The sequence below is a fragment of the Prunus persica genome, chromosome G2 (assembly GCF_000346465.2).
Source record: "Prunus persica cultivar Lovell chromosome G2, Prunus_persica_NCBIv2, whole genome shotgun sequence".
Classification (NCBI taxonomy): Eukaryota; Viridiplantae; Streptophyta; class Magnoliopsida; order Rosales; family Rosaceae; genus Prunus; species Prunus persica.
In genome coordinates, this window is record NC_034010.1 from 11991756 (window position 1) to 12134718 (window position 142963).

General features: G+C 38.0%; 13 protein-coding genes, 2 long non-coding RNA genes and 1 pseudogene across 26 annotated transcripts in view; 11 read left to right on the top strand and 5 right to left on the bottom strand.

The window, feature by feature from the left end:
* The window catches only part of LOC18781447 (LRR receptor-like serine/threonine-protein kinase GSO1), a 4298-nt gene extending 3845 nt beyond the window's left edge, over positions 1-453 (top strand). Inside the window, exons 1-2 of the mRNA XM_020557618.1 lie at positions 1-43; positions 152-453. The exon at positions 1-43 is cut by the window's left edge and continues 3845 nt beyond it. Of these exons, the coding sequence (XP_020413207.1) occupies positions 1-20 (20 nt within the window). The 3' untranslated portion in view covers positions 21-43; positions 152-453. The remainder of the gene's footprint in view (positions 44-151) is intronic.
* On the top strand, positions 1009-3003 carry LOC18780462 (L-ascorbate oxidase). Its single transcript, XM_020557619.1, has one exon. It carries the CDS (start codon positions 1631-1633, stop codon positions 2198-2200), a length of 570 nt encoding a protein of 189 aa, XP_020413208.1. The 5' UTR covers positions 1009-1630; the 3' UTR covers positions 2201-3003.
* LOC18781019 (probable pre-mRNA-splicing factor ATP-dependent RNA helicase DEAH5) lies at positions 10303-15804 on the bottom strand. Its single transcript, XM_020556602.1, has 3 exons — positions 15529-15804; positions 11805-15016; positions 10303-11051 (listed from the first exon to the last, which is right to left on the bottom strand). The coding sequence occupies exons 2-3, from the start codon at positions 14996-14998 to the stop codon at positions 10658-10660; spliced, it is 3588 nt and encodes a 1195-aa protein (XP_020412191.1). The 5' UTR covers positions 14999-15016; positions 15529-15804; the 3' UTR covers positions 10303-10657.
* LOC109947477 lies at positions 24769-32223 on the top strand. 7 transcript variants are annotated; one of them, XR_002270247.1, is made up of 4 exons: positions 24769-25716; positions 26505-26753; positions 26936-27582; positions 31819-32223. It is a non-coding gene; the product is annotated as an uncharacterized LOC109947477 (long non-coding RNA). The 7 variants fall into 7 exon arrangements; XR_002270243.1 differs by lacking the exon at positions 31819-32223 and adding an exon at positions 25854-25945 and having other exon boundaries at positions 26936-28575; XR_002270244.1 differs by lacking the exon at positions 31819-32223 and having other exon boundaries at positions 24769-25453; positions 25586-25716; positions 26936-28575.
* On the top strand, positions 40533-43155 carry LOC109947323. The gene is made up of 4 exons (XM_020557264.1): positions 40533-40540; positions 41798-41938; positions 42021-42490; positions 42570-43155. Coding segments are annotated over exons 2-4 (912 nt in total). The 5' UTR covers positions 40533-40540; positions 41798-41937; the 3' UTR covers positions 43011-43155.
* On the bottom strand, positions 43338-49201 carry LOC109947324. Its single transcript, XM_020557265.1, is given in 3 exon segments — positions 43338-43816; positions 43934-46015; positions 46018-49201. Coding segments are annotated over 3 exon segments (5745 nt in total).
* Positions 50016-53864, top strand: LOC18780270 (receptor-like protein 12). Of its 3 annotated transcripts, XM_020556390.1 has the most exons (3): positions 50016-50429; positions 52263-53451; positions 53558-53864. In XM_020556390.1, the coding sequence occupies exons 1-2, from the start codon at positions 50069-50071 to the stop codon at positions 53432-53434; spliced, it is 1533 nt and encodes a 510-aa protein (XP_020411979.1). In that variant the 5' UTR covers positions 50016-50068; the 3' UTR covers positions 53435-53451; positions 53558-53864. The 3 variants fall into 3 exon arrangements, with proteins under 3 accessions (XP_020411979.1, XP_007214288.1, XP_020411978.1); XM_007214226.2 differs by having other exon boundaries at positions 50016-53451; XM_020556389.1 differs by having other exon boundaries at positions 50016-53451; positions 53564-53864.
* On the bottom strand, positions 54073-58682 carry LOC18780289 (annotated as a pseudogene).
* Positions 63855-67355, top strand: LOC109947325. The gene is made up of 4 exons (XM_020557266.1): positions 63855-64896; positions 66511-66873; positions 66923-66964; positions 67321-67355. The coding sequence occupies exons 1-4, from the start codon at positions 64605-64607 to the stop codon at positions 67353-67355; spliced, it is 732 nt and encodes a 243-aa protein (XP_020412855.1). The 5' UTR covers positions 63855-64604.
* LOC109947567 lies at positions 69638-74266 on the top strand. The gene is made up of 4 exons (XR_002270334.1): positions 69638-70254; positions 70432-70562; positions 71631-71805; positions 71990-74266. It is a non-coding gene; the product is annotated as an uncharacterized LOC109947567 (long non-coding RNA).
* On the top strand, positions 82694-86484 carry LOC18780107 (receptor-like protein 12). Of its 3 annotated transcripts, XM_020556387.1 has the most exons (3): positions 82694-83107; positions 84941-86129; positions 86236-86484. In XM_020556387.1, exons 1-2 carry the CDS (start codon positions 82747-82749, stop codon positions 86110-86112), a joined length of 1533 nt encoding a protein of 510 aa, XP_020411976.1. In that variant the 5' UTR covers positions 82694-82746; the 3' UTR covers positions 86113-86129; positions 86236-86484. The 3 variants fall into 3 exon arrangements, with proteins under 3 accessions (XP_020411976.1, XP_020411974.1, XP_020411975.1); XM_020556385.1 differs by having other exon boundaries at positions 82694-86129; XM_020556386.1 differs by having other exon boundaries at positions 82694-86129; positions 86242-86484.
* On the top strand, positions 89298-90056 carry LOC109947326. The gene is made up of 2 exons (XM_020557267.1): positions 89298-89852; positions 89934-90056. The coding sequence occupies exons 1-2, from the start codon at positions 89298-89300 to the stop codon at positions 90054-90056; spliced, it is 678 nt and encodes a 225-aa protein (XP_020412856.1).
* LOC18780253 (probable LRR receptor-like serine/threonine-protein kinase At1g12460) lies at positions 95409-96314 on the top strand. The gene has a single exon (XM_020557268.1). It carries the CDS (start codon positions 95409-95411, stop codon positions 96312-96314), a length of 906 nt encoding a protein of 301 aa, XP_020412857.1.
* LOC18778318 (diphosphomevalonate decarboxylase MVD2, peroxisomal) lies at positions 114586-119416 on the top strand. The gene is made up of 10 exons (XM_007211682.2): positions 114586-115092; positions 115469-115667; positions 115844-115907; positions 116231-116294; positions 116396-116476; positions 117256-117342; positions 117588-117745; positions 117872-117920; positions 118599-118723; positions 118881-119416. The coding sequence occupies exons 1-10, from the start codon at positions 114877-114879 to the stop codon at positions 119095-119097; spliced, it is 1260 nt and encodes a 419-aa protein (XP_007211744.1). The 5' UTR covers positions 114586-114876; the 3' UTR covers positions 119098-119416.
* On the bottom strand, positions 120230-123140 carry LOC18779991. 2 transcript variants are annotated; one of them, XM_007211457.2, is made up of 6 exons: positions 122917-123140; positions 122492-122520; positions 122061-122338; positions 121741-121952; positions 121058-121331; positions 120230-120708 (listed from the first exon to the last, which is right to left on the bottom strand). In XM_007211457.2, the coding sequence occupies exons 3-6, from the start codon at positions 122319-122321 to the stop codon at positions 120412-120414; spliced, it is 1044 nt and encodes a 347-aa protein (XP_007211519.1). In that variant the 5' UTR covers positions 122322-122338; positions 122492-122520; positions 122917-123140; the 3' UTR covers positions 120230-120411. The 2 variants fall into 2 exon arrangements, with proteins under 2 accessions (XP_007211519.1, XP_007211518.1); XM_007211456.2 differs by lacking the exon at positions 122492-122520.
* The window catches only part of LOC18780149 (probable sodium/metabolite cotransporter BASS4, chloroplastic), an 8994-nt gene continuing 2721 nt past the window's right edge, over positions 136691-142963 (bottom strand). The window contains exons 7-14 of the mRNA XM_020558594.1: positions 142791-142859; positions 142514-142627; positions 142295-142316; positions 140559-140626; positions 139065-139150; positions 137616-137745; positions 137242-137343; positions 136691-137170 (exon numbers count right to left, since the gene is read on the bottom strand). Of these exons, the coding sequence (XP_020414183.1) occupies positions 137096-137170; positions 137242-137343; positions 137616-137745; positions 139065-139150; positions 140559-140626; positions 142295-142316; positions 142514-142627; positions 142791-142859 (666 nt within the window). The 3' untranslated portion in view covers positions 136691-137095. The remainder of the gene's footprint in view (positions 137171-137241; positions 137344-137615; positions 137746-139064; positions 139151-140558; positions 140627-142294; positions 142317-142513; positions 142628-142790; positions 142860-142963) is intronic.

Here is a 142963-nt window from a genome sequence, read left to right on the forward strand (position 1 = left end):
GGCAACTGAAGCCAACATAAACTTAATAGATAAGCTCGCCACGGTACTCTTTCTCTCTCATCATTAATTTTGTTTTATAATTATTTTTCTTATTGCATTTTTTCCTTTTCTCCAAACTGACGGGTATTAATTTGTTTACTTCGATATTTAGCTGCAGCATCTAAATTAGGAGAAAAGTAGCTGTAGCTGAATGCTTCCTTTTAGTTCAAGTGAGGAAGATTGCCAGTACGCGCATGCACAGGTATCTGGAGAAGAGTTTATGAGTTAATTTGGAGTGCTTAGTAGGAATAAACGTGATTTATATTGGTGTTAATTACTTGTCAGAACAATTAATTCGGAGTTCTCCGATTTATGTATTTTTTTTTTTTTTTGTTTATTTAGAGAAATAAACAGATCCATGCAGATCCAATCATAACATGGGCAATTATAATTGTACATGAAGAACATTGCCCCAGAGGATGGTTCTTGCAAACAATAAATCATACAAATAAGCAAGACAGTACAATTAAAGCAAGAACAATGAGCAAAAGCCAAGCTCACTCCGATTAATGTATTAATTCCAGCTATAGTGTTGTTTTAATTACCTAGGCCAAAGCCAAAGCGGACTTGATTTCAAATTACAATGTGTGGCTCTGTTTTGGTCATCTATTTGCAACGTACAGCTTCTCCTCGTAAATTGGGGGGTCAGCTTCTCCTTGTAAATTTGTGGCTCTGTTTTGGTCATTCTTTCCTTTCATAATTCAACATCTTGTTCTGGCCACATGGTAGAAGATGCCTTTTTGTAAACAGACTTTCTGTATTTGGCCAGGCTTGCAATGCTCTATTTTGTGGATTTTAAGATTGTATTAGGCTTACTTGTGAGCTGCAAAATGCCTTGTACCAAAATTTATGTATAAAATGTGTGCTAAATTGTGTGGAGTAGAAGATTGAAGGTCTTCCTAGGCAAGCAATCACAAGCATTTTCTCTCTTTTCAATTTGTAGAAATGTTTGTTGTAAATATGTTAGGTGGAGCCCACCTCCAATTGGGAGAAGCTTCCTCGAAGCTTCCTCCAATTGGAAGCTCCCTCTTCTGTTTGCCTACAAAGAAGGGATCACCCTTCCTATGTAATCGGAGTATGGAATAATACAATGGAAAAGAACGGAAACATAGATTGAATGAGGAGAAAATTCTCCCTCCTCTCTATCTCAATTTTCTTCTCCAATTTCTTCAGTTTATAACACGTTATCAGCACGAATATCTCTAAAAATACCAGCTAGGAAATTCGATCAAATCCTGCAGAACCAAGTTTGCTCATAGATTTGTTCGATCCCTCTTGCAAATCAGAAACCATGCTCCGCCTAGCTCATCGTCACCTTGATTCCAGGTAGAACACCTCCTTCCTTCATTATGGACACAGGAAGCAGCCTTGTTTGGTTCCCCTGCACCAAACGCTACATTTGCTCTAGATGCCAATTCCCAAACATCAACCCAGCAAAAATTCCAACTTTCAAGCCCAAATTGCAACAACCCGAGTCACCACAACTGCTCGCAAGCCTGCCCAACTTACATAATCCAGTACGGTTCAGGCACCACAGCTGGGATTTTACTTTCCGAGACACTCGATTTTCCCAAGAAAATTGTCAGAAGTGATGATGGAGACACTGCTGATCAACGGGAGGGGACAGTACAACTGCTCTCTGGCAGCGCACTATAGCAATTCCAGTTCAAGCCAGTGCAGTCTAAGAGGAAGCGAACAATGCGCACCCCCTATTCTCCATGTGCTTCCAAACAAGATCTATCGGCTCAGAATCGCCAGCACCACTGCCCTTGCTTCACTCAACTTGGCCATTGGGAATCACAAAATGGTGGTGGTGGAAGCCGATGGAAACTATGTGCAGCCATTTGCGGTGGATGACTTGGACATCTACTCAGGCGAGAGCTACTCAGTGCTCATAACCACCGACCAAGACCCTTCCAACAACTACTGGCTCTCAGTTGGAGTGAGAGGAAGAGAACCCAAAACTCAACAAGGCCTCACAATCCTAAACTACCACCCAAATTCAGCATCAAAGCTTCCAGCTTCTTCCCCTCCTGTCACTCCTCTGTGGAACGATTACAACCACAGCAAGTCCTTCACCAACAAGATCTTCGCCTCAATGGGGTCCCCGAAGCCCCCGAGAAACTATGACCGTCGGATCACCCTCCTCAACACCCATTGACATCCGACCAAGCCATGAGCATGCACTTCTCACGTGACTGCGACTCCTGCGACGGCGACGGCGACGGCCAGTGCGAGTTCTGCTCCGTCGAGTTTCATCTTCGCGGTAAGTACCATTCCGACCTCCCCATACTCCACCAGGCCCAACCCAACAACGCAGCCGCCGACGACGACAACGACTCCAGTTCCGAGCTCTTGAGCTTTCCGTCGGTGTCTCCTTGGATTGATTGCCGTCGTCGAAAGCTCAGGATGAGCCTCCGGTTCGAACACGCTCAGGTCTGGCTCCGATAAGGCCAGCGACACCACAAGGCCTGGTTCCGGTCTGGACCATCGGCGGCGCCGGACTGATGGGTCCCAGTGACCAAGCTCGGCCGCCTCCCCGTGGCTCCACTCAGACCTTGCTCATGGCTGCCGACACTAGCAATGGTGCTGCTTGGGTTCCATGTAATGGCATGGAGCTGGTCAACAGGTGAAGCCCATAGTAGTTGTCGTAAAGTGGTGGAGATTGGAAGGTTGCAGTTTTTATCATGTCTCAAGTTGATCTTGCAAGGGAAGCTGCCCTTTTGTGCATCCTGCTGTTTTGGTGGAAACTTATTAACAACAAGGGGAGGACGCATTCACTTTCTGGGGTACTCCAGAAGGTGATCTGGTCCATGAGCGAGCTCTTTGCAAGGCTATGTCAAAAGCTTTGATGATGTAGTGGATGACTGCACCAATCACTTCACAAAAGCAGAGAATATGCTGTCGACAAAGTTGGCTGGACAGCACATGTTGCCGAGTGCCCATGTTTACAGCCCCACACACCGAAACAATTAAAATAATAATAATAAAAAAACAAAAAATAAATAAATAAATAAATAAATAATAATAATAATAATAATAATAATAAAAAAAGGGGATCACTCAGCAAGGGCATAAGCGTTAAGTTTTCTGCTCCCTTATCTTCTTTATTATTTCATATTATATTTATCTGTTTTTCTTTTACTAACCATTAACAAAAATGGACCATCGGTAATACTAAATATATTATCAGTGGGAGACCGTTACTAATACTAACGTTTAATTTATGAATTTAATTTACTGCAAATTTACTTTACAGCACATTTATTTTATTTACTGTATGGTGTAGGTTTATTACCCATACAACAGTATTTATTTAAAAGGGTGGTGCGGTTTTATCGCCCACACCTTTACTTTTATTTAAATGTATGGTGCAGAATTAGTGCCCATACAAGCACGTTTACTTTACTGCAAATTTACTTTACAGCACATTTATTTTATTTACTGTATAGTGTAGGTTTATTACCCATACAACAGTATTTATTTAAAAGGGTGGTGCGGGTTTATCGTTCACGCCTTTACTTTTATTTAAATGTATGGAGCAGGATTAGTGCCCATACAAGCACGTTTACTTTACCGCACATTTAATTTTATTTAAGGTATGGTGCGGGATTAACGTCCATACAGCAAGCAATTTAATTTATGAATTTATTTTACCGCACATTTACATTTATTTAAAGTGTGGTGCGGGTTTATCGTCCATACCAGCAATTTATTTTAATTGTGCTGTATGTGCTGTATGATGAGTTTTTACAGTATGCAGATCAGGACCAGAAGTTCCTTGATCCTCATCATACAATTACATCAGGACTTGAAGATCCTTGATGATGATATTAATATGAGAGCTGGCAGTCTCTCCGGTACTGTATTTGTAAACATGTGATCGGACTTAAAAGTCCTTGATTTCTGACATGTAAATAAGGATAATGATGTAACAGTACCGTATTGGTTCATAGTGCCGTACACATTGATGATAACTGTACTGGCAGATGAATAGATACGTATTCATGACTTGATGAATAGTACTATTCACATGAATAGTGACGTATGCATAAATATGAACCATTTTGGGTAAACCGTCACTATATACAAAAGAGAACCTGCAGTTCCTTAAACTCATGGATGAGCAATTAAATGAGATGCCAGAAATTCCTCAAAATATGGGCAATTATGTAAGGGCTTGAAGTCCAGAAATATGTACAAAAAATTGTAAAAATGTCCATACCATGAGAACATGTGATTTTAACTTGAGGTTCAAAATCTAAGTGTTGAGAACCTGAAGTTCCAACAATTAAATGGACAACCCTTGAGGTATTATTGCAAATTGTGGTACGCCACATATTTCTTTGGCATAAGAGAATGATGAATTGAGACTCCCCACATATTTTGTTATATCTGGGTCGGAAGCTCATGAACCCAAATATATGAGATATTAGCGTGGCTTTTACTCAATCCATATTTCATGTTCATTTAAAAAGGGCAAATGAATTCTGAGTTTGTGTTTATCACAGGCCAAAAGTTCCATACGTTGAAATATGAAATTTGGGAGAGTCGATGTGGTTATTTGAACCTATAAGGCACAAGGTTCCAAATCGTCATTTTGAAAAGACGTAAAAACCACAGGTGCAAGTTTAAGAATATGCGCAATTATTATAACAGGAACATACAACAGATAGATTTTTTCCTGCAATGAAGGTGCAGGCCCTGTAAAATCTATAAAATTACATTATGTTCTGGAAGCCTCTGAAGGAAGAGGACGGCGCCTCTTAAGCTTAGCCATGAGCTTCTCATGGTCTCCCAAAATTCTTTCATTGGAGACCTGCAGCATGTCTAGCCTTCTCAGTGTATCAACAGAGTATGAACTCACCAGTTTCAACAAGGCATTATTCTCTCCTTTAAGTTTCTCAACCTCCTGTTGAGACTCATGAAGCATTCTTTGGAGAGACAAATTTTCAGTAGCTAACCTCTCAACCTCGTTTGCTCTGGCACGCAAACGATCAGCCATGTTAGAAACAGAAACAGCACTCTGAATGCTAAAAGCCATTGAGTCATTAATAGCCTCTTCCTCTGATCTCCCTGTCAACAACATTTCATCCATTGGAGTAATGAAATTCCTAGCTACTATGACAGCAGTAGCATCATTCATCATCACAGAATCATTAACTGTGAGATGACGATTTTTGGATACAAAGGATGGACGCCAAACTTGGGCGTCACTGGTTGTTGTGGGAGCATCATTTAAATTGAAATAATTTGGGCAGGAAGAAGATGAAGCCATTTTTAAGAAGGTTTCGAAGAAAGCCTTAGGAAAACTAAAGTTTCAGAAAATGAAGGAAGTTAAGTTGAAACGCAGTTGCCCCAATCAAGGTTTGCAAAGGCAATATCTATAAGAGGAAATATGGCTACTGTTTTTCAGGATCCCAATATCTTCTCGGATCCCCATATTTCTCTTTTTCTTTCCTAGAGTCCAAAACTTCACGTGGCCTCTAATAATGCCTGTCGGCACTTTCGGCGTTTTCAAGTATTATTTTCAAAGCCGATCTTACTTTACGGATTTCACAGAACTACTTTTTCAAAAGTATCCCGAGAATCTCGCAATTTTCCTATGGTTAATTTGAAATTCACCGGTTCTACCTATTCATTGTATTTGTGTATAAATGTGTTACTAACGAAATTTCCTTTGCAGAAGACATCCAGTTTACTCCATACGTAGTGATGCGATATTTACTTGTTTTTCTTATCAGTAAGCACTTAATATGCCTGAGAAGCAAGACTATCTCTGATCATCCATCCAGGAAGCAAGACTATCCCTGATCATGTTTCTGCAAGATCAGGGAATTGTAAAGGCGGCCTTATGCTCTAATCTCCTGAGGTCCTTCTAGACTAGGAGATATGAGAGCTTATTGTCTGCTCCCACCAGCTTCCTTCCCTGATTGCTTACCTTCTCTTGCAATCAATATCACAATCTTTTTGCATTTTTTCTCTTTTTATAACTCTCTGTTCATAAGAGATTTTATTTCTTTAGAATGAACATCTGAAGAATGAATCCATGAAGTAATCCTAACTATGAGGGTTATTTGTTTTGACAGAGGCAAAAGAGTTGTGATTTTTGCTCTTGCAGGATATAACTAGATCATCAAGTGCTACATTATATTTACTGGGCTGATATGAGCTTGAATGATACTTGAGAAAAGTTTCTCCCACCTAAGGATGTAAGCAATACTTGTGTTATTTTATGCTTATATACCTATTTGATATTTTATCTTGAAAGGTAACCAAATGGGGAGATAAGTCCGTTCCAAAAGAATGACTTGTATGTATCCATGAATTATTAATGCAAATTTTACAGATTGCAAGTTGGATACATTGATAATACACTGCACAGATTAAAAATCCCATCAGAACATAACATGGGTATAGCAGTGATCAATATGATGCACGCCTGTTGCGTAGCAAATGATGTGGATTGAAGTCCCAAATGGACAATCCTTTGACATGTCAATATTGATATTATGCACGCCTAATGCGTAGCAAATTATATGGGTTAAAGTCCCATAATACGGGTTAAAGTCCCATAAATTAATTGACATGTATGTATTAATCTGTGGCATGCCTGTAGCATGACAGATATATGGGTTCTAAATGTTCCAACTCCCTAACTGGAGATTTTCCACGCCATACTATAAAATAACGCTCCATTGGAGGTTATAATCCACATTCTCACATAATAAAAGCCCCCTGAAGTGGCTTGGGTACCCAAAAGCAAAGAAATGCTTATAATTGATGCATGCGCATGCAAATGAGAATGGTGAGATCATGAATTGATGAATGACAATTTTTGATTTTGGAGTAGCTACTCAAATCATCAATGGGCTGTGTTGATTGGAACCACGTTCAATTATTAAATGTCGACAATATCATTGGCCAAAATGGAAAGAGGTAATTCCATTATAAATGAGAATGAACGTGAAAGAACAAACCCACAATACGAACCCCAAAATTTGTTAATACTGAAAGTTATACTTGGGTGTTCGGAATAAAAGGGAATATACCTACTTTGTATGACACACTGTTTCTGGCAGAAACAAGGAATGTTGGGTTTTTCTCCATATTTACAGATTCAATTGTGCCCCCCTTATTACACAATTACGGAGACCAACATATTATCTTTAAGGGTTATTAAATGAACAGAGCATATCACCTGAAGTGATTCCCTAAAGATGTATAAAAAGCTGGGTTAAAGCTATATAATGTGTCATAAAACTTAATCCCTTTTAGACAAAATCCGTTGAGAGGATTATCATTACTCAATATTAATATGCATAAATTACCTCAGTGAGTACATTGATGTGATTGCAACACATTAAAAATTCTGCAGAATTCACGAAATATTTGTCTCGACTTAAGGATCGAGCATTGTGCCAACGAGATTCTTGTTTATACTAAGAAAGTATTGAAGCATTTTTATGAGGATTATCCGTTGGTCCTTAAATATTTTTCCGGAAGTATACTAGACCAGATAGAGCTCAGCTCCACACTGTACTCTTTTTCCTTCATCCAGGTTTTTATCCCATTGGGTTTTTCCTGGTAAGGTTTTAACGAGGCAGTGTAGCTCAAGGGTTTAGGGTATACTATGAAAATTTTAGTGGTCGCTTACTGGACAGAAGCTAGTCCTAAATTTTTCAGGGGAAGATATTCACCAGGGGGAGAAAGGTCTTAATAAAGACCTTCATACACTGTACTCTTTTTCCTTCATCCAGGTTTTTATCCCACTGGGTTTTTCCTGGTAAGGTTTTAACGAGGCAGTGTCGCTCCAGATTGACTCACAGCAGCAGTGTCAACTACGATATTCAGAAAGGTGATCAACAGTATGACTTAAAGATATTTTGCCAAGCATCAGGGGGAGCGTGCTATCAATAAAGATCTTCAAACACTGTACTCTTTTTTCCTTCGTCCAGGTTTTTATCCCACTGGGTTTTTCCTGGCAAGGTTTTAACGAGGCAGTGTCGCACGCGCGCCAATACACTTAGAATTTTATGTTACACATTATTATGTACTCTTTTTCCCTTTGACCAGTTTTTGTCCCACTGGGTTTTTACTGGCAAGGTTTTTAACGAGACATATTCCATATCATTTGTGGTCTCCAAGGGGGAGTGTTGTAAATATGTTAGGTGGAGCCCACCTCCAATTGGGAGAAGCTTCCTCGAAGCTTCCTCCAATTGGAAGCTTCCTCCTCTGTTTGCCTACAAAGAAGGGATCACCCTTCCTATGTAATCGGAGTATGGAATAATACAATGGAAAAGAACGGAAACACAGATTGAATGAGGAGAAAATTCTCCCTCCTCTCTATCTCAATTTTCTTCTCCAATTTCTTCAGTTTATAACAATGTTCAAGTTCTTGCCCATTACTTGCAGATATATAGTGTTGTGTAGCATAAAGGCTCCAACATATGCAATTCCATCAAGGCCTGCAGGCCAATCACTGCTTTCTCTTGGATATTCCAAACATTTGTAGAGCCATAATGAAAACTTGGTAGGCAAACCCAAATACTTGCATTGACCATTTGCTTAAACTTGATAGGCTAGCAAGGGGCTTGTAGCTCAAGCAATTAAGAGCATCTATCTCTGAACTCGAGGTCCTAAATGTGATTCCGACAAACAAAAAACTTGGTAGGCCAGACCCAAATGAACCTGGTTTTCATAAACTTGTTTGTCAGCTTGATAGTGGCTTATTAGAAGTCCAAATTGGTTGGGAAAGTAATGTCCACCAATTTTAGCAGATACCTTTTTGGACAATGTTGAACAGAGCACTTAACTTGATTGTTAATGACTAGGGCCCCTGATAACACACAGAGAGAGAGAGAGAGAGAGAGAGAAGAGAGTTGAAGAAGAAAGAGAGTATTTTTAGAGAGATTTGTATATTGATCTTTTCATCATGACTGATTACAATAATGACTCTGTTATATACAGAGTTGAAGAAGAAACATTCGGATGATCCCGGAAGCAAATGATCGACAAACGTCAATGTGCAATATTGAACTTTGGGTTAAAGTAGCTTGAATTCCACCAACATCATGACATTGTACGACCTTTGTACTGATGGAGCCCAGAAGCAAATGATCGACAAACGTCTAGATCCAAGAACAATCAAATGAGAACGACAAACATCTAGATCCAACTTCCAAGAACAAGCAAATGATCGACAAACATCTAGACCTATTTAATAATGCAGTCCCGCTCACCTAAGGTCCTAAAAATGAGGTCCTGTGAGGTCCTCTTTAAAAACGGCCCTTAAATTAATGTAACGGCCCATATCTTCATTATAATGAAGGTGTTTGCTTTGAATGTTCAACGGTAGAGTGGGATGAGCCAGGGTGTTGTGGTAAACAGAACAGGGTTAGTTCATGGGAAATTGAGACTCACTGAAAATTCATATTTCCTTCTCTGCCTTTGAGTCTTAAACGACCATTACACTCTGTATTCTTGGGTAAGTTTTTTATTCTGTTTCCAAGCAGGGAAGTCTGTTACACGTTTTTTTAATGACTTTTTTGTGCTACTAGGAGCAGAAACTGAGTGGGGAAATTTGATTAAAAGACGATACATTCGGGTTCCTGAGATTGGAAATGGGAACTCTTTTCCTTACTCGATTTCAAATCTATGTTTGGAACAGCTAGTCAATATGCTACTGAAACCTCAACTTGTTAATCATGCTTGAACTTTAGCTGCTCTACAACAGCAATCGGCTGCTAATGGAGATTTAATAGCAGATATGAAGACCATGCAAGCCAAACTCAACCAAAAGAATCCGGGTGTCTTTTCAGAAGGTATATCTCTACCGAATCAAAACCCTCCCCAATCATCTATGGATCAATCCAAAGTGCGGCGCAACTACAAACTAGCCCACGGCCTATGCAGCCGCCTTTGGAATCATTACTCTACCGCCTTTGGAATCATTACTCTAAGAGATTTCTCAGATGAGAGCAACAATCAAAGTGGGATTTACGGAACGTTGCTGTTGGTAGTGGTGTTAGCACTGTTATTGACCCTTCTGTTTTCTACACTAAAGAATGCAGATTTCCACAACCCCTCAGATTGCTTGGTTGGTAACCTGAGCTCGAGCCGGGATCTTCAGTCTCAGTTTACCTCCGGCCCAGTTTACCTCCGCCCGCCTAGGCGACTCCCAGGCTTTCTCCAGGCAAGACCAGGCAGACAACTCAGGCCATGCTAACAAGCTAGGATCAGAGGTCATACATATTTGAGTGCTAAAATACATCAAATATTGAATGCCTTAATACATTCAAGAATACACTATGATTCTTTCATTTCCTAACAATTCATTGTCCAGAGAACAGAACAGCTAATATCTCCTAAAGTAGAAATCAAGAAATAAAATAGCTTTTAAATTACACAACAGATTCTACCCCCAGCTTGCTTGCAGTAACAAAAATAAGCAATTGATGACGCCCTTATTGCGACGTTGAAGGAATTTCACGAGGATGTTAAAAAGTAATGAAGCCACACAAATTGTGCACGTCATGTCAAAAATTAGCTCAAGTAATTACAAGATATTCACATTGAATCCATACAGAAATACCAAAAGCAGCAGATGACACACATATCAAGCACGTCGCTTACTAAGACGCCAAGAGTTAGGTTCATGGTATCTATCATATAGCGGTTCAATACGTTCTTGACGCTTGCGCTTGCTCATCTTGGTGGGATCTGCCACTTTGAAGAACCTGGGTGCCAGTTCCACAAGCCATTTGGGGTCGACAACCGTCACCTCGCGCATGTACTCCTTTGTGGTCATAACCAGCTCATGGTAGATCACCCAATCTGGTTGTCTCTGGAAGAGGGCGCTGCTTGGGTGTATATAAACTGGTTGGTTCTCCACTAGGGTTCTATAACCCTCCTGCGGGTCCTTTCTAGCACCGTGGAAGAAAAACCCTGCTGTAATTGCCTTCCTGATCTTTGTAAAATTCTTTCCAGCACTGACAACATCTAGTTTATACCTGAAATTCACAATCTATAGTCAGAATGCAATTTCATCTTCAAATCAGAATACTCAACTCAGAAATCGTTGATCACTGTTATAAACTAAAGCAAGGGGTGCTAGTAGAGACATTGGCATGACAATCTTTATAATAATCTATCCTAGAGCTTACATGACAATGCTATGTCAATCGAAGAAATCTGTTAATGGCGATGGTAGGATGTGTAATATGCCATCTGAATTTCCATATCAACTTATAAAACAGTTTTGCAATATTTTGTACAAACAACACTTGACCAAGAAAAACAATTCCAGTATCAAAATAACTAACATGTCCGCACAAGAGAGCACATTTGAAGAGCATATACTGGCAATTTAGCTATACACAAAAGGGTAGTTATAATTTATAAAGATACTATACTTAACCACTGAAAAAATGGTGGAAAAAAGCACTTCTGCTAATAATGCTCTGAAAACAGTGTATGAGGTAACATCAACATGACAATTCGTAATCACCTATTCGCTGCTCAGGTACCATATATCTAGATTTTAAAACACAAACTAGGCCTGAACAACATTTCAGCATTTCCGTCAAGTACAGACAGCAAAAGGCATGCCTAATTCACGACTACTGCAAAAATACAATGTGCCAAACATGAGCAAACCTAGAACATTAATCTACATCTTTTAAAACCATTCATGCAAACGTGAAACCAGAAAAAAAGATCCATACAACCACGAGTACACATCAAGATAAATTAGAAGAACATACTTGTCCATGATGCTGAGAAGCTGTTTTCTGACATCCTGTGCCCTCCTCAAGGATCGAGACTGAACAAAATTCTCAAAACACCATGGCCCTGAAAAATTCTTAGCTTTCCATGCCTCATAGACTGCAAGTAAAGTCAGATGATCTCCCTCTGGCTGGAAAAACTTGGCTCTCTTCTGATCTGCCTGGGCTTGTTTTTCCCTAGGCCTGTAAAAAATATTACCAGTCTGAATCATTGCAATGATGGTCAAGATCTCATCACTGCATCCAAGGTCCACACTGGCCAGTAGCATCTTAGACAAGGGTGGATCCAGAGGAAACTCAGCCATTTTCCTACCCAATTTGGTGAGCAGCCCCTCCTCATCCAGTGCTCCTAAACTGTACAATTGTTCCATGGCAGAAATGAGTGCTTGGGGTGAAGGAGGATCCATAAAATCAAAAGACAAGAGATCATTTATCCCCATAGCTTTCATCGTAAGTGTAGTAGTCCCAAGATTTATCCTCTGGATTTCTGGAATTGAAGTAGGGGACATCTCATTGCGGTATGCACTCTCAGTGTAGAGGCGGTAACATTTCCCAGGGCCTGTACGCCCAGCACGCCCAGCTCGTTGCTTAGCTGATGCTTGGGAAATTGGAGTTATGACCAGTGAATCTAGCCCCTGCTTTGGGTTATAAACATTTTGCTTTGCAAAACCAGGATCAATGACATAAAATATCCCATCAATGGTCAGTGATGCCTCAGCAATATTAGTAGCCACAACTACTTTCCTCTTACCTGGTGGGGCAGGATCAAATATCCTTGACTGCATTTCACTAGGAAGGGCACTATACACTGGTAGGATAATCAACTCAGGGACATTTTTACCAAGACCTTTCATCCTCTCATAAAGAGACTGGCATGCAAAATCAATCTCTTCTTGTCCAGTCAAGAAAAGAAGGATGTCACCTTCAGGTTCTGTCAAGTGTATTTGTAGAACAGTTATTAGAGATGCATCAAGGTAGTCGCTTTCCGGCTGTTTAGTGTAGAGTATCTCTACAGGAAAAGTTCTCCCAGGGATAGTGAAGATGTTACAGTTAAAGAAATAACCGGAAAACTTCTCCGCATCCAAGGTAGCAGATGTGACAATCAAACGAAGGTCTGGTCTCCGCTTCACAAGCTTCTTCAGTAGTCCAAAAAGAACATCTGTGTGGATTGTCCTCTCATGAGCTTCATCAAGCATGACCACAGAATACTGAGAAAGGTTCTCATCAATCAAAATCTCCCTAAGAAGCATACCATCAGTCATGTACTTGATGACAGTGTCTGGACCAGTGCAATCCTCAAAACGAATTGCATAGCCGACTTCCTCTCCTAAACGACAACCAAACTCTTCAGCAACCCTCTTGGCCACAGACATAGCAGCCACCCTACGTGGCTGTGTACAACCAATCTTACCCATTGTCGTGTAACCCGCTTCTGCAAGATACTGCGTTACCTGTGTTGTCTTACCCGAACCAGTCTCACCAATGACGACAAGCACTTGGTTCTCATGCACCGCTGCAATCAATTCTTTCTTCAGCTTGTAGATAGGCAAGCTCTGCCTCTGTTCCTGGATTGAGAGTTTTGACCTCTGCCCAAAACTGATAGTTTTCCCAAAAGCATCCTTCTTCCACTCAGGCATATCATATGCTGACAAACCAACACCTCTAAGTTCTTGTGCAAGATGCCTCTCACCAGTCTCTGGCATTGGATCTTCCCAGGGACGATTGAGATCCTTTGGGATAGAATCCAACATGGTTCTCTGCTGCTGCTCACGCACTTCTCTACGCTCCTTAATGAGTGCGGACTGAAGTGCAGCTGCACGACCCAGTGACCCTTCTGGATTCTTAAAGATTTTCACAGGTGACATATCAACAGAATACCTGCTCTGTCCATTTAAAAAGGCTGGCTCGTCCTCATTGAGCTCAATCTCAAGCTCTTCCTCAGCTCCCTCTTCTTGATAAAGCATCCCATCGGTTTCCTCATCATACATAGGATACTCTGTAACACCCAAAACACCTGAGGCAATCAACTGTTTGGCTTCCCACTTCTCTGGCGAGCTCATTCTCTTCAATGGCCGACGTGATGGGCCAACATCATCCTCTTCCACAATCCTAATCCCAGAAAGACCAGTCCTAGTCACAGGTCCATCCTTTGAAAAAGATGGGTTCGTCCTAAGAGCATCATCCTCTGAGCTCTTCTTCAAGGGGAGCAAATCCTTCCCTGTATGTTGATCAACATCCCTCATTGAAAGGCTCAACTTCTGACCTGAAATTGAAATCACCTTCACATAAACTTCCTGATCCCTCTTCACCACATCCTTAGCATTGCTAATTCGCCTAGTTGCCATCTGTGAAACGTGAACCAGACCCTCCTTCCCTCTTAAATCATTCAACTGAACAAAACAACCGGTGTCCATCACTCTCGAAACCCTGCCCTTATAAACCTGATACAATTCGGGCTCATCCGAATGGTTCTGGCCGTTCTGCCGATCCCTATTACCTCTCCTATCATCACCATCTTCCTTAACATCTCCATCGTCTTCATACCTATCTCTCTTATGCTTATTGTATCGATCTGTATGCCTTCCCCTGTCATCATCATCATCATTATAATGTGTATCTCTGCGCCTCTCATCTCTATCATACCTTTCCCTTCGCCTCTCCCTCCCATCTCTATCTCTACCTCCTCTGTGTCTATCTCGATCTCTATCTCTATCTCCTTCCCTATATCTATCACTACCTCTACGCCTATCTTCTTCTCGCTCTTCATCTTGTTCTTCTCTTCTGTTTCGCTTTTCCTTGGTCTCCATCTCAATTTCCTTCTCGATGTCCTTGACTCTATCTTTATTATCAGCGACTGCCAAAGCCTTAAACTTGGTCTTCCTACCATCAGAAGCGCTCTCTTTCTTCGAGTCCTTCTCAGGCTTTGGCTTTGGTGGAAGAATAGCGTGAATGATAGTGAGGAGTGTACGGACAAAGTAATCGGGCATCTCGGCACCGTTTTTCTTTAATTTGGTGTCAAACTCGTCCACCGTCTCGCACTTTCGTCCCAACTCAGTGATGAACTCCGCCAGAACTTTGTCCCCAACCCCTATATGGGTTTCGAGCTCTGAACAGACCTTGGAAACCAAGGAAAGGTACTCGAGCTTCTTCAAACCATCGTCAGTGGCAGCCATTATGAACTTGCAGAGGTCCTATTCATATTCAATACAAAAACAAATCATATCAATAGAAATTTCAAAATTTATGAGAAGATGCATAAACCGTATAATATTAACTTGCACAGGCCCTATTCATATTCAAGACAAAAAATTCATATCAACGGAAATTTCAAAATTTATGAGAAGATCATTGCTATATACTTTTAATCAGTAGCATAAAGTTCAAAATTCATGAATGATAAATTTATCACAAAAAAAGAAACAATTTCTACAACTTCAAACTCACCCAGCAAAAAATAAAATTTAAATCTAAAATTGCATACCAGGAGGATCTGGAGAGTTAATTCAACTAATAATAAAGTAAACTTGGAATGCCAAAGCAAATTCAACTAAAACCCTGTAGAACCCAGGAAATAAGAAACGGAAGAGAATAAAAAAGAAATATGAAACAAAATCAAGGAAACTGATCGTTGCTAAAGGGTGGATCTTAAATATGTGATGGGATGGGGTCCAAGATTAGAATATATTGCAGTAAGACATCATACTTGGGATGAGATGAGATCAAAGATGGTTGCGCATCAACCGTTGTCGCTGTCGAGAGAGAGGAGAGATGAGCAATATGTATATGGCGGGAAGACGGCGTCGAAAAATGGAGGAGTTGACGGTTGAGATGGGCGGATTGTTCGTCGCTGACGGCTGGAGCGTTTCTGTTTCAAAAATAATCTCAACTGAGAGGGGGGATTTTAGCGATTAGGGTTGAGAACTTGAGTTGGAGTGCACCGGCTGTATCGATACGCCTAAATTTGGACCTGTGAAACTAGAGAAAATAATATAATAATAATATCATTTATCTTTCCAAAGGCCAAAAACTTATAAGTAAAAATTTAATAAATTACAGAGAAACTTTAGTAAATAGAAGAATATTAGGTATGCAATAAAAAGATGAGGAAAATTTTGGAAAATATAGTTAGTGGAGATTTTTTTTTTTTTTTTATACAAACAATAATCTAGTTTTTTTATTTTTATAATCATTCTAGGCCTACTTTAATTTTTATTTTTTAACAGCTAATAGGATATTGGCACATGAGTTGATCTATAGTATTTTTTTACTACTTTTTGTTAGGTTATTTTTAATTTAAATATTCACTAGCCTCTTTTCACGCTCTTCTGCTTCTGTGAGAGGCTTTTTTAAAAAAAAAATTGAATTTATTTTAGAATTAAAAAAGATAATGAGTAGTTGTGTTCTATAAAAATAGGATCCATTATCTGATTTTTCTTTTAATTTTAATCTTTTTAATATGAAAAAATGTGAATTTACCATATTATTCTCATTTAATTAATAATTTCAATTCTTAATGTTTGCATTAATCAATGACATTTTCTGGTATTTTAAATATTTTATCATTCTCTACCTTTTGCTTTGTATATATGGATATAGATAATAATAAAATACTCCCTTTCATTGAGATATTGTTATGCTTAAAATCGTATACACACCACATTGTATTGAAATGTTATAGTGACTAAACTCTTCAAGTATCTTGCAATTATCAGATAAGGAGTTAGTAATCACATAGGAAAATATTCAATTTATATGTTTCTGGTTATAATAGTCATGATGCATTTCACACCTTTTGCTGGTCTAGTCAATACTGTTATACTTCAGAATTCCAATAACGCTACGGGCACCAACTTATTTACCAACTTTTGGATACCAACACATGTGGCACATGACATGGCAACCCATGTCATCTGCCATCTCATCTATTTTAATTACAAAATTAACAAAGTGAGAATGAACAAAAAATAATTTTGGTGGATTATTATCGCGTTTGGAGTGAGTTTGGGTGTTTGATTTGATTTTGATTATTTAATAATACTATTTTGGCCATTGGATTTGATTTTGAGACATTGGAATTTTTTTTTTTTTGGTACAGTTGGATTTGCTCAAATTAAATCTTAGCCATTATATATAACGATAGAAATTAATTGGAAAAGAAAACGAAACAGTAGTTTGAAGGAAGCCGTTGGATTCCTACGATCCTTTCATCCCAGCTCGTTATGTGTCCTGACAACACGGGCCCCACGTCTTCTCATCCATTAATCCCAACTCAATGAACTTCCTTTTCAAACCCAACAAAAAAGAAAAAAAAAAAAAAAAGCGATCTGATTTGAATGCACTTCTTTATCATGCATTTTGTCCAGGATAGGGGACTGATTTTCCAGGCCAAGTGCGCAAAACAGTAGAGATTTTAAAATCAACTTTCCGAACGTAAAATTAAAGTGGCTCGTTTATGAAAAAGTTTCCCTCCCATCTCCTCCTACTTTTCCCTCCTCACTCCCCTAGAAGAATACCGGTATATATTTTTCATTTTCGGAATTTCCATTTTGTCTCAACTCAAACGTCATTTGCTCTTGTCATCCTCCTCCTTCAATCCAACCCGCATCCATTGTTAGCTCGAATCTTCTAAAACTACTACTTCGTTGTAATTGGATATTATTGATTTGATGGGTAGAGAGCAAGCTTATGTTGGTGACGATATTGATGAAAGTAAGTTCAAGACTTCGGAAGCAATGAACCGCTACAAGATAATCTTCAGTGTTCAAGCTGTGACGGTTGAGCGGGAGGTCAAATTGAGTGACTTCGAGGATCTTGGGCTTCCTAGAATCTTCAAATCAAGAGGTTGGCTTTTGGCAATGGGTCCTTCAGAGCCTACTAATATCCAGATTGTCCAAGAATTCTACGCAAACATTCCTCCTTTCTCCGCCGAGCAGAAAACCTCACCTGGGTTGGGCCCTTTTGGTTCTTGTTTGTGGGATGAGACTCTGCATTTCTCTAGCGGTCGAGAATACCCTGACTCATTTGATGTGTATTTGCGAGGTAAGGTGTTAAATTTCTCTGTTTCTGGCATTGCCCAGTTACTTAAACTTACTAGGGCAAACCCAAATGAAAAATCACCTGGTTTTCCTGGGCTTGTTGTTGATAATCTTGACTTGAAGGTGGTGAAATCTACTTTGGGTTGGAACAAGAGGGTCAGGGTTTTGCGTGAAAATCGACTGAGTGATTTGTACAAAGTGCTTAACAGCATAGTGAGATATAATATCGATCCTCCTTGTCACGTTATCCCTTCTTTGCTTAGCATTGATAGAGCTCGCCTTCTTTATGCCATTGGGAACAATGTACCTACTGATCTGGCCACCTACATTTTTCGTGCCATCTGCCGTGCTGCATTCCCAACTTCCATGCCCGACTCCCTGCCTTTTACTTCCTTGATCACACGCTTCGCCATGGCTTCTCACGTGCCAGTTGAGCCTACGGATAAGCTTTATTCTCCTTGGTCGCCTTTGGACAACGTGGATATTTTTGGCTATAGCTTTACTCCATCTTCTCCGGCAGTCAAGCAACCTCAAGCCGTGGTGAGCCACACGCCCAGTATGGCCATACTTACCAATGGCGTTGCTGAGCACAGGGGTGATGTGCACCCCGTTTCCACCCACTCGGTCATCCCACCTTCTTCGAAACAGCCATCTGCAGGTCAGTCAAATGTTAATAGACAGACATTAACAACAACAAATGTAATTTTCCTTAGATTACACTTGGACATTCAGCTTATTACTGTAAAATGCATAGGCCCTTATTGTTTTTAAGTGCAGGTGGTAAAAATTTCCGAGGGTTTTCGTTGGTAGCATCATAGTTAGTAACAGAGTTGAACTTATAGTAAGCAATTAGGCATCAAACATGGCACGTTTCTGTGATTAGTACTTATGTCCTTCAATTGTGTATATATTGTTTGCATGGTAAGTGGAAACCTTTAGAAGATAAGCTCTCTGTTTGAAATCACATCTGTATTCTTTTAAGGTTTGGTGTGAAGGATAAACCATGAAGTAGTCTACTAATGCGATAATGGCTCATATTTTCACATTTTCCTGTCTTCGTTGCCTCTGTTCTTGAAAACGTATAAAGTGATGGAGAGGTCTTATTATTTTTGGAAAATATTACAATGTTCCCACATCCCTGTAATCTGTATTTGACAGTGTACATTGATAATAAAATGAACGACTCAGATACTTCATGTGACAATGAGGTATGAACTTCATCACATTTTGTCTCTTTAAGGTTATAATAGTCACGATGCATTTCACACCTTTGCTGGTTTAGTCAATGCTGTTATACTTCAGAATTCAGATAGATTAGAATCAGATGATTGCTTTCTCTCTGCTTGTTACCAAATACTCTGTCAGTTTAATATCTTTGTGTGTAAACAATATAAGAAAAACGAATCTTTTCTCTTGTGCTGTTTTTGCTCTCTTTGATATTTACTTTCTCTCTGTGCTTGTGCTGAAGAAATAATGGAGGCTGAAGAAGAAAATAACAGCAATTTGATTCCTAACTCACATGCTTGTATAAATCCATTAACTTCAACTTCTGACTCGCATCCAAATAAGAAAGTGAAAAAAGATCCATTGGAACATGCAGCTGGTGAGGTGTCAAAGTTACTGCTGAGTGGTTTCAAAGATACCTAACGTCAGTAGATTGCAAGTTTTTAAAGCTGTACGCATAATATTGAATGGTAACCCAGAAGAATTCTCTCTACTGATACTCTTCCTGATGTTGAGAAGACAAAGTGGATACTCTTACTAATTAGTCAATCTGAAGGTAACTTTCTTGATAAAAATTGAGCCAATAGCTCAGGGGATATAAAATAGGTCTTAGACATAAAGCCACTTATCAACATTTACTTTCTCTCAGGAAAAGAAGAAAGTTTGAGATACGCTATCCCTTCTGGCCATGGTATGGCTCTCTCTCTCTCTCTCTCTCTCTCTCTGTCTCTCTCTGTGTCTCTCTCTCTCTGTCTCTCTCTCTCCCTCTAACTTAATTTCTAGTTCTGCATTTGTTGTTTTAATTTTATGCTTTTAACATGTCAAACCAATACTTCACTCTGTAAGATTACTACTTAATATCTAGATAGAAGAGAGATTTGAACTGAAATATCCCAATTGTAAATCCTTCTACTCCAAATTAAAGAGAAAAAGAAAAGTATGAACCAATTGGACAGAATATACTTGCACATACTCCCTCCTTGAATGAGTTTCAGTAAGAAAGCTAGTGTAGCCAATTGGACAGAATTTACTTGCACATACTCCCTCCTTTGATGTAGTTTCCAAGTGCATCACCTTATGATACCTCTTCATGTTTTCAATTAGTATTGGCTTGTGACATGCCAATTTTCTGAGCTTTTAGGGTTCAATTATGTAGATAGAAGAGAGATTTGAACTGAAATATCCCAATTGTAAATCCTTCTACTCCAAATTAAAGAGAAAAAGAAAAGTATGAACCAATTGGACAGAATATACTTGCACATACTCCCTCCTTGAATGAGTTTCAGTAAGAAAGCTAGTGTAGCCAATTGGACAGAATTTACTTGCACATACTCCCTCCTTTGATGTAGTTTCCAAGTGCATCACCTTATGATACCTCTTCATGTTTTCAATTAGTATTGCCTTGTGACATGCCAATTTTCTTCAATGATTATATACAGGGAGCAGAGTGGCCAATTCTTTCCTTTCATAATTCAACATCTTGTTCTGGGCACATGGTAGAAGATGCCTTCTTGTAAACAGACTTTTTGTATTTGGTCAGGCTTGCAATGCTCTATTTTGTGGATTTTAAGATTGTATTAGGCTTACTTGTGAGCTGCAAAATGCCTTGTACCAAAGTTTATGTATAAAATGTGTGCTAAATCTTGTGTGTGGAGTACAAGATTGAAGGTCTTCCTGGAAAAGCAATCACAAGCATTTTCTCTTTTCAATTTGTAGAAATGTTCAAGTTCTTGCCCATCACTTGCAGATATATAGTGTTGTGTACCATAAAGGCTCCATCATATGCAATTCCATCAAGGCTTGCAGGCCAATCACTGCTTTCTCTTGGATATTACAAACATTTGTAGAGCCATAATGAAAACTTGGTAGACAAACCCAAATACGTGCATTGACCATTTGCTTAAACTTGATAGGCTAGCAAGAGCTTGTAGCTCAAGTGGTTAAGAGTATCTATCCTTACACTTGAGGTCCTAGATGTGATTCCCTCCTCCCAATATCGCTTGTAACCAAAAACAAGCAAAAAAACTTGATAGGCCAGACCCAGATGAACCTGGTTTTCATAAACTTGTTTGTCAGCTTGATAGTGGCTTATTAGAGTCCAAATTGGTTGGGAAAGTAATGTCCACCAGTTTTAGCAGATACCCTTTGAGACAATGTTGAACAGAGCACTTCACTTGATTGTTAATGACTAGGGCCCCAAGGGTATGTTCTTGGTATGTTACCTTAGGCCTAAGATACTCTGTCTGTCAGAAGAGAAGAATGGAGAAGAGGGTGAACAGTGCACGAGATTGCTGGGTTTTTGCAAGTTAGAGAGATGAAGAAGGTGGAAAAATAAGGCACAAATGGGAAGATAGCTTGCATTCTTCTTATTTTTAACAGACTTTTATATATACCCTACAACGTAAACTAGAAAATAATTATATAAAATAATGAAATTCCAAAACTCTTTTGGATCTGAAAGTCTAAAGGTTTTCATTTCTTCAGTTTTCCTCTCACTCTTTGGTTCTCCATCAATTTATTTTTCATCATTCTCTCATCTCATCCCTCCTTTACATGTATGCAATCATTGTATATTAAATGAGGAGAAGTGAGGAGATGAGTAGAGCTGGGTTCAGGGTTGGTGACAAAGAAAATGAAATCAATCAATGATGGAGATAGATGTCCAAAGAAAAATATTTTGATGAAGTAGAGAAATTGTATTTTTGGGAAGAGTTGAGTGTCTAGAGAATGGTGAGAATAAAAATAGAAACCCATTGAAACACCGAGTGTAAACAGAATTCTTGGTAATATGAAATTTCTCTTTCACATTCAAGGAGTCAAATCACATGAAAAGTTTATGAAGGAACTATGTTGTAACTACTCTTAACAACTTGAGCTATACGTGTCAAGTTAGATCTTCAATAATGTAGTAACACACTCTTCAATAATGTCTCACAATGTTAGATCTTTCATAGTGAAAATTAAATTGAAGAGTGAGAAAGTGATTTCTAAGAGCAACTCCACCGCTCAAGATTGAGCTAGGGCAATCAGTGGGTCCCACCAACCTGGGCAGGCCCAAAGGCAATTCTTGCATGGGCTTCAGCCCGAGGGCGGTGACATCAGCGCACGGTAATTCAAATTTTTTTTACCGTTGGTGCGTGAATTACACGCGCCAACAGTAAAAAAATTTGACTTCCGCGCGCTAACGTCAGCCCTGATAGACTCTAATGGCCATTTGACACGTATCGCAACCGGGCTTCTCCGATGAGTTTTTTTCCAGAAATCCAACGGTCTTTGTTTTTTTGGCTAAAAAAATTCCAAAAAAATTCTGAAATTTTTTTAAAAAATACCAAAAAAATTCTGTATTTTTTTTTCCTATAAATACCTAACTATTTTATTTACTTTCCACACTAAATCTTCATACAATTTCTTCTCCATCCAATATTTTTTACTCTCCACTCACATTATTCACTTCCCACACCAATTCTCCATACAAACTCTTCTCCTTCCAATATTTTTTACTCTCCACTCACATTTTTCACTTCCCACACCAATTCTCCATACAAATTCTTCTCCTTCCAATATTTTTTACTCTCCACTCACATTTTTCTACTACTTTCCATTTGTAAAAAAAAAAAAAAAAACAAATGGCATCTTCTGTCGAAACCGGAGGCTCGTGGTCAACTCAGGAAGATATTGCATTGTGTCAGTATTAGGTGAACGTTAGTAATGATCCTATCACGGGCAATGAGATGAAGTTCCATCATATGTGGAGTAAAATTCATGGAGAATTTTGTCAAAGATCGGGTCCCATTCGGACCGAAATAGCCTTGTCTAGTAGATGGAAACTTCTGAATAAAGAGTTAGGGAAATGGAGAAATGCCTTGACAAAAACAAGGGAGAACATTCGAAGCGGTCAAAATCTATCCGATGAGGTAAAATATTTATAATTGTCATTTTAATAAATTTAATGTAATTTTTTTTTATTGCATATTCTATGTCTTTTTGTTGCATAATCTTTTTTTTTTCTTTTTGCATTTCCAATTTGTCTATATTTTCTTGCATAATCAATTTCATTCTTGCATTTCAAAATAGTTTATATTTTCTTGCATAATAATTTTTTTTCTTGCACTTCCAATCATTTATTTTTAATAGATCATACAAGCACAAATGTGGTTCGGTGCCATGGGGCAAGGCAAAAAAAGTTTCGTGCATTTCCAATGTTGGGAAGTTGTGAAAGATTGTTCAAGATTCAAAATTATTCCCACCGGTCCAACAGTTTTGTTGAATGAGACGCCGCTTCACGATTCACCATCAACCGATTCGCCATTGGACTTCCCAATGGAAACGGAGTCACCACTCCCACGTCCGCCAAGACCTATTGGGAGAAAGGCGGCAAAGGCCAAGAGAGGGGGCACTTCAAACAATGAATGTATACAATTATTGGAGCAAATAGCTAAGAACACCTCACTAAGAATTGAGAGAGACTTGAAAAGAGATGAAGTGGACAAGGCACGAGAGGAAGCATTTGTAATTCAACAGCAGCAGGCACAAGACAAAGACATGGATGATAGAGAGATGAAAATCATGGCCATGGATACGAGCCATATGTCTCCTGAAACCAAGGCCTATTGAAAGCATAGACGAAGAGATGTGATGAGAAGAAAACTTTTCCATGACGATGAACCTAGCAATACGGATTGGTTAAATGATGAAAACCATTAAGTTTTATTGAAACACCTTTGCCATATGTTGTATTGTTGTATTGTTGTATTATCCTTTAATTTATTGTATTGTTTCCTTTTCATTAAATAAAAAAAGTATTAAATAATATGACTATTTATTAAAAACATTTGAGCATCAAAATAAAGATTAATTAAAAACAAACCTTAATTTATTGCAAACAACACACAAAATAAATCATACATAAAAGCATAATAATAATAAAAAAGATAGAGATGGTGTAGTTTTATAGAGGGATTCAGAAGATAGAAATGACACGTGGCACAATTTTAGAGGATGAAAATCTTATCTGAAATATGAGATTATAATTTTTAAAAAATATCTGAAAATCTTATCTAACAGAGATAACACTTGGCACAATTTTAGAGGGTGAAAATCTTATCTGAAATATGAGATTATATTTTTTTTTTAAATATCTGAAAATCTTATCTGACATGGGACACGTGACACAATTTTAGAGGTGAAAATGTTATCTGAAATATGAGATTATAATTTTTTTTAATGAATATCCGAAAATTTTATCTGGAATAAGACATGTGGCAACTAAGATTCTCATTCGAAAATCTTTTCTGAAAAATAATGGACATGTGACAGTAAAAAGTATTATCCGAAAATTTAATTACAAAAGATTATCAAAATTAATAGTTTAAAGTATAAAAAAATAGGAAATAAAGTACAATGAATAGTATTTACCTTAGACTTGCCCTAGACTTAACCCTCATGGGTGGAACCACAAATGGCAAGGCTGCCACTATTCATGTGACTATTCATGTGAATAGTCACAGCCCTTGCTTACCCTTGCCCTAGACTTAGCCCTTATGGGTGGAATTGCTGTAAAAAGTTAACATCAAAAGACCCTTAAAAAGTATGTGATCATTCTCAATATGGACCCCCATATTTCAATTTCATTATTTTACTCCCACGGTTTTCAAATTTGCTCAATTTACTTTCCGTCACATTAACTGCTAACGTGTCTACTGTGAGACACAGCCACTTATCAATCCCCATCCCATCTAACATGTAATAAAACAAAAACTAAATATATGATATTAAAAAAAAAGAAAAAAAAAAGAAGAGGCATATAGCCTTCCCCATCACTCTCACCGACGCACAGTCGCACCACCCGATCCCCCTCCCTTTCTTCGTCCTCTCTCTCTCTCTCTCTCCCTCTCTCCCTCTCTCCGTCCCTTTCTCCCCCATCCCATCTTCTCGAGTTCTCTGATTCCCCCCCCCCTCTTCGCGATCTACCTCTCCTTCGAGAGGCTTCTCGAGTCCAGGCCCTGCGATGCCGATCAGACCTAGCTCATCGATCGCTCTCTCCAATTGGGCTCTGTGCTCCTCGAGGCTGCTAATCGTTCTGCGAGAAAACCAGCCTCCAAGCACAACTCTCTCACCTGTACTCTCCCCTCAAACCTCCCTCCAAGCACAATTTGTATATATTGATAGGGATGGGGAGCTGGGAGGATAGTGGGACGGAGAGAGAGAGGGGGGGACGAAGAGAGGGAGAGTGCTCTGGTGGGGAAGAGCCAGGTGCGCCGCTATCACGAACACATTCAGACCACGAGCTGACGCAAGTGGAAATCATGCTTCTCTGTTTTTCTAGTTCTGTAGTCGCCGCTAATCATGCTGCTTTGATTTTCCATTGATGTTTGCTTTGTTACTCTCAAAAAGTTTCCTTCCTTTATTTTTTATTTATTTCGATAATGAAATTTGAAATTTGAATTGTGTGTTGCTTTGTTACTCTCAATAAATCTTCCTTCTTTTTCTTTTTTCTTACAGGAATTGGGTTTTGGTGTTTCACCAACGAGCTGACGCCAGAGAGAGAGGGATGGGGTTGGTGTGGGTGCGATTGAGGGGTGAACAAGGGGTGCTGGGTTTGTTGGGCTGAGGAAGGGCTGGGATTTTTTAAGGTATTTTTATTTTATTTTATTTTATCACTTTATATAAATTTTTTTAGGAACTGATTAGTTAGTGGGCGGATCCCGATTGCCCATATTGAGAATAACCCCAAATGTCTTTTGATGTTAGCTCATTTCTAAATTTGTAGAGTGAGGGAGTGACCACAGTTTTGATATATTGGTGTCTATTTTTATTGGAGCTGATTTTGTTTGCCTCACCTTACCAGTGGGTATATTCCTGGTAAATAATATTGCAACTCTTGCGCTTTTAGAAATTGTGTGTATAGTTTTAGAAAATGGGTCATGTAATTTTAATATAAAATTGCTACAAACTCTTGTCAACCCTGGAAAGTTCAGTCCAAGTGGACGAGACATGCTCTCTCTTATTAAAAATGCTATACATGTACACCATGCTTTTGTCCTCAAATTTGGACTCGTTATACAGTATAGACTACTTTATTTATGTACTTGGCTAAGAGTTCGATTATTTTCCTCCCCTTTTCTTAAATGGAAATCATCTCTAGTTCTTTTCACCCCTAACAACATATGGAACTGCTGAGTTCATAACTTTTCTATTGTTTATCTTTTATGCATAAAATTATATCTTGTTTTTTTACTGGGTAATTCAAAACTTGGAAACTCCTTCGACGACTTTACTAAAAAGGATTTAGGTTTTTTTTACTAAAAAGTCAGTATAGTATGAATACCTATTTGATACGATGTAGGTTTTTTTTTTTAATTTAAAAATTTATTGAAAGGATTTTTAATTATTTGTATTGGCACTATTAATTTTGCCACAGAATTCTCAGAGGTTTAGTAATTTGCTTTTACAAATACCATGATCGTTTTGGGAAATCTCTCTTTCTGGAGGCAGATTCCAGAGCCGTTTAAGGGAAATTCGTAGTCGAGCTACCGATGTTCATGATAAGGAAAAGGGAATCAAGATTACTGAGAAGGATTGGGAAAAGTTGAATGTACAATTGCTTCATACAACAATTTTCCTACTGCTGCTGGATTGGCTTCCTCAGCAGCTGGTTTTGCTTGTCTTGGTAACCGATAATACCCTATTTTGGATCATATTATTGTTAATTTGTTATATGATTAGTGCCTTAACTTTGAGAACTCATGACTGTTAATAATGTTACTTGGGTACCGGATTAATCATTCTTTGCCAATAGATAGTAGTTAAGCAACGAGCATATCATAGCTAAGCCTCTGTTTCTACTTGCAGTTTTTGCCCTCGCAAAGTTAATGAATGCGAATGAAGATCACAGCCAGCTTTCTGCTACTGGAATCAATCTGAGATTTTAATAAGCCATCGCAATCTGACTAAGTTTTACAGAATACTTAACACAATAGTAAGTGCTGATATCGACCCTGAAGAACGTCTCCTTGACAGTAGCTTAATTGATTTTGACAGAGCAAGCCTCCTTTATGCCATTGGGAATAATAATGCGTCCATTGATCAGCCCGCCCACATTTTCCGAGCCATTTGCCTGGCTGCAACCCCAGACGACTACTACGAAACTCATTCCCTGCCTTTTGGGTCGTTGATCACTAGGTTTGCCATGGCGTCTAAAGTGCGAATTGATCCTACGGATCAGCTTAAACAACTTATGCCACCTATCAACTAGATGATGTTTCATAATGATCAGACAGATGAAACAAGTGAAGAATCTGTTGTTGGATTTACTCCTCCTCCTGCACCTGCTTCGGAGCCAAGTCCTCCACAGCTTAATCAGCCTCCTCTGTCCCAGACAAAAAGCTTTGAGAAGTTTTCTATAAAGCTGAGAAAGCGCATGGCCCGACTTGCCAATGAGGTCGTTAAGCTCACCGGTTGCGTACATTGGGGCATCCCATTGAAAGAGCCATTTACAGGTCATTCTAATGTTGAGCTTGCTTTAGTTTATATGTGTTTTTGTCCTTTTCAGCTTTGTTAAACCCTGTCTTCAACTTTCATTTCTAATCCATTGATTATCTATGAGTTGTTAGGCTTTTGTTTCCATTTGTTTATTCAGTTGTTCTTCTTTTATACCCTCTCATTTGTTTCTGCTCCTCTGTCTTATGATTTTCCACTTCCACTTATCACTCCCTTGTCATACACACTTGCAGTACAAGATAAATAGAATCTGAAGTTTGCCTTGTTCTGGATGATAAATAGAATTCTATTTAGTTATATATTTTCAAAGATACAAGTTAAATAAAGACGATGTAGCGAGCACCATAAGCTTCAAAAGAATTTTCCTAGTTCTAGGCTTAAGTATATTTTTTATCTAAAGGACCTCTGAGTTGACTGCAGGAACTGATTCAGCCTAATACTGTAAAAGAATTGTCCCTTGAATATCTTTTTATGTACAGCTGGTAAGAAAATTTTCGGGTTTTTACTGGTGGAAGGAAAGTAATAAACTTGAAGTTAGCAACTAGCACTGAATGCTTCTGTGGTTAGTGATTTAGTATTAAAGAGAAGCTCTGTTTCTGATCATATATGTAAGATTGATTTTGATTGCATTAATTAGTAAAAAAGATAAGCTCTGTTTCAGATCATATATGTATTCTTTTAGTCAACTAATGAGATGGGGTGGTTAACATTTATTTAAGTGTGACTGGAACAGTTTTGAGTGATGAATTTTCCTATTTTCACTAGGGAGCTGCCTTTGAATTTGATATTTTCGGGAGTGATTCGATGCTTTTCTCTCGTTTGAAAACTTAACAAAATTAAATATTCACAATATTCCCCATCGTCTGTATAATAAAAATGAAACTGCTTCTACATGTGATTATGAACTCCAACACATCTTGTGTCCTTGTGGTTGTAATAGTCAGCAGTTAATGCACTTCTTTGCTGCTTTAGTGGATGTTTTTTATGCTTTACTTTCTCTCTGTTATTGTGCTGAAGAAAATATGGAGGTTAAACAAGAAAATGATGAGAATTTTATTCCCAACTCACATACTTCGACACATCTATCAACTTCAATTTCTGGCTTGCATCCAAATAAGAAAGCGAAAAAACATCCATTGGCACAAGCAATTGGTGAGGCGGCAGACTCACAAAAGGAGTTTTCGGCAAGTCAAATGAACCGCAACTCAGAGGAGAGGATGTACTTGCAGTGGTCTCAAAGATACCGAACTTCAGTAGATTGCAAGTTTTGAAGGCCGTACACATGTTATTGAATACTGCTTATTAGTAAATCCTGGGTCTAACTTTCTTGATAAATGATGCTGAGTGAGCCAATTATTTCTCAGGGGTTTAAACTTTTGCATAGAGAGACACTTATCAGCATTTACTCTCTCTCTCTCTCTCTCTCTCTCATTAATCCAGTATTAGGAGTGATCTTGCTTTTTATTCTTTTCATATACAATATTATTGATATCCTTTTATGTCCTTTTACACACACTGAGCTTCTTGACATGTTCTGGGCTTTTAATCATGCTTCAAAGACATACTTTAAATCCATTTATATATCTTCTTTATCTATTTATTTCTCTTGTTTGAGAGGAGGTATTATTTCTCTTGTTCATTATACTAATGTAATTTACACGGAAAGGGGTTTGAACTTCGGTGTAAGGGGTAAGCTCACCATCTTATCCAATTAGCCTAACCGCATTTGCAGATGTATACAAATACAATGATATAGTCCAAACTACTCTAAATCTAAACTACTAGGGCATGTTTGGTAGGGTTCACTAGATAGGACTATGCTAAATTGAACCTGAAACCCATGTTTGGATAGAAAGGGGACTAATTTAAATGGGATTGTAGAGCCCAACAGTAACAAAAACCCCTCACTCGTTCTCCTTATACAGAGAAGCTGAAAATGGGTTCACAAAATAAGCGCTTCGTTATATTGAACACGCGACAACGCCTCTCTCTCTAGTTCTTGACTTCGCCCTCTATCTAGTTCGCGACTCGACCTCTTCTTTGTTCAACATCGACTCCTCTTCTTCGAATCTTGACCCAGGCAAGTTTTTCTGGTCTTTCCCTTTGGATACCTCTCTTTTCCTTCTTCCACCTCTTTGATTTTTGCAATTGTCCTCAACAATTTTGACTCTGTGCTCTGAATCTCTCCTTCCTTTTCTCTGTTTTTTGTTATTCTTTTCTCTAATTTTCGTAGAATCCATATCTACTGTAGCGACATATATATATTTGATGTTAATTGACAATTAATTTGCAATGGGTATTTAAGAAAGCCTAGAAATTCAGAATCTTGAGTTTAGAGTAGACTTTTGGCATGAATCTTGAGTTTATTGAACTTACTGGTTCATGTGGGATGATGCATCTTTGTGGTTTCAGTTTTTAAATAAGATGCTCTCCTTTCATCTTATTTAATCTGAATAAAAATAAGATGTTTCTTTTCTGATGTACGCAATTCATACCAGTCTCATGTGTGACTATATTCAATAGGATTTGAGACATGATGACTAAACCTTCTGAATATCTTTCTATGGCACTTGGTGGCTGGACTGAGGATTTCTTGTATTTTCATGAGTTGTATTCATTGGAGACTTTTAATAGGTACCTTAACATGTAAAATGGCTGCATCTTGCCTACCATCATCTACTTTCAGACACCACATATATAATCTCACAGTTGAGGTGTAAGTTTTGAAGTGGAGCCTCAACTTAGGCTCTCTGTTAGAACGTCTCCTTTAAGTTCTCATTTTGGGTAAATGAGATTCTGTATTCACTCTAACTGTATTCAATTAGATTAACTAACATAAGAATGTCTCTACCCTTTTTTTCTTTCTTTTTTATATTTTCCCTATTTCCCCATGGTCATAATTTACAGGCCTTTGTCTTAACTCTGGCACTACCTAGGTCTGCCAATTTTCTTTTTTCTTGGTTGGTGATTTAGTGCTAAAAGATTACACAGAGGAAGATTAGTATTTGTTTTATGCTTGCTGTTGAGTTTCTTTTGTAGCTATGAGGTTGCCATTTCTTATAAAATTTTTGCCAAAAAGTCATACTAGGTTACCATTTGGATAGAAGGTACATCAAATCTTGATTTGGGCCTTTTTGTTTGCTCATGTCATTGTGGTAATGTTATAGGTAGCTGGTGTGAAATTAAAAAGAAAAAAACAGAGTTTGCATTGCTATTTTATTATTCAGCATTCCATCAGTTGTTTTATGCTTGCTGTGGAGTTTCTTTTGTAGCTATGGGGTTGCCATTTCTTATAAAAATTTTGCCAAAGGTTACCATTTGGATAGAAGGTACAGCAAATCTTGATTTGGGCCTTTTTGTTTGCTCATGTCATTGTGGTAATATTATAGGTAGATAGAATCTAACAATTCTTTACAGTTGACTCTGGTGTGAAATTAAAAAGAAAAAAAACACAGTTTGCATTGCTATTTTATTGTTCAGCATTCCATCAGTGATGGGCAGCTTGCAACTTTCTTTTAGTGATTGGCATGGGCAAAGTCCTTCTAATGTCCTCTCACCACATGTGGACATTATACCAGTAGAGCAATTTCTCCTTTATATGAGATAGAGAGACCAATTACTCAAAAATGAATAAAATACCAACAACAAATTAAAGAAAACAGAGCATCTGACACTGTTGGCCATGTCAAAGCAAAGTCATGCTATGTTTTTTCTTTTTGTTTGGAGAAAGATATGTAGTTTTGGAGTTTGCAATTGTGACAAATCCCCTGTGATTGATTGTATCTGTCATTTGACAGAGCAATTTGCGTCCTACATGAGTATCAATTGATTTTGGTCTCTCAAATAAGAAAATGCAATAAATAACATGGTGTTCATTAGCAGCAGCAGCATCTTTTGGCCAAAAGTGAAATAATTCTGCGATTTTTTTCTTCATATTTGTTGTGGTATTAGGCACACGTTGGTTGATAATTTGGTCCATTTGGGGCAAATTTTCCATACTTTGCAATGGTATTAATTATGGCTTTGTAGTAATTGTTCTGTTTCATAGAAACATATGAAACTGTTCGTTTTCAATTTTTGGGGTTATTTCACTTTCAATAGAATTGGTTAAGTGCAATAATTCTTTTCTTTTTTGATTAATAGATATGGATCATGCTTAGAAACAAAGTTACGCTTTTTTGGCAGATTCCAATTATTGATTATGGTATTATTTTATTTGTGCTGATTATTCTTAGGAAAGGAAAATAAAGGTAACAGTCAAAACTTCGAACAAGGAAGAAAGGGACTAGGCGGTCATGGTCCACAAAATACATCTATATTCATGTCTTTGGATGATGATATCAAGAAAGTGTTTGTTGAGCAGTTGCTTAGTGACAATGCTTGAGGACATGGCCTAGCTAAATTTAATGCATCTATCTTTTTGGAAACACCAAAAATGATGCATTGATAAGATTGGCTTCATTTTGGAAACACCACAAATTGTATAACATATTGCTAGCATTAAAGCCAAATGGTTCATGGTTGTGAGGTTTATTAGTTCATTTTGAAATTGTGGATGTTTATTTGTATGTATTAATGGTAGAATTGTGTGTAGTGAACTGGACTTCTAATTTCTGAGTAATGTAGATGACTTTGGCATATATGAAGAATTTCTAACTTTTGCATATATGAAATGTATATGTCAATTTGGTTTGGAGAAAAAGAAATGTATATGACAATTTGGTAATTCTAATAACAAAAAAAACTTACATTTAATTATTTAAAAATATTATTTTTAAATATAAAATAATTATTTTTTAGTCCTACATAGCACCAAACATAGGTCTTCGCTATTTTTACAATCCAGCTTTTTAGTCCGACACAGCACCAAACGTATGTCAGTACTTAATCCAGCTTAGTCCAATCTGAGCTAATCCAAGATAATCCTAGGATTTAGTCCAGTCCATGACAGTCCGCCGTACCAAACGACCCCCTATATTACTTTCCTTCTATAGTCAATATATATGACTTTTGCCCTTCAAACTAATTATGTCTTACCTACAATCCATTATTTTATCTACTATATTACTTTCCTTCTATAGTCAATATATATGACTTTTGCCCTTCAAACTAATTATGTCTTACCTACAATCCATTATTTTATTTTATTTATAAATAAAACCCAATGATTGGATCCGACTCATCAATTTACCTAATTAAATTTAAAATTTTGATTTATTGTACTTTTTTTAGATTAAAAATAATAATTATGGATAATTAATCTACCTATGCAATCTCGGCAAATTCTTATACCTACAAAATATAGGTAAATTGGTACCCTTTTTTAATTTTATAAATAACGTGCCTATTTTTTCATAACTAATGTACCTATTTATTTTATAGAACTAATTCAATAGCAACGTTTTTTTAAAATATAGAAATAATGTACCTATTTTCTTATAATTAATGTACCTTTTTTTCTTTAAAAATATTTACGTATTCAGAATCTCGCCCCTATTCTGACTGAGAATTGCTCCTCAATCAATCAATATGCATCTCACCACCCAAGCTCTCTTTCTTCACTGGGACCGTGTTTTGTTCTTTATTTATTTTTATTTTTTTTTCATTTTAGTTGTTGTTTAATTTTTAAACTTGTGTTTTTTAATAACCATTATATTATCATTTATATCCAAGGGCGAATGACCACAAATTCCTTGGACCACAGGAGTTCAGAAGAACGGGACCGAGTAATTCATATACTAATCATTTATCGAGCAACAAAACAAATCAAATCAAAGAATCAGAATGCAAAATGAAGGAAGCTGCTCCGAAACTCTATGATCAGATATCCAACACTAAATCTACTTAAGTGTTTCGTGATCATCACTATAATAAGAGAAACTTTCGTGTGTAATTGTAAGACCCCATGTTTAACCTAAATTATAGGGGCATTTCAAAATAGACTTGGTCAATAACCAAACTCTCATATTATAGTTGTTGAATAAAAACCCATTATTCATTTATTAGTATCAATAAATATATAGGCATTATATTAATATTAGGTTGAGTAGAGATATTTCCACATGTTTCACTTAAGTCAAGTTCACATTTGCAAAAAGATATTTGTAACTTGTGCCCAGGGGATGGGATGCAAAGCCATTGATTGAGTGGACACGGGAAGGCACCTTACCAAGTCAAGTCAAGTCAATACCTGCAAGTCAGTTGGAGCACGCGTTGAAGGGCACCATATCAAGTCACAAGTCTTCATTTATCTTTTTCCACATAGTGACATGAATTAAAGTGGTGAGTCTCTCTTCCTTTTGTTCACCCGTGTCCTTCATATTCACTTTTCAGTCTTTCATTTGAAAACACTACAATAGCACACTTTCCAAAGAGATTCCCAAGCAGCTTATTGGCCTTTCGAGTTCGGGGAAATTAGCAAGTGGAAAAATAATTTTCCGGAGCTTTGTCTCTACGACAAGTTGGCTTTCCAAAAAATCGAAAAGACTTTACAGTCTTTTTGTGTGAGTCAGTCATCATGAGTTTGCATACGAAGACTTCAAAGTCTCCTTGATGATAGTCGTCCACAGCAAGCTCCCAACGTTATAAATTACTAAGATGGACAAATGCTCAATAAAATTTAATTAGGATAATTAGTTGATTTAAGGAATATCTCTTTTTCTGGTGTCATTTTTTATTGACCGGAGAAATATGTGTATCCGCATATCCTACATTGATTGTCTTAGTAATTTCCTTTGCATCTAAAAAAAATTTATTTAACCCTAAAAAAAAAATATTACTCCATCTTGAAATGTTTCCCCTTAACCTTTGCCACACTAATCACAAAGTATACTAGTAAATGTTTCAAACCACGTAGGATAATTTTTTGGGAGATTCACTATTATACCCAATATAAGAGTTCAAATTTTTTTTTTAAAAAAAACCTATATGAAATGGGCTTTAGAACACACCCAAAACCCATTTACAACATAACAAAAAAGCTTTTAACTTCTTTTAAAGTACAAAACTGTCATTGATTTCTTAAAACAAACTCAACCCAAAAACCTCATAAAAAAGCTTAAAACACTCAATAGGGTATCAAAGTAATTTAATAATCAAAATTAAATTAAATAGATCCGGCTGTCATTTTTTGAGTTTATTTACAAAAATTAAATGGTGTGGGGTTAATTTATAATTTTAGTGCTAAGAATGGGTAAATATTTATAATTTTTTCAAGCATTATTGTAGAGATAGCAATATAGTGCTATTCCCGTTACAAAAAAATATTTTTCCTTTTGAATGATACATTCATATGTATTTGAAATTGAACCTACATACACAGGGTGGTTGTCCACATGGCATGGTATGAGAGCATCATTGAGCTATGTCACTATTCAGCAAAACAGTATGTTGTGTCACCGAGCGTACACAATTCTTTTTATATTAAAAAATTAACCAAAATTTTAAAAATAGTATTTTTATTTTATTGAAATTAAAAAATAGTAGTATGAACACTACATCTATCATCCTCCTTTTTCCAACAAAAGAAATCTTAGTAGATCTTTCTCTGCAAACTCTTCATCATTTCTAACTAGTCTAATCGAACAGTCAACACCTACTTGACGTGTGGTTGTGGAGACTTAAAAGCCTTTGAAAATTTTACTCCTTTATATGGTTTTGTCTTATATGAATGTGTGGCACTGTTTTAGCTAAACCATGTTTTTCTTTGTAAAAGTTTTCTTCCTTTTTTCCTATATATATAGTTAGTGTGTAATTATAAGACCCTATATAATATTAACCTAAATTATGGGGGCATTTCAAAATTGACTTGGTCAATAACCAAAGTGTTTTGAAAAGCTCTCGTATTATAGTTGTTGAATTAAAACCCAATTTTCATTTATTAGTATCAATAAATATATAGGTATTATATTAATATTGGGTTGGCAAGAGATATTTCCATATGTTTCACTTAAGTCAACCTCACATTTGCAAGAAGATATTTATAACTTGTGCCCGGGGGAGGGATGCAAAACCAATGGTTGAGTGGACACTGGAAGGCACCTTACCAAGTCAAGTCAAGTCAATATCTGCAAGTCAGTTGGAGTACGCGTTGGACGGCAAATCACCATATGCAGTTTATGTCACAAGTCTTCAATCTCATATATTAATTTCTCCAATGTTCATTAATTTACTACTTGTTTACTTGGACTACTGACAAATTTTTCTTCAAATATCTTTTTCCACATATCGACTTGAATTAAAGTGATGAGTCTCTCTTCCTTTTGTTCACCCGTGTCCATATTCACTTTTCAATCTTTCATTTGAAAACACTACAATGGCACACTTTCCAAAGAGATTCCCAAGCAGCTTATTGGCCTTCCAAGTTTGGGGAAATTAGCGAGTGGAAAAAAAATTTCCGAAGCTTTGTTTCTTCGACCAGTTGGCTTTTCAAAGAAAGAAAAAACATAAAAATGGTAAAATAAAGTAATTGAGCAATTAAAAAAGCAAAAAGAAAAAAAAAAGGAATTACCGTTTGTTGACGTTTGAGTTAAATGTGTATGTGCAACGACTTAAAACTCTAGTTTACACTCTTTGTGGAACCAAAAAATTGAAAAGGCTTACCAGTCTTTGTGTGTGTCAGTCATCATGAGTTTGCATACGAAGACTTCAATGTCTACTTGAAGATAGCTGTCCACAGCAAGCTCCCTACCCAAAGTTACAAATTACTAAGACGGACCAATGCTCAATATGACAGGACCCACCCTGAATTTCTCGGAACTTGAGACGAATCCTGTGAAAAACTAGTACATCCCTCCAATGTCATGCCCACTTACCAAAACTATAGCCTCTTTTCCAAATTAAGGAAAAAAGGTACGAGACTTTTTGCCAAAATTTCGGCAGAGTCTCCCCTGTAAATTGGACTTTCTCCAAATTTTTTTAACCTATTAAAAATACAATTAACATCCACAACTAGTAGCATGCACAACTAGTAGCATGCACAATTTAACCTTTAAGCAGTTTACGAACTAGGCCTCTGGCCTTTAACAATTCAGTCAGTTGGGGCACGCGTTGGAAGACAAATCACCACATTAAGTCTAAGTCAATAGTTGCGTTGAAAGGCAAATCACCATATCAAGTCGAAGTCACAAGTCTTCGCGATCTCATCCATTAATTTCCCCAATATTCATTGATTTATTACATGTTTACTTGGACCACTGACAATTTTTTCTTCCATTATCTTTTTCCACATAGTAACATGAATAAGAGTTGGTTGTACCTTGTACATTTTTTTTCTCCTTCTTTTTTGAAATTTGGTATAGTCCAGTTCTGATGACATAAGTGAAATTGAACCTATATCTAAGAGCTCCTTTCAAAGAAAAAACATAAAAATGGTAAAATAATGTAATTGAGCAATTAAAAAAGCAAAAGGGAAAAAAAAGGAATTACCATTTGTTGACGTTTGAGTTAAATGCGAATGTGCGAAGACTTAAAAGTCTAGTTTCCACTCAAGTATGTGGACTTAATAGTCTTTTTGTGGAACCAGAAAATTGAAAAGACTTTACAATCTTTTTGTGTGAGTCAATCATCATGAGTTTGCATACGAAGACTTCAAAGTCTACTTGAAGATAGGTCCACAGCAAGCTCCTTGCCCAACGTTACAAATTACTAAGATGGACCAATGCTAAATAGGATTTAATTACGATAATTAGTTTATTTAAGGAATACCTCTTTTTCACGTGTTATTTTTTTATTGACCGGTGAAATATGTGTTTCCATAGATCCCGCATTGATTGTCCTAGTAATTTCCTTTGCATCTAAAGAAAATGTATTTAACCCTAAAAAAAATGTTACTCCATCTTGAGACGTTTCCCCTTAAACTTGTTTGCCACACTAATCACAAGGTATACTAGTAAATGTTTCAAACCACCTAGGATAATGTTTTCAAGCATTAGGAGATAGCAAAATAATGTTATTCATGTTATAAGAAATATTTTTCCTTTTTGAATGATACATTCAAATGTATTTGAAATGGAATCTACATATACGGGGTGGTTGTTCACATGGCATGGTATGAGAGCATCATTGAGCTATGTCACTATACAACAAAACAGTATGCTATGTCACCCAATGTACTCAATTCTTTTTATATTAAAAAATTAACCAAAATTTTAAAAATAGTACTTTTATTTTATCGAAATTAAAAAATAGTACTTGTATTCCTGCATCTTACTTTTTAACTCATGCATCATAATTAATTTGGAATCTAAAGTACTTAATTTAATTACCTCCATAATAAAGAGATTCGAATCTAAAGTGTTGATGCTCAAAATGGCCCGGCCAATATTGAGTCCAACTTAGTGATTAGATGTGCTGAGTCTTCAGCAGAGAAGAGGGCTGAGGCCCTTGGTGAAATGGGTTGGTGAGAGACCTGTAGAAGGTAAAAAGAGGAGAAGCAATCGTCAAGCTTCGGACACCGGTGTGGTGCCGGCCGAAGGCTCTCCGATGCCTAAGTCAATTACAAGTAGTAATTCTGGCAGAGTAACAGTAAAAGTGGGAGAGTAGTTCTCTGTTTTACTTGGGTACTGTTCCCTATTTATAGGGAAGTGAAAGTGGGAGCTTTGCACAAAGTTCCAATGTGGGACTTTGTGCAAGCCGTTGTGGTGACGACACGTGTCCTGGAGATTAGGTTTGGCAGCTGAGAGCTTCGGCAGGTGTCTGGCACCTCGGAAGTGTGTCTTCCTTCGGCATGGGAGAAGGCGTGGCTGCCTTGGTGCTAGTCGCTTTGATGCTGGGTCTGCTCGGTTCATTATGGTGTAAACAGTAGTCCCCCAAGTTCGCGGTCGAGAAGTAACTTCTGGGTTGGGAACTTGTGAGTTTTTGTAATTGTAACCGAGCATTCCAGCTTCATTGGGAGTCGCAGGGCACTCCCTAGTCCCCCAAGTTGGCAAGCTAGGAGTTGCGTCAACACATGGTAGCTGGGTACCTGGGTACTTGGGCATGTTGCAGATAGGATGGGAGCTGGGTCCCTAGGGGAGCCAGACCTTCGAGGGAGCCGGGTACTTTGAAAATTTTGGAGACTCCAATTCTTTCATGGCTCCTGCCGTGCGGCAAGGGTCTAGCTCACTTTTTTTTTTTTTTGGGAATGGCCGGGCCATTTGGGATTTTTGGACCTCCCCACAAAGCCTCCATGGCCCTTGCCGTTCGGCAAGGGTCTAAATTATTATTATTATTTTTTTTTTTTTTTTTGCAAATTTTTTTTTTTTTTTTTTTGGGAATGGGAGCTAGGCCATTTTGGATTGGGCCTTCCACAGCTTCTCCATGGCCCTTGCCGTTCAGCAAGGGTGTAGCCATTTTTTTTTGTTTTGGATGGCTTGGGAGCTAGGCCTTCAAGAGAGCCGGGTCGTTTTGAAAATTTTCGACTCTCCAAAATGTCTCCATGGCCCTTGCCGTTCGGCAGGGGTCTAGCTATTTTTTGGATTGGGAGCTAGGCCGTGTTGAGAGAGATTGAAGGCTTAGCTTGGATTGGGCCTTCGGCAAGTAAGAAAGGCTTGAGTTTGGCCAAAGTGGGCTTCGGCATGTAAGAAGGCTAGGGTTTGGCCAAAGTGGGCTTCGGCATGTAAGAAGGCTAGGGTTTTGATAGGGGTATAAAAATGGGATGATGGTGATGCCGTTCGGCAAGGATCCATTCGGCAGGTTGAGGTAGAACAAAATTTTTTTTGAAATCCAAACTTGCCGTTCGGCAAGTTCTTGGAGTCCCGGTCTTGGAGTCACGGCTGTGGAGTTGCTGTCCGAGGGCTCTGCAGGTGGCTGAGCTTCGGCAGGGCAGCTGGAGTTCTTGGGGGCTGAGCTTCGGCGGCAGCACGGGGGTTGTAGAACCTTCGGCAGGGTCTGGTCGAGGTGCAGTTGAGGTGCTGCGGAGATCGAAGTGGAGCTGCGACTGATCTTGCCGTTCGGACGAAGGGGCTGGGCAGTTGTCTAGGCAGGCTGTGCGGCGCAGCAGCTTCGGCAAGGGCTTTGCCGATAAGACAGCTGCTGGACAAGTGGATTGGGTGCTGGCCGAGGGGGCTGGGAAGTTGATTCGGCAGGCGGCAGCGAGGCTGTGCTGTCCGAGGAGGTTGAAGAGCTTCCGACTGGGCTTGCCGTTCGGCAAGGGACTTGGCAGCGGCCAAGGTGTCCAGCGGTTGGAGGCTTCGGCAGGGTTTCGTCGCGGCAGCTGGTTCTGCCAGCTGGGAGAGGTGCTTGGCCAGGTCGTGTGCTTCGGTATGTCCTCCTTTCCCTCTGATTTCATTCTTGCATAGCCCTTGCCGTTCGGCAAGGGTGCCCTGAGCTGATTTTTATTTTTATTGATCGTTGTGTTTGATCAAAGGTGATAGGCCCGAGCAAAATTGGAGCTAGGCCATTGGCACGAGCGCGGCCAAAAATAACTTGGCTGAAAAAGTAGCTGGGCCGAAAATAGTTGGGTGTGGAGAGTATTTTGACCGAAAAGGTGAGTCCCCCCTTTGTTGTTTCTCGGGCCTTGCCGTTCGGCAAGCCCATTTATATTATGTGGTGGAATTGGCTTGGGTGTCTTGATCAAATTTGGGCCTAGCCTTGTAGTAGGTTTGGGCTTATGGAGTAGGCTAGCAAACTTGAAATTTGGGACTCCATTTTGTTTTTGCACGGGCCTTGCCGTTCGGCAAGGCCCCTATTTCCCTCAAAATTTTTGTGTTGGTTATTGTGTAGTTTGAAAATTGAATTCAAATGTACCTTTAGGAGGGAATATGAAAGGGTACTAGGGTTTGCTCGTGAAATTGAGGCGTGGTACCCTTAGTTGGCTATAAAAAGGAACTTGGGTGGTGAAGGCATCACACTTGGCTTGAGTTGAGAAAAATTGTGAGAATTTTGAGGAGGAGGAGAAGAGATTTCCGGCGAAGGTTTTGTGGTGGTGCTTGTGGCTGAGGTGATTTCCGGGGACTTGTACGTGGTGGTACGAACAAGGTTAGACCTTATTTCGCTTGAACTTTTGAATTGAAATGTCTTGTTTTGCATGAACATGTTGAAGGTTAGGAAGAACACATTGAACATGAGCATGAACATGATGAACATGTTGAACATATGTATGAACATGTAGAATTCTTGCCTGGCATGAAGATTTGGCAAATTGTTGTTGTTGTGGTTCGATCCTCTCTGCATGTGCATTTAGTTCCTTCTCTTGTTTTTCCATACTTGTAGATGTCTGAAAGTTCTGATAGGGAAAGTCTTGACCCCCCTGCCTTCGGCGGGGATGATACTGAGAGTCAAGAGCCGAGTCAATATATATGTTCTGAAGAGGAAAGTTCAGAGACAGAGGGTATGGTGGAAGGAACCATAGAAAGTAGGATGATAGGGCCTGGGGGTGAGAGGGCTGAGCCATCGGGAGACTCTGGGTCGGCTGCATATAGGGAGATGCAGAGAAATTATATAGAGTTAGAGGCTATAGCAAATCGGGTTCTAGCCTTGCCTCAGACGCAAGAAGTGGGTTCGAGCAACCAGGCATCACCATCAGGGTCTGTGGGTATAGCCGTGGCTTCGGTGTCAGAGGGATTAGACATCCGGGTTGGTGTCCCGTTGCCGAGGCGGAATACACTTACAGAAGCGAAATTGGCCCAGCTACGAACAGATTTTTGTGTGCCAGCCTATGTGGGCTTGAGGTTACCCACGGAGGTTGATGTAGTCAGATATCCTTCGGATGGCTCCGTGATGATTTTTACAGATATGTATCGGCATGGCTTCAGACTACCGTTTCATCCGTGGGTTCAGATGATGTTGGCCAAGTTGGGGTATGCACCGGGGCAGTATAATCCCAACTTTTGGATTCTTCTTCATGGGGTGTATATCGCCTGGTGGTTGGCTGGGTTAGGGGAGCCAACGTTTGAGCAGTTCATGTACCTGTACTCCATTTCGAAGCAACAGGGGAATTTTGGCTGGGTACAGGCCAATTGCCGAAAGGCGAAGGAGAGGGGCTATTTTATTGGACACAAGCCCACAACGCAAAAGTCCTGGAGGAACAGGTGGTGCTTGGCCTATGGGGACTGGGAATGTCCTCCAGGGAAGAGCGTTGTCCAGCACATTCCTACCCACTTCCAGTCTATAGGTCCTTGCCCCATCCCTTAAGATTGTCAAATGCCTGATTGTGTTGTTTTGGCTCCTATTTTTGGTTCTGTACTTCCTTTGTGCCAGTGTAAATGGCTAAGTAGTTTCTAACTCTTGATGCAGGTTCAGTGAAGTGGGGCCCTATCTCCAAGGAGCAAGAAGACGAAGTTGAGTGGGTGAGGGCGCAGCTATCAGAGACTGAGCGTGAGTGCGGGAACCTAGTCACGCAGAAGAATTTGTTTGAGTCCGGACTGCTGCAAGGAAGTAAGTACCTGGGTTATCTTTTTGTTGTGTGCTAAGCCTGTTGTAAGTTTGAGTAATAGAGTTGCTTTGTTTGTTTTGACAGTGGCTGGCATCATAAGGGGGAGCACGAAGGTGGCCGTAGACATTGATGAGGCCGAGATGCAGAAGCGGCTGAGGGAGTCTCGGGCCAAGAAAGCTGAGAAAATTGCTGGGAAACGACCCAGGGATGATGATGAGGGTCGGGTCGCGGACGTGCTGGGGAAGAGGAAGGCTTTGGAGGAGGCTCATCAGCATGTGATGGGGTCAGGGCCGAGGCTTCCGCCCTTTGATCTGCAGGCACCGCCGAAGCTACCCTTCGGCATGGAGGATGTGTTCGCTGAAGGGGTAGAGAAGGTAGACTTCGGCAGGCTACGCCAGCAGAAGAAGGAGGTCAACCTGGCTATGCACCGGCAGGAGGTGCCCTTAGTGAAAGTCTTCCTGGAAGGCGTGAAGAGCGACCCTGAGGCTCTGGCGAGGACTCCAGCTGCTTCCTTCATTGACCGGGCCCAAAAGACGATCCTCACCTCTGCCTATGTAAGTGTTTAGGCCATTTTTGAATGTATTTGTGTTGGATTATTTGTGTGGATTGACTAACATGGTTTTGGTTTTGCAGGCCTTTGGCGAGATGTACGTCAGCATGGCCAAGGCTGACAAGGAGATCCAGAGGCTGAAGAGGCGGGATGAGCTAGCCAAGAGCAAAATGGCAGAGGCGCAGGAGGCCATCCGAGAGAAGAACACCTTGCTGGTTCAGAAGGCGGCCCTGGCCAAGGAGGTGGAGGAGCTGAAGAGATCTAGGGCCGAGGAGGTGGCTGCTGCCCGAGCCGAGGCGATTGAGTCCTTCCGATCCTCAGAGGAGCTGAAGAGCTATATCATGGACCGACTGGTTGATGAGCAGCTTCGCTGGGAAGATAGGTTGGTTAGGTTCAACCCCTCACTGGAGATTAACTTTGACACCAGTGGCGAGCCTCCTGCACAGACCCCTCCTGCTGATGCTAGCGCCCCGACACGAGAGGCTGAGCCAGCCACTGAGGATGCTCCTTCGACCGAGTCCTGAAGGCGTTGCCTTCGTGATGTGTTATAGCTATTTTGTACTCTAGTGATTGTGTTTGAACACTTGTTTGTTTTGTTTACTTTGGTTATGTATGAACATTTGTCCTTGCCTGGAGCAAGGCTGTTTTTATTTATGATATGAACTTAGCTTGATATCAATTGTGTTAACAATGATAACAATGTGAGTTCATGAGAATGAGCCTGAGTCAGGCATTTTATTGAAATAGATGCCGAAAGGCAGAAGGTACAAGTGGTCTAGGGTCTAGATACCTTACGTCTAACTTACAGTAAATAATCAAGACCAAAGTATTATCCTAGGGTCTAGATATGTTTACTTGTAATAGTACTTGAGGTGGTCAGCATTCCACGGGTGAGGCAGCGTCTTGCCTGAGGAATCACGAAGCTGATAAGTGCCGGGGCAGCAGATTTTGATAATCTCATAAGGACCTTCCCATGTAGGGCCGAGGGTACCCTCGTTGGGATTTTTGGTAGCCAAGGAAACCTTGCGCATGACCCAGTCCCCCATTTTGAAAGCACGGGGCTTGACTCGGGAGTCATAGTATTTGGCGATGCGTTGCTTGTACGCGGCATTGCGCATGCTTGATTGGTCCCGGAGTTCGTCAATGAAGTCGAGGTTGAGGGCCAACTGCTCGTCATTGGCCGTGGCATCGTAAGTGGAGGTTCGGTATGTGGGCTGGCCAATCTCTACCGGAGCCACGGCCTCGGTTCCAAATGATAGGGAGAACGGCGTTTCACCCGTGGATGTGCGGAAGGTGTTGCGGTAGGACCAGAGTACTTCTGGGAGTAGTTCTGGCCAGCAGCCCTTGGCTTTGTCAAGTTTTGTCTTGAGGGTCTTCTTGATAATTTTGTTCACGGTTTCGACCTGGCCATTGGACTGAGGATGGGCTGGGGAGGCGAAACACAGACGAATCTTGAGGTTCGAACAAAATTGTTTGAATTTGGCGTTGTCAAATTGCCGGCCATTGTCGGTGATGATGGAGTTGGGGATGCCGAAGCGACATACAATGTTTTGCCACACAAAGGATTCGATGCGAGCCGCAGTGATGGTGGCCAAGGCCTCGGCCTCAGCCCACTTGGTGAAGTAGTCTACGGCCACAACAGCATACTTGACTTGGCCCTTGCCCTCTGGCATCGGTCCGATGAGATCCAGTCCCCATTGGGCAAATGGCCAAGGACTGACCATGGCCGTCAGTGGTTCTGCCGGGAGTTGTGGAATGTTGGCGAATCTCTGACATTTGTCGCATTTTTGGGTGAAGGCCTGGGCGTCAGTGTGGAGTGAAGGCCAGAAATATCCTTGGCGGATTGCCTTATGAGCTAACGAGCGTGCGCCCGAGTGGTTGCCGCAGATGCCTTCATGGATTTCTCGGAGGACATAGTGACCCTCCTCTGGAGTCAGGCATCGGAGGTAAGGAAGGCTGAAACCCCGCTTGTATAAGGAGCCATTAATGATCAGGTAACGGGCAGAGCGATGGCGAACGCGTCGTGCTTCTGCCGGATTAGCCGGTAGTGTTTGGTTTTGTAAGAATTGGAGGATGGGGTCCATCCATGTAGGGCTGTGATCAATAGTGCAGATGAGTGGGGCTTGTGTGCTGGGCTGGGCCAAAAACTCGATGTGGATGTGGCGACCCAGTCCTTGCTCCAAGGCTGATGCCAACCTGGCTAGTGCATCGGCATGGCTATTCTCGGAGCGCGGCACCTGCCTGATAGAGTGGGCTTGGAAGTTTGCCAGCAAGTGCCGAGCTTGCTGGAGGTAGGCCGTCATAGAGGCATCCTTAGCCGTGAAGTCCTGGTTGACCTGGTGGACCACAAGTTGTGAATCGCTGAATATCTGAATTTGCCTGGCGTCCATCTCTTTGGCTAATCGAAGACCAGCTAAGAGTGCTTCATATTCGGCCTCATTGTTGGAGGCTTGGAATTTGAAGCGAAGGGCGTACTCGAGGGCAACCTTGTCTGGGGAGATGAGAACGAGGCCGGCCCCACAGCCCTGGGCATTAGAAGAGCCGTCTACGAATAAGGTCCACAGGGGCTGGGTTAGGTCGAGATTGCCTTCGGTGGGGGTTTGGTCCTGGCTGGGAGGGGGGTTGGGTTCGATTATGAGCTGGGTAGCTGCGGAAGCTTGGGGATCCGTGAATTCGGATAGGAAGTCAGCAATGGCCTGGCCCCTCATAGCCGGGCGGGGTTTGTAGTGAATATCAAACTCGCCCAGTTCAATGGCCCATTTGACCAGCCTCCCAGAGGTTTCTGGGTTCTGCAACACCTGTCGGAGCGGGTGGTTGGTTAAGACATGGATGGTGTGAGCTTGGAAATATGGTCGGAGGCGTCTTGCCGAGACGACCAGGGCGAATGCCAATTTTTCGATGTCCGGGTAACGAACTTCGGCATCTTGCAATGCTTTACTAACATAATGCACTGGGTGCTCCGCGTGATCTTTTGATCGGATAAGCACAGAGCTAACAGCCGAAGCTGAGATGGAGAGATAAATCACGAGGATGTCTCCGTGCTCAGGGGTTGACAATAAAGGGGCCCGACCCATATACTCCTTCAGCTCGCTGAAAGCCGTGTCACATTCAGCAGTCCAGGTCATGTTTCTTTTGGTGCCTTTAAGGGCCTTGAAGAATGGGGCGCAACGGTCAGTGGCTTTGGAGATAAATCTGGTCAGGGCTGCGACACGCCCTGTAAGGCTTTGGATATCCTTGGCCGTCTTAGGTATTGTCATATCTAAGATGGCCTGGATCTTTTCTGGATTGGCCTCAATGCCCCTCTGGCTGATCATGAAGCCAAGGAATTTTCCGGAAGCCACCCCGAATGCACATTTGGTGGGGTTAAGCCTCATTTTGTATTGCTTCAGAATGGTGAACATGGCAGAGAGGTTGGGGATGTGCTGGTCAGCCGTGCGACTCTTGACTAGCATGTCATCGACATAGACCTCCATGGTATTGCCAATCAGGGGGGCAAAGAGCTGATTCACCAGACGCTGATAAGTGGCCCGGCGTTTTTGAGGCCGAAGGGCATCACCTTATAGCAGTAGAGGCCGCGGTCCGTAATGAAAGAGGTGTGTGCCTGATCTTCGGGGTGCATGAAGATCTGGTTGTAACCTGAATAAGCATCCATGAAGCTAAGGAGGGCGTGGCCGGCTGTGGCGTCGACTAGCTGGTCAATGCGGGGTAGCGGGAAGCTGTCCTTTGGGCATGCCCGATTAAGGTTGGTGTAGTCGACACACATGCGCCAGCCCTTTCTTGGCTTGCGGACCATCACGACATTGGCCAGCCATGTGGGATAGTCAACCTCCCTGATGAATCGGATACTACTCAATCGATCCACCTCCGCCTTCATGGCCTCATAGCGCTCGGGATCATAGGCTCGACGCTTCTGTCGGACTGGTCGGACGGCAGGATTGACGCTAAGCCTATGAGATATGATGTCTGGTGATATGCCAGGCATGTCATTGTAGGACCAAGCGAAGACTTCGGAGTTGAGGCGGAGGAAGGCGACCAGGTCAGAGCGAAGCTCTGGTGAGATGGAGGTGCCGATCCGGACTTGTCGATCCGGGATATCGTCATGGAGGGTAACCAGCTCCAGGTCCTCCATAGGTTCGGCCTGTGGTGCGATGGACTCCTCCCTGGGGTCTTCAGGTGGGTCTGTGCCAGCTTGAGGAGGGGCGGGAGCCTGGGTTACTGCTAGGGCTTCACTCCTATGTTGGCGATTGGTGGATTTGATGGCTGAAGCATAGCAGCTTCGGGCTCCGAGTTGGTCGCCGCGCACCGTGCCTGGGCCATTAGGAGTGGGGAACTTCAACAGCAGTATATGCGTGAAAATAAAAGCCTTCATTTGGGCCAAGGCTGGGCGGCCGAGGATGACGTTGTAGGCTGTGGGGCAATCGACGATAAGGAAGGGGGTAGTGATCGTCGTCCGCTGGGGTGCGGCCCCAATTGAGATGGGGAGATGAATGCTGCCAATGGGCTGGACCACATCACCCGAGAAGCTCACAAGGGGTGTGATGCTTCGGTCGAGTAGGTGAGGCGGGACCTGGAGTTCATTGAAGCACTCGGCGAACATCACACTGACCGAGCTGCCAGTGTCCACCAGGATACGCCCAACGTCGAAGTTAGAAATGTCAGCCCGGATAATAAGTGGATCGTCATGGGGGAGGATAACACCACGCTCCTCCTCCTCGCAGAAGGTAATGGGGGCCCAGCCAGTCCTGTGGGTCTTTGGCAATCGTCCCTGCTCGGTGCTGAAGACCTGGTGCGCATAGGTGGAGCGGACATAATGTTTGATGGAGTTGTTGGAGGTGCCAGCCAGGGTAGGACCTCCGCTGATGGTGGAGATCATGTTGATTTGTCGTTGGTGAGGGTTAGGCGGGGCTGGTATGTTGCGCACATAGTTGTCCAGCTTACCTTCCCGGATGAGCCCTTCAATTATGTTGCGCAAGGCAACACAAGATTCGGTGTCATGGCCGCTGAATTGATGAAAGCGGCAGAAGACCCCCGTGTTTGGCATAGGCTTGTTGGATGGTCTCCGGGGGGGTGGCTTGGGGATGATGGGGGCTTCACGTGCCAGGACGTTCTCATAGGTGGTGTTGAGGGTCGTAAAAACCTCAAACCTGGGCCTGGGTGCGAATGGAAGTGGGGCCCGATCACCAGGCCTGGGAGGGTTGCTTCCACTAGATTGATGGGGGTTGCCATGTCTGCCACGTTTGTGATTGCCGAAGGGATGCTGGTAGCTATCCTTCCGCTTATGTGGTTGGTTGTCCTGGGCAATCGGGGCAGGGGTAGAATGCTGAGGTGGGGCTGGGGCGGGTGCTGAAGCCGGTGGAGGGTCGGCGAAAGTGTTGCGCGCCAAGTTGGCTGGGCCACGCTTGGAATTGAAGTATTCAGCCTTAGCGTGGATCGCCGCCTGCTTCATCAGCTCTGCATATGTGTTCCAACTGTTGCTATGAACCAGGTAGCGGAAGTTGGACTCGCGGAGGCCGCTCTTAAAAGCGCCGAAGGCAGCGCGATCGTCAGTGTCTGGGCAGCGAGAGTATTCATGACTGAACCGAGCTGCATATTCCCGAAGGGGTTCGTCCTCAGCCTGCCTAAGCATATACAAGTCGTCGGCAGAGTATAGGCGATCAGTCTGGATCATAAAATGGTCCAGGAACGTCTGCTTGAGACTATCGAAGGAGTTGATGGTGCAGGGGTGGAGCCTGTAGAACCAATTCAGGGCCGCGCCGCTGAGGGTGGAAGGGAAAAGGAGGCACATGCCTTCATCAGTGAGGCCTTTGCACCCAAGGGCAGACTGGAAGGAGTGGATGTGGGTGAGAGGGTCCTCCGTGCCAGTGTAGAAAGCGATGCGGAGGGGCTGGATATCTTTCTCCTGGTGGTAGTGGAGGATGCGTTCAGTAAAGGGCCCTGGTCGTGGTTTTGCCCAGAGGGGTTGATGGCTGCGTTGTTGTTCGCTTTCCAAGCGCCGGACCTTTTCGAAGAGAAGCCTCATGGCCGGGTCGGCATGAGGAAGAGTTTCAGGCGCCAAAGGCCTGGGGGCGGGGCAGACAGGGACTGGGGATTGTTCCCAATTTTCCAGCGCCCCGGTGTGGTAATTTGGCCAGGTCTCCGAATTATAAAAGTCCCAAGTATCCGAGTCCCCGACACCTTCCTCGTCGGGTATGCGGACGGGGGCTGGCGAAGGGCCCGGGTGTGTCACCCGTGGGTCTTCGAGGTTGACAGGGATAGGGATCGGCCTTGGCTGGCGGTCCGAGAGGCGATCCCTGCAATCTTGGTAGATCCTGACTGGTTCATGGGGCCGGTCCCTCGGTGGGGGAACGCAAAGGGGTCGTGACTGGGCTATCTCCGGATGAAGGTGGTCCTTACCCTTGCGGAGCCTAGCCTGGGCCGAGGCACTGTGGCTGGAATGTACCGGCTGGTTCGGCTGAGTAGGCCCAACGTTCTGGGTGAGGTCTTGCGGGGCATCCTGGGTGTGAGTCCTTTCCCAGTTCCGCTTTAAAACACGGTAGTCATGTTCTAGCTCAATGTTCCTGCAATGAAGGTGGTCGTATTTTTCCGACATTTTAGTGACACTGTCGCGGAGACGCTCCACTTCTGCCTGGAGAGTGGCATCTTCCGAAGATCTCCTTCTAGAAGTACCATCGCGGGGGGTATGATGCTGGGTATCGCGGCTATCCTCGGTCGGCATAGCAGAATGTGGGGTGAAGAAGAGGCGACGGGGCCTGAGGGGTGAAGGAGCCAGCTGGGCTGATAGAGAAAGAGGGGATTCAAGTGTCGATTTCCCACAGACGGCGCCAAACTGTTGATGCTCAAAATGGCCCGGCCAATATTGAGTCCAACTTAGTGATTAGATGTGCTGAGTCTTCAGCAGAGAAGAGGGCTGAGGCCCTTGGTGAAATGGGTTGGTGAGAGACCTGTAGAAGGTAAAAAGAGGAGAAGCAATCGTCAAGCTTCGGACACCGGTGTGGTGCCGGCCGAAGGCTCTCCGATGCCTAAGTCAATTACAAGTAGTAATTCTGGCAGAGTAACAGTAAAAGTGGGAGAGTAGTTCTCTGTTTTACCTGGGTACTGTTCCCTATTTATAGGGAAGTGAAAGTGGGAGCTTTGCACAAAGTTCCAATGTGGGACTTTGTGCAAGCCATTGTGGTGACGACACGTGTCCTGGAGATTAGGTTTGGCAGCTGAGAGCTTCGGCAGGTGTCTGGCACCTCGGAAGTGTGTCTTCCTTCGGCATGGGAGAAGGCGTGGCTGCCTTGGTGCTAGTCGCTTTGATGCTGGGTCTGCTCGGTTCATTATGGTGTAAACATAAAGTATTAGGAATTTTCTTTAGCACCTTGACATTCAATTTTCTCTAGTCTCATTATGATTGACGTGTGATTTCCATAACATTAATTATGCATTGTATATAGCAGATAATTTACTCCTTTATATGGTTTTGTCTTGTATGATTGTGTGGCTTTCTTCCTTTTTTCCTATATATATCTGATGCAAGCTAGCATATATCAATATACACTTGCAGTGTTTTTGCATGTGCATGTGCTTTTGATCAATTAACATGAAGGGCGACGGAAGGTGCTTGAAACTCTTTCTTGCATTATCGATCCTTTTCCTACAAAACGTAAAAGGAGGAGAAGTTGGCCACAGCCACAACCACAGCCACAGTCACAGCCTCAGAGATGCTAAAGTGACAGTGAGGTGCATAGAGAGGGAAAGGCAAGCACTACTTGCATTCAAACGTGGCCTGGTGGATGAGTTCAATCTACTCTCAACTTGGGGTTCAGAAGCCGAAAAACAAGATTGTTGCAGATGGGAAGGAGTCTATTGTAGCAACCAAACTGGCCATGTGATTCAACTTCATCTTGGATATTCTTTCCTTGATGAGATGTTTCAACCTGCTTTTGAATATTCTTTCCAAGGTAAGATGATTAGTCCTAAACTGATTGAGTTGCAGCATTTACAATATTTGCACCTTGCATCCATTGATTTCAATGAGAGCCAAATTCCTGATTTCATTGGTTCTCTAACCAATCTAAGATACCTCAGTTTCCATTCCTGTCATTTGGTTGGTCAAATTCCAAGTTCGTTTGGAAACCTCACGCAATTGCAATATCTCGACCTCAGCTATAATTATCAGCTTCAACCAGAAAATCTCAATTGGCTCGTTGCTCTTTCTTCTTTAACGGATTTGGGCCTTGCATCCTTTGATTTCAATTGGAGCCAAATTCCAGATTTCATTGGTTCTCTAACCAATCTAAGAAACCTCAAACTCTCTTCCTGTAATTTGGTTGGTCCAATTCCAAGTTCGTTTGGAAACCTCACACAATTGCAACATCTCGACCTCGCCAATAATCAGCTTCAACCAGAAAATCTCAATTGGCCCCCCGCTCTTTCTTCTTTAACAGATTTGGACCTAAGCGGAAACAATCAAAATACTGTTTTGGACCTTGCATCGATTGATTTCAATGGGAGTCAAATTCCAGATTTCATTGGTTCTCTAGCTAATCTAAGGTACCTCAGTCTCAGTTCCTGTAATTTGGTTGGTCAAATTCCCAGTTTGTTTGGAAACCTCACGCAATTGCAACATCTCGACCTTAGCGGTAATCATCTTCAAGCAGAAAATCTCAATTGGCTCCCTGCTCTTTCTTCTTTAACGTATTTGGACCTAAGCGGAGCCAATCTCAGTACTGTTTTCGATTGGCCAGAAGCAGTACTTAATAAGCTCCCTAAACTAGAAGAGTTGACCTTGGTGAACTGTAGTCTTCCTCCTCCTCCTCCTCCTCCTCCTACTCTTTACAAAACAAATTCTTCTACATCTCTTGCGTATGTTGATCTCTCTGACAACCATCTCACTTCTTCAATATTTCTTTGGTTGTCCAACTACAGTACAAGCCTTGTTGCTCTTGGCCTCTCCAACAATCATCTATCTGGTTTCATTCCCAATTTCATTGGAAACATGAGCTCTCTTGTGGATCTGGATCTCTCTGATAACCAGATTAAAGGAGCGAATCCAAATTCGTTTGCAAGGCTGTGTAATTTGCAAACATTGCAGCTTCAAAGAAATCATCTGAGTGGACAATTATCTCAACTATTGCCTAGATGTGCTCAAAACTCATTAGAGGAATTGTACCTCTCTAATAATGTTCTTGCGGGGTCATTAAACAATCTTACAAGCTTCTCATCTTTGGAAGTCTTGCATCTTAGCGCCAATCAATTAAGCGGAAAAATACCTGAAAGTGTTGGGCAAATGTCCCAACTGTATGACATTGATTTCAGCATGAACTCTTTGGAAGGGGTGGTTTCAGAAACTCATTTCTCAAAACTCTCCAAATTAGAATATTTGGATTTATCCTCTAACTCACTAGTTTTAAACTTTAGTTCTAATTGGGTTCCTCCCTTCCAGTTGAGATACATAAATTTGACGTCCTGCAAGGTCGGTCCCCTTTTCCCAAAATGGCTTCAAACTCAAAAACATTTTTCCCTGCTTGATATTTCTAATGCTGGAATATCTGATAGCCTTCCAAGTTGGTTTTGGAGTAATTTTCGTAGCGCAGACATTATTAATCTCTCACAGAATCTAATCAGAGGAATACTTACAAATTTGACAGCAGAATTTCCATTTTACGCAGAACTACATTTAAGTTCGAACCAAATAGAAGGTCCAATTCCCTCAATTCTATCACAAGCCTCATATCTGGATCTCTCTAATAATAACATTTCAGGGTCGCTTTCTTTCCTATGTGCAAGTGCAGATATGAGTTATCTTAATCTTTCAAGCAACAGTTTTTCTGGAGAACTTCCGGATTGCTGGAGCCATTTGGAGAATAATCTAGTCATGCTTGATTTGAGTAACAACGCTTTTTCCGGAAAAATTCCCATGACAATAGGCTCTTTATTTCAAATGCAAACTTTGAAATTAAGAAGCAACCGATTTGTTGGAGAATTGCCTTCATCGTTGAAGAACTGCACAAGTTTAGAGGTTATTGATCTGGGAGATAATAAATTATCAGGACCAATACCTACATGGTTAGGTGTGAGCTTCAATAATTTGGTTATCCTGATGCTTTCCTCTAATCACTTCAATGGAAGCATGCCCTCGCAATTATGTCATCTAACACGAATTCAAATTATGGATTTTTCTGTGAACAACATCTCTGGAAGCATACCCAAATGCCTCAACAATTTGACTACTCTGGCTCAAAAAGGAAATCCAAGTCTATCCAGTAGACATTCTTATACGAGACTTATGGGTAATAACACAGCTGCTAGTGCTAATTATGAGGATGATGCAAGCTTCATATGGAAAGGAAGAATGCAGACATACAAAAGCACTTTGGGACTTGTGAAAAGAATTGATCTCTCAAGCAATAGATTAACAGGGGAGATTCCAAGTGAAATCACTCATCTTGTTGAGTTGGTTTCTTTAAACCTTTCAAGAAACCGGTTAACAGGTCAAATAACTCCAGAGATTGGAAATTTGCAGTCATTGGATTCTCTTGATTTGTCAAGAAACCAGATAGATGGAAGAATTCCGACAAGCCTTGCTCGGATAGATCGTCTTAGTTTCTTGGACCTGTCATATAACAACTTGTCTGGCAAAATACCAACAGGCACTCAGCTCCAAAGCTTTGATCCCCTTGATTATGCTGAAAATCCTCAACTATGTGGACCTCCACTTAAAAAGATGTGTGCTGATCAAAATGAGCCATTGAGCAATGAAGAGGATAAGGATGAGTTTATAACACTGGGATTTTACATCAGTATGGGGATTGGATTTGCTGCTGGATTTTGGGGAGTTTGCGGCACTTTGATATTCAATAGGTCATGGAGATATGCATACTTGAAGTTCTTGAATGGTTTAAATGATTGGCTCTATGTGAAGATAGCTTTGAGCAAGCGGCAACTAAAGCTAGCATATGCTTAGTAGATAAGCTCGCAACGGTACTCTCTCATTCATCATTAATTTTGTTTTATAATTATTTTTCTTATTGCATTTTTTCCTTTTCTCCATACTGACGGGTATTAGTTTGTTTACTTTGATATTTAGCTGCAGCATCTAAATTAGGAGAAAAGTAGTTGTAGCTGAATGCCTTCTTTCAGTTCAAGTGTGGAAGATTGCCAGTAGCCGCACGCACAAGTATCTGGAGAAGAGTTTACGAGTTAATTTGGAGTGCTTAGTAGGAATAAATATTATTCATATTAGTGTTAATTACTTGTCAGAATAATTAATTCGGAATTCTCCAATTAATGTTTTTTAATATATTTGTTATAGAGAAATAAACAGATCCATTTTAATCCAAGCTCACTCCGATTAATGTATTAATTCCAGCTATAATGTTATTTTAATGAACTAAGCCAAAGCCAAAGCGGACTTGATTTCAAATTACAATGTGTGGCTCTGTTTTGGTCATCTATTTGCAACGTACAGCTTCTCCTTGTAAATGCGTGGCTTTGTTTTGGTCATTCTTTCCTTTCATAATTCAACATCTTGTTCTGGATTCCTTTTTGTAAACAGACTTTTTGTATTTGGTCTATTTTGTGGATTTTAAGATTGTGTTAGGCTTACTTGTTAGCTGCAAAATGCCTTGTACCAAAACTAAATGGTTTATCCATACTCTTCTTGGCTTCAAGCTGATATCTCCTAAAGTAGAAATGAAGAAATAAAATAGCTTCTAAATTACACGAGATTCTACCCCCAGCTTGCTTGCAGTATATGATACACATATCTAGCACGTTGAATCCATACAGAAAAACCAAAAGCAGCATATGATACACATATCTTGCACGTCTCTTGCTAAGACGCCAAGAGTTAGGTTCACGGTATCTATCATATAGCGGTTCAATACGTTCTTGACGCTTGCGCTTGCTCATCTTGGTGGGATCTGCCACTTTGAAGAACCTGGGTGCCAGTTCCGCGAGCCATCTGGGGTCAACGACTGTCACCTCGCGCATGTACTCCTTTGTGGTCATAACCAGCTCCTGGTAGATCACCCAATCTGGTTGTCTCTGGAAGAGGGCGCTGCTTGGGTGTATATAAACTGGTTGGTTCTCCACTAGGGTTCTATAACCCTCCTGCGGGTCCTTTCTAGCACCGTGGAAGAAAAACCCTGCTGTAATTGCCTTCCTGATCTTTGTAAAATTCTTTCCAGCACTGACAACATCTAGTTTATACCTGAAATTCACAATCTATAGTCAGAATGCAATTTCATCTTCAAATCAGAAAACTTAGAAATCTTTGATCACTGTTATAAACTAAAGCAACCGGTGCTAGTAGAGACATTGGCATGACAAACTTATGCTAAGTTTTTATACACAATCTTTATAATAATCTATCCTAGAACTTACATGACAATGCTATGTCAATCAAAGAAATCTGTTAATGGCGATGGTAGGATGTGTAATATGCCATCTGAATTTCCATATCAACTTATAAAACAGTTTTGCAATATTTTGTACAAACAACACTTTACCAAGAAAAACAATTCCAGTATCAAAATGACTAACATGTCAGCACAAGAGAGCACATTTGAAGAGCATATACTGGCAATTTAGCTATACACAAGAGTAGTTATAATTTATAAAGATACTATACTTAACCATTGAAAAAATGGGAAAAAAGCACTTCTGCTAATAATGCTCGGAAAACAGTGTATGTAACATCAACATGAGTCATGACAACTCGTAATGACCTATTCAATGCTCAGGTATCATATATCAAGATTTTAAAACACAAACTAGGCCTGAACAACATTTCAGCATTTCCATCAAGTACAGACAGCAAAAGGCGTGCCTAATTCACGACTACTGCAAAAATACAATGTACCAAACATAAGAAAACCTAGAACATTAATCTACATCTTTTAAAACCATTCATGCACATGTGAAACCAGAAAAAAAATCCATGCAGCCACGAATACACATCAAGATAAATTAGAAGAACATACTTGTCCATGATGCTGAGAAGCTGTTTTCTGACATCCTGTGCCCTCCTCAAGGATCGAGACTGAACAAAGTTCTCAAAACACCATGGCCCTGAAAAATTCTTAGCTTTCCATGCCTCATAGACTGCAAGTAAAGTCAGATGATCTCCTTCTGGCTGGAAAAACTTGGCTCTCTTCTGATCTGCCTGGGCTTGTTTTTCCCTAGGCCTGTAAAAAATATTACCAGTCTGAATCATTGCAATGATGGTCAAGATCTCATCACTGCATCCAAGGTCGACACTGCCCAGTAGCATCTTAGACAAGGTGGATCCAGAGGAAACTCAGCCATTTTCCTACCCAATTTGGTGAGCAGCCCCTCCTCATCCAGTGCTCCTAAACTGTACAATTGTTCCATGGCAGAAATGAGTGCTTGGGGTGAAGGAGGATCCATAAAATCAAAAGACAAGAGATCATTTATCCCCATAGCTTTCATCGTAAGTGAAGTTGTCCCAAGATTTATCCTCTGGATTTCTGGAATTGAAGTAGGGGACATCTCATTGCGGTATGCACTCTCAGTGTAGAGGCGGTAACATTTCCCAGGGCCTGTACGCCCAGCGAACCCAGCTCGTTGCTTGGCTGATGCTTGGGAAATTGGAGTTATGACAAGTGAATCTAGGCCCTGCTTTGGGTTATAAACATTTTGCTTTGCAAAACCAGGATCAATGACATAAAATATCCCATCAATGGTCAGTGATGCCTCAGCAATATTAGTAGCCACAACTACTTTCCTCTAACCTGGTGGGGCAGGATCAAATATCCTTGACTGCATTTCACTAGGAAGGGCACTATACACTGGTAGGATAATCAACTCAGGGACATTTTTACCAAGACCTTTCATCCTCTCATAAAGAGACTAGCATGCAAAATCGATCTCTTCTTGTCCAGTCAAGAAAAGAAGGATGTCACCTTCAGGTTCTGTCAAGTGTATTTGTAGAACAGTTATTAGAGATGCATCAAGGTAGTCACTTTCCGTCTGTTTAGTGTAAAGTATCTCTACAGGAAAGTTCTCCCAGGGATAGTGAAGATGTTACAGTTGAAGAAATAACCAGAAAACTTCTCCGCATCCAAAGTAGCAGATGTGACAATCAAACGAAGGTCTGGTCTCCGCTTCACAAGCTTCTTCAGTAGTCCAAAAAGAACATCTGTGTGGATTGTCCTCTCATGAGCTTCATCAAGCATGACCACAGAATACTGAGAAAGGTTCTCGTCAATCAAAATCTCCCGAAGAAGCATACCATCAGTCATGTACTTGATGACAGTATTGGGACCAGTGCAATCCTCAAAACGAATTGCATAGCCGACTTCCTCTCCTAAACGACAACCAAACTCTTCAGCAACCCTCTTGGCCACAGACATGGCAGCCACCCTATGTGGCTGTGTACAATCAATCTTACCCATTGTCGAGCTCATTCTCTCCAATGGCCGGCGTGACGGGCCAACATCATCCTCTTCCACAATCCTAATCCCAGAAAGACCAGTCCTAGTCACAGGTCCATCCTTTGAAAAAGATGGGTTCGTCCTAAGAGCATCATCCTCTGAGCTCTAATTCAAGGGGAGCAAATCCTTCCCTGTATGTTGATCAACATCCCTCATCGAAAGGCTCAACTTCTGACCTGAAATTGAAATCACCTTCACATAAACTTCCTGATCCCTCTTCACCACATCCTTAGCATTGCTAATTCGCCTAGTTGCCATCTGTGAAACGTGAACCAGACCCTCCTTCCCTCTTAAATCATTCAACTGAACAAAACAACCGGTGTCCATCACTCTCGAAACCCTGCCCTTATAAACCTGATACAATTCGGGCTCATCCGAATGGTTCTGGCCATTCTGCCGATCCCTATTACCTCTCCTATCATCACCATCTTCCTTAACATCTCCATCGTCTTCATACCTATCTCTCTTATGCTTATTGTATCGATCTGTATGCCTTCCCCTGTCATCATCATCATCATTATAATGTGTATCTCTGCGCCTCTCATCTCTATCATACCTTTCCCTTCGCCTCTCCCTCCCATCTCTATCTCTACCTCCTCTGTGTCTATCTCGATCTCTATCCCTTTCCCTATATCTCTATCTCTATCTCCTTCCCTATATTTATCACTACCTCTACGCCTATCTCCTTCTTGCTCTTCGTCTTGTTCTTCTCTTCTGTTTCGCTTTTCCTTGGTCTCCATCTCAATTTCCTTCTCGATGTCCTTGACTCTATCTTTATTATCGGCAACTGCCAAAGCCTTAAACTTGGTCTTCCTACCATCAGAAGCGCTCTCTTTCTTCGAGTCCTTCTCCGGCTTTGGCTTCGGAGGAAGAATAGCGTGAATGATAGTGAGGAGTGTACGGACAAAGTAATCGGGCATCTCGGCACTGTTTTCTTTAATTTGGTGTCGAACTCGTCCACCACTTTCGTCCAAACTCAGTGATGAACTCCGCCAGAACTTTGTCCCCAACCCCTATATGGGTTTCGAGCTCTAAACAGACCTTGGAAACCAAGGAAAGGTACTCGAGCTTCTTCAAACCATCGTCAGTGGCAGCCATTATGAACTTGCAGAGGTCCTATTCATATTCAACACAAAAAATTCATATCAACGGAAATTTCAAAATTTATGAGAAGATCATTGCTACATACTGAATAATAAATTTATCACAATAAAGAAACAATTTCTACAACTTCAAACTCACCCACCAAAAAATGAAATTTAAATCTAAAATTGCATACCAGGAGGATCTGGAGAGTTAATTCAACTAATAATAAAGTAAACTTGGAATGCCAAAAAAAATTCAACTAAAACCCTAAAACCCAGGAAATAAGAAACGGAAGAGAATAAAAAAGAAATATGAAACAAAATCAAGGAAACTGATCGTTGCTAGAGGGTGGGGGTTCAGTGGATCTTAAATCTGTGATGAGATGGGGTCGAAGATTAGAATATATTGCAGTAAGACATCATACTTGGGATGAGATGAGATCGAGGATGGTTGCGCGTCAACCGTTGTCACTGTCGAGAGAGAGAGGAGAGCTGAGCAATATGTATATGGAAGGAAGACGGGGTCGAACAATGGAGTAGTTGACGGTTGAGATGGGCGGATTGTTCGTGGCTGACGGCTGGAGCGTTTTCTGTTTCAGAAATAATCTCAACTTGAGAACTTGAGATGCAGTGCGCCTGGTGCATCGATACGCCTAAATTTGGGACCTGTGAACAGAAGAATATTAGGTAAGAAATAAAAAGATGACGAAAATTTTAGAAAATATAGTTAGTGGAGATATTTTTATTTATACAAACAATAATCTAGTTTTTTTTTTTTTAAATTTATATAATCATTCTAGGCCTACTTTGATTTTTATTTTTTAACAACAACTAGGATATTGGCACCTGAGTTGATCTATAGTATTTTTTATACAAATTTAGTTATATACCCAATCTTAGACATAGTCTTATAAAGAAACCTTATATCATTTTAAAATTAAAAACACACCAAAAAAAAACTCAAAAATCGACAGCTGTCAATTTTATAATTTAATAGTTATTTTTTAGTTTATTTGTGTGTGTAAAATACTTATATTGCCCTTGTACTATGGATTTAAGAGAGAAAAATCAAATCTGCCAAAAAATCAAATTTGATTTATTTTCTCCTTTCTCGCTGGTGTTTTCTCGATGTTGGAGCTTCCATTGAAGCTCAATCTCAGGTTCAACTATATTATTCATCCTCATCTTCGAGCTCTACTCCTCTTTCACCACGCTGTTGTCGTCATCATCGTCCTCTTTATTGTCGTCGTCGTTGTTTGGTTTGGACTTGAGATTTGTTATCTTTTGCTTCAATTATGTGTTTCTCTTCAGATTTTAGTTTATTTTCGAAATGTATTTTAAGCTTTGATAATTGATTTATCCTCTGTTACTATTTCAGTTATGGATCTCATTTTTGTTTAACTATGTACTTCTATGACAGAGTATTAACAATGTACTTTTATGACATGATAGTATTAACAATCTGCGCTTTGCTTGTTTTGAGTTGGTCTGGTTTGTTCTTTCGTCTTTTCTTTGGTGGACATGTATTAGAAATAGCAACAAGACAAGCATTAATTAACATCGTAAACTAGCAGTGTTATTATTTTAGACTGGAACGTTACAAGGGTAGATATGCATTAGAAATAGGATGTCACTAGACTGGAACATTACACAGGGTAGACATGAATTAGAAATAAGATGTCATATTAAACTAGCAATGTTATTACCCTAGACTGGAACATTACCACCATTAATCAACATGACAGTAAACTAGCAATGTTATTACCCTAGACTGAAACATTATAGCCATTAGTTAACATGACAATAAACTAGCAGTGTTATTACCCTAGACTGGAACATTATAGCCATTAATCAACATGACAGTAAATTAGCAATGTTATTACCCCAGACTGGAACATTACAAAATAGCAGTGTTATTACCCTATACTGGAACATTACATGGGTAGACATGCATTAGAAATAGGATATCATAGGAAACTAGCAGTGTTATTACCTTAAACTGGAACATTAAAGGGGTAAACATGAACTAGAAATAGGATATCATAGGAAACTAGTAGTGTTATGACATTAGAATGGAAGTGTTATTACCCTAGACTGGAATATTACGTGGGTAGACATGCATGAGAAATAAGATGTCATAGGAAACTAGCAGTGTTATTACCCTAGACTGCAACATTACAGCTATTAATTAACATGACAGTAAACTACAGTGTTATTACTCTAGACTGGAACATTACAGCCATTAATCAATTTGACAATAAAGGTATGGAACATTACAGTCATTAATCAACATGACACGTTAATGAAGCTATGATTTTCAAGACATTTTGTTTCTAATGAATTGTTTGGGCTTTTTTTTATAAAATTGGGTTGGGCTTGTTTTGGGTGCTATTTAAGTTTTTTGTGTTGGGCTTCTTTTAAGTTGATCAATGACAATCACGTAATTTATAGGAACTTCAGCACCAATTTCTTATATAATAAATGAGTTTTGGGTGTGTTTCTAAAATACATTCCATGTGGGGTTTTTTTTATAATTTCAGCCCATATTTTGGGTATATTAGTGAAGCTCCCTATTTTTTACTCCTTTACGTTAGGTTATTTTTAAAAAAAAATTATTTTATTTTAGAATTAGAAAAGATAATGGATAGGTGTGTTTCATAAAAATAGAATTCATTATCTAATTTTTCTTTTAATTTTGATTTTTTTAATATGAAAAAGTGTGAATTTATCATATTATCCTCATTTAATTAATAATTTCAATTCTTAATGTTTGCATTAACCAAGGACATTTTCTGGTATTTTGAATATTTTACCACTCTCTGCCTTTTACTTTATACAGTCCTGATCTCTTGAACTACAGAGGTCCAAAAGATTTGTGGTCACTCACCATTATATATAAATTCAACGGTTCCCTCACTCTTGTACGCCTTTTAAGAAACTTTTTTGAACCATAGATAATAATAAAAATACTCTATTTCATTGAGGAATTGTTATGCATAATAAAATCGTATACACATCACATTGTATTGAAATGTTGTATGGCTAAAAAAAATAAAAATGTTATGTTTCAAGAATGATAAATAAATATCATGCATAAAAATGGTGTGTATGGAAGAATCCCATTGTGGAGGCGCATGACCAACTATCATTTGTATGAAATTACTATTTCGATTAGGATAATTGATGATCATCGATATCAATCATAATATTAAATTTTTTTTTTCTTTTGGATAATATTATGTTTCTAAAGCATCAACACTGTCATCAAACAATATTAACCATTCCAGCATATATTAGTGACTAAACTCTTCTAAGTATGTTGCAATTATCAGATAAGGAGTTAGTAATCATAGAGGAAAATATGCAATTTATATCTTCTGGCTTGACAATTGCATTTTACATACGTTGTTTTTCCTGTGATTACTACTTATGTCCTTCGATTGTGTATATATTGTTTGCATGGTAAGTGGAAACCTTTAGAAGATAAGCTCTCTGTTTGAAATCACATCTGTATTCTTTTAAGGTTTATGTGAAAGATAAATCATGAAGTAGTCTACTAATGTGATAATGGCTCATATTTTCACATTTTCCTGTCTTCGAAAATTAGTTGCCTCTATTCTTGAAAACGAATGAAGTGATGGAGAGGTCTTATTATTTTTGGAAAATTTTACAATGTTCCCACATCCCTGTATTTGACATTGTACGTAGATAATAACATGAGTGACTCCAATACTTCATGTGACAATGAGGTATGAACTTCATCACATTTTGTCTCTTTCTGGTTATAATAGTCACGATGCATTTCACACATTTGCTGGTTTAGTCAATGATGTTATACTTCAGAATTCAGATAGATTAGAATCAGATGTTTGCTTTCTCTTTGCTTGTTACCAAATACTTTGTGTGTTTAATATCTTTGTGTGTCTAGTTATCGTGGTTCAATGAAAAAACAAAATAAGAAAAACGAATCTTTTCACTTGTGCTGTTTTTGCTCTCTTTGATATTTACTTTCTCAATGATTTTTTTCAAGAATATCGCTTACCATGAAACGCACTAAACAAAACTCTAAAATACAACTATTCATATATTGCTCGAACTCAAATCGTTTTTTCCTCCAACCATACAGACTCAAAAGCAACTTTATTAAATTGTTTAGGAATGGTTCATTCCTAAGTGCCCGTTTGACATTGCTTATTTGGGGTGATAAGTGATTTTTTCAAAATTTTGGGAAGCCCCAGCCCGTTTGGTAAACTATGAGATAATCACTTATTGTTAAAAATTACTAAGAGAGAAAGCTATAAGGGAAATCAGCTAATAAGGTGCTTTTATTTTGTCACATCCTCGGGATCGGCACCGATGTAGCCCGATATTGTCTGCTTTGGGCCCCCCATCTTTGCCCTCATAGTTTTGTTTTTGGAAACTCACGAGCAACTTCCCAGTGGATCACCCATTCTGGGATTGGTCTACCTCCAACTCGCTTAACTTCGGAGTTCTCATGACTCCGAAGCCAGTGAGCTCCCAAAAGGCCTCGTATTAGATGGAGGCAGGAATGTACATAAAAGGCGCATCACTCCCTCTCCGTTGATCAATGTAGGATGTTACACATTTTTTGATTATGCGAGAATCAGTTTCGAAGAGGCTAGTTTTAATGATTATGCGGGAATCATTTTTCGATTATGCGGGAATTAGTACCAACAACACTTATAACAAAAAATTTACCAAATGTCAAACTACTTTCTCTCACAGTTGATTTCTTTTACAGCAAATCTGATAGAGATTATTTTCACAGCACAGCAATGCCAAACTGGTTTGTTTTGCCATTAAGTTTACTTGACAATTTTTTTGTTAGTAAATTTAGGTTTTGCTCATAAAAAAACTTTCACTTTTGGAAAAAGCCAAAGCTTTTTCAAAAAAGACAGAAAAATCTCTCAACTTTCAAACCAAAGACATGCAAATGTAAAGGATTCTTTTGGAAATCAAAAAATAAATAAGGGCAATTTTGTCCATTTTGGTTTCTTTTAAAAATTTTCTCTCTCCTTTGGTTTTTTCCAAAGTCTCCCTTTGTTGTTTCATGATTTAATTTTCTAATTATTTTAACTTTAAAAATTTTAAATTCCAAAATTAACAAGAATGAAAGGAGAATTACCAAAATTAACAAAGTGAGAATGAACAAAAAATGATTTTGGTGGATTATTATAGCGTTTGGAGTGAGTTTTGGTGTTTGATCTGATTTTGATTATTTAATAATACTATTTTGGCCACTGGATTTGATTTTGAGCCATTGGATTTTTTTTTGTATAGTTGAATTTGCTCAAATTAAATCTTAGCCGTTAGGTATTATATAACGATAGAAATTAAAGAAAATGAAACAGTAGTTTGAAGGAAGCCGTTGGATTCCTACGATCCTTTCATCCCAGCTCATTATGTGTCCTGACGACATGGGCCCCACGTCTTCTCATCCATTAATCCCAACTCAATGAACTTCATTTTCAAACCCAACAAAAATAAATAAATAAATAGCCGATCTGATTTGAATGCTCCTCTTTATCATGCATTTTGTTCAGGATAGCGGACTGATTGTCTAGGCCAAGTGGGCACAATAGTAGAGATTTTAAAATCAACTTTCTGAACGTAAAATTAAAGTGGCGCGTTTATGAAAAAGTTTCCCTCCTCCTTTTTCCCCCTCACTCCCCTGGAAGAATACCGGTATATATTTTTCATTTTCCGAATTTCCATTTTCTCTCAACTCAAACATCATTTTCTCTTGTCATCCTCCTCCTTCAATACAACCCACAACCATTTTTAGCTCGAATCTTCTAAAACTACTACTTCGTTGTAATTGGATATTATTGATTTGATGGGTAGAGAGCGAGCTTATGTCGATGACGATATTGATGAAAGTAAGTTCAAGACTTCGGAAGCAATGAACCGCTACAAGAAAATCTTCAGTGTTCAACGTGTGACGGTTGAGCGGGAGGTCAAATTCAGTGACTTCAACGATCTTGGGCTTCCCAGAATCTTCAAATCAAGAGGTTGGCTTTTGGCAATGGGTCCTTCAGAGCTTGCTAATATCCAGATTGTCCAAGAATTCTAAGCAAACATTCCTCCTTTCTCCGCCGAGCAGAAAACCCCACCTGGGTTGGGCCCTTTTGGTTCTTGTTTGTGGGATGAGACTCTGCATTTCTCCAGCGGTCGAGAATACCCTGACTCATTTGATGTGTATTTGCGAGGTAAGGTGTTGAATTTCTCTGTTTTTGGCATTGCCCAGTTGCTTAAACTTGCTAGGCCAAACCCAAATGAAAAATCACCTGGTTTTCCTGGGCTTCTTGTTGATAACCTTGACTTGAAGTTGGTGAAATCTACTTTGGGTTGGAACAAGAGGGTCAGGGTTTTGCTTGAACATCGACTTAGTGATTTGTACAAAGTGCTTAACAGCATCGTGAGATATAATATCGATCCTCCTTGTCACGTTATCCCTTCTTTGCTGAGCCCTGATAGAGCTCGCCTTCTTTATGCCATTGGGAACAATGTGCCCATTGATCTGGCCACCTACATTTTTCGTGCCATCTGCCGTGCTGCATTCCCAACTTCCATGCCCGACTCCCTGCCTTTTACATCCTTGATCACGCACTTCGCCATGGCTTCTCACGTGCCAGTTGAGCCTACGGATAAGCTTTATGCTCCTTGGTCGCCTTTGGACAACATGGATATTTTTGGCTATAGCTTTACTCCATGTTCTCCAGCAGTCAAGCAGCCTCAAGCGGTGGTGAGCCATACGCCCAGCATGGCCCTACTTACCAATGACGTTGCTGAGCACAGGGGTGATGTGCACCCCGTTTCCACCCACTCGGTCATCCCATGTTCTTCGAAACAGCCATTTGCAGGTCAGTCAAATGTTAATAGACAGACATTAACGAGGCTTTAATAGACAGATATTGAGAATCCATTTAATAGACAGATGTTAAGTTATATGTGTGTGTAAAAGAGTTTATAAAGGAGGCTTAATCAAATGTAATTTTCCTTATATTACACTTGGACATTCAGCTTATTACTGTAAAATGCATAGGCACTTATTGTTTTTAAGTGCAGGTGGTAAAAATTTCCGGGTTTTCGTTGGTAGCATCGTAGTTAGTAACAGAGTTGAACATATAGTAAGCAATTAGGCATTAAACATGTAATGTTTCTGTGAGTAGTACTTATGTCCTTCGATTGTGTGTATATTATTTCTGGAATATTTCTGTGGAAACCTTTAGAAGATAAGTATCTGTTTGAAATCACATCTGTATTCTTTTGAGGTTTAGTGTGAAAGATAAATCATGAAGTAGTCTACTAATGCGATAATGGCTCATATTTTCACATTTTCCTGTCTTCGAAAATTAGTTGCCTCTGTTCTTGAAAACGTATAAAGTGATGGAGAGGTCTTTTTATTTTTGGAAAATTTTACAATGTTCCCACATCTCTGTAGTCTGTATTTGACAATGAGGTATGAACTTCATCACATTTTGTCTCTTTCTGGTTATAATAGTCACGATGCATTTCACACCTTTGCTGGTTCAGTCAATGCTGTTATACTTCAGAATTCAGATAGATTAGAATCAGATGTTTGCTTTCTCTCTGCTTTTTACCAAATACTCTGTCAGTTTAACATCTTTGTGTGTAAACAATATAAGAAAAACGAATCTTTTCTCTTGTGCTGTTTTTGCTCTCTTTGATGTGTTAGGAAATAATCAGTAAATGTTTTATACTATAGGATCACTATTTTATTGCACAACTCTTAAAATATAAACAGTAGCAAAATTATGAAATCTGTATAAATGTGCAAATATAAATGAAGTATAGAATACTGACTTTTATTGAAGATAGAGGCTTGCGTATTCGCAATGTCCTAAAGACAGAATTTCGCCTCTTCTCAGTGCTTGAAGTTCAACATGCGTCTATCTCCCAAGATTCAACTATCTATAATTCAAGGGTCCAGCACCGGATCCTTGAATTCTGGCGAACGTTGGTGTGCTTCTCTCCAATACAGTAGGTAACTTTAAAATAGTATGAGATAGTTTAAGGAAAAAGATGTACGTCTTATGGCCTAGGACTTGTAGTTTTATAATAGAATTACACCCCTTCAAAATAGCAGTTAGTATCAGTTATACCTGTTCAAATTCAAACAAAAAGATAAGTCTTTCTGGTTTGAATTTAACTTCTGCCAAAAGAAATCCAAAAAATAAAAAGTAATTATTTTATTTTCGGGCTAGGTATATTTCTTTTATTTTCCAGAGACCCCAAGAGCCCCAAGTCTTGATTATTTAAATATTAATATTAATCAAGCAAGCCAACCATGATAGTCTTCACTACCAAGCCCATCAGCCCACCAACCTTTATTCAATTGATGTTAAGGTTTCATGCTTATAAAGCATATGGAACCTTTTGTTTTCTCCATTGTGGGACATTTGCTTTCAAACTTCCAACATGATGTTTACTTTCTCTCTGTGCTTGTGCTGAAGAAATAATGGAGGCTGAAGAAGAAAATAACGGCAATTTGATTCCTAACTCGCATGCTTGCATAAATCCGTTAACTTCAACTTCTGACTCGCATCCAAATAAGAAAGCGAAAAAAGATACATTGGAACATGTAGCTGGTGAGGTGTCAAAGTTACTGCAGGAGTTTTTGGCGAGTCAAATGAAACAGCTCAAAGGAGAGGAGGTCCTTGGAGTGGTTTCAAAGATACCTAACCTCAGTAGATTGCAAGTTTTTAAGGCTGTACGCATAATATTGAGTGGTAACCCAGAAGAATTCTCTCTATTGAAATCTCTTCCTGATGTTGAGAAGACAGAGTGGATACTCTTACTTATTAGTCAATCTAAAGGTAACTTTCTTAGACATAAAGCCACTTATCAACATTTACTTTCTCTCAGGAAAAGAAGAAAGTTTGAGATGCGCTATCCCTTCTGGCCATGGTACGGCTCTCTCTCTCTCTCTCCCCCTCTCTCTCTCCCTCTCTCTCTCTCTAACTCAATTTCTAGTTCTGTAAGATTCCTACGTCGTATCTAGATAGAAGAGCGTATATATATTATTGCTTTATCAATCATTGATAGAGTAGTATGACTAATCTTTCTTTTTATTCTTTTTCATGTATCATTCTCATTATATACTTGTTTTTGTCCTTGTTCTTATTCACACTCACACTTCCAAGCACTACTGCATAACGTCTTATGTTGGTTACAATTAGCTTCTTGACTGTTAGCTATGAATTACATGCTTCAAGAACATAACTTATAATCTATTCAAGTTTTCTTGTTTCATGTTTTGAAAGGAGCTTTTAGGGTTCAACTGAGAGATTTGAACTGAAATATCCCAATTCTAAATCCTTCTACTCCAAATTAAAGAGAAAAAAAAAGTATGAACCAATTGGATAGAATATACTTGCACCTACTTCCTCCTTGAATGAGTTTCAGTAAGAAAGCTAGTATAGCCAATTGGACAGAATTTACTTGCACATACTCCCTCCTTTGAGGTAGTTTTCAAGTGCATCACCTTATGATACCTCTTCAAGTTTTTAATTAGTACTGCCTTGTGACATGCCAATTTTCTTCAATGATTATATAAAGGGAGCGGAGTGGCCAATTCTTTCCTTTCATAATTCAACATGTTGTTCTGGGCACATGGCAGAAGATGCCTTTTTTGTAAACAGACTTTTTGTATTTGGTTAGGCTTGCAATGCTCTATTTTGTGGATTTTAAGATTGTATTAGGCTTACTTGTGAGCTGCAAAATACCTTGTACCAAAATTTATGTATAAAATGTGTGCTAAATGTGTGTGGAGTGCAAGATTGAAGGTCTTCCTGGAAAAGCAATCACAAGCATTTTCCCTCTGTTCAATTTGTAGAAATGTTAAGTTCTTGCCCATTACTCGCAGATATGTAGTGTTGTGTAGCATAAAGTCTCCATCATATGCAATTCCATCAAGGCCTGCAGGCCAATCACTGCTTTCTCTTGGATATTACAAACATTTGTAGAGCCATAATGAAAACTTCGTAGGCAAACCCAAATACTCGCATTGACCATTTGCTTAAACTTGATAGGCTAGCAAGGGCTTGTAGCTCAAACTGTTAAGAGCATCTATTCTTACACTTGAGGTCCTAGATGTGATTCCCTCCTCCCAATATCGCTTGTAACCAAAAACAAACAACAAAACTTGATAGGCCAGACCCAGATGAACCTGATTTTCATAAACTTGTTGGTCAGCTTGATAGTGGCTTATTAGAGTCCAAATTGGTTGGCAAAGTAATGTCCACTAGTTTTAGCAGATACCCTTTGGGACAATGTTGAACAGAGCACTTAACTTGATTGTTAATAACAAGGGCCCCAAGGGTATGCTAGGTATGTTACCTTAGGCCTAAAATAACCCTTTTGTTGTGATGATCTTTGAAGGGTGACCAAGAACATAGAAAATTTTGTTCATTAAACCGTATTGTAAGCTGAGAATGAAGGTGGAAAAATAAGGCACAAATGGGAAGATAGCTTGCATTATTCTTATTTGTAACAGACTTTTATATATACCCAACAACGTAAACTAGAAAATAATTATATAAAATAATGAAATTCCAAAACTCTTTTGGATCTGAAAGTCTAAACGTTTTCAGTTCTTCAGTCTAAGGGCCTTTTTTTCAAAGAAAATGAAATCAATCAATGATGGAGATAGGTGACCAAAGAAAAATATTTTGATGAATTAGAGAATGGTATTTTTGGGAAGAGTTAGGTGTCCAGAGAATGTTGAAAATAAAAATAGAAACCCATTGAAACACTAAGTGTAAACAGAAATCTTGGTAATATGAAATTGCTTGGTAATATGAAATTTCTCTTTCACATCCGAGCAGTCAAATCACATGAAAAGTTTAAGAAGGAATTATGTTGTAACTGTTCTTAATCACTTGAGCTATACGTGTCATGAGAAGAGTGTTTATACAACAGTCATATGTAAAATTTAACCTTTTGTTGGACCTAAATGTTGAAACCCCACAAACTGAAACCACCAAATAAAGAATGCCCAATTGATACTCCGATTTTCATTAAAGTCAACCTTTTTCAGCAACAAAGTTAGGTTAGCTTTGCTGGGGCGCCGTTCAAGCAAACTACGGCCCTCTTAAGCTAATGAGCTAACAACATAGACTTGAGGACAAATACTGTTTGTCTCTCACCAACTTCCCATACCTTTTTTCTTTTAGATGAGATATTCTAAATTACTCAGAGTTACATTGAGAGAAATTCAAACTTGGATACTGGAAAATAGACACTACTAGAGTCAACTTGACTAACTTACATATGTCGTATATGTATTTTTCACACTGACAAATATGAAATATACAATATTTCATATTTCATATTATTATTGTTTTCGTTATATAGTTTTATGTGTTTTGGTCTTCTAGTAGTATTTTTCTATTCAATGTTCGAAGTCTCAAGTTCCATTAATAAAAAAAAAATAAAAATAAAAATTCAAATAAAAATATACTCAATGTAATATGATCTGTATCTCCTTGAACAGGAAATTATATATTAATTAATCTCTTGGCCTCGTCATATAAAGTGGCTTGGTTGACTTTGAATTGGAATAACCATCTACCACGCAACACATGTATATGCAATGAGAAAAATCACAAAATAATTTGATTTCACTCATTCTTTGAATTGAGAAACAAGATTTCTTGCTTCATTTCTGCTTCTCCGTTTCAAGAGTGTCTACACTTGGGAGTAGTACTTGTTTACCAAATACAATATTGGCAGTACTTCTTCTCGAGTTCTCTGATTCCCCCCTCTCTTCGCGATCTACCTCTCCTTCGAGAGGCTTCTCGAGTCCAGGCCCTGCGATGCCGATCAGACCTAGCTCATCGATCGCTCTCTCCAATTGGGCTCTGTGCTCCTCGAGGCTGCTAATCGTTCTGCGAGAAAACGAGCCTCCAAGCACAACTCTCTCACCTGTACTCTCCCCCCAAACCCCCCTCCAAGTACAATTTGTATATATTGATAGGGATGGGGAGCTGGGAGCCAAGTACAATTTGTATATATTGATAGGGATGGGGAGCTGGGAGGAGAGTGGGACGGAGAGAGAGAGTGGGGGACGGAGAGAGAGAGTGGGGGACGAAGAGAGGGAGAGTGCTCTGGTGGGGAAGAGGCAGGTGCGCCGCTATCACGAACACATTCAGACCACGAGCTGACGCAAGTTGAAATCATGCTTCTCTGTTTTTCTAGTTCTGTAGTCGCCGCTAATCATGCTACTTTGATTTTCCATTGATGTTTGCTTTGTTACTCTCAAAAAGTTTCCTTCCTTTATTTTTTATTTATTTCGATAATGAAATTTGAAATTTGAATTGTGTGTTGCTTTGTTACTCTCAATAAATCTTCCTTCTTTTTCTTTTTTCTTACAGGAATTGGGTTTTGGTGTTTCACCGACGATGTGACGCCAGAGAGAGAGGGATGGGGTTGGTGTGGGTGCGAGTGGGGGGTGAACAAGGGGTACTGGGTTTGTTGGGCTGAGGAGGGGCTGGGATTTTTTAAGGTATTTATTTTAATTTTATTTAATTTTATCATTTTATATAAATTTGTTTAGGAACTGATTAGTTAATGGGTGCGTCCCGATTGCCCATATTGAGAATGACCCCAAACGTTTTTTGATGTTAGCTCATTTCTAAATTTGTAGAGTGAGGGAGTGACCACAGTTTTGATATATTGGTGTCTACTTTTGTTGGAGCTGGTTTTGTTTGCCTAACCTTACCAACACTCAGGGTAGATTCCTGGTAAATAATATTGCAACTCTTGCGCTTTTAGAAATTGTGTGTATAGTTTTGAGAAATAGTCCTAGAGAAACTAACTTTTAAGATATATCAACTGTGTGGCAGTGTTTTAATTTTAGAACTTATTTATTCATAACAAATAAGATATTGTCATATATTAGTTGACACTTAAAAGTTGGTGTATCTCTAGTACTACTGTGGAAAACAACACACAAAATAAGAGTAAGACAAAAGAAAACTAATATTACACAAAATGGGTCATGTAATTTTAATATAAAATTGCTACAAACTCTTGTCAACCCTGGAAAGTTCAGTCCAAGTGGACGAGACATGCTCTCTCTTATTAAAAATGCTATACATGTACACCATACTTTTGTCCTCAAATTTGGACTCGTTATACAGTATAGACTACTTTATTTATATACTTGACTAAGAGTTCGATTATTTTCCTCCCCTTCTCTTAAATGGAAATCATCTCTAGTTCTTTTCACCCCTAACAACATATGGAACTGCTGAGTTCATAACTTTTCTATTGTTTATCTTTTAATGCATAAAATTATATCTTGTTTTTTTACTGGGTAATTCAAAACTTGGAAACTCCTTCGACGACTTTACAAAAAAGGATTTAGGTTTTTTTTGCTAAAAAGTCAGTATAGTATGAATACCTATTTCATACGATATAGGTTTTTTTTTTTTAAATTTAAAAATTTATTGAAAGGATTTTTAATTATTTGTATTGGCACTATTAATTTTGCCACAGAATTCTCAGAGGTTTAATAATTTGCTTTTACAAATACCATGATCGTTTTGGGAATCTCTCTTTCTGGAGGCAGATTCCAAAGCCGTTTAAGGGAAATTCGTAGTCGAGCTACTGATGTTCATGATAAGGAAAAGGGAATCAAGATTACTGAGAAGGATTGGGAAAAGTTGAATGCACAATTGCTTCATACAACAATTTTCCTACTGCTGCTGGATTGGCTTCCTCAGCAGCTGGTTTTGCATGTCTTGGTAACGGATAATACCCTATTTTGGATCATATTATTGTTAATTTGTTATATGATTAGGGCCTTAACTTTGAGAACTCATGACTCTGTTAATAATGTTACTTGGGTACTGGATTAATCATTCTTTGCCAATAGATAGTAGTTAAGCAATGGGCATATCATAGCTAAGCCTCTGTTTCTACTTGTAGTTTTTGCCCTCGCAAAGTTAATGAATGCGAATGAAGATCACAGCCAGCTTTCTGCTACTGTAATCAATCTGAGATTTTAATAAGCCATCGCAATCTGACTAAGTTTTACAGAATACTTAACACAATAGTAAGTGCTGATATCGACCCTGAAGAACGTCTCCTTGACAGTAGCTTAATTGATTTTGACAGAGCAAGCCTCCTTTATGCCATTGGGAATAATAATGTGTCCATTGATCTGCCCGCCCACATTTTCCGAGCCATTTGCCTGGCTGCAACCCCAGACGACTACTACGAAACTCATTCCCTGCCTTTTGGGTCGTTGATCACTAGGTTTGCCATGGCATCTAAGGTGCGAATTGATCCTACGGATCAGCTTAAACAACTTATGCCACCTATCAACTAGATGATGTTTCATAATGATGAGACAGATGAAACAAGTGAAGAATCTGTTGTTGGATTTACTCCTCCTCCTGCACCTGCTTCGGAGCCAAGTCCTCCACAGCTTAATCAGCCTCCTCTGTCCCAGACGAAAAGCTTTGAGAAGTTTTCTATAAAGCTGAGAAAGCGCATGGCCCGACTTGCCAATGAGGTCGTTAAGCTCACCGGTTGCGTACATTCGGGCATCCCATTGAACGAACCATTTACAGGTCATTCTAATGTTGAGCTTTCTTTAGTTTATATGTGTTTTTGTCCTTTTCAGCTTTGTTAAACCCTGTCTTCAACTTTCATTTCTAATCCATTGATTATCTATGAATTGTTAGGTTTTTGTTTCCATTTGTTTATTCAGTTGTTCTTCTTTTATACCCTCTCATTGGTTTCTGCTCCTCTGTCTTATGATTTTCCACTTCCACTTATCACTCCCTTGTCATACACACTTGCAGTACAAGATAAATAGAATCTGAAGTTTGCCTTGTTCTGGATGATAAATAGAATTCTATTTAGTTATATATTTTCAAAGATACAAGTTAAATAAAGACGATGTAGCGAGCACCATAAGCTTCAAAAGAATTTTCCTAGTTCTAGGCTTAAGTATATTTTTTATCTAAAGGACCTCTGAGTTGACTGCAGGAACTGATTCAGCCTAATACTGTAAAAGAATTGTCCCTTGAATATCTTTTTATGTACAGCTGGTAAGAAAATTTTCAGGTTTTTACTGGTGGAAGGAAAGTAATAAACTTGAAGTTAGCAACTAGCACCAAATGCTTCTGTGGTTAGTGATTTAGTATTGAAGAGAAGCTCTGTTTCTGATCATATATGTAAGATTGATTTTGATTGCATTAATTAGTAAAAAAGATCAGCTCTGTTTCAGATCATATATGTATTCTTTTAGTCAACTAATGAGATGGGGTGGTTAACATTTATTTAAGTGTGACTGGAACAGTTTTGAGTGATGAATTTTCCTATTTTCACTAGGGAGCTGCCTTTGAATTTGATATTTTCAGGAGTGATTCGATGCTTTTCTCTCTTTCGAAAACTTAACAAAATTAAATATTCACAATATTCCCCATCTTCTGTATAATAAAAATGAAACTGCTTCTATGTGATTATGAACTCCAACACATCTTGTGTCCTTGTGGTTGTAATAGTCAGCAGTTAATGCACTTCTTTGCTGCTTTAGTGGATGTTTTTTATGCTTTACTTTCTCTCTGTTATTGTGCTGAAGAAAATATGGAGGTTAAACAAGAAAATGATGAGAATTTTATTCCCAACTCACATACTTCGACACATCTATCAACTTCAATTTCTGGGTTGCATCCAAATAAGAAAGCGAAAAAAGATCCATTGGCACAAGCAATTGGTGAGGCGGCAGACTCACAAAAGGATTTTCGGCAAGTCAAATGAACCGCAACTCAGAGGAGAGGATGCACTTGCAGTGGTCTCAAAGATACCGAACCTCAGTAGATTGCAAGTTTTGAAGGCCGTACACATGTTATTGAATACTAATCCAGAAGAGGTCTTTCTACTCAAATATCTTCCTGATGATGAGAAGACAGAGTGGATAATACTGCTTATTAGTAAATCCTGGGTCAAACTTTCTTGATAAATGATACTGAGCCAATTATTTCTCAGGGGTTTAAACTTTTGCATAGAGAGTCACTTATCAGCATTTACTCTCTCTCTCTCTCTCTCTCTCTCTCATTGATCCAGTATTAGGAGCGATCTTGCTTTTTATTCTTTTCATATACAATATTATTTATATCCTTTTATGCCCTTTTACACACACTGAGCTTCTTGACATGTTATGGGCTTTTAAATTTTAATCATGCTTCAAAGACATACTTTAAATCCATTTATATATCTTCTTTATCTATTTATTTCTCTTGTTTGAGAGGAGGTATTATTTCTCTTGTTCATTATACTAATGTAATTTACACGGAAAGGGGTTTGAACTTCGGTGTAAGGGGTAAGCTCACTGTCTTATCCAATTAGCCTAACCCACATTTGCAGATGTATACAAATACAATGATATAGTCCAAACTACTCTAAATCTAAACTACTATATTACTTTCCTTTTGTTGTCAATATATATGACTTTTGCCCTTCAAACTAATTATGTCTTACCTACAACCCATTATTTTATTTTATTTATAAATAAAACCCAATGATTGGATTTGACTCATCTATTTACCTAATTAAACTTAAAAATCTGATTTATTGTACTTTTTTTAGATTAAAAAAAATAATTATGGCTAATTAATCTACCTATACAATCTCGGCAAATTGGTACCCTTTTTTAATTTTATAAATAACGTGCCTATTTTTTCATAACTAATATACCTATTTATTTTATAGAACTAATTCAATAGCAACGTTTTTAAAAAATATAGAAATAATGTACCTACCCAATCAATATGCATCTCACCACCCAAGCTCTCTTTCTTCACTGGGACCGTGTTTTGTTCTTCAGTTTTTTTTTTTTTTTTTTTCATTTTAGTTGTTTAATTTTTAAACTTGTGTTTTTTAATAACCATTATATTATCATTTATATTCAAGGGTGGGTGACCGCAAATTTCTTGGATCACAAGAGTCCAGAAGAACGGGACCGAGTAATTCATATACTAATCATTTAACGAGAAACAAAACAAATCAAATCAAAGAATCCGAATGCAAAATGAAGGAAGCTGCTCCGAAACTCTATGGTTAGATATCCAACACTAAATCTACTTAAGTGTTTCGTGATCATCACTATAATAAGAGAAACTTTCGTGTGTAATTGTAAGACCCCATGTTTAACCTAAATTATAGGGGCATTTCAAAATAGACTTGGTCAATAACCAAACTCTCATATTATAGTTGTTGAATAAAAACCCACTATTCATTTATTAGTATCAATAAATATATAGGTATTATATTAATATTAGATTGAGTAGAGATATTTCCACATGTTTCACTTAAGTCAAGTTCACATTTGCAAGAAGATATTTGTAACTTGTGCCCAGGGGATGGGATGCAAAGCCATTGATTGAGTGGACACGGGAAGGCACCTTACCAAGTCAAGTCAAGTTCACATTTGCAAGAAGATATTTGTAACTTGTGCCCAGGGGATGGGATGCAAAGCCATTGATTGAGTGGACACGGGAAGGCACCTTACCAAGTCAAGTCAAGTTCACATTTGCAAGAAGATATTTGTAACTTGTGCCCAGGGGCTGGGATGCAAAGCCATTGATTGAGTGGACACGGGAAGGCACCTTACCAAGTCAAGTCAAGTCAATACCTGCAAGTCAGTTGGAGCACGTGTTGAAGGGCAAATCACCATATCAAGTCACAAGTCTTTATTTATCTTTTTCCACATAGTGACATGAATTAAAGTGGTGAGTCTCTCTTCCTTTTGTTCACCCGTGTCCTTCGTATTCACTTTTCAGTCTTTCATTTGAAAACACTACAATAGCACACTTTCCAAAGAGATTCCCAAGCAACTTATTGGCCTTTCAAGTTCGGGGAAATTAGCAAGTGGAAAAACAATTTTCCGGAGCCTTGTCTCTACGACAAGTTGGCTTTCCAAAAAATCGAAAAGACTTTACAGTCTTTTTGTGTGAGTCAGTCATCATGAGTTTGCATACGAAGACTTCAAAGTGAAACTAATTATGTTATAGCCCTTCAAACTAATTATGTCTTACCTACAACCCATTATTTTATTTTATTTATAAATAAAACCCAATTTTTATAAGTAAAACCCAATGATTGGATCCGACTCATCAATTTACCTAATTAAACTTAAAAATCTGATTTATTGTACTTTTTTTAGATTAAAAAAAATAATTATGGATAATTAATCTACCTATACAATCTCGGCAAATTCTTATACCTACAAAATATAGGTAAATTGGTACCCTTTTTTAATTTTATAAATAACGTGCCTATTTTTTCATAACTAATGTACCTATTTATTTTATAGAACTAATTCAATAGTAACGTTTTTTTTTAAATATATAAATAATGTACCTATTTTCTTATAATTAATGTACCTATTTTCTTTAAAAATATTTACGTATTCAGAATCACGCTCCTATTCTGATTGAGAATTGTTCCTCAACCAATCAATATGCATCTCACCACCCAAGCCCTCTTTCTTCACCGGGACCGTGTTTTGTTCTTTAGTTTTTTTTTTCATTTTAGTTGTTTAATTTTTAAACTTGTATTTTTTTAATAACCATTATATTATTATTTATATCCAATTGTGGGTGACCACAAATTTCTTGGATCACGGGAGTCTAGAAGAACGGGACCGAGTAATTCATATACTAATCATTTAACGAGCAACAAAACAAATCAAATCAAAGAGTCCGAATGCAAAATGAAGGAAGCTGCTCCGAAACTCTGTGATCAAATATCCAACACTAAATCTACTTAAGTGTTTCGTGATCATCACTATAATAAGAGAAACTTTCATGTGTAATTGTAAGACCCCATGTTTAACCTAAATTATAGGGGCATTTCAAAATAGACTTGGTCAATAACCAAACTCTCATATTATAGTTGTTGAATAAAAACCCACTATTCATTTATTAGTATCAATAAATATATAGGTATTATATTAATATTAGGTTGAGTAGAGATATTTCCACATGTTTCACTTAAGTCAAGTTCACATTTGCAAGAAGATATTTGTAACTTGTGCCCAGGGGATGGGATGCAAAGCCATTGATTGAGTGGACACGGGAAAGCACCTTACCAAGTCAAGTCAAGTCAATACCTGCAAGTCAGTTGGAGCACGCGTTGAAGGGCAAATCACCATATCAAGTCACAAGTCTTCATTTATCTTTTTCCACATAGTGACATGAATTAAAGTGGTGAGTCTCTCTTTCTTTTGTTCACCCGTGTCCTTCGTATTCACTTTTCAGTCTTTCATTTGAAAACACTACAATAGCACACTTTCCAAAGAGATTCCCAAGCAACTTATTGGCCTTTCAAGTTCGGGGAAATTAGCAAGTGGAAAAACAATTTTCCGGAGCTTTGTCTCTACGACAAGTTGGCTTTTCCAAAAAATCGAAAAGACTTTACACTCTTTTTGTGTGAGTCAGTCATCATGAGTTTGCATACGAAGACTCCAAAGTCTGCTTGATGATAGCCGTCCACAGCAAGCTCCCAACGTTATAAATTACTAAGATGGTCAAATGCTCAATAAAATTTAATTAGGATAATTAGTTGATTTAAGGAATATCTCTTTTTCACGCGTCATTTTTTATTGACCAGAGAAATATGTGTATCCGCAAATTGTGCATTGATTGTCTTAGTAATTTCCTTTGCATCTAAAAAAAATTTATTTAACCCTAAAAAAAAAATTATTACTCCATCTTGAAATGTTTCCCCTTAAACTTGTTTGCCACACTAATCACAAGGTATACTAGTAAATGTTTCAGACTACCTAGGATAATTTTTTGGGAGATTCACTATTATACCCAATATAAGAGCTTAAATAAAAAGAATATGAAATGGGCTTTAGAACACACCCAAAACCCATTTACAACATAACAAAAAGGTTTTGAACTTCTTTTAAAGTACAAAACTGTCATTGATTTCTTAAAACAAACTCAACCCAAAAACCTCATAAAAAAAGCCTAAAATACTCAATAGGGTATCAAAGTAATTTAATAATCAAAATTAAATTAAATAGATCCGGCTGTCATTTTTTGAGTTTATTTACAAAAATTAAATGGTGTGGGGTTTATTTATAATTTTAATGCTAAGAATGGGTAAATATTTATAATTTTTTCAAGCATTATTGTAGACATAGCAATATAGTGCTATTCCCGTTACAAAAAATGTTTTTCCTTTTGAATGATACATTCATATGTATTTGAAATTGAACCTACATATACAAGGTGGTTGTCCACATGGCATTGTATGAGAGCATCATTGAGCTATGTCACTATTCAGCAAAACAGTACGTTGTGTCACCGAGCGTGCACAATTCTTTTTATATTAAAAAATTAACCAAAATTTTAAAAATAATATTTTTATTTTATTGAAATTAAAAAATAGTAGTATGAACACTACATTTATCATCCTCCTTTTTCCAACAAAAGAAATCTTAGTAGATCTTTCTCTGCAAACTCTTCATCATTTCTAACTAGTCTAATCGGACAGTCAACACCTACTTGACGTGTGGCTGTGGAGACTTAAAAGTCTTTGAAAATTCTACAGTGCTCTACGTGCATCAATCCGACATAAGTGAAATTGACATTCTAGTCTCATTGTGATTGACGTGTGTTTTCCATAACATTAATTATGGTTTTACTCCTTTATATGGTTTTGTCTTATATGAATGTGTGGCACTGTTTTAGCTAAACCGTGTTTTTCTTTGTAAAAGCTTTCTTCCCTTTTTTCCTATATATATAGTTAGTGTGTAATTATAAGACCCTATATAATATTAACCTAAATTATAGGGGCATTTCAAAATAGACTTGGTCAATAACCAAAGTGTTTTGAAAAGCTCTCGTATTATAGTTGTTGAATTAAAACCCAATTTTCATTTATTAGTATCAATAAATATATAGGTATTATATTAACATTGGGTTGGGCAGAGATATTTTCATATGTTTCACTTAAGTTAACCCCACATTTACAAGAAGATATTTGTAACTTGTGCCCAGGGAGAGGGATGCAAAGCCAATGGTTGAGTGGACACTGGAAGGCACCTTACCAAGTCAAGTCAAGTCAATACCTGCAAGTTAGTTGGAGCACGCATTGGAAGACAAATCACCATATGCAGTCTATGTCACAAGTCTTCAGTCTCATCCATTAATTTCTTCAATGTTCATTAATTTACTACTTGTTTACTTGGACCACTAACAAATTTTTCTTCAAATATCTTTTTCCACATAGCGACTTGAATTAAAGTGATGAGTCTCTCTTCTTTTTCTTCACCCGTGTCCATATTCACTTTTCAATCTTTCATTTGAAAACACTACAATGGCACACTTTCCAAAGAGATTCCCAAGCAGCTATTGGCCTTCCAAGTTTGGGGAAATTAGCGAGTGGAAAACAAATTTCCGAAGCTTTGTTTCTTCGACCAGTTGGCTTTTCAAAGAAAGAAAAAACATAAAAATGGTAAAATAAAGTAATTGAGCAATTAAAAAAGCAAAAAAAAAAAAAAAGGAATTACCGTTTGTTGACGTTTGAGTTAAATGTGGATCTGCAACGACTTAAAAGTCTAGTTTACACTCTTTGTGGAACCAAAAAATTGAAAAGGCTTACCAGTCTTTGTGTGCGTCAGTCATCATGAGTTTGCATATGAAGACTTCAATGTCTACTTGAAGACAGTTGTCCACAGCAAGCTCCCTACCCAAAGTTACAAATTACTAAGATGGACCAATGCTCACTATGACAGGACCCGCTCCGAATTTCTCGGAACCTGAGACGAATCCTGTGAAAAACTCGTACATCCCTCCAATGTCATGCCCACTTACCAAAACTTTAGCCTATTTTCCAAATTAAGGAAAAAAGATACAAGACTTTTTGCCAAAAATTTGGCAGAGTCTTCCCTGTAAATTGGACTTTCCCCAAATTTTTTTCACCTGTTAAAAATACAATTAACATCCACAACTAGTAGCATGCAAATTGGTAGCATGCACAAGTTAACCTTTAAGCAGTTTACAAACTAGGCCTCTGGCCTTTAACAATTCAGTCAGTTGGGGCACGCGTTGGAAGACAAATCACCACATTAAGTCTAAGTCAGTAGTTGGTTTGAAAGGCAAATAACCATATCAAGTCGAAGTCACAAGTCACAAGTCTTCGCGATCTCATCCATTAATTTCCCCAATATTCATTGATTTATTACTTGTTTACTTGGACCACTGACAATTCTTTCTTCCATTATCTTTTTCCACATAGTAACATGAATAAGAGTTGGTTGTACCTTGTACATTTTTTTTCTCCTTCTTTTTCAAAAATTTGGTATAGTCCAGTTCTAATGACATAAGTGAAATTAAACCTATATCTAAGAGCTCCTTTCAAAGAAAAAACATAAAAATGGTGAAATAATGTAATTGAGCAATTAAAAAAGCAAAAGGAAAAAAAATAGGAATTACCATTTGTTGACGTTTGAGTTAAATGTGAATGTGCGAAGACTTAAAAGTCTAGTTTCCACTCAAGCAAACCAGAAAATTGAAAAGACTTTACAATCTTTTTGTGTGAGTCAGTCATCATGAGTTTGCATACGAAGACTTCAAAGTCTACTTGAAGATAGGTCCACAACAAGCTCCTTGCCCAAAGTTACAATTACTAAGATGGACCAATGCTAAATAGGATTTAATTAGGATAATTAGTTGATTTAAGGAATACCTCTTTTTCACGTGTTATTTTTTTTATTGACCGGTGAAATATGCGTTTCCATAGATCCTGCATTGATTGGCTTAGTAACTTCCTTTGCATCTAAAGAAAATTTATTTAACCCTAAAAATAATGTTACTCCATCTTGAGACGTTTCCCCTTAAACTTGTTTGCCACACTAATCACAAGGTATACTAGTAAATGTTTCAAACCACCTAGGATAATTTTTTAGAAAATTCGGTATAAGTCCAATTCTTATGACAGAATTTGGGTGCAATCCACACATTTGTTGTTAGTAATTCAAGTCCTTTGACTTTTGTGCCATGTAGGATTACTTACCTTTTTTTAATTTCTAAGGTTTATATTTTAATTTCTTAATTTTTTAATTTATGTTGTGCTTCCAATTTTGCCCCTAAGATAGAAATCAGGTAACCTAAAAGACAGCAAAATATCAAAATCGCATTAAACAATCCTCAGAGACCAAGAATAGAAAGAATCGAAAAATCATATCTTCCACAATCAATTATGGAGAATGTTTTTGTTGGATATTTATTGGAGAATTTTTGCTCATATATAAACAGACTAATCTGTTCATTTGCACGCTGTTTAACAGTTACACTCTCACGCTTGTTCTGGGTTTACAACCTATTGTATAGGTAAGCTCCTGTCGTATATGTAATCGTGAATTATTAGAAGGAACCCACAAATCTTCCTATTAAGGAACCAAAAAATCAGTGAAAATTGGCAAAAACAGAGCATTACTTTTGGGATTTCTGCGATTTGGGGGATCTGAGATATGCAATTTGGTGAAACCTTCTACTTTCCGTTTGTATATAATGGCAGTAGTTGTAAATAAATTAAAATTTGTGGTCACACTATTTGCTTAGGTGGCTGCATGACTGGGCTTTAGAACTGGAATAAATAGGTAACAATTACTGTCCTGCAATCAAACTGTATTCTTCAAATTGGACCCATATCTAAGAGCCCCTAATTTTTTCAAGCATTATTGTGGAGATAGCAAAATAATATTATTCCTGTTACAAGAAATGTTTTTCCTTTTTGAATGATACATTCAAATGCATTTGAAATTGAATCTACATATACAGGGTGGTTGTTCACATGGCATGGTATGAGAGCATCATTACTCCTTTATATGGTTTTGTCTGTTAGGAAAATAATCAGTAAATGTTTTATACTATAGGATCACTATATTATTGCACAATTCTTAAAATATAAACAGTAGCAAAATTACGAAATCTGTATAAATGTGCAAATATATAAATTAAGTACAGAATACTGACTTTTATTGAAGATAGAGGCTTGCGTATTTGCAATGTCCTAAAGACAGAATTTCGCCTCTTCTCAGTGCTTGAAGTTCAACATGCGTCTATCTCCCAGGATTCAACTATCTATAATTCAAGGGTCCAGCACTGGATCCTTGAATTCTGGCGAACGTTGGTGTGCTTCTCTCCAATACAGTTGGTAACTTTAAGATAATATGAGATAGTTTAAAGAAAAAGAGATCCGTCTTATGGCCTAGGGCTTGTGGTTTTATAATAGAATTACACCCCTTTATACATGTTCAAATTCAAACCGAAAGATAAGTCTTTCTGGTTTGAATTTAACTTCTGCCAAAGAAATCCGAAAAATAAAAAATAATTATTTTATTTTCGGGCTAGGTATATTTCTTTTATTTTTCAGAGACCCCAAGAGGCCCAAGGCCCAAGTCTTGATTATTTAAATATTAATATTAATCAAGCAAGCCAACCATGATAGTCTTCACTACCAAGCCCATCAGCCCACCAATCCTTATTTAATTGATGTTAAGGTTTCATGCTTATAAAGCATATGGAACCTTTTGTTTTCTCCAATGTGGGACATTTGGCTTTCTTCCTTTTTTTCCTATATATATCTGATGCAAGCTAGCATATATCAATATACACTTGCAGTGTTTTTGCATGTGCATGTGCTTTTGATCAATTAACATGAAGGGCGACGGAAGGTGCTTGAAACTCTTTCTTGCATTATCGATCCTTTTCCTACAAAACGTAAAAGGAGGAGAAGTTGGCCACAGCCACAACCACAGCCACAGTCACAGCCTCAGAGATGCTAAAGTGACAGTGAGGTGCATAGAGAGGGAAAGGCAAGCACTACTTGCATTCAAACGTGGCCTGGTGGATGAGTTCAATCTACTCTCAACTTGGGGTTCAGAAGCCGAAAAACAAGATTGTTGCAGATGGGAAGGAGTCTATTGTAGCAACCAAACTGGCCATGTGATTCAACTTCATCTTGGATATTCTTTCCTTGATGAGATGTTTCAACCTGCTTTTGAATATTCTTTCCAAGGTAAGATGATTAGTCCTAAACTGATTGAGTTGCAGCATTTACAATATTTGCACCTTGCATCCATTGATTTCAATGAGAGCCAAATTCCTGATTTCATTGGTTCTCTAACCAATCTAAGATACCTCAGTTTCCATTCCTGTCATTTGGTTGGTCAAATTCCAAGTTCGTTTGGAAACCTCACGCAATTGCAATATCTCGACCTCAGCTATAATTATCAGCTTCAACCAGAAAATCTCAATTGGCTCGTTGCTCTTTCTTCTTTAACGGATTTGGGCCTTGCATCCTTTGATTTCAATTGGAGCCAAATTCCAGATTTCATTGGTTCTCTAACCAATCTAAGAAACCTCAAACTCTCTTCCTGTAATTTGGTTGGTCCAATTCCAAGTTCGTTTGGAAACCTCACACAATTGCAACATCTCGACCTCGCCAATAATCAGCTTCAACCAGAAAATCTCAATTGGCCCCCCGCTCTTTCTTCTTTAACAGATTTGGACCTAAGCGGAAACAATCAAAATACTGTTTTGGACCTTGCATCGATTGATTTCAATGGGAGTCAAATTCCAGATTTCATTGGTTCTCTAGCTAATCTAAGGTACCTCAGTCTCAGTTCCTGTAATTTGGTTGGTCAAATTCCCAGTTTGTTTGGAAACCTCACGCAATTGCAACATCTCGACCTTAGCGGTAATCATCTTCAAGCAGAAAATCTCAATTGGCTCCCTGCTCTTTCTTCTTTAACGTATTTGGACCTAAGCGGAGCCAATCTCAGTACTGTTTTCGATTGGCCAGAAGCAGTACTTAATAAGCTCCCTAAACTAGAAGAGTTGACCTTGGTGAACTGTAGTCTTCCTCCTCCTCCTCCTCCTCCTCCTACTCTTTACAAAACAAATTCTTCTACATCTCTTGCGTATGTTGATCTCTCTGACAACCATCTCACTTCTTCAATATTTCTTTGGTTGTCCAACTACAGTACAAGCCTTGTTGCTCTTGGCCTCTCCAACAATCATCTATCTGGTTTCATTCCCAATTTCATTGGAAACATGAGCTCTCTTGTGGATCTGGATCTCTCTGATAACCAGATTAAAGGAGCGAATCCAAATTCGTTTGCAAGGCTGTGTAATTTGCAAACATTGCAGCTTCAAAGAAATCATCTGAGTGGACAATTATCTCAACTATTGCCTAGATGTGCTCAAAACTCATTAGAGGAATTGTACCTCTCTAATAATGTTCTTGCGGGGTCATTAAACAATCTTACAAGCTTCTCATCTTTGGAAGTCTTGCATCTTAGCGCCAATCAATTAAGCGGAAAAATACCTGAAAGTGTTGGGCAAATGTCCCAACTGTATGACATTGATTTCAGCATGAACTCTTTGGAAGGGGTGGTTTCAGAAACTCATTTCTCAAAACTCTCCAAATTAGAATATTTGGATTTATCCTCTAACTCACTAGTTTTAAACTTTAGTTCTAATTGGGTTCCTCCCTTCCAGTTGAGATACATAAATTTGACGTCCTGCAAGGTCGGTCCCCTTTTCCCAAAATGGCTTCAAACTCAAAAACATTTTTCCCTGCTTGATATTTCTAATGCTGGAATATCTGATAGCCTTCCAAGTTGGTTTTGGAGTAATTTTCGTAGCGCAGACATTATTAATCTCTCACAGAATCTAATCAGAGGAATACTTACAAATTTGACAGCAGAATTTCCATTTTACGCAGAACTACATTTAAGTTCGAACCAAATAGAAGGTCCAATTCCCTCAATTCTATCACAAGCCTCATATCTGGATCTCTCTAATAATAACATTTCAGGGTCGCTTTCTTTCCTATGTGCAAGTGCAGATATGAGTTATCTTAATCTTTCAAGCAACAGTTTTTCTGGAGAACTTCCGGATTGCTGGAGCCATTTGGAGAATAATCTAGTCATGCTTGATTTGAGTAACAACGCTTTTTCCGGAAAAATTCCCATGACAATAGGCTCTTTATTTCAAATGCAAACTTTGAAATTAAGAAGCAACCGATTTGTTGGAGAATTGCCTTCATCGTTGAAGAACTGCACAAGTTTAGAGGTTATTGATCTGGGAGATAATAAATTATCAGGACCAATACCTACATGGTTAGGTGTGAGCTTCAATAATTTGGTTATCCTGATGCTTTCCTCTAATCACTTCAATGGAAGCATGCCCTCGCAATTATGTCATCTAACACGAATTCAAATTATGGATTTTTCTGTGAACAACATCTCTGGAAGCATACCCAAATGCCTCAACAATTTGACTACTCTGGCTCAAAAAGGAAATCCAAGTCTATCCAGTAGACATTCTTATACGAGACTTATGGGTAATAACACAGCTGCTAGTGCTAATTATGAGGATGATGCAAGCTTCATATGGAAAGGAAGAATGCAGACATACAAAAGCACTTTGGGACTTGTGAAAAGAATTGATCTCTCAAGCAATAGATTAACAGGGGAGATTCCAAGTGAAATCACTCATCTTGTTGAGTTGGTTTCTTTAAACCTTTCAAGAAACCGGTTAACAGGTCAAATAACTCCAGAGATTGGAAATTTGCAGTCATTGGATTCTCTTGATTTGTCAAGAAACCAGATAGATGGAAGAATTCCGACAAGCCTTGCTCGGATAGATCGTCTTAGTTTCTTGGACCTGTCATATAACAACTTGTCTGGCAAAATACCAACAGGCACTCAGCTCCAAAGCTTTGATCCCCTTGATTATGCTGAAAATCCTCAACTATGTGGACCTCCACTTAAAAAGATGTGTGCTGATCAAAATGAGCCATTGAGCAATGAAGAGGATAAGGATGAGTTTATAACACTGGGATTTTACATCAGTATGGGGATTGGATTTGCTGCTGGATTTTGGGGAGTTTGCGGCACTTTGATATTCAATAGGTCATGGAGATATGCATACTTGAAGTTCTTGAATGGTTTAAATGATTGGCTCTATGTGAAGATAGCTTTGAGCAAGCGGCAACTAAAGCTAGCATATGCTTAGTAGATAAGCTCGCAACGGTACTCTCTCATTCATCATTAATTTTGTTTTATAATTATTTTTCTTATTGCATTTTTTCCTTTTCTCCATACTGACGGGTATTAGTTTGTTTACTTTGATATTTAGCTGCAGCATCTAAATTAGGAGAAAAGTAGTTGTAGCTGAATGCCTTCTTTCAGTTCAAGTGTGGAAGATTGCCAGTAGCCGCACGCACAAGTATCTGGAGAAGAGTTTACGAGTTAATTTGGAGTGCTTAGTAGGAATAAATATTATTCATATTAGTGTTAATTACTTGTCAGAATAATTAATTCGGAATTCTCCAATTAATGTTTTTTAATATATTTGTTATAGAGAAATAAACAGATCCATTTTAATCCAAGCTCACTCCGATTAATGTATTAATTCCAGCTATAGTGTTATTTTAATTAACTAAGTTAAAGCCAAAGCAGACTTGATTTCAAGTTACAATGTGTGGCTCTGTTTTGGTCATCTATTTGCAACGTACAGCTTCTCCTGTTTTGGTCATTCTTTCCTTTCATAATTCAATATCCTGTTCTGGGCACATGGTAGAAGATGCCTTTTTGTAAACAGACTTTTTGTATTTGGTCAGGCTTGCAATGCTCTATTTTGTGGATTTTAAGATTGTATTAGGCTTACTTGTGAGCTGCAAAATGCCTTGTACCAACGTTTATGTATAAAATGTGTGCTAAATGAGTGTAGAGTACAAGATTGAAGGTCTTCCTGGAAAAGCAATCACAAGCATTTTCTCTCTTTTCAATTTGTAGAAATGTTCAAGTTCTTGCCCATTGCTCGCAGATATATAGTATTGTGTAGCATAAAGGCTCCAACATATGCAATTCCATCAAGGCCTGCAGGCCAATCACTGCTGTCTCTTGGTTATTACAAACATTTGTAGAGCCATAATGAAAACTTGGTAGGCAAACCCAAATACTCGCATTGACCATTTGCATAAACTTGATAGGCTAGCAAGGGGCTTGTAGCTCAAGCGGTTAAGAGCATCTATCCCTACACTCGAGGTCCTAGATGTGATTACCTCGTCCCAATATCGCTTGTAACCAAAAACAAACAAAAAACTAGATAGGCCAGACCCAGATGAACCTGGTTTTCATAAACTTGTTGGTCAGCTTGACGGTGGCTTATTAGAAGTCCAAATTGGTTGAGAAAGTAATGTCCACCAATTTTAGCAGATACCCTTTTGGATAATTTTGAACAGAGCACTTAATTGTTAATGACTAGGGCCCCAAGGGTAAGTTCTAGGTATGTTACCTTAGGCCTAAAATAACCCTTTTGTTGTGATGATCTTTAAAGGGTGACCAAGAACGTACAAAATTTTGTTCATTAAACCATATTGTAGAGGCTATCGAAAGTTTGCCTGCACCTCCAGAAATCAAGGATCCATCGCAGAGGCACAGAGGAGATGTTAGTTACTTTATTTGCACAAGACCTGGGAGAGGTCCAGTTGTGCTGTCAGATGAAAGTCAATTTCTTCTCGACCCTGAAACTGGGTTGAAGAAGTAAGTTCAGAAGCATTATCTTTCTTTCACGGTGTTCTGTTCCTTCTCAGGCCAATTCAAATGGCTGTATGAGCCAGAAGTAATTCGTTTCGGATGATCCTTTTAGGCTGAACCCAAGAAATGCCTTAAAATGATTATCTGAGTTCATCGCAGTTGGACAGTTTCTGTTGCTTGTTTCATGTATCTGTAACTTGCTTTTTGCTGTTTTAAGCCAATTATGGTCTTTGTACTCATTGTCTTCAGCTTCTCGTGATCTTTTGGCAGCATCGCCTGCAACTTCTCTATCTCTCTTTCTCAATCTCGTCAAGCATTTGAACATAATGGCCAAATTTCATTGTAAATTAATTACGTGCCACAGCATGTCATGATGAAATAAACAGCAGTGATTGGTGCAGTAAACCCTTTTAATGGTTCCATATATCAGTCTGGTCTTTCATAATCTTTTCTATGATGATAGAATGCAGCAGGTTTCAATATTTTCTGCATGATACATTAACATCTTCATTTTCAATGTGATAATGTTATGTTCATTGCTTTAAAAGAAATGAAACTTCCCCATTTTGAAAGAAATGAAACTTCCCCATCTTCATTTTAGATGTTTTTTTAATGACTTTTTTTGTGCTACCAGGAGCAGAAACTGAGTGGGGAAATTTGATTAAAAGACCATTCATTCGGGTTCCTGAGATTGGAAATGGGAAGTCTTTTCCTTACTCGATTTCAAATCTATGTTTGGAACAGCTAGCCAATATGCTACTGAAACCTCAACTTCTTAATCATGCTGGAACTTTAGCTGCTCTACAAACTAGCCCACGGCCTATGCAGCCGCCTTTGGAATCATTACTTTACCACTCCCAACAAACTGATATGCCTCATTCAGATTTCAATAGCAGAAATGGTTCGCTTCCATTCCTAGACAATGATGAATGCATATTTTTCCAGTCTTGTCAACCCTTTGCTGGGTGTTGAAATATAAGTAGTCAGCTGATAGAAAATGTAACTAAACCTATTTAGCTAATGGTGTATTCACTTAGTCACTAAAATGACAGGTGTTAGGCTTGAGTAGTGAAAGGCTGTACAAGCCACGTGTAATGTTTCTAGAAAGCAGTTTTAGATGAAGGGCTGTGATACAAAGCATGTAATTGTATCCAGCTGGTCTTTCTAACTAAAATATAGCACACACAGAGTCTGCTCTTTTCGATTAGAGTATTGAAATACAAAGCTTCTGTTGAATCGATTCTTTGTGTATTCTCTTTGCTCTCTCCACTATTCTTCACAAAACTCGAACATGGCCTCAGAGCCAGGTTGGATCATTTAGATCTAGGCGTAATCTGTGAAGTCACTGAGCTCAATTGAAGCTCACCTGAAGCTCTGTTAAGCATCTGAGAAGAGAAATTAATTGATTTGAACCAAAAGATGTCTGGGTCTGGAGGCTCGGAGGTGAGGACGCCAATTTTCTCCGGTGAGAACTACGAGTTCTGGAGGATTAAGATGGTAACGGTTTTCAAATCTCTTGGACTATGAAGTCTGGTAGAAAAGGGGATTCCAACCCTGATTCGAAGAAGAAGAAGAAAGCTGAAGAGTCATCGGAAGAAGAAGCTGATGCAGAGATGATCGTTGTGCTCATGAAGGATTGCCAACGCCGACTCAGCCAAAATGGCATGGAATCTGCTCTATAGTGAATATCACGGTGGTGATCAGATCAGGTCAGTGAAACTTCAAAATCTCAGAAGTGAATTTGAATCTATGAGAATGCGTGAGAATGAACCTCTAACTGCATATCTCACCCGGTTGAATGAATTGATAAATCAAATGAAAACATTTGGAGAAGTGCTATCAAATGAAAGGCTGGTTCAGAAAGTGTTAATTAGTCTTAGTAAAGTATATGACCCTATCTGCTTAGTGATTGAAAATACAAAGAGTTTGGAGACTATTGAATTGCAGGAGGTCATTGCAATTTTGAAGAGCCAAGAGCAGCGTTTTGACATGCATAATGTGGACACAGCTGAGAAGGCATTTGGCTCTTTCTCAGTCAATACACAAGGGCAGAACAAGAATAGTACTCAAACTGGTTCTGCTAAGTCTCAGAAAAATTGGAAGTCTAACAACAAACCATGGGAGTCTAGACCTAAGCCACAACAAGCTGGTGCTGCACAGAACTCAAATGGATCACAATATGTGCATCAAGATGGAGTGAAGCCTCAATGCAAAGTATGCTCTAAATTTCATTTTGGAGAATGTCGATATAAGGGTCAATCTAAGTGCTATAAGTGTGATAGATTTGGACATTAGGCTAGGGACTGTACTGCAAACAAAGGAGTACAGAAAGCAAATAATGTAAGCCAAGTAGAAGTAAGGGGAAATTTGTTTTATGCAAACTGTGCAATCTCAGAGAAGAGTGAAAATGGAGAGTAGTATATAGACAGTGGTTGTAGTAACCATATGACTGGGAACAAGGAGCTGTTAATTGACATAAACACAAATGTCACAGGCAAGGTGCAAATGCCAACAGGGGAGCTTGTAGGTATAACTGGTATGGGCACTTTAGTACTTGACACAGGGTCTGGTACAAAGTATATCAAAGAAGTCATGTATTTGCCTGGTTTGAAAGAAAATCTGTTGAGTGTAGGCCAAATGGATGAACATGGTTATCATTTGGTGTTTGGAAGCAGCATGTGCAATATTTTTGATGATTATTCACTGGAGAATCTTGTCATGAAGGTGGCAATGAGAAAGAACATATGCTATCCATTGTCACTATCTTCAAATGACTTTATTGCACTAAGAGCTAGTGTGTCTCCATCTACCTGGATTTGGCACAAAAGAATGGGGCATTTACATTTAAAAGGGCTAAACCAGCTCAAGGAAAAGGAGATGGTGCATGGTTTGCCGCATTTGGAAGCTGCAAATGGAGTCTGTGAAGGCTCAGTTTGGGAAACAACATAGAGAATGGTTTCTAAAGAACCAAGCATGGAGGGCAAGTACTCCTTTTGAGTTAATATACATGGACTTGTGTGGGCCTATGCAAAATGAGTCAGTTGCAGGTAACAAATACTTCATGCTTCTCATAGATGACTGCACAAGAATGATTTGGGTCTATTTCCTTAGATACAAGTCTGATTCACTAAATTGCTTTAGAAAGTTTAAGTCTATGGTAGAGCTGCAGAGTGGTTTTAAAGTAAAATGTGTAAGAAGTGATAAAGGAGGAGAGTTTACATCTAGTGAATTCGATAAGCTGTGTGAAGAGGCAGGAATTCAAAGGCACTTTTCTATGGCATATACTCCACAACAGAATGGAGTGGTAGAAAGGAAGAATAGGACGGTGGTAGAAATGGCAAAGGCTATGTTACATGAGAAGGAGCTACCCTACTATCTGTGGACAGAAGTTGTACACACTGCCGTGTACATATTGAATAGATGTCCTACCAAGGCACTCAGAAACAAAACTCCTTTTGAAGCTTATAGTACAAGGAAACCAGGTGTTGCTCATTTAAAAGTGTTTGGCAGCGTCTGCTTTGTACATAAACCAGCTGAAGGGAGACAGAAATTGGATGCCAAGAGCACAAAGGGAGTGTTTGTTGGTTATGCGACTTGTGAAAAGGGTTATAGAGTTTTTGACCCTTTCACTAAGAAGCTCTTATTGTCAAGAGATGTTGTATTTGATGAAGGAGCAACCTGGAATTGGAAGGAAGTGGCTGAGAATCAAGTGCAAGTGATGAACTATGAAGAGCAGCCTAGGAATTCTGAAGCAACACCATTTGAAACATCTGTAGGAAATCAGAATCATGGTTTCATGTCAGGAGAAAGTGTTTCACAAGGATAATCAAATAAAATAGGCAGCAGAGTAGAAGACACTCAAAGTTTTGATCATACTCCATTGAAATGGAGAAAGCTGGATGATATTTTAGCACAATGCAATCTGTGCATTATGGAGCCTAAGAAATTTGATGAAGCTGTAAAGGATGAGTCATGGATAAAGGCAATGAAAGATGAGTTGTCAATGATAGAGAAGAATGCTACATGGGAGCTTGTTGACAGACCTACGGAAAAACCAGTTATTGGAGTTAAATGGGTGTTTAAAACCAAGTTAAATCTGGACGGTTCAGTGCAGAAAAATAAGGCAAGGTTAGTGGCTAAAGGATACTCTCAGAAACCAGGGGTAGACTACAATGAAACATTTGCACCTGTGGCTAGATTAGACACAATCCGAACTCTAATTGCATTAACAGCACAGAAGAGTTGGAAGCTGTACCAATTAGATGTTAAGTCAGCTTTTCTAAATGGCATCTTAGAAGAAGAAGTGTATATAGATCAGCCGGAGGGATTTGTGGTGAAGGGGAGTGAAAGCAAGGTTTACAAGCTGCACAAAGCTCTATATGGCTTGAAATAGGCACCAAGAGCTTGGTATAGTGAAATTGATGGTTATTTTGCTGAGTGTGGTTTCACAAAGAGTCAAAGTGAGGCTACCCTTCATGTCAAGACAAGAGGTGAAGCAAGCATCCTGATAGTGTCTATCTATGTAGATGACATAGTCTACACTGGAAATAACCAAGCAATGTTGGAAGAATTCAAGCAAGATATGATGGAGAAATATGAGATGACAGATTTGGGACTCTTGCACCATTTTTTGGGGATGGGAGTGACTGTAAACCTGTGGCTATCCTTCTTGTTCCAACTGAAAAATTAAGTAAGGATGATGGGAGTGGTTCCACAAATGAGGAGCAATATAGAAAGATCGTTGGAAGTCTGCTGTATCTCACAGCTACAAGACCTGATATTATGTTTGCAACTAGCTTGCTTGCAAGGTTTATGCACTGCCCCACCACCAAACATCTTGGAACAGCAAAACGGGTTCTTAGATATGTGAAAGGAACACTTGACTATGGTCTGGAGTATGTGAAGGGAAAAGAGGCAGTTCTAATTAGCTATTGTGACAGTGACTGGAATGGCTCAGTGGATGATAGCAAGAGCACTTCTGGATATGCATTTTCTTTTGGAAGTGGAGTGTTTGCTTGGGCTTCAGTCAAACAGAACTGCGTTGCACTCTCTACTGCAGAGGTAGAATACATTAGTGCCTCTGAAGCAACAACACAAGCTATTTGGTTGAGATATGTTTTGGAAGATTTCGGAGAATTTCAAACAGAGGCCATACCACTAGACTGTGATAGCATCTCAGCTATTGCCATTACAAAGAACCTTGTGTTCCACCAGAAAACCAAGCATATTGATCGAAGGTACCATTTTATTAAAGATGCTTTGCAAGAAGGAATTGTGGATTTGATCTATTGTCCTACGAATGAGCAGCTAGCAGACATTTTTACAAAGGCTCTAGCTAAAGATCGTTTATGCTATCTTAGAGAGAAGCTCGGTGTGAAATCAGCTCACAACTTAAAGGGGAGTGTTGAAATATAAGTAGTCAACTGATAGAAAATGTAACTAAACCTATTTAGCTAATGGTGTATTCACTTAGTCACTAAAATGACAGGTGTTAGGCTTGAGTAGTGAAAGGCTGTACAAGCCACGTGTAATGTTTCTAGAAAGCAATTTTAGATGAAGGGCTGTGATACAAAGCATGTAATTGTATCCAGCTGGTCTTTCTAACTAAAATATAGCACACACAGAGTCTGCTCTTTTCGATTAGAGTATTAAAATACAAAGCTTCTGTTCAATCGATTCTTCGTGTATTCTCTTTGCTCTCTCCACTATTCTTCACAAAAACACTGGGACACTTAGATCACTGGGGCTTTTGTCTGTGTTTGATTTGCAAGATTCTTCAGCTGCAGCTCACTTCATCCCATCGAGATCCAGGTAGCCTTAATTGTATTTCTAACTCAAGCAGTCTGAGACATTTCTCAGATGAGAGCAACAATCAAAGTGGGACTGGATGAGATTTCTACACTAAAGAAAGCAGATTTTCACAACCCCTCAGATTGCTTGGTTGGTAACCTGAGCTCGAGCCAGGATCTTCAGTCTCAGTGTACCTCTGCCAGCCTAGGCGACTCCCAGGCTTTCTCCAGGCAATACCTGGCAGACAACTCAGGTTTGCAACTAGGATGCATTGTTGAGGTGTTTCTCGCTTGATGGTGCCTGATATATTGATCTTATTGTGCATTCAGAAAACTCAAGCTATCTTAGTTGATCTTATTGTACAACATTTGTGTTTGATGTACTTCCGGTCTCTGAAAGAGGTTATAAAACTAAATGGTTTATTTATCCATACTTTTCCTGGCTTAAAAAGCCTGAGGCCACAGAATTGAAATTACCAGTACAAAGATATTTGATAACTGATTCTTCAACTTCTTGGAGGAAAACCCAGACCATGCTAACAAGCTAGGATCAGAGAAGGTCATACATATTTGGATGCTAAAATACATCAAATATTGAATGCCTTAATACATTCAAGAATACACTATGATTCTTTCATTTCCTAACAAGTCATTGTCCAGAGAACAGAACAGCTAATATCTCCTAAAATAGAAATCAAGAAATAAAGTAGCTTTTAAATTACAAAACAGATTCTACCTCCAGCTTGCTTGCAGTCAGGAAAATAAGCAATTGATGACGCCCTTATTGCGACCTTGAAGGAATTTCATGAAGATGTTAAAAAGTAATTAAGCCACACAAATTTTGTGCACTTAATGTCAAAAATTAGCTCAAGTAATTACAAGATATTCACATTGAATCCATACAGAAAAACCAAAAGCAGCAGATGATACACACATCAAGCACGTCTCTTACGAAGATGCCAAGAGTTAGGTTCATGGTATCTATCATATAGCAGTTCAATATGTTCTTGATGCTTGCGCTTGCTCATCTTGGTGGGATCTGCCACTTTGAAGAACCTGTGCCAGTTCCACGAGCCATTGGGGTCGACGACCGTCACCTCGCGCATGTACTCCTTTGTGGTCATAACCAGCTCATGGTAGATCACCCAAGCTGGTTGTCTCTGGAAGACGGCGCTGCTTGGGTGTATATAAACAGGTTGGTTCTCCACTAGGGTTTTATACACAAACTTATGCTAGGTTTTTATACACAAACTTATCCTAGAGCTTACATTGGCATGTCAATCAATGAAAACTGTTAAAGGCGATGGTAGGATGTGTAATATGCCATCTGAATTTCCATATCAACTTTTAAAACAGTTTTGCCAAGAAAAACAATTGCGGTATCAAAATGCCTAACATGTCCGCACAAGAGAGCCCATTTGAAGAGCATATACTGGCAATTTAGCTATACACAAAAGAGTAGCTATAATTTATAAAGATACTATACTTAACCACTGAAAAAATGGTGGAAAAAAGCACTTCTGCTAATAATGCTCTGAAAACAGTGTATGTAGTAACATCAACATGACAACTCGTAATGACCTATTCGCTGCTCAGGTACCATATATCTAGATTTTAAAACCCAAACTAGGCCTGAACAACATTTCAACATTTCCATCAAGTACAGACAGCAAAAGGCATGCCTAATCCACGACTACTGCAAAAATACAATGTACCAAACATGAGCAAACCTAGAACATTAATCTACATCTTTTAAAACCATTCATGCACATGTGAAACCAGAAAAAAAGATGCATGCAACCATGAATAACAACGCTTTTTCCGGAAAAATTCCCATGACAATAGGCTCTTTATTTCAAATGCAAACTTTGAAATTAAGAAGTAACCAATTTGTTGGAGAATTGCCTTCATCGTTGAAGAACTGCGCAAGTTTAGAAGTTATTGATCTGGGATACAATAAATTATCAGGACCAATACCTACATGGTTAGGCGTGAGCTTCAAGAATTTGGTTGTCCTGATGCTTTCCACCAATCAATTCAATGGAAGCATGCCCTCACAATTATGCCATCTAACACACATTCAAATTATGGATTTCTCTATGAACAACATCTCTGGAAGCATACCCAAATGCCTCAACAATTTGACTACTCTGGCTCAAAAAGGAAATCCAAGTCTATCCAGCACACATTCTTATATCAGAGTTATGGTAATAACACAGCTGCTGGTGCTAATTATGAGGATGATGCAAGCTTCATATGGAAAGGAAGAATGCAGACATACAAAAGCACTTTGGGACTTGTGAAGAGAATTGATCTCTCAAGCAATAGATTAACAGGGGAGATTCCAAGTGAAATCACTCATCTTGTTGAGTTGATTTCTTTAAACCTTTCAAGAAACCGGTTAACAGGTCAAATAACTCCAGAGATTGGAAATTTGCAGTCATTGGATTCTCTTGATTTGTCAAGAAACCGGATAGATGGAAGAATTCCGACAAGCCTTGCTCGGATAGATCGTCTTAGTTTCTTGGACTTGTCATATAACAACTTGTCTGGCAAAATACCAACAGGCACTCAGCTCCAAAGCTTTGATCCCCTTGATTATGCTGAAAATCCTCTACTATGTGGACCTCCACTTAAAAAGATGTGTGCTGATCAAAATGAGCAAACTGGCTTGAGCAATGAAGAGGATAAGGATGAGTTTATAACATTGGGATTTTACATCAGTATGGGGATTGGGTTTGCTGCTGGATTTTGGGGAGTTTGCAGCACTTTGATATTCAACAGGCCATGGAGATATACATACTTCAAGTTCTTGAATCATTTAAATAATTGGCTTTATGTGAAGATAGCTTTGATCAAGCGGCAACTAAAGCTAGCATATGCCTAATAGATAAGCTCGCAACGGTACTCTTTCTCTCTCATCGTTAATTTGGTTTTATAATTATTTTCTTATTGCATTTTTTCTTTTCTCCAAATTGACGGGTATTAATTTGTTTACTTTGATATTTAGCTGCAGCATCTAAATTAGGAGAAAAGTAGCTGTAGCTGAATGCCTCCTTTCAGTTCAAGTGTTGAAGATTGCCAGTACGCGCACGCATAGGTATCTGGAGAAGAGTTTATGAGTTAATTTGGAGTGCTCAGTAGGAATAAATATGAGTTATATTAGTGTTAATTACTTGTCAAAATAATTAATTCAGAGTTCTCCGATTATTATTATTATTATTTTTTGTTTGTTGAGAGAAATAAACATATCGATTTTAATCCAATCTCACTCCGATTAATGTATTAATTCCAGCTATAGTGTTATTTTAATTAACTAAACCAAAGCCAAAGCAGACTTGATTTCAAATTACAATGTGTGGCTCTGTTTTGGTCATCTATTTGCAACGTACAGCTTCTCCTTGTAAATTGGGGGTCAGCTTCTCCTTGTAAATGTGTGGCTCTGTTTTGGTCATTCTTTCCTTTCATAATTCAATATCTTGTTTTGGGCACATGGTAGAAGATGCATTTTTGTAAACAGACTTTTTGTATTTGGTCAGGCTTGCAGTGCTCTATTTTGTGGATTTTAAGATTGTAGTAGGCTTACTTGTGAGCTGCAAAATGCCTTGTACCAAAGTTTATGTATAAAATGTGTGCTAAATCTTGTGTGTGGAGTACAAGAATGAAGGTCTTCCTGGAAAAGCAATCACAAGCATTTTCTCTCTTTTCAATTTGTAGAAATGTTCAAGTTCTTGCCCATTACTTGCAGTTGCAGATATATAGTGTTGTGTAGCATAAAGGCTCCAACATATGCAATTCCATCAAGGCTTGCAGGCCAATCACTGCTGTCTCTTGGATATTACAAACATTTGTAGAGCCATAATGAAAACTTGATAGGCTAGCAAGGGGCTTGTGGCTCAAGCGGTTAAGAGCATCTATCCCTGCACTCGAGGTCTTAGATGTGATTCCCTCCTCCCAATGTCGCTTGTAACAAAAAACAAATAAAAAACTTGATAGGCCCACTACTAGCAACACTGATATTGTCCCCAACTTAACCACCTATAAAGCCCAGTTGGTGTGGGGTTTTATCACCAAAGGCCTAGGTGATATTAGTAGTAGAACCATTCATTATATATTGTATTTTATTTAATCAAGTTTCCGATGTTTGACTCATTCTTCAACACGCCCCTTCACGTAGGACCACCACATAGCAGGCCACACCTGGAGCCAAGTCCACATTAGAGTCAAACATTCACGCCCAACACGTGAGCACCACGTATTGGGTAAAGGGTAAGGGTAAACATTCAAGCCGAACATGTGAACACCACATATTGGGTAAGGATAGAGACCCAATTCAGGCTCAGTCAATCAAACCTGCTCTGATACCATGTTAAATTCAGAGAGACGGGCTATCTGCCCACTACTAGAAACACTGATATTGCCCCCAATTACAAAGCCCAGTTGGTGTGAGGTTTTATCACAAAAGGCATTGGTGATATCAGTAGTAGAACCATTCATTATATATTTTATTTTATTTAATCAAGTTTCCGATGTGGGACTCATTCTTCAACAATGTCCACCAATTTTAGCAGATACCCTTTTGGACAATGTTGAATAGAGCACTTAACTTGATTGTTAATGACTAGGGCCCCTAATAACACAGAGAGAGAGAGAGAGAGAGAGAGAGAGAGAAAAGAGAGTTGAAGAAGAAAGACAGAGTATTTTTAGAGAGATTTGTATATTGATCTTTTCATCATGACTGATTACAATAATGACTCTGTTATATACAGAGTTAATCCTGGATTCTGTTATATACAGAGTTGAAGAAGTAACATTCGGATGATCACCATTCAATACATGGCCTTCCTCCTAAATGTCAACGTGCAATATTGAACTTTGGGTTAAAGTAGCTTGAATTCCCCCAACATCATGACATTGTATGACCTTTGTACTGATGGAGCCTCGAAGCAAATGATCGACAAACGTCTAGATCCAAGAACAATCAAATGAGAATGACAAACATCTAAATCCAACTTCCAAGAACAAGCAAATGATCAACAAACATCTAGATCTATTTAATAATGCAGTCCCCCTCACCTAAGGTCCTAAAAATGAGGTCATGTGAGGTCCTCTTTAAAAACGGCCCTTAGATTAATCTAACGGCACATATCATAAATAATATTAACCCACACTCATACTCCTTGTTTTATTCAAACGCACGTTCAAACGCTTGTCTTCAGCTTCTCGCGATCTTTTGGCAGCATCGCCTGCAACTTCTCTAACCTCTTTCTGAATCTCTTTCTCAATCTTGTCAAGCGTTTGAACGTAATGGCCAAATTTCATTGTAAATCAATTACATGCCACAGCATGCCATGATAAAATAAACAGCAGTGATTGGTGTAGTAAACCCTTTTAATGGTTCCAAATATCTGTCTGGTCTTTCGTAATCTTTTCTATGATGATAGAATGCAGCAGGTTTCAATATTTTCTGCATGATACTTAACATCTTCATTATCAATGTGATAATGTTATGTTCATTGCTTTAAAGTGTGGCCAGAGGTTAACATTTTTGCATGTTCTCTGCAGGTATATGGGTACAATAGTCGGTATTAGTGGAGGAATCTTTAAGCTACTCTGAGCTTTTACTAAGTGATCTTCATTATAATGAAGGTTCTTTCTGTTTGCTTTAAATGTTCAACAGTTGATTCTTCTACATTCACTTCATTAACAGGTAGAGTGGGATGAGCCAGGGTGTTGTGATAAACAGAACAGGGTTAGCTCATGGGAAATTGAGACTCCTGAAAATCTTTTCATATTTCCTTCTCTGACTTCGAGTCTTAAACGACCATTACACTCTGGATTCTTGGGAAGTCTGTTAGATGTTTTTTGGGGTCCTGCAAGGTCGGTCCTCTTTTCCCAAAATGGCTTCAAACTCAAAATGATTCTTCCCAGCTTGATATTTCGAATGTTGGAATTTCTGATATCTTTCCAAATTGGTTTTGGAGTCATTTTCGTAACGCATACCTTATTAATCTCTTACAGAACCTAATCAGAGGAATATTTACAAATTTGACAGTGGAGTTTGCACATTACCCAGAACTACATTTGACTTCGAACCAAATAGAAGGTCCAATTCCCTCAACTCTATCACAAGCCTCATATCTGGATATCTCTAATAATAACATTTCAGGGTCGCTTTCTTTCCTATGTGCAAGTGCAGATATGAGTTTAACATATCTTAATCTTTCAAGCAACAGTTTTTTTGGAGAACTTCCTGTTATAAAAAATAATAGTTTTCCTCTTTCCGTAAAGCCAAATACAAAACATTTATGTTATAAATAACATATAAACAAATTGGAAAGCTTTGAAGGTATAATGAAATTGAAGAAAACAAAATAATAGGTAAGTAAAAGGAAAATTAATAATAAGTAAGAAGGTGAGTTTGGTACGGTGAAGCACGTCAAAGACGCTGTCCTAAAGCCTTTGTAGCCTCCCTACGTGCAGGTACTGACGGTCTACAAGACTCCAAGATACGACCCCTTGTACACAAACTCAAGATTCGCTATGAGCACGTTCACAGACAGATATAGGTATCCAAGTCACATAACCATTGCCCAAAATAATAATAATAATAGTAGAGAATATATGTAAAAGTAGAAAAGGAGAGAATTAGAATGTGTATGTGATATTCTGATAATGTATTGTGTGTTATTGTGTATAATTGTGTGTATTCAAATGTGAAGGAGGAGTGGCCTTTTATAGGCATCCAAAAACATGTAACCTTCACCAACCATCAAAGTTCACCAACCAAAAAATTAAGGCTTTCACCAACCAGAAATAAAACTTGAATATTAAATATTTATAACCCCCACAATAAATAAAATAAAACAAGCAAAATAATTAAATAAATAAAACGGTTAAATTTTAAAACCTTTTAAAATTCCAACACTTCCAAATTGTTGGAGCCATTTGGAGACTCTAGTCATGCTTGATTTGAGTAACAACGCTTTTTCCGGAAAAATTCCCATGACAATAGGCTCTTTATTTCAAATGCAAACTTTGAAATTAAGAAGCAACCAATTTGTTGGAGAATTGCCTTCATCGTTGAAGAACTGCGCAAGTTTAGAAGTTATTGATCTGGGATACAATAAATTATCAGGACCAATACCTACATGGTTAGGTGTGAGCTTCAAGAATTTGGTTATCCTGATGCTTTCCACCAATCATTTCAATGGAAGCATGCCCTCACAATTATGCCTATAAAGTTTAGATTTCCTCATGCCAAATAGTGTTGAGATTTTCTATATTTATACACAGTATGAATCAGTTACAGAAATTCAAAAGAGCTGATATCAAGGAGGCGTTACACTTGCTATGATCAAGGAAAGATTACAAAATAATTACAAGATTCTTAGGAAGGAGAGACTACAGCTGGTGCTAATATCATGGGTGATCTGCAGCTGTTACAGCTGCATTTGTAACAGTTGAAGGTGCAACTAATACGCCCCCTCAAGTTGAGCGTTCTTGAACTCGCAACTTGTCTCGGATGAAGGTGAAGCGAGGGGAACTCAATGGTTTGGTCATGATATCAGCAAGTTGATCCTTGGTGGAGATAAATTTAACACTAAGCTTTCCTGCAGAAACTTGATCGCGAACAAAATGATAATCGATCTCTACATGCTTTGTACGAGCATGAAAAATTGGATTAGCAGAAAGGTAGGTAGCTCCTAAGTTGTCACACCATAAAACAGGTGAAGTAGATGTGGAAAATCCAAGTTCCTGGAGTAAGGAGCGAAGCCAAGTAATTTCAGTGGAAGTATTGGCAATGGCACGATATTCCGCCTCAGTGGAGGACCGAGCAACAGTATTTGCTTTTTGGCTGACCACGAGACCAAGTTACAGCCAAGATAAATAGCAAACCCACCAGTTGAGCGGCGATCATCTGGACATCCAGCCCAATCCGCATCACAAAAAGCTTGAATGGCATGAGAAGAAGATTTGCTGAGGAAAAGTCCATGAGAGATAGTTTTCTTGAGATACCGAAGAATTCTCTTGACACTAGCCCAATGTTCACTGGTGGGATTGTGCATAAATTGACAAACTTTGTTAACAGAGAAGGACAGTTCCGGGCGAGTTAAGGTGACATATTGAAGAGCACCAACGATGCTTCTGTATTGTTGTGGATTAGATAATGGGTCACCATCAGATTTGCTAAGCTTGCTAGAAGAGGCCATTGGTGTATCAATAGGCTTGATGTCGGCCAAATGGGATCGCTTTAGGAGATCAATGATGTATTTGTGCTGAGAAAGGATTAATCCACCAGAATGTGGTACCACCTCAATGCCCAAAAAATAATGAAGTAGACCAAGATCTTTCAAAGCAAATATGGAGCTAAGAGCAGAGATGACTTTTCCAATGGCAGCACTATTATTTCCTGTGATGATTATGTCATCAACATACACAAGAACATAAATAATCGTAGTTCGATCATTAAAAACAAACAATGAACTATCCATCTTAGAGCCAACAAATTGAAGTTGTAAAAGGGAAGAACTCAAACACTGAAACCATGCCCGTGGTGCTTGTTTTAAGCCATAGAGGGACCGATGAAGTCTACAAACATGATGCGGTTGAGAGGAATCAAGAAAACCCGGTGGTTGAGTCATGTAAACCTCTTCTTTAAGATGACCATGGAGAAAAGCATTACTTACGTCCAACTGACGAGCTTCCCAACCATTGCTGACAGCAAGTGACAAAACTGTGCGAATAGTGGTGGCTTTGACAACGGGACTAAACGTCTCAGTGTAATCAACTCCCTCCTGTTGATGAAATCCCTTTGCAACTAAACGTGCTTTGTACCTATCAAGTGTACCATCAGCCTTGCGCTTGACACGAAACACCCACTTACACCCAACAACATTCATGGAAGGATCATAGGGAACAAGTGACCAGGTGCCATTCTTTATGAGGGCATTCAATTCTTCAGTCATTGCAACACGCCAGTGGTGTTGTTTGTTAGCATCAGAGAAACAAGTTGGCTCATGTTGGGTGGCAGCTTCAGTCAAAAGTGCATGAGGAAGAGTGTATTTGGGATTGGGGGTTGGTCTCGGGCGAAGAGAGTATCTAGCATTTTGACGCCCCTGACTTGGGTTTTCTCCTTGAGTGCCTGCCAAAACTATAGCTAATTCCTGACCATTGGAGTTAGTAACAGTAGGATCAATATTTTCATGTTGGGAAAGAATCATAGATGAATTATCATTATGAGAGATGTTGTGAGGAGATAATGCAAGACTTGAAGCTGTAGTGGAATTTGAATTTAAATGCACATTTGGTGAGCTAGGAGAAGCATTAGAATTTAATGGAGAGGAAAGAGGAGAGGAGGAATTACCAAATAAGGACACCCTTGCTGCACGTGCTGAACTTGGGAACTCTATAGGCAACAAAAAAGGATCAGATGATGGGTCATTTGGAGCCTGTAATACAGAAGTTGGAGAAATAGAAAATGGAAAGGTGTGTTCATGAAAACGTGCATGTCTAGAAATATATATCCTGCCTGTTTGGGGATTTAAGCATCGGTAACCATGGTGATTTGGAATATATCCCAAGAAAATACACGGAAGAGAATGAAAATCAAATTTATTTTTATTATAAGGAAGAAGATATGGGAAAACTAAGCAGCCAAAAACTTTGAGAAAACAATAATCAGGAGATTGATTAAAGAGAACTTGGAAAGGAGATTGATCATGAAGGACTGAAGTAGGCATTCTATTTATCAAATAAACAGAAGTGTCAAATGCAAAATGCCAATATTTTTTTGGTACAGATCCATGGGCAAGGAGAGTGAGACCTGTCTCTGTAATATGACATATTTTTCTTTCAGCATATCCATTTTGCTCATGAGTGTGTGGACAAGCAATTCGATGAGTGATCCCACATTTTTCAAAGTGAGAAGAGAGCTTACGATACTCTCCCCCCCAATCTGATTGGAAATTGCGGATCTTGGTATTAAACAAGCGTTCTGCTTTGACTTGAAATTTAAGAAATATGTCACACACATCAGATTTACGGACTAAAGGGAAAAACCATACATATTTGGAAAAATCATCAACAAACAAAACGAAGTAACGATGTCCTTCAATGGATGGAATTGGGGAAGGCCCCCATACATCACTGAAAATAAGTTCTAATGGATGAGAGCTAACAGAAGGAGTGGGAGGTAAAGAAAATTTAGACATCTTTCCCAAACAACAAGCAGTACAAGGAGGTAAGTCCTTTGAAAGAGAAGGAAGATTATTGCCATTTATTACTTGACGAAGAACACGTGGATGTGGATGACCCAAGCGTGCATGCCAACAAGAGAAATTGGCACGTTCGCTTAAGAAAGCCATGGGACCGTCATTTTTATTGGAGATGGCAATGTTACTAAGCTTATAGAGGCCACCTTCATTCAGCCCGTGAAGTAGAGGTTTCCCCGTGTGCTGGTCCTTCACAACAAAGAAAGTGGGGTGAAACTCAAAATAACAATTATTATCTTTGGAGAATTGATGAACAGAAAGAAGTTTCTTTGTGATATCAGGAACATGTAAGATATGAGATAGATTAAAGAACGAGTGGCATTAGAAAAGGTAGATGTCCCAACATGAGAAATATTTAGCCCGTTACCATTACCAACTTTCAATTGATCAGGACCATTGTAGTTATTAGCGATGGAGAGATTGGCAAGATCCGGAGTGACGTGATGAGTTGTGCCAGTGTCAGGAAACCATGCGTTAAAATCACTATTTGAATATGCTGGAAAGGATGCAATGTGAGCAGAAGCATCATTAGGCCTATCATAGCGATATCGACATGTAGCAGCCAAATGATTTGTTCGATTACAAATCTGACATCTTGCTGTATTTGAAGGATTTGGTGGGGTTGGGAGTAATCCACGGTGCTGAGAATTGGATCTGGTATGAAAAGACCTGTGGTTGTTTTGATGTGATCTGTTGTTGAAATTTGATTGACTTCGATGATTGTGGAAATTTGGAGATGCTGGAGCCCGAGTGTTATTGGAATTTTGGCCTTTGTACACCATATTAGCAGAAGGAAGAATGGTGGAGTAAGTTGCCTGCTCTTGAAGACGAATTTCATGACTCACAAGTAGGCTATGGAGTTCTGAATAAGAGATGGGACTGAGTCTGGTAGACAAGGCAGTGACCATATCACTGTAATCGCTGCCTAGATTGCGGAAGATAATAGCATTGAACTCATTGGTATCAAGGGGTTTTCCTGCGGCTGCAAGTTGATCGGCTATGAGTTTGGCCTTTTGAAGATAAGTCGCTACCGGTAGATCGCCTTTTGAGAAATTTTGAAGTTGAGTATGTAACTGAAGGAGTCGGGTATTCGTAGGAGATCCAAAAGCTTGTGTGAGAGCTTGCCAGGCTTGAAAGGAGGTGGAGGTGCCTACTATGTGAGGCATAACATCTTCAGTTAAGGATGCAATAATCCAACTACAAAGCATTTGGTCACGTTTGCGCCAAGAAATAAACTCTAGGTTGGACTGAGAGGTATTGCCCGCACCTACTGTAGATGATGGTGCAGTGTCAGTTCCATCAATGAGACCTTCAAGGTCATGAGAAATTAGAATTGGCTCAAATTGTGTCTTCCACAAAAGAAAATTGGTGGGGGTGAGCTTAAGGGAAAGAAAGTGTGAAGGATTAGGCATTGGCATTGTTTGATTGAGAGTGAGTGTGGAAGTGGGATTGATGGTTGTATCTTGATTAGGTTGAGATGCAGCATCTGATGTAGCCATAGGAATAGAAAAGAAAAGAAAATAATAACGATAGAGATCAGAAGATAAGAAAAGGAATAGGATCAGTAAAGCTCTGATACCATATAAAGTTTAGATTTCCTCACACCAAATAGTGTTGAGATTTTCTATATTTATACACAGTATGAATCAGTTACAGAAATTCAAAAGAGCTGATATCAAGGAGGCGTTACACTTGCTATGATCAAGGAAAGATTACAAAATAATTACAAGATTCTTAGGAAGGAGAGACTACAGCTGGTGCTAATATCATGGGTGATCTGCAGCTGTTACAGCTGCATTTGTAACGGTTGAAGGTGCAACTAATAATGCCATCTAACACACATTCAAATTATGAATTTCTCTATGAACATCTCTGGAAGAATACCCAAATGCCTCAACAATTTGACTACTCTGGCTCAAAAAGGAAATCCAAGTCTATTCAGCACACATACTTTTTTTAGAAATGTGGATCATAACTCAATTGTTAGTACTAATTACGAGGATGATGCAAGCTTCATATGGAAAGGAAGAATGCAGACATACAAAAGCACTTTGGGCCTTGTGAAGAGAATTGATCTCTCAAGCAATAGATTAACAGGGAGATTCCAAGTGAAATCACTTATCTTGTTGAGTTGGTTTCTTTAAACCTTTCAAGAAACCGGGAACACATCTCATGCAATTCTACCAGGAAAGTTGAACAACCTAACAAAGTACTTACAAGACAAAATTAGATACTGATTTTTCCGCGGATCAATTAAGCCAGTTGAATTCTACAGGACAGGGAATCGAAGATAAATTAGCTGCAGGGTTTGTTAGTCCCTATAACCTTGTGAACCAGCTGACATTTACCAACCAAAACCAAAGTGCAGCGCGACTACAACAAACTAGCCCACGGCCTATGCAGCCGCCTTTGGAATCATTACCACTCCCAACAAACTGATATGCCTCATTCAGATTTCAATAGCACAAATGGTTCGCTTCCATTCCTAGATAATGATGAATGCATATTTTATCAGTCTTGTCAACCCTTTGCTGGGACACTAAGGCCTTGTTTGGTAGGCTGGACTAGACTGGTTAGGATTGGGCTTGGAGTGTTGGACTAGTTCGGCTTGGATTGGAATAGACTTTAATAAGTTGTTTGGTACATTAAGTTGGGCTTGACTGCACTGGACTAAAGCTCAGTCCGTTGTTTGGTACAAGTATGGGCTGGACTGCATTGGACTTCAAACAAAATTTATTTTTAAAATTTATTAAAATTATTTAATATCAGAAATAATTATATTTAAAATAAAAAAACATGCAAGCAAAATTAAAAATAAGAAATCACACGAAGATACCATAAAAATAGTCCAAAAATTCACAAAATTAGTAATAACACGAAAATTCTTTTAAGTACATTCAAATGATCAACAAATACTTATGTTATGTTGCTCTATTTGCCATCCACTCATTACACATCTCAGTAGCCAAATTACCCCTTCATACAGACCATTGGTCGGATGCTGCAATGGTATCAATAGTGCCATGATCTACATTATTCTCAATGGGGGGATCATAATAAAATTCTTGCTCCATTGGATCTATATGACAGTTACTAACATCATGGATGCACACAAACGTTGTTTTTCTGACTCTACTGCAACTAGAGTTGTCACAATCTTCCTCTTTCTCATTCGATACATGTCTACCCTGCCATTAACAATATTGGCAAGAACAAAATCATAATCTGTGATGTAATAATTCTTGAAACTCATAAATCCAAAGCTGAGCAGAATGCCAAAATATATGAGATAATAAACAAATATATTTATATGTGTATGTATGTCATCGGAGACCAATAATATTATTGCGGAGGATGATGAACATAGTTTTATATATTTTAAGTAAAATCAAAGGAGAAATTACATGATGACGTACCAATTTCAGATCCAGCTGCCAACCAAACCAACATAGAAACGTATAAAAGTGATAGAGAGGTCTTATTATTTTTGGAAAATTTTACAATGTTCCCACATCTCCGTAATCTGTATTTGACATTGTACATAGATAATAAAATGAACGACTCAAATACTTCATGTGACAATGAGGTATGAACTTCATCACACTTTATCTCTTTCTGGTTGTAATAGTCACGATGCATTGCACTCCTTGGCTGGTTTAGTCAATGCTGTTATACTTCAGAATTCAGACAGATTAGAATCAGATGTTTGCTTTCTCTCTGCTTGTTATCAAATACTTTGTGTGTCTAGTTATCGTGGTTCTATGAAAAAACAATATAAGAAAAATGAATCTTTTCTCTTGTGCTGTTTTTGCTCTCTTCGATGTTTACTTTCTCTTTGTGCTTGTGCTGAAGAAATATGGAGGCTGAAGACGAAAATAACAGCAATTTGATTCCTAACTTGCATGCTTGTATAAACCGTTAACTTCAACTTCTGACTCGCATCCAAATAAGAAAGCGAAAATAGATCCATTGGAACATGCAGCTGGTGAGGTGTCAAAGTTACTGCAGAAGTTTTTGGCAAGTCAAATGCAACTGCAACTGAAAGGAGAGGAGGTCCTTGGAGTGGTTTCAAAGATACCCAACCTCAGTAGGTTGCAAATTTTTAAGGTTGGGCGCATAATATTGAGTGGTAACCCAGAAGAATTCTCTCTACTGAAATCTCTTCCTGATGTTGAGAAGAAATAGTGGATACTCTTACTTATTAGTCAATCTGAAGGTAACTTTCTTGATAAAAATTGAGCCAATAGCTCGGGGGATATAAAATAGGTCTTTGACATAAAGCCACTTATCAACATTTACTTTCTCGCCATGGTATCTCTCTCTCTCTCTCTCTCTCTCTCTCTCTCTCTCTCTCTCTCTAACTTAATTTCTAGTTCTGCATTTGTCGTTGTTTTAATTTTATGCTTTTAACATGTCAAACCAATACTTCACTCTGTATGATTCCTACTTAATATCTAGATAGAAAAGAGTATATATATTATTGCTTTATCAATCATTGATATATAGAGTAGTATGACTAACATATCTTTTTATTCCTTTTCATGTATCATTCTCTTTATATACTTGTTCTTGTCCTTGTTCTTATTCACACTCACACTTCCAAGCACTACTGCATAACGTCTTATGTCGATTACAATTAGCTTCAAGAACATAACTTATAATCCATTCAAGTTTTCTTGTTTTATGTTTTGAAAGGAGGTTTTAGGTTCATCTATGTGGTTAAACTGAGAGGTTTGAACTGAAATATCTGAATTTTAAATCCTTCTACTCCCAACATATTAAAGAGAAAAAAGTACGAACCAGTGAAGAAAGCAATGATTGACCTGCAGGCCTTCATGGAATTGCATATGTTGAAGCCTTTATAGCCTCCTTATGGAGAGAATCTTACTTACAACCAGAGATAAAATCCCTTGCGTCTACAACACTAATCACGTGGAGATAAAATCCATTGTGTCTACAACACTAATCACGTAAGCAGGTAAACCAATATTGTATTAGCACTCTGAAATAGTCACCATTATCTCATCTCTCCTTTACACATACGCATTCATTACATATTAAACAATAGAGAAGTGCTAATACTACTCCTTAAGCTCTTCCATTTAAGGGAACTTTACCTTTTGAGTCAAAAGACATTCATAAGATTGGAACTATAATTTTACATTTGTTATGCAAGACCATGGCTCCTTATCTTTCCTTGAAATGTTGGAAATAGAAAAGTTAAGAGTAGCAAAAACCAGAGCTGATATTGGATTTGATATAAGACGGCGAGATAGCAGTCAATGAGAAAAATAAATTGAAGGAGAACCAAAGAGTGAGGAAATTGAAGAACTGAAAACATTTAGACTTTCAGATCCAAAAGATTTTGGAATTTCATTATTTTCGTTTTTTTATATAATTATTTTCTAGTTTACATTGTTGAATATATATAAAAATCGGTTAAAAATAAGAAGAATGCTAGCTATCTTCCCATGTGTACCTTATTTTTCTACTTTCTTCATTCTCATCTTACTATATGGTTTAATGAACAAAATTTTGTAAGTTCTTGGTCACCCTTTAAAGATCATCACAACAAAAGAGTTATTGTAGGCCTAAGGTAACATACCTAGAATATACCCTTGGGCCCTAGTCATTAACAATCAAGTTAAGTGCTCTGTTCAACAATGACCAAAAGAGTATCTGCTAAAATTGGCGGACATTTCTTTCCCAACCAATTGGGACACTAATAAGCCACTATCAAGCTGACCAACAAGTTTAAAACCAGGTCCATCTGGGTTTGGCCTATCAAGATTTTTTGTTTGTTTTTGGTTATTGGGAGGAGGGAATCACACTTAAGACCTTAAGTGCAGGGATATATGCTCTTAAAATAGTCATCATTCTCTCATCCTCCTTCACACGTATGCAATCATTGCATATTAAATGGGGTGAAGTGAGGGTGATGAGTAGAGCTGGGTTTAGGGTTGGTGACAAACAAAATGAAATCAGTCAATGATGGAGATAGGTGTCCACATAAAAATATTTTGATGAACTAGAGAAATGGCATTTTTGGGAAGAGTTGGGTGTCCAGAGAAGAGAATGTTTAGAATAAAAATAGAAACCCATTGAAACACGAGTGTAAACAGAATTCTTGGTAATATGAAATTTCTCTTTCATATTTAAGCAGTTACATCACATGAAAAGTTTAAACATAAATGATATTGTAAGTGCTCTTAATCACTTGAACCATGTCCCTCGTCACGAGAAGAGTGTTTATACAACAATTGTATGTAAAATTTAGGGTAAATTACTCAAATAGTTTTCAAACTTATACCCGATTTACATTTTGATCCCTCAATTAAATTATTTGTTCAAATGGTCCTTCAACTTTATATTATTTGCTCCATTGGTCATACTGTTACATTCTGTCAATATTTCCATTAAATATGATAACAAATTGGTTATTTCGTCCGTCAACTCTCTCTCTCTTCTTCCTCTTCTTCTTCTTCTTCCTCACGGCCTGGTGGTCGGCGTTTCCTTTGCTTGAATGCCTTGTTCTGTGCTATAGCACAAGAATAAGCTGCTCCCGAAGAAGCTGTGGGAATAAGCGCTCCTTAAATAGGGAGGAAGCAGACTAACTAAACCCAACGCAACCCATTCAAAAAAGACTTTCAGCCCTTGGCACAGAAGCTGTGAGATGCAGAATAGGAATCTCTTCTTCTTCTTCCTCCTCCTCCTCCCAATCTTCCTTCTTTTTTTTTTCTTCTCATTTTCTTTAATTTTTTTTTCTAATTTTCTATTTATTTTAACCCAATTTTTATTTGTTAATTATGAAAAGTCATATTTACCTCCAAATTTGGTTAAATCTAACAGAGAATTAGACCGTAGGATCAATAGAGCGAATAATATAGAGTTAATGAACCATTTCAATGAATAATTTAATTGAGAGACCAAAATATAAATCGGGTATAAGTTTAAGTACCATTTGAGTAATTTACAGAAAAATTTAACTTTTTGTTGGACCTAAATATTGAAACCCCACAAACTGAAACCACCAAATAAAGAATGCCCAATTGATACTCCAATTTTCATTCAAGTCAACCTTTTTCAGTAACGAAGTTAGTTAGCTTCGCTGGGGCGCCGTTCAAGTTTGAATGTGCGAACTCAAAGCACCAGCAAGCTTCAGAATATATTATAACATATACAAGCATTTTATTCAATCTATTAAAAATAATAAAAATCACTTAATCACTCTCTCCATGTACTTGATCACCACTTAGAATAAGGATTTGAGCTAAATCCATTTTTTTTTTTTTGGCTTCGGTAACGACGAAAAGCTCTACAAACTATAACCTACTTGTTGTGTATGCAAATTTCAGATAAATTTAAAATACGTGCAATCAGGAGTAGAGTCGAAATCAAGTCCGAAGAGGCCTTGGCCTCCCACTCCTTTTATAACTCTTTTTAACATTTGAAACAAAGTATAATATTAAATAAAAAAAATTCACAACTAAGCTAGTGTTGCCCCCCTCTGCATTAAGTTTTAAGTTGTTACATAAGGCGGCATAAATACATAAATCAAGACATTAAATTATAGGTAAATTATAGGTAAGATGGAAAATAAATAAAAGTAGGTGAGAGGGCCGTCCTAATATATATTATTAGCTAAGAAAATTGAATAAACGGGACAGTCCAGGTCATTGTCAATATAAAACAAACAAAGCCAAGCCAACAATGGAGGGCTGGGCTGTCATATTTTGACTGAGAAAACTCTATACGCATATAGATATATGGTTGCCTTTTCATTATCATTATATTTGACTGCTCGTGCAGATTTGGGGAGAGGACTTGCTGAGTGAGACACACATGCTGTATTAAATGAAGCCAAGTTTGTTTGGCTACGGCCCTCTCAAATATTGTTTGGCTCCCACCAACTTCCCTACGTTTTTTCTTTTATATGCGATATTTTAAATTACTCTTAAGTTATATGGAGAAAAATTCAAATTCGGATACTGAAGGATAGACATACTACTGGAGTCAACTTGACTAACCTACATACATTATCTACGTATTTTTCACATTGACAATTATGAAATATACAATATTTCATATTATTAATGTAACAGGAAATACATATTCAAATAAAAATATACTCAATGTAATATAAACTGTATCTCCTTGAACAGGAAATTATACATTAATTAATCTGTTAGCCTCGTCATATAAAGTGGCTTGGTTGACTCTTTTTCTTTTTTAGGTTATTAGCTTGGTTGACTTTGAACTGGAATAACTATCTACCACGCATGTTTATGCATTGAGAAAAATCACAGAATAACTTGATTTCACTCTTTCTTTGAATTGGGAAAACAAGATTTCTTGCTTCATTTTTGCTTCTCTTTTTCAAATGTGTCTACACTTGGGTGTAGTACTTGTTTACCAAATAAAATCTTGGCAGTACTTGGAAAAAATATTTGGCAGTAACATACTCTTCAAACTCGATCACTTGATTACTTTTCTATTAATTATTTGCATTTACAGCTCTTTCTTTTCTTCCAATAATGGCGCACAATGTTAGATCTTTTATAGTGAAAATTAGGTTGAAGAGTGAGAAAGTGATTTCTAAATTTTCAGAGCGAGAGAAGTGATCACAGTTTTGATATATTGGAGTCTATTTTTACTGGAGCTGATTTTGTTGATGTGCCTTACCTTATCAACACTCAGGGTAGATTCCTGATAAATAATATTGTTACTCTTGCACTTTTAGAAATTTCGTGTATAGTTTCGAGAAATAGTACTAGAGAAACTAACTTTTCAGATACATCAACTGATGTGGCAGTGTTTCATTTGTTTCATGTTTAAGTTCACTTTGGAACTTATTTATTCACAGCAAATAAGATATTATCATATATTAATTGATACTTAAAAGGTGGCCTCTCTAGTACTACTCTGGAAAACAACACATAAAATAAGATTAAGAAATTGGTGTCTTCACAAAAGAAAACTAATATTGCACAAAATGGGTCAATTTCCAAATCACCTTCACCAACCTACCAACCTTGAATTATTCCTTATTGACACACTCACTGAAAACAAAATATGTAGAATGTGCTAGTAACAAATATTGTTTTTCATACATTAGTCCACATCTGATTGCAGAATTCTCAGCAATAAAACCATCTGCCCCAATTAAAAGCATCAATTTTGTTTGGTATATGCCCGAAAGCCATGAGCAAAGAATAATGTCAAAGATTCTACTATTTGTGCAAGGAAAACAGCCAAGACAAAGCCCATGTAATTTTTAAATATAATCGCCACAAACTCTCCTCAACCATGGAAAGTTGAGTCGAAGTGGATGCATGAGACATGCTTTTTCTTGTTAAAAATCCTATACATATGTACACCGTACTTTTGGACTCATTATACAGTAGACTACTGTATACTGTATTTCTATACTTTGCTAAGAGTTTGATTCTTTTCCTCCCCTTCTCTTCAATGGAAAATCATCTCTAGTTCTTTTTCATCCCTAACAACATACAGGGTTGGACTGCTGAGTTCATAACTTTTCTATTGTTTATCAAACTTTTCTGAGTTCATAATTATTGAATTACAAAACGTAAATGGCAAGAATCAAACTATATGGACTAAAATGAAACTCTGAATTCTGCACCCGATATCTTAAGTTTGATTCTCCCCATCTCTAATATTACTTGTACAGAAAAAACAAATAAATTTATTTAAATAATTTATCATGTAACAAAAGAGATGAAGTCGGAGAAAACAAAATCAAAAAAGTTCCAAAGTCCCCCCAATCTTTCTTCGAGTGTGTATTTGATTTGATGGAGTACCTGTTGAGTGTGTATTTGATTTGATGCTTTGGTAGCTTGCGTCTCATGTTGCTTATATTACTGGAAATATAACAAGCTAACAAAAAATGTTAAAAACGAGAAAGGCAAGTCCCATTTAGAAACAACAAAACGAAAAAAGAAAAAAAAAACTTAATTAAGCATGCATTAGGCGTGGGGTATGTTTGTCCCCGTATTTAGCCTACGTTATTGTTGAGAGTATTATTCCACATCACAAATAAAAGTACCGTCTTATAAAATGAATAAGAAAAACATGAGTGGTAAAAATGAAGAAGGCTACACATTTATCATTTATCTTCTCACTACTATCTTATTTTTCTTATGCACTTTTAATTATAAAAAAGAACATTAAAACATTTATAAATGACTTTGAATCATTACAAGGCTGATTGCAGCAACAATTGCTAAGAACAATCCATCACTCTCCAAACTAATACAGATTATCAACTTGTACAAATAGCGCTCAATCGCTGAAAATTAACAAATTAGCATTACGTTAACTACTTTATTTGGTTAATTACACATTGTAATTCAATAAGCCGAATCGAGATTAGCCACTTTAGGATTTACTTTTTAAATAGCCATGTTTGGTTAAGAGGCGACAGAAGATAGCTACCACTTTTTCTCTCTCGTTGGTTTGCTTGGTTTTCATTTAGAATTTTGATATTTGTTGCTACTTCAAAATAATAAAAAATAAAAAATATTGTAACGGAAAAAAGAATAATAATAAAATATTTATTGTAAGTCAAAACATAAAAACAATTTGAGTCTCGGCAATTGTAACACCTGATGGCTAACAAATTTAGTTTCGTGAGCGAGAATTAATCGAGGTGTGCGCAAACTGACCCGGACACCTTATGGTATTTATCCAAAAGAAAAAAACATAAAAACAATGTTAGAACAATAGCATGATGAAAAAGTTGTTACCCAGAACAACATCATTTTGTTGGATTGAAATTCAGTTAAAATTTGGTGAGCCATTAATTATCATTAAAAAAAAAAAATTTAATAAATCGAAGTAAAAATTGAAGTCCAAGTCCAACAACTATGGCGTCTTCCTATGACAGCCTGAATTTTTAGACAGCGCCGAGGTGGGCCCCGTCACGGGACGCCTTCAAAATTTTCAACTTTGAACAATAAATCCCACCATTTGGCCTCTTCCTCCACTCTCTCTACTATATAAAACTCCTAATACCAACTCTCGTTTTGCTCTCACCCTCAGATTCATATTGTTCGTTAGATCTCTCTCTATTTTTTCCCGGAAAATTTTAGCGCTTTCCTGGAAAATCTTCGTTTTCCTGGCGGCTTTTTGAGAAACCAAGTGGGCGTCGTGGAAATGGCCGAAGAGTCGCAGAAATGGGTGCTGATGGTGACGGCGCAGACGCCCACCAACATCGCCGTGATCAAGTACTGGGGGAAGAGGGACGAGACGCTCATATTGCCGGTCAATGACAGCATCAGCGTGACGCTTGATCCGGAGCACCTCTGCACCACCACTACTGTCTCCGTCAGTCCCTCCTTTGACCAGGATCGGATGTGGCTCAATGGAAAGGTAAAAGCTTTTTGTTTGTTTACGTCTTCTCAGTAGTCTCTTTGTGTTTGCTTCCCGGGAAAATGCATGGGAAACAAAGGATTTGAAGGTCTTTATTTGCTGTTAGCTTTGACATAAACTTGGTGGGTCCCCATTGGAAGGCAAAAAAACTTTTGGGTTCTAAGTTTTTGCCCATTTGGTTGGCAAGAAAAAGTAGAAATGGAAAGGAAATTGAAAATTTATAGTAGCTGTATCACTAGTATTGAGCTTTTGAAATTGGCTCTGTTGCTTTTGCCACAGAATTCTCAGAGGTTTAATATTTGCTTCTCCAAACACCATGATCGTTTCGGGATTTCACTGATCCGTGGCTCTTTTTTTATTTTTCCGGTTAGTGTAGGAGATTTCTCTTTCTGGAGGCAGATTCCAGAGCTGTTTAAGGGAAATTCGTAGTCGAGCTACCGATGTTCATGATAAGGAAAAGGGAATCAAGATTACTAAGAAGGATTGGGAGAAATTGAATGTACATATTGCTTCATACAACAATTTTCCTACTGCTGCTGGATTGGCTTCCTCGGCAGCTGGTTTTGCTTGTCTTGGTAACGGATAATACTGATCATATTATTGTTAATTTGTTACATGATTAGTGCCTTAAGTTTGAGAACACATGACTGTGTTAATAATGTTACTTGGGTACTGGATTAATCATTCTTTGTCAATAAATAGTAATTAAGCAATGAGCATATCATAGCTAAGCCTCCGTTTCTACTTGCAGTTTTTGCCCTCGCAAAGTTAATGAATGCGAATGAAGATCACAGCCAGCTTTCTGCTATTGCAAGGTAGTTTAATAGTTCTTCAATTATCTCATTTTCAGGTTGCCTGTATCTTGCTTCAATTATAATGATTCCAATTGTGAATGCCTTGTGCTTCATTTTCATTGCTTGAATGTGGCTGCTGTTCATGGAATTTTTAAGTCATGATAAGTATCAGAGTTATTATGTTTGCTACTATATGGACCTCATGGTAATGGATTTCACTATGTGTGTTTTTAAGTTCATCTTAGTAGTTGTGTTATAAATCCCTTTTCTTCTGTATTCACATTATAGAGATTCAAGTATTGTAGTTGGTGATGATAATTCTCTAAATTTGTTTGTTCATACAGGCGAGGTTCGGGCAGTGCTTGTCGCAGTTTGTATGGGGGATTTGTCAAGTGGATCATGGGAAAAGTAAGTTTAGTTCTTTTATGGTTATTGTTATGTCCTCTGTTAAAAACCAAGTTATTCTATTCAGTCTTTAGTGCTGATTCTTGGTATCATTATCTATTAAGGATGAGAAGGGAACCGACAGTCTTGCAGTTCAACTTGCGGACGAGAAGCACTGGGATGAGCTTGTCATTGTTATTGCTGTGGTATGTAATATATGTTCTATGCATTCTGTCAAATGATTTTATTGGCAAATTTTGGCCTGTGGATATGACTTTCTTTTCTTGTCATCTTGTGCTCGGTTGTTTTTGAAAGATTTTCCCTAGGGTCTTTTGAATTTTCGACTTTCCATCTCTGAGTTGGCCATGCATTTCATTCTCTTCTTTTTAAAATATAATTTTTTGGGTAGTTTGATGGTTTGACGTTATTTCTATTCGTGATATGCATCTTTCTGGTTTTGTAGTATCAACCATATTATCTTAAATGTGTTTTCTGGTCAGTATCAATGGCACGATGATACTTTTCAGTTTTGCAAAATACTACCTTTGAATATTATATTATATTTATTTAAAAAAAATTATCCCCGTTCAGTTGCACAAAGAGTTAGGAAGATATTAAGTAGTCAAGATTAAAAAAAAAAATAGTAAGAATTAAAAGTTTGATTTAATGTATTTAATTTGAGAGTTGCTACTATTAAAAAGAATAATTTTTATAAAGTCGAGTTTATTTTTTGCAAGTCATGTTAGTGCATGTTTTGTTGTCATGAGGTGGATTTGGTGGAATGGAAACATAATTTGGCAGTTGTACCCAGCCCAAAAATTTATATGATGGGTGTTTATAATGACTGCACATGCTTATTTTGGAACGTTGAGGTGCCGCAATTTGTATAGAATCCTGACAGAAGCCAAAGATGTATTCTGAATGTCTGATTAGGTTTATCACCCTATACCCTAAGTTATTCAAATCTTGATTTTGTTTATTCCAGGTAAGTTCACAGCAGAAGGAAACGAGTAGCACTACAGGAATGCGTGATACTGTTGAAACAAGTTTGCTCTTACAACATAGAGCGAAGGTACATTCTCCATTGTCCTTTCACTGCCTAGTTTAAATGCTAGGAATTTTACGAACTGAACTTTAATCCATAAATTCTATAATTTTGAATTATTTGTACCTTCAAGCTCCCTCATTTTAGTGCACCGTTAATAGAAAAACACGGTGTCTTATTCTTTTAGGTCATCTGCTGTCACTTATTTTGGTGGGGTCATTTAACCCTGATCTAACTTGTATATTTCTGTTTGTCTTTTTATACTGTTACAGGAAGTGGTACCCAAACGCATATTAAAAATGGAAGAAGCTATAAAAAATCGTGATTTTGCTTCTTTTGCACAACTGGCCTGTACTGACAGTAACCAGTTTCATGCTGTTTGCCTCGACACATGTCCCCCCATATTCTACATGAATGATACATCCCACAGGCAAGCCTCTTTTTTGCATTTGTGTTACTTGAAAAGCTCAGCGGTTACAGTAATTCATTTATGTTTTCATTGAGGTGCGGAACTAGAAACTTGGAATTCAATATTGATGAAGTAACTATGTTTCAGGATAATCAGCCTTGTTGAAAAGTGGAACCGTGCAGCAGGAACGCCTCAGGTTAGGAAACTAAATTATTTTTAACGAGTATAAAATACTGATTGCTGCTCTTTGTAGCATGATAATGTTAAAAAACGGTGATCTTAAATTTCTAAGATTGCTAGTGCTCTGTGAGCAGTCATATCTTGAATTTGGTATGTCTGATTGTATTTTCAGTAGAAGTCCTTCAGCATAAAAAGATTAACCTAGTTAAAGCTTCAATTTTGCATGTTTTCTTCATATAATGTCTCAACTGAAGCAAATTGCACATCCTCAACAGAAGCAAGCTGTAAAGAATTTCCGAAGATGTAACTAATAAATTTACAAATTATTAGTGGAAAAGAAAACTTTTGGCATTAGCGTTTCAAGTAATTTGGTTCAGACTTTGTTCTCATAATAAACGTTATTGCTCAAACCATGCTTGGAAGTTTCCCTGGGGATATACCTTTCCTGAATGGCAATATTATAACATGTTAGTAAAAGTACTAAATTTCGGTTGTGACTCTTAAAGGCTTCAGAAATACTAATCTGAACCTGCTTATCTCATGTGGCACTAATCTTACTTTATGTTTAGCTTATGGCATCCGTCTGCTACTAAATATTATTTGGGAAAATATTTTATACTCTATAAGCTTATTTGAGTTGCATACTGTTCATACTATTTTTTTGAGTAGTTGAAAATATTTTAATAACTGACAGGTGGCGTATACATTTGATGCGGGGCCGAATGCGGTTCTAATCGCACGTAACCGAGAAACAGCTGCCCTTTTGGTTCAGAAGCTGCTATTCTGCTTTCCTCCAAAATCTGATGCAGATTTGAACAGGTAATATTTGTGGGCTTTCATATGACATTTCCTCAAGCTTAAGAGATTCTTATTTCTGTGTGGTTTCCGCATCAATGATTTTTCTGATGGCACCAACCTCGCTCCCCCTTGTGTGTGTGGCTTTCTCTTTTAAATTTTTTCTTAATTCTTTTCACAGTTTCGTTCTTGGTGATAAGTCCATTCTGAAAGATGCTGGGGTTGAGAGCCTGGAGGCCATCGAAAGTTTGCCTGCACCTCCAGAAATCAAGGATCCATCCCAGAGGCACAGAGGAGATGTTAGTTACTTTATTTGCACAAGACCTGGGAGAGGTCCAGTTGTGCTGTCAGATGAAAGTCAATTTCTTCTCAACCCTGAAACTGGGTTGCCAAAGTAAGCTGAGAAGATTTCTCTTTCTTTCACGGTGTTCTGTTGTTTCTCAGGACGACTCAAATGGTTGTATGAGCCTGAATAGTTCTTTCAGATGATCCTTTTAAGCTGGACCCAAGAATTGCCATAAAATGATTATCCGAGTTCATCTCAGTTAAGACAGTTTCTGTTGCTTGTTTCATGTATCTTTAACTTACTTTTTGCTCTTTTAATCCAATTATGGTCTTTGTGCTCATTGTCTTTGACACATTAACGAATAAATTGTCTATTGTTCATCTGAAAGTGTGACATTGTGATAACTATTAGCAATTCATTCCCGTTCTCTACATGCCCGTCCTAAATGTCAATCAGAAATTTTGAACTCGAGTTAAAGTAGCTTGAATTCCACCAACATCATGGCATTGTATGACCTTTATACTGATGCATACCGGAAGCAAATGATCGACAAACGTCCAGATCCAAGAACAAGCAAACGATCGACAAACATCTAGACCCATCAGCTTTATGAAATTCACCAAAGAAGAGAGAAAATCTCAATAATTTTAATAATGATATTAATAAGCCGTCAATTACAACGCTTAAAGTTGTTCAAATAGAAAACATAGAACTCCAAAATCGTAGGAAGCTTCTTAAAACTTAAATGACAAGAAAATAATTACATCCTAATCTTAATAAAAGTAAACAATTAATTATTCTAAAATTAATAAATAAAAACATTAAATAAAATATTTTCCTCGCCAGAACCCTATTCTTTCATGAATAAGCCAATTGATCAGCAGTACAAGAACACTTCCTCCTGATGCTTTCTTTTCATCTCCTTTTTATTCTTTCCTACTTTTTCCTTACACATTTGCAAAAAAGTATCCTAGAATTTACCCATATGGCTACTGCCATGTTTTCACCTTCCATGCCTTTTTTTTTTTTTAAGCACAAACGATAGTTTAAACTATACGTTATGAGAGATTCTCTCACACACACACTATCATGGTATCGTGGGGATTCGAACCTAAGACCACTAGTATGCAAGTCAAGGTCCTTTTTCACTTGGCTAAACCCCGTTGGCACCTTCCATGTCTTATATTTGCACCAAGTGCATTGCATCTGTCATTTGTGCAGAATTTATCAATCTTCACAAACTATTTTCAAAAAGTCTCATTCCTTTCCAATATTTAATCTATTTGAAAATTTTAAGCCAGTTTCGTCCAATTCCTTACAAAATCTATCTTGCTGAAGCAAAATATTAAACAATGACAGAAATTTGAGTCTGATACAAAGGACAAAAAAAAGGGAAGAGAAAGAGCTGCCCTGTATCAACAATGGGCTACTTCTCTTCAATCAGAAGTGCCTTTAAGATAGCTTCACTGATACCATCTGCAGCTGGAAACAAGTGTCCAGCACCTGGTAACTCATGGTAGTGAATCCATGGAAGCTTTTCTGCAATATAGCGTTGCAGTTCGACTGGGACAAGCAGATCTTCATCACCCTGCCATAGATGGACAGAGCCTTCCTTACCGGCAAAAGGGTTCTTCAGATCTAGAGGATCAAATTCCCAGGTCCCAAATCCAACCATCATGTCACGAAGGACTGACTCAAATTCTCCTTGCTGCTTGGCCTGTACCTGCAATTGATAAATGAATCATCAAAGCTGGTAGCAAGGACGAATGCCACATAAAATGAGTCAAGTATAGTTGGATGAGAGTATTTTCAACAAGATTACAGCACAAACAAAACTCCCAACTGCCCTGTAAACCAGGAGGCTCCTGAAAACCTCAACTAGCACTATAGCTCAAGGGTTTCAAATTGTTGTACAACGGTTTGAGAAGTTAATTTTTCACATCATATGAAGCTTTATATTGAATCTTCTAAGGTACGTGGTAATGGACCGAGCTGAAGTAATGCCTCATGTTGTGTCCCTCTTATTGAGTTCAATAAAAAAGTCCTAATCATTTACCGAATAAGAAAAGTACCTTGTTATCTCTTTCAGAAACGTTCGCATTCCGTATGATCTCCAAATCTTGGCGAGAAAAAATATTCATATTTGGGTTACTACTGGATACAACACTGGATGTAGGAAATAGTTTCTGAGTGTTCCACCAGTAGATTAGCCATGGTATGTGGTGAGCAACTCGAAGTGCCCATTGATCCCGCGGAGGTTGTTTATAATAGGCACTGGACAAGTTGGCAGGCAAGCCTGGCCACCAATAGTTGACAACAGGAGCAATCAGTGTTGCTCCTGCTAGCCTGTCAGAATCCCAAACATCAAACTTGAGAAAAACTTCAATACTGATTAACATATCAGGTAATGTAGAATTTGGTCATCATTGAAGTAAAGCCTTGTATCCAGAATTTGATACAAGCATAAGTACCAGATAAAACCTACTTTCAATGAAGTTCCAATGCTGGTGTAAAGTAATTAATGTATTATGCAGCCTTTGCAAATCTTTACTTCAACATTTAGAAGGTTTCCATATTGTATCCAGCCAAAATAAAGTTAAATACATATGCAGCATGATATTTGAAATTAATTCATCCCTCTCTCTCTCTCTCTCTCTCTCTCTCTCTCTCTCTCTCTCGATTGGTATTCTAACATTCACAAAGGACATGTAGAGAACTGCCTATGCTATCCATGAGGCCTGTAGGAAAGTCTTACCTGTGAGGGATGTACCGAAGACACTTCCAGATGACCTGTCCACCCATAGAATATCCAATTACATAAAATTTGGATCCCAGTCCCAGCTGGTCACCAAGCTCTTCTATATCTAAAGCCAAACTCTTCCGCGTTCGCTTAGGATCTGGATCACTTTCACCATATCCCGGTCTGTCAAAAGAAACAATGTACACCCCTAAATCTTCAAGCACTTCCTGAAAAAGAATCCATCAAGAAGTTAACCAATCTAATTTTTGGACACAAACTTCAAAAACCAATGAAGACTATAAAATCAATTTGAAATTGAGAAACAAATTGAAAACCTTAGTGACGGTTGTTGCAATCAGTGCATCATGTCTGGTAGAACCAAAGGCATGAACATAAATAATCTTATATCTGGCCACTTCTTTTGGAACACCATGTTCCTTGTAGGCCAAATATCTTCCATCCCTCAGTTTTATTCTAGATGCCGTGACGAGTGGGCCGCTGGGGGAGCCACAAAGTTTTGGAGGGGGTGGTTGGATGGCCTGATATGCCCATGCCAGCAACCCAACTAACAAGAGAAATGTGAGTCTCTTAAACATCTCTGATGCCTGAACCCCTGAGAATGAAAAATGAAACTTTGCTGAAAAACCAGTACAAGAAGCGAGGAGCAAAATAGCACTGACCTTGAGGACACTATAATAAGGCTTAATTTGGGCATTTCCCCTTAATTTGGATGATTAAAGTTTTGATGAGATCACATATTGATTACCTCCACAAGTTCACCAATGAAGAGGTTATCTGAATGAAACAACAACCAGAAGAACAGGAGAGCCAAGTTTAAAAAGCAGGGTAAACAGAACAAAAATACACACAAAATACAGAAAGGGTCAATAAACAAATAAATCAGTTTGCACATTAGAAACTCCCATCATTTAGTTAATTTTACAAGAAATTACATGAACTTCAATAATCTATCTGCTTTGCCCTGTTCTTCATCCAAAAAATAAAAAATAAAAATGTAGCAATAAATCTGTCCATTGGGTTTCCATTGTGTCCAAGAAAGCAGTCAATATGCAGAAACAAGCATCAACCAAATCAACCAATCATTTTTAAGACAGAAAAACTTGAATATATGGACTGCATCATATAAACTAGACTCAGAGCATAAAACCCAGAGAGAGAGAGAGAACGTACGTTAATTACAGTTGAGTGCAGGAAGAACAGCTGTTGTGCTGAAGCAAACCATTATATATCTTTAACTTAACATTTGGTTTTAATTAATTAATTAATTGTATTACAAGTAAGTAAACAAGACCGCCACCTAAACAAGACCGCCACCTAACTACCGAACCCAACCTAAAGTCGATGGCATATTTTTCGCTCCATTCATTTTGACCTACATTTTTCTGGTCAGCAGCAAAGCAGAGAGGAGGTTGTTTAATCCAGAAGTTGCAGGTAAACCTTACAAGACGACAAAATGGATTATTTTCCGCCATGCTGTCGTAAGATTGACCTAAATTCTTTTGTTGTCGTCTGTTATAAATTATTTTCTTTTTACAAGAAAATGGATAATTTTGTGTTGTCGTAAGATTACCCTAAATTTCAAGCGTTTTGAAAAATATGATAATTTAAAATGTTGACAATCTCTAAGAAAAATTTATCTGATATCCCACATAGCATGATGAAGTGATGCAGTGGATTTACCCAAAATCAACTCCTTCACTTTTTGACCAGAAGAAAAAGTGATTAGGTAAGTTTTTTTTTTAATATTTACAATAATTGGTTTGGGCCTAACAAAATATTTATATAATTGTTGGGGTCTTTTTTGGTCAAAAAACTTGTCCAGGCTTGTTGATTCTTGGAGTACTATAGAGTGATAGATCAAGCTTTTGTTGTCCTCTTTTTTTGAGATAGCGCCCAAAGCATCCCAAGGGAGAAGTAAGTCACAGGGGAGTACTCTGTTCTTCTTCCAGCAGCTACATGTTTTGTGTTAACGTTTCCGGTGGCTTTGGAAAGAGTTGGAGATTGTGCATTGATGTTGTATAGGCTTGGCATGAGAGTTTGCTTTGGTGAATCAAGATATTACTATGCTTTGCATGAGAAGCTTGTGGTGTGGGAGCTAAGAACCCATAAGTTTAGCAAGAGATAGAGAGTTCGAAAGGCAAAAACTTGGAATTGTAGATGGACTATATCTTCTAGTAGCTCTGGATTGCTCCCACCAGCTTGAATGGGTTTCTTGAAACAAAGAAAATTAATTATGATGCTTGACTCATGATTTACAGAAATGCTTGGGTGATGTTTAGGGTTTAGCATGGTCTTCTAAGAGAAAATAAGCATAAAGAAAGGATTAAGGCTTGAGATTTGGTGTCACATCCCTAGATCAGCTCCGCCATAGAATGATATTATCCTCTTTGGGCCCCCCTCTCTGCCTTCAAGATTTTGTTTTTGAGAACTCACGAGCAACTTCCCAATGGGCCACTCATCTTGGGATTGCTCTAGCTCAAACTCGCTTAAATTCGAAGTTCCCATGACTCCGAAGCCAGTGAGCTCCCAAAAGGCCTCGTGCTAAATGGAGACGGGCATGTACATATAAGACACATCACCCCCTCTCTATTGGTCGATGTGGAATGTTATATAGGTATCCAGTGACTATGAAAATGTCTATATCTTATGCATGCATAAAGAGAAATGTAGGTGTACAAATTGATGATCATCAATGATACTATTTATATATAGTACGTATTAAGGTGATCAAGGGTTGTGATGATATTAATCCATGTTTTATTATGATTGTCGACAATGTAAAGAAAGATTGGCCAAACTGGAATAGGTAGTCCAGTAAATTGAATATTTTTGGAAAACGTGGAAGGAATGGACTAGAGTTCGAACACCAAAAGATATGAAATTGTATAGGTTACAAATCGGTATTGGTGATGAAGTGAAATAAAATCATTTGATATGGCCAAATGTATCCATGCAAAGACAAACTTTTTATGATATTCTCGTAGTATATTATATAGATGCATCCATGTTTACTACATATTTATGAAGATTTACATTTATATGAAAATCTAAAAAGATTATGAAGTGTTTGAAGCATATCGTCAGAAACGATCTCTTTTGAAGAATACATAAGAATAAGTTCTAAGAGAGATGTAAAGTGCTATATATTATATAAATTGTTCAAAGAAAAAGAAGTTAAGGAGCCCGAAGCTCAATGTATGTATTCAAATATCATGAAATGAAAGCGATCTAATTGCCTTAGTGAGTACTTTGATTGAATTATGAGTTCGAGATTAAGTTCAATATCGTTGCAATGTATTCAAATTTTTAAAGAAATTTTCAGAATATTTAGGTCTCTTGAAGAGCCTATGACATGCTAGCATAGTACACACAAATTTATATGAATAGCTTATTACATTATGCAATTATATACTCTTGTCCTGGTAACGGTAACGTATGAGTTTTCTTATATTATTATTTTGATGATATTATAGAATATGATGTTATTTTAAGAATTGTTAATATGAAAGGATTTTTGAAAATAGTCTAGATATTTTTGGTATTACTCTACCTCAACAGGGATTCAAAGAAATGATATACATACATCCGCCAATGATGCTATTGAAGAAATTTTAATCCAAGCATTACCAAAGCCCGCTTTGCAGGAGGAAAATGAGATATCAATATTATTTGTGTTGCATCTTCAAATAGTTTAAGTTTGTCGTCATCACGGGGAGTAATTCAACATGGGGAGCATTCAACAATTTTCTACATACAAGAAATATGTGTTCTGTACTCTTTTCCCTTCGACTGGGTTTTTGTCCCATCGGGTTTTTCCTAGCAAGGATTTACGAGGTCCAACACCATATCAATAATCCAGAAGAATGGTGCACTCTTTATCCCTTCGCTTAGGTTTTGTCCCATTGGATTTTTCGAGCAAGGTTTTTAATGAGGCAATTATGTCAATTGTATGGTAGACATCCAAGGGGGAGTGTTGCAAATGCATGAGTTGGTAGATGACCACCATACCTCTTAGCATACACCATTTCTAATTCTATGTAACCTATACACTAAATACCATAATTATGGGCTTGTAATTTATGAGTTATTAATGTCTTCTTATCATTGTAAGCCTATAAATAAGAGGTCTTATCAGGATAAGACATACATGTTGATTGAACAATTTCTATTGTCTTTCTCTACTCTTCATTTCTCTCTACAAATTCCCTTCGTTATATAACATTATTGAAATTACCTGTAGGATGACTAAGAATGCCTAGAAGAGGGTAAATGGGCCAATTAAATATTATAATCAATAAACAAAAACTAAACTTCGGTAGCAAGATTGATATGACTTATCAATCTTGAAATATGTTGAACATAAAATAAAGAAACACGCAGATAATTATTTTAAGTGGTAAAACCCCACCTCTGGGGAAAATCCACAGGACTCCTCAGTCCAACACAAATCTACTATAGAACAATGATTCCAAGAAGTACTCACACACTTATCCTAGACATGTTCTAGATAATGTTTACCGACTTCTTCATAACTCAACTTCTGTCACGGGATGATCTTCGACACTCCTTATGTTGAACGCAATATTGGTCGCAACTGCTTCAAGCTCACAGGAGGATAAACGCCACAACAGTCTTGGTACCCTCAACTGTATGCATCACCGACATGCATATGAATGCAATATGAATGATGAAAGGATTTAATAGATCACCAAGCAAACAAGGAACACTTGATGACTTATCTAAACAATATGCACGACAGCTTTCTAAAAACTAATTCAATATGCCCAAAAGTTCAACACATTGAACAACTCTGTATTTGAAAAGAAAACCGCACCTTTTTATTCAATACATGTTTTCTCTTGAAGAAAAGAAACCCAAGAGACCATTAATTCTCTCCAACTATGACTCTACAACCTAGTCCAATTTATGCTCTTCATTAAGGCGCCAACCAGAAGACAAAATACTATCCAATTATGAATATGAATGATTCAATATGGACTCAAAGTGATGACACCAAAACGCTCTAGGAAAGTAATCTTAAGAGATAAAATCTAATCCTATTAAAAATAGGATTAACATAAAAATATTTGATTGAAAATAACTCCAACTAGGAATCCTATAATGAATGCATGATTATGTCATGATTTACCTGAAATCAGCTTCTTCATATCAATCAAGTCATACTACGAAAATCCGGATTGAATGTGTTGCTCCAAAACTTCCAGTAAACAATTCACACACTAATTCTCAACCTATACTAGAGTCTAAGAAATGACTATATAATTTTCATACTAACAATTATGCACTTTGCTATGACTTCAAGTATCATGTACTCAATTTTCCCATGCCCACCATGTTTCCTCTTTATCTTTTTGACATATGTGCTCTCGCTTAACATAAACTTAACTATGTTAAGTCTCTTAGCATTTATTAAAAATAATATAAATAATAATAAATAAGCAACGACTGGTTTCTTTCGTTCATCTACTCTACAACCACCATGTTCTCCCCACTGCCCCAAAGCCTCCCTATCTCTCTTTGAGGACTATAACATTGTTGGTATGTTCTGCCACCAAGAAGAGAACCGGCAAGTTCCTAGACATGACTAATGTGAGAGCAAATATATTCAACGTCCAATTCGGCGATGCCATGTGGAAAATAAGGTTGCCCTAAAATTATATTAGTTAAACCAATTAATCTGGTTTATTAGAATAATAAACATGGGAGTTATCGTATTTAGACAATGGAGTAATGACACTAAATCTCATTGATTATCTCCATCCAATTATTCAAGAAATGAATAATTATATTAAAAGAGTATTATTCCCTCCTTAATTGGCAAAAGAAATGTTACAAAAAAGGAATGGAAGGTAGAGACAAAGAAGGTAACTTAATTCTGAAAACCGTAGAGAAACACTCTCTTATGGCTCTAGCCCCCACTCTCTTTCTTTTCCTAAAAAGAAAGCTTCATCTTTTTAGTTAAAGCTGTATCTTCCAAAGACTATTTAATAACTTAGGCATCAGATGACCTTTGACCAATAATCCTTGGCTGTGCTCTGTTGACCACCATTTATTTTGCAGGATTCGAGGAAGAAGACGATCAAGAGATGCGAGGATTTTCTCCGAATATTCAAGGGAAGGATTTTGCACAAACAAATTGGTGAGAAAATTCTTATTTGAACAATATTTACCCTAATAAACTTGACTAACCAAAGATGCATGGTTGCAAAGGATGCGCCAACACTGCTTAGCCAATAAAGCTTGATTAAAATAATCGAAATCTTGAAAACCCAAGCCACCATATTTTTATGACGACAAAGAGAACTTCATTTAACCCAATGTATCCCTCTTTAATTGCGCCTTTTACCCACCAAAAATTAGCACACAGAGAAGATAATTCTTTGCAAAATCCTTTAGGCACATGAAAAGCACTCATAGAATAAGACGAAATAGCTTGAACCACCGCCTTTAATAAAACCTCATTCCCTCCTGTCCAGAGAGATTTTTCCTTCCAACCATTAAGCCTACTCCAAATACGATCATGCACTGAATTAGAAAGCTCCCAATGCCCTCGACTAACCATTGTAGGCAAACCTAAATATCTTTCATGGCAAGCAACAACCGGTATACCAAGCACATTGGCCATCACATCTATGATTATCTGTTGGGCATTAGGGCTAAAAGATAAATTTGATTTATGTAAATTAATTTGTTGACCATATACTTCCTCACAAAAGAGAAAATTTCTAGCAAGATAAAGCACACATCCTCCTTCAATTCAAGAAAAGGAAGGCTATCATTTGCAAACAACATATGTGAAATACATGGACCGGTCCTGCACATATTCCTAATAATTTCCCATTGAATATCGCTTGATGTAAAAGGTCCAAGAAAGCTTTAGCACGAATAATAAATGAATAAGGTGAAAGAAGATAACCATGTCATAAACTCCTTTGTGGGATAATGAACCTAAATGGATGCCCATTCTAGAGTACCGAGAACGACACATATTGCAGACAATCCATGATTCGAACAACAAAATTTGAAGCAAAACCTAATCGCAATATCATGGCCTCCAAGAAACACCATTCTACCCGGTCATAAGCCTTAGCCATATCTAATTTGGTAGTCATTGTCACTTGTTGATCGTCCTTCAATTTCTTAACGGAATGCATAGTTTCAAAAGCAACTAGTACATTGTCTAAAATATTGCGACGAGGAACAAAGCATTATGTGTATCATGAATGACTTCAAGTATAATCAAATTTAGATGATTAACAAAAGTTTTTGCCACCAACTTGTAGATAACTGTACATAAACTTATATTCCTAAACTGTTCAAGGAGTTTTAACCTTTAGAATAAGAGCAATCACAGTGTGATTATGAGGACGAACACTAGACTCACCATTCAAAATTGTTTAAAAAGATGCACTGACAGTGTCCCCAAAAATATGTCAATATCGTCGATAAAAAAAAGGGTTGGCATGCCATCAGTTGCGAAACAGTTCATGATTGTCTAACCATATCCTCACACCTTTCCTCAGGGTCCATATCTCTTCAAACTGGACACGGTGCCCTTTTTTTTTATGATGGGAAGCAACACCAGGTGGATCTATCAAAAGTTCAAGAAGCAGAGGTTTGTGGTCAGAACTAGAGATGATCAGATGGTGACAAACAACATGCACAAAAGAAGACATTACATCCATATTTGCTAAACCTCGGTCAAGTTGCTCTTCTACCAAAGCCTCACCAACCCATTGATCAAGTTGCTCTACTACAGTGATTTTTTTAACAAAATATTTTAACTCTCCCTCGCATCCTTCTCTCTTCTCTCTCGCGATAATCACTCTCGTCGTTTCTTTTCCTCCATCAATTCCTTCTACATCCTCAATCTCTGCCGCCATCTTCTTTTTCCTCCATCTCTACCGCCATCTTCTCCTAAACCCCAAAAATTAGAACCAACAAAACATAATTTCTTAGCCCTCTTTTGATATCTCTGATTCGATTTGATTAGAATCCATAGCTAAAGACGCGATGGGCCATTTCAACCTCTCGGACTTCATCGTCTCCATTATCCTCTGCGTCATTGTCTCTGTTCCTTTCTCTCTCTGTCTCTCTCCCTCACCCAGTCTCAGTGAGTGAGTTGAGTGAGAGAAAAAAATATTTTCTCTCGCTCTTTGGCCTCATCCACCTTCAAGAGACACAAGATAGGTAATTTTCCGTTTGATTTTGAGTTGAGGTTTGGAATTTTGAATTAAGGTTTCTCTTTTTGGGTTAAGGTTTCGATTTCGAATTAGGGTTTCAATCAGCAATTGGGAGATGTTCATCAATGGGCTTGTGATAGGGAATTACAAGAGTTACATATTTAAGTATTTGATCTCTCTTTGACGATTACAAAGCACTAGACCTTCTCTACAATTTGTTTTTAGCCCAAAAAAGTTGTAAACTACTCAAACATATATGAAGCTTTTGCTATACAGTTTTGTTTGTGTCTTCATTTTTGTTTTTGTTTGAGTCAAGCAGTTTTGTTTCTTGGTTTTGAGTAAATGCAAAGTCTTTGAGGTATAAGTTCTTTTCAAATCTGAAATTTATGGTGGTGGTGGTTCATTTTTGTATTAAACCTGTAAATGGCGTGGTTTCGTTACTTTTGAATTTTGTTTTTGGATTAATGAACGCTTTTCTTCCATTTCCGTATTCTTTTAGAAGTTTGTTGGGTTGAATTTAGATTTGCTATTGTTTTGATAGTTTGAGTCTAATGCGTTGTTTGGTTACTAAGAAAATGTACTACCAGAGTAAAGCATTTTGCATTTGCTAAGCTTTACCAAAATAGAGTACATAGTCTACATTTTGTCTTGTTGATCTAGTTTCTTTTAGGTTCACAAAGTCCCCATTTTTGTTATGTTCTGTGATTATGATGAAACATAATTATAATTAAATTATAATTAAAAAATTAATTATGGAATTAATATTGATATATATAAATATTGTATTGGGCTTTTAAATATGATTTAAAGGAAATGGACAAAATAGCCCAAAAAGCTACTGGGCCCAAGGGATAAGTGGCATAAGATGACATGACTTATGGACCAAATGGAGTCCTAAATACCTACCCAATTGCCTTTTGTGTTGTCCTATATAAGCAAGTGTTGGAGAAAACCTAGCTAGGGTTTTTTGGTTTCCTACTTTGGTTGATGAGTGATCATCTTTGTATCTCATCTTCCATAAAACAAAAATTGGTCCAATCAAGAAGTAGACTAGCATCCATACTTCTTGATTGCCTTCTCTTCATCTCTAGGATCATTTGGTGTGGTGAGGTAGAAGACTCCAATCTTAGAGCCTTAAGGTGAAGGAGTCAAAATCAAGATAAACAAAAGGCTTTTCCAACAAAGGTGTTCATTCTTGAGAAATCAAGAAAAGGTCATCAAGGGTAAAAATCTATTCCCTTTTTCTTTTTTCTATTTGTGTTCAAAGAGACTAGGCTAAGATACTTGGTTTAAAATGAAAAAGGTTTACCTCAACTAGTATAAACAAAATGAATCCGCCATTTAGAATTTTTTTGTTGTATAGGTTGTGGGTAAAGTTCATTTCCTAAGCAGTAGATGCATATTTCCTTCAATCATCAGAGGCATATTGTGGATGGTGAGTGGTCTCTGTCTCCATGGTTTGATTACACATGGGCTAAGAATCTTAGGTTTGAAAAGATTTCGTTTTGTTATTCTTCGGGTTGAAAATTTACCTCATTGACCCTATAATAATTTTGTTTTTGGAGTTGTATTCCTCTTTTGTTTGTAATCCGACTATGGAATGCGGATATTATTGCAATGCATTGTTTTTGGAGTTTTTTTTTTTTTTTTTGGGAGTTGTATTATTGCAATCCGATTATGGAATGTGGATAATATGGAAACTGAAAATTTTTCAATGAACTGCTTAATTGATTATAGTCTTCAATTTGGGCTTCAATTTCTTCAGATTTTAGAGATCTCTCTTTAGGTTTATTTGGCTTGACTGGAAAGTTGGTATTTGATAGATTCTTGGTGAAAGTAATGTATATAGTTTTTCCTAATCTTATATCTCTTTTTGTTTAATTTCAGTATGCGAGAAGTGGGAAAAAGAAGGAATTTTACACCCAAACGCAATTGGACTAGGTTCGAGATGAATGGTCATGTCATGTGCTAGACTGGATTTGAGTTTGAACATTCTCCTTGTTGTTTTGGTAGTATTTTGCTTATATATGTATGGATGATGGATGGATTTTGGTTTAATGGCAGGGGAACTCATAAGTTTACCTATATAAGTATGTTTTTTGATGTTGCAATAGGAATATATATGAAATGGATGTGATGCCTATATATTTTGAGACAGAAACCAAGTAAAATGTGATGTGAAACATGGAAATTTCTTATCAGAAGGGTCAATAATATTTATAGAAAGTCAAATCATTTGTAGGCTTTCCACTTTAGCATAAACACAAAAAACGAAGGCATAGACCATAATTTGCCATAGCAGTAGCATCTTTTCTGATGTGGTAAGTCATAATACGCATCAGTATAATCAAAACCTTGATGCTATAATGAGTATTTAGCATCAGTGTTAATATATTCCCTGATGCTGCATAGGAGGTCAACGCCCTTTTGGCATATGGTAACAACTTACGCATCGGAGATTATGTAAATAGCGATGCCGTAAATAATCTTTAGCAACGGATAATATCCAAAGCATATGACTATATCATAAGCATCGGTTCCCAATACTTCGGTTCTTAGGTACCTTTAGCAACGGATATTATCCGTTGCTAAAAATCAATTTTCACATAGTGGTCTCTTGCAAGAACACAAAATCAAGGCTATGCTCCTTGAGGAAATTCCGAGGAGCCCTGAAAGTCCAGGGATTTCTAAGACCACGGACGTTCCAACTAAGAAGTTTCATGTATTTGGGTGGGACTGACCCACCAATTGGTCCTATATTGAAGACTGTAACGAAAAAGGAGAATCGGGGTTACCTCTAATTTGCTTAAGCAAAGGAGATGAGGCAATATCGGCAGTGTCAGAAAGCCTCTTAACATGACTTCAGCACACCCACCTAAAGTGGAACATTTAGAAGATACAAAACCTTTTGGGTGTGTAAAGTGTTTAGGGAGAAATTGTACTGGAGATTCGTTAGACAGAGCAAGGGAAAGCAAAGAAGCTTTTTAAAGGGCTCAAGTTTGGGTGATAGCAGGGGCTTATTAGCCATTAGATCAGAAATACCAAAATCAAAAAGACCACATTGTCCATGAGGACATGTCAAAAAGCAATTGCTCAGTAAACATTTATGATTAAGTAACCATCGAAGCACCAGCAACTGCCGGTAACAGCTATATGAGATCCTCACCATGAACCACCGGTTGTGTCACTGTATCAGGATGACCAACAGGAGAGAGAAGAGGCAGGAAATCTGAGAATGATCGGCCACTACCTTTACCCTGACGTGAACCGAAGAAAGGGGACATCTCAACAATATATTTCATCCAAGTACCATAGGGCTTTCCTTCCTCAACACATAGAGTATTTGGAGGCTGCGAACAATCACTAATCCCATGGAAAAGACAATCGTAATTATGGGAAAAAGCTGGAAGACGTTCATCGGTGAAATCCACCCAACAAGGAGTATCATGAGTAAAAAAGATATTCATTCCCCTTAAAAGGAGAAAAACTCTCATGTAACAGGGATAACACTTTTTGCTATCCTCAGCCAATAATGCAATGACACGTAGGATAACTTTTTTACGTGTCATTGCATTATTGGTCGGGGATAGCAAAACAGTGCTATTCCCGTTACATGTAAGTTTTTTTGTCTCAAAAGAGGTTTTTTATCTATATATATAAAGCAAAAGGCAGAGAATGGTGAAACATTCAAAATACCAGAAAATGCCCTTGGTTAATGCAAATATTAAGAATTAAAATTATTAATTAAATGAGGATAATATGGTAAATTCACAATTTTTCATATTTAAAAAATTAAAATTAAAAGAAAATTCAGATAATGGATCCTATTTTTATGGAACACAACTATCCATTATCTTTTTTAATTCTAAAATAAATTTAAATTTTTAAAAAAAAAACCTCTCGCAGGCGCAGAAGCGCGTGCAGAGAGGCTAGTTATTATTATTATTATTTTATTATATATATAATAATTTTAATAGTTTTATTTAAAATTAACAAAGTTAAGTCACATGTCAAAAAAAACAAGGAAGAAACAGGTGGGACACAGTAAAAATAGATACATGAAAATTGACTCCCAATGTTGGCTACATATTAAGTTAAGTTTTCTTACATCTCCTACAAATTTTTTGAAATCATTTAAGCTATTATATTATTCTAACCACATAACATTTACTTAATTTGCTTTCCGTTTTATCATTTTACGTAATGATTAGTTCTTTTTTTCCTTTATGAATGGGGTAGTGGAAATTCGAACTTGAAACCTTTTATAACCTAAAAAAGAAAAGTACCATTAGACCAAATAACTAGTTTGGTGATAATCTAACTCTTTGTAAATTAAACAAAACAAAACTCTTTGAAAATTAAACAATAAAGTCCTTCTTTTTTGTCAAAGTTAGAAAGGGAAATGGGAGAAACTCACACACACATATATTATGGGGGCTTGAATCGAGGACCACTTGAAATCACATCAAAAAACTTGGCCAATCCAATTGGATTGGATTTCAAGTAAACAATCGCCTTGAAAAATTCGTGATTCTCTCAATGCAAGACTCCTTAGAAATTAAACAAAGTCCTATTTCAAGTAACTATTTACCTTGAGCATTTCGTGATTCACTCGATGCAACACTTTAAGATAAAGTCTAGATACATGCAATCTCTCACCCTCCAAAATAGAAGTATTTTATACTTATACCTTTTTAAAATTATTTAGGCTGAATTAATTATATTGTCCCTTAAGACTATGATTAAATTCCACATTACCTCTTGAACGTCGTGATGACTCACATTGCTTCATTAAACAAAGTTTATTGTCAAGTTCCTAAATAAATCTGTCAAAATCGATGAAGTGAGTCCTACATGGCTCCTCTAATTTTTTTCACGCATGAGCCACATCAGTGACTTTGACAAAAAGTGACTTGATCATGGATTGTGGGGAAGGATAAAGTGAAACACGAAACATCTGCCAATGGAACAAGACGAACATTGACTTATCTTATGGAATCTGTGATGTTGCTTACACTTCTAACTTCGATTATTGCTCAACTTTTGCTCACATTTCGATCAAAAGACCTCCCGAAGCCGGTCCACGGTTGAGAACTTGTCTTACTGGACTGGACCAACGTTCCTTTCAACAACCCAATTTTCATATATATATATATATATATATATATATATCTATAAGTTCTATAATATCTAACCCCACATTAAAACAAAAGCATCACATATAAAATACAAATTAATTAATTAATTAGTGATTGATGGCTCAGCTTTTTGCTTGTGTAAGCATCTTTCTCTTAGTTTGTGGATCGGCCAATGCTCAAGCAACCCAGTTCTGTGCTTATGCCTGGAATGAATTCAGCAATTGCCTGAGGTTTGTTACAGGCTTATATTCTGACCCCTCAGCCCAGTGTTGTGAGTCGATGAGGACATTGAACATGAAGGCCAAAAGTGGTGGGGTAGCTCCTCGGAATATATGTCAGTGCATTGAGGACATGGCTTCTGTATATGGAATTCCTTTTGTAGCCTCCATTATCCAAGATCTTCCCATGAAATGCAATGAGCATCTTAGTTTTCCTATTTCTAATAGCATGAATTGCACCCAGTAACTCTCTCTCTCTCTCTCTAGCCCTTGTCAATTATGTGGGTATTGGTATGGTTAATTATGTTGGGTTCCATATTAAAATTCGTTATCAAGTATTCTCGAAATAGGAAATGGGATTAACTAGAATGGAGTAGTTGATCCAATTCCAATTTCTTGATTGGCTTTTCCGACTCCTGTAAATAAATACTCTACCAAAAAAACAATATTAATTTGGTCACCAACATCCGTACATGATGAGTGGCTAAAGGCACTATTGCTGGTGCATAATAGTACAATGTGGTTGTTAGCTATTATTGTTTTCTTGTAGTGATCGGTATAATTAATTAAGTAAATTTAGGTTTTACTCATAAAAAAACTTTCACTTTTGGAAAAAGCCAAAGCTTTTTGAAAAAAGACGGAATAACCTCTCAACTTTCAAACCAAAGACATGCAAATGTAAAGGATTTCTTAGGAAATCAAAAAATAAATAAGGGCAATTTTGTCCATTTTTGCTTCTTTTAAAAATTTTCTCTCTCCTTTGGGCTTTTCCAAAATCTCATCTAACACGATCTCATAAATAATTAGTAAGGTAACCAGTATAAGCAGCCACTGGTTGATCTCTTCATATACTAGTAGGAAATTGAAAATAAATAAATAATGTAAAACAATGTTCTTGCTACACTAGGCATTAGTTAATGTGTACTTCTCTTGACGTCCTAAATTTGCGAGAAATATTTATAGAACATATATATGTATATGCCTCTCGTAAAGTCAATGGTGCTGCTCACCGGATTGCCCAATTTAGTCTTCGTGAAAGAAGCTCTGGCTCAATGTATTTAGCATATATGGTACTCTTTTCTGTCTCAAAATTTTATTCCGCATAGCTCTTTCTCTGAAGATTTTAATGAGGTTACATGCCGACTCTATTGTATTTGGAATTTGTTTCCAATGAAGTCATCAGGACAGAGTAATGATGCATGACATTATTTCCGCCTACTCCTTACAAGGGTTTGAATTGAGAATTATCATGTGTCCTCTGCCGATCAGTATTGCGCTTTGCAACGCACACATGTCTAACATGTGATTGGCCCACATGTCTAACAACGGGAAATAAAACATTTTCTGCGTTTCAATTCAATGTTTTCTTATTTGCCAAAGAAAAAAAAATTCAATGTTTTGTTAATTTTCTACATCCACGTGGATGCTTAAAAAGAGAGTGAATTCAGAGTCGCTCTGGGCGACTCGGAATAGCTTTGCTCCTTGACCACAATAGTCATTTGAAGTAATTACTTTTACAAGGTACATTTCAAAACACAAGATCTCTCTCTCTCTCTCTCTCTCTCTCTCTCTCTCTCCCCGACTGACACGTGGCAACTAAAGAGAGATACATCTCACTGCACAATCATGTCGAACTCAACCCTTTCGAAGAAGTAAAGAGCTGACTATTTACTTGCCACCATAACAAAGAGAAAGCACGCTGAGCATTGTACTGTCGAGAGGTCGAGAGGTCGAGAGGTCCTTCCAATACTCAAGATACCTTCGTACACATGAGCCACATTTCCAATACTCAATATACCTTTGTACTGTCAGTCGAGAGGTCCTTCCGAAGCCAGAAGTTAACAAGAAACGAGTCAATAATAATCTGCATCAGTAAAATTATTTGTCAGTTAAAGAAAATTTAAGAAGATACGGATGAATGGACGTAAGAAGAACCTGATTTAAGTGTGCTGCAACACAAGGAACAACAAGCAAACCAGATTCACCCAGTGCACCACCAAGTTGCTCCACTACAGCCACCATTACAGGCAGAGTTTTCTGTGAAAAGCATGCCCAGGCATCAACAATCATTGATTGCATTAAAGAAAAAAACTACTGATTTTTTTAAGCAGTTGCTCCTTACAAAGTCAAAAGTCGACAGGTATCCTAAACAAAATAGTCACTTAGGCCTACAAGAGATCTAAGTCACAACTTCACCAAGGATGGGGAGTTCAAGAGTTGGAGAGCAAACATATTTCAATACTGGCTAGAGAAAGTAAAAGTTTGAAAAGAATGAGAATTTTTTAGTTGAAGGTATGCATATCTCTCACCTGGCTCGCAACAAGGAGAACAGCATTGGCATTTTCTTTCTTGGAAAACACTGATCGACTGCCACCAGAGACAGCTGAGATGCTCTTTAGAGCAAGAGCATTAAAGGCTAACAAGATGAGGTGCAGAAGTCTGCAATAAAAGAAGAGAGATCTTTTCAGTAGGCCAATGCATTTGAGCCCATCAAGTTTCTAAGACACCTATCTTGTGTGCAATCCAAATACATCACATATCGTTTCCTTTTAAGTGTGGTTCATTAGAACATCTTCAGCCAAAGAATGTCAAGCAAATCTACTCATTTGAGGGCACTAAGGGTTTAAAAGATACTGGATACAAGTCCAATAAAGAAGACCCAGAGTAACAATTTGGATTCAATAATTTTGAGAAGAAACAAACCTTTGATAATGCTAACAAAAATTACAGTACCAGTGGACAAGGTGTGCAGTCTAAGAACGTACAAAAAACAAAAGGAAGAAAAAGAACAGACATAGAACTAGTGTATCAAAAATAGAATAATATTGAACCCAAGAAGCCCCCCAAGCACTTCTACAATTTGGCTTCGATATCAATTCTACTGGAATATATTCTCAAGCAATATTTGTTGTAGGTAAAGTATTATTGCTTCCAAATTGAAACATGTGAACAAAAATATAAACTGAAAATTCAACGTGTGAAATAGCTCCATTCAATGAGAATGAAAGTAGAAATGAGGTCACCGATTGTGATGGACTTTAAGCTAGGTGGGCAAGGTGTGCAGTCTAAGAACGTACAAAAAACAAAAGGAAGAAAAAGAACAGACATAGAACTAGTGTATCAAAAATAGAATAATATTGAACCCAAGAAGCCCCCCAAGCACTTCTACAATTTGGCTTCGATATCAATTCTACTGGAATATATTCTCAAGCAATATTTGTTGTAGGTAAAGTATTATTGCTTCCAAATTGAAACATGTGAACAAAAATATAAACTGAAACTTCAACGTGTGAAATAGCTCCATTCAATGAGAATGAAAGTAGAAATGAGGTCACCGATTGTGATGGACTTTAAGCTAGGTGGGCAAGATTGGTCTAGTCAAATCTACGCCATGTAGCATGTAGGTTTGCATAAGCATGCCCTATCCCCTCGGGTTAGTAGGGGCCCCCATACACTATGAGTGGGAAAAAAAAATTGTAGAAATGATGTCTTACACCCTACAGACTAGTTAATGTTTGAGAAAGCATCATACATGTCCCTAAAGATTCAGCACCAAGTTTAGATATTTTCAAAGTTTCTGAAGGAGGATTTCTTGCCTAAAACATTCTGCATGAAAAGAACTAGACTGGCTGGAAGTTCCTAGAAATAAACTTAAAAAGCAAAGACAAAAATAATTCAAATTTGTACTATTGCATTAAAGCATTAAACTAGTGAGAACAAGAAGAAATTTTTTTTGAAAATTAGGGTGAAGATCATACACTCCCATTCCAATAGCCACAAGAAAAACTGGAGGCTTAACCATCAACAGCAGTGACCTCGACCTACTAACTTGTATCCATGGCACCTGAATAACCATCAGATGTTTAAAAGTTTACAACATCTGCAATTTAAAACTTAAGAGAAACAAAGATGTCCTACAAGAACCAAAGACAACACACATTTCCCAAAATAATTTAAGTTTCAGCTAGGATCTGTACATTTTAGTATTTGAACTGGCTTGGGGCAACATGTTAACTTCCACATTCTGAAGAAATGAGAACATTGTGACACAAGAATTTAACAATTTTTTTCCATTTAAACAAAATGATCGTATCACCAGAACATCATAAATAAATTAATGAAACATGAGAATGAACTACATATCAAATCAGCAATGAATAAACAGAATGCAGTATAATAGACTTTGAAAACATAACCACCACCAGAACATTTTTCTTTTTTGACAAGTAAATTTCATTCCCAAAAATCAAGAATTACAACACCAAAACTCAGTACAAAATAGACCATAACAGCAACCAAACATATACAATTACAGTCTCAGGTTGTTCAAAAACTTCATAAAAAAATGAAAAGGTTCCCCGTTTTCTTTAAGGACTGGATGCACAAAATCGAATGCTTGAGGACCCCAATTGGGGCCTACACATCCTTTAAGCATCTGTTGCTTTCTTTCCATATGCATCCACAATGAAGCAATCAGCCAACACTCATGAAAGCCCTGCTAACTCTAAACCCCTCAAAGCCCATAACAAATCCACTACTTGACATGTATCCCAGTTATGCAGATATTTGAGAAAGGGAATGTCCCAAACCAAATCCTTGCCAAAAAGACTGAAACTCAAAAATCACGGCAAATTTGCTTTTATGCAATATTGTAAAGTATACGGGGAAGACATCTGCCATGGATGATCCCCGCACCAGACATCTGACAAAAGGCGAACCAGGCCACCATCCCCCCACCTTAGACCTAATGAGTTTGTAAACTCTGTAAGAAGCATCCAAACCTTTCCCGATACCTTCTCAACACCTATCCTAAAACATTTGCACATTGTGCATCTTTGCTAGGTACCATCCCCTGACCCAACAACAAATAAGTGGGAAAGCATAAGTCTGATCTAAGCTCTTCTTTATTTGAGTTTTTTTTATGCCAAATACCAGAAGATCCCAGTTTCCTTAAAATGGACTAATACTTAAACTTTCAGAAGACCCGGGAGGGAGAAACATTACTCTGCAAGAATGATAATTATATAAAACACAAATTTCATTGAAACCAGAAGAATAGTGCCCAAGAATACGTCAACTGATAAACCACAATATTGCACCAATGGGCTACATATCAAAACAACCTACACAGTCATAAATGCCTTGTACATAAACTAACAAATATCATGGTGAAGAGGAAAGTAAAATAGTACGACAGAATAACCAAAATTAAAAAGTAAATAGAAAAATATAAACCAGGATATTGGTCTTACTAAACTGAGGAAGACTGCACTGATCTTAGAAAAAAGCTTACGGTTTTGATCAACAAAGTCTGCAACACCTGTAATGGACATTTAATGAGGACTGACTAACAAAAGATAAAGTGTTCAGACATTAGAAAATTGACTAAAAATTAAAGTTCTTAAAGTTTAGCATGGATGTCAGAATTCATCCTGTTAGTTTAATCAAATTATGGTTTCTATACCAGATCAAGCCTAAAATAGAGGTTATTCCAACCCAACATCATTCTACATTCATATGTGGGTTAGCTTTGTAACTATTTCAATCAGAAGAACCTATAGTCTCAAGAGTGTTTCTGGTATGTTCAAGGCTAAGCTTTGAAGGTGAGAGAACCATTAAAAATTTCTAATGGGTGTGGACAGATATCCCTCATTCCAATGCTGAAAATTCCTGTCCATTTCACCAGTGGATGAAGGCCTTAGGCTTGACAATGTAAAATGGTAAGTTTCTCACTGATTCTTAACCTATTGCAAAGTGTGCAAGTTTTTTATACAATCATATCAAGATTTTGAAATTTTAAGAAATGTGTAGTGAATCACGAGTAGGACTGTAGTTTCTCAAGAATAGGATAAGGAACAGTAGTTTGTGATTTAGGAAGTGGAAGTTTGGGAGTTTTAAAATTGTAACGTTTGGTTACGTTTTTGGAGAATGTTTCTGAGTATATTTTCTGAAAATGAAAATGAGAAAATGAATTTGCATTTTCAGGATTCAAAAATGTGTCTGGGAGATTAATTGGAAAACAGATTCGGAAAATAAAAATAGTGAAAACATGTCTGGTAGGGCAATTTGAGAATAATAATATGTGAGTTATTTTTCAAGTATATTTTTGCTAATTTTTGTTCTAAAAAAAAAAAATTTAATACAGGCTAAAAGTATTATAAACGATGAAAAATGTATAATTTGAGAATAATAATGTATAATTAAAATAAAATAAAATTTCTAATGTTAGAAAAACCTAGATAATAAAATTCAATTATCGTTAGTTTAAAATAAATATGAAATTGAATATTATATGATGGTTTTATCATAAAATTAATATACACTGGTGTAACAAAATAAAATAATGAAGTGCAACGAAAAAAATGAAAACTGAAAAATGAAAAGCAATCAGACCAATACACTGGGTAGAAAATGAAAACAATAATTTGGTTTTTCAGTTTTTGTACATGAGTTTGAATTTGTTTTTAGAAAACGAATTCCAGTGAAAATGAAAATGACATACCAAACGCAGTTTTGGTAGAAAATGAAAACGGGGCCTTGAAAGCATCACTGAACGGCCCCTAAAAGACTTTCCGGTACTCTTACATTTAGAAATTATTGATATTGTTGTCCATCTGAAAAACTCAGAGGCCAATCGTGCAATCTCCATTCTAGAATAGTATGTTAAGCATAAAGTTAATATCAGGGTGCGATGTCACTATTTCACATCAATCGTTTTGTGTGTGAGGCCACACATGCACATGCATTTGATGTTTATATACAATGATTGTACTTGTGTACGTATGCATAGTGTACGTATGTCTGTGTATCTATAAGAAATTATGTAGAATGAGACTGATAGCCTGAACTGTATTGTGCCTCATTCTTAGTACTCAGTAAACAAATACCATTCAGGTCCTAAAATTCATATGAAGTTATTGGCTGCCACAAAAACAGTCCAGAACATTAGACAACACCCGAAACAGAAAGAAGATAATGAAATACTCACCTCTGAAGGATTCTCGAAAAATCTGTTCAAGGAAAGGACAAGTAACTATGAAAACGATAAAACACCAAAGAGAGTATATAATGTATCTTTTCAAGAGGCAAACTAAACGATTTCTATAAAAAGGTAAGAAAAAGGGAATATTGAAAAACACATCTATGCTTACTTCAGTAAATAGTTGATAAATCATAAAGTCAGTTTTGTTAGAAAGGAATTGATTACCTTCCCCAAGATTAGGGGGATCAACAATGTTAGAACAAGACTTTTGAACAGTTGCTTAGTTGGAACAGATACACCAACTCCACCAGCTATGTATTTTGATATAGAAAATGGGACCTATAAGGGGGATATGGTGTTAGCGTATGCTTAATGAGATCAACTAGAGAACTAAATCAGTTGCTGTAAGCCTTACAGAGCAAATGCTGTTTTATCAATCCGATTCTATATAAATAAGTGAATGCAAACAAAAATTGAGAACACTTGGGACTAGAAAACTCACAATCAAAATTCCTAAAAGGTTACTGATCACAGTAATGGCAAGAGCAAGAGCAGAATTGGCCCCCGCAAGCTGCATTTGAAGAACACAAACCTTTAGCCAAGCCCAAAACCTAGTACATACTGCTAAACAATAGCAGGAAAATGAAAATGTTCAACTAAGATCAAAGACAAAGG

Bases quoted from the DNA above. Each gene is read 5' to 3' on its own strand.
- LOC18780270 (XM_007214226.2), top strand. From the start codon at position 50,069: ATGAAGGGCGACGGAAGGTGCTTGAAACTCTTTCTTGCATTATCGATC.
- LOC109947326 (XM_020557267.1), top strand. From the start codon at position 89,298: ATGGCATGGAATCTGCTCTATAGTGAATATCACGGTGGTGATCAGATC. The intron at 89,853-89,933 runs GTATGCTCTAAA...TTTGGACATTAG, and splicing joins GAGTGAAGCCTCAATGCAAA to GCTAGGGACTGTACTGCAAA.
- LOC18780462 (XM_020557619.1), top strand. From the start codon at position 1,631: ATGATGGAGACACTGCTGATCAACGGGAGGGGACAGTACAACTGCTCT.
- LOC18778318 (XM_007211682.2), top strand. From the start codon at position 114,877: ATGGCCGAAGAGTCGCAGAAATGGGTGCTGATGGTGACGGCGCAGACG. The intron at 116,477-117,255 runs GTATGTAATATA...TGTTTATTCCAG, and splicing joins TTGTCATTGTTATTGCTGTG to GTAAGTTCACAGCAGAAGGA. The intron at 117,746-117,871 runs GCAAGCCTCTTT...ACTATGTTTCAG, and splicing joins ATGAATGATACATCCCACAG to GATAATCAGCCTTGTTGAAA.
- LOC18781019 (XM_020556602.1), bottom strand. From the start codon at position 14,998: ATGGCTGCCACTGACGATGGTTTGAAGAAGCTCGAGTACCTTTCCTTG. The intron at 11,052-11,804 runs GTATGTTCTTCT...TGTGAATTTCAG, and splicing joins CTTCTCAGCATCATGGACAA to GTATAAACTAGATGTTGTCA.
- LOC18780107 (XM_020556385.1), top strand. From the start codon at position 82,747: ATGAAGGGCGACGGAAGGTGCTTGAAACTCTTTCTTGCATTATCGATC.
- LOC18780253 (XM_020557268.1), top strand. From the start codon at position 95,409: ATGGTTAGGCGTGAGCTTCAAGAATTTGGTTGTCCTGATGCTTTCCAC.
- LOC109947325 (XM_020557266.1), top strand. From the start codon at position 64,605: ATGCCCGACTCCCTGCCTTTTACATCCTTGATCACGCACTTCGCCATG. The intron at 64,897-66,510 runs GTCAGTCAAATG...CTTGTGCTGAAG, and splicing joins TTCGAAACAGCCATTTGCAG to AAATAATGGAGGCTGAAGAA. The intron at 66,965-67,320 runs GTACGGCTCTCT...ATGTTTTGAAAG, and splicing joins CGCTATCCCTTCTGGCCATG to GAGCTTTTAGGGTTCAACTG.
- LOC18779991 (XM_007211456.2), bottom strand. From the start codon at position 122,321: ATGTTTAAGAGACTCACATTTCTCTTGTTAGTTGGGTTGCTGGCATGG. The intron at 121,953-122,060 runs GTTTTCAATTTG...ATTCTTTTTCAG, and splicing joins TTGCAACAACCGTCACTAAG to GAAGTGCTTGAAGATTTAGG. The intron at 120,709-121,057 runs GTACTTTTCTTA...TATCAATTGCAG, and splicing joins TTTCTGAAAGAGATAACAAG to GTACAGGCCAAGCAGCAAGG.
- LOC109947323 (XM_020557264.1), top strand. The intron at 42,491-42,569 runs GTAAGTGTTTAG...TTGGTTTTGCAG, and splicing joins CGATCCTCACCTCTGCCTAT to GCCTTTGGCGAGATGTACGT.